Source organism: Pieris brassicae, chromosome 2, assembly GCF_905147105.1.
Source record: "Pieris brassicae chromosome 2, ilPieBrab1.1, whole genome shotgun sequence".
NCBI classification, from domain to species: Eukaryota; Metazoa; Arthropoda; class Insecta; order Lepidoptera; family Pieridae; genus Pieris; species Pieris brassicae.
In genome coordinates, this window is record NC_059666.1 from 18,097,361 (window position 1) to 18,221,348 (window position 123,988).

Below are 123,988 nucleotides of genomic sequence, written 5' to 3' on the forward strand. Positions count from 1 at the left end.
TAACCAAAAAGCAGTCACTTTACGACGCGACATAAAATCTTCTTGTTAGAATTTTTACTGGTGCCTCTGATATATTTTTAATATACACATTTTGGTTTATTTTGCTACTATTCGTTATTTGTTTTGTAGCGGTACCTTTTGAGATATACTCAAAGTAGCCTGTGCTATATCGAATGTGTATATAAATTAATTTAGAAAAACACAAACTTTAGTAACGTAAAAATTAGATTTATGGCCATGGTCTTCATCATATATTATTGCTGGAAACCTAGTGTCTGTACCTACAATGTATAAATTTGACTTAAAATTATAATATAAGGGTAATGTGAAATAATAGTGTTTTTATCTGTATCGCCAGCAATATTTGGCAATTTTTCATTGAAATATGATGTCACTTACTTATATATGAAATATATGTCGCGGCCGATCACCTGAAACCAATGTACAGAAAATGTTATCAGAAGGCCGTTTCAATTAACATGTTATCATATATAAACTTGCTTAAATTGGTTACTAATGAATTATTTGATCAGTCGAATCAGGATGTAAATATCAAAGATATTATTTAAACCTTTATGATAAACGGAAAAAGAACCAAACCAGGCTAAAAAAGCTTAACTTTTTACCCTAAAACCTTAAAACCGATTTTGATTAAATTCGGACCAAGGGGATTTCGTTTTTTATAACAGGAAAAGTTCGGGATGAATATAAATATTTTATCTACATTAATTACTAGATTTTCTGGCCATATGAATTTTTAAATTAGCTGTAAAATAGGCAGTTCCTTTCAAATCAGTTTTTTTAAATGTAAAATAATTCCGATTAATTTTTATTAGCAATTTAACAAGCAACGGTGTGAAGTTAGAATAACAACAAACATTATTATATTTTGGAATATATTCGAAAACATAATAATAATAAAAGCCTTTATTGCTGTAATTACTTACACTAGTCCATACAAATTTGAAATACTAAAAAATTAACACAGAGAATAAAAATAAATACGATATATTAATAGAAATATTTTTTGGCAAGCCGGTTGATTTCTGTTATACAGGTTGTCCTTGGACATAGACTTCTAAGGGCCTCCTCTCTTCTCTGTTTCTAGCATTACGCATCCACAGGGACAGCTACTCTTCACACATCATCTTTCCATCTTTTTATTTGTCTCCTTCGTTTTCTTTTGTCATAGGGAGGAAGCCATTCCGTCACTTTCTCAATAATGTTTGAATCTAACATCCTTATATATTAAATCTTAAAATTCTAGCAAATAAATGTAGGAGTTAATTTTTTTATTAGACATAATAATAATTGATGTACAGTTTAATGAGAAACTGGCCTAAGCCCCCACAATAGGATTCCGTGCCGTTGACAGCTAGTCTCTTCCATTTAACATACTGATGATTAGGAATTCCAACACACAAATATACTTTATTTACAATTTTAAATACTGTAGCGTTTGTCTCATCTGCTTACAAATCTAGCAGTGTGGTAAGTAAAATCCTTAGATCTTCTTCTACAAACTACGAGATTGCGGATTTAACAGATGCGAGAAATGCGTGGTTAATATTCGACCCATGCCTCGATGTTGCCTTCTAGCGTCAACTTTCCAAGGAGCTGGGATAATCCTCTTTGTAAATCTGAATTCAAAAACTTATTAGGTCACACTTCAATTACACACCGCACAAGGTTTGTGGCAGTGGGGTCTAGGAAAGCCGGTCGTTGGCTTAGTGATTATCCTCCGCTAAACACTGGCATCCTTTAGGACCCTGAATCGCTTGGCATTGCCTCCGCTTAGGTTGTGCCTAAACTCCCAAGTGTCCCTATGGCTTTGGAGTAAGTAGCTTTAGACACCATGGCCTCCATCGCCAAAAGAGTGCAGATCGTTTTTCTCGGCAAGCTGCGCTCAATATCATACGCCGCTCTCTTGTCTCCGTCAGTGTTCCCACCGTTTTGGAGCCAACAGCAGACGATAGTGGCAAGCGGCCGAATAGGATATCGTTGACACCTTAGAGGATGGGACAGGTTTTGGTATGGGATGCTACTTGTGTGGACACATTATCCCCGTCTCAACACTCTCGGACAAGCAAAAAAGCTGGGTCGGCCGAAGAACAGGTGGAAAATAATAAACGGCTCAAATATAAGAGATTTTCTTCCAACTCCGATTTTGTTCAACTGCACAGGCGCTAATTAAATACTTAAGTTGGCGCCTAGTAGATAGTATCGCTGATCCCAGAGCTGGTGCTTTTCTCACTCAATGGATATAAAAAAATGTATAAAGCGAGGAAATGCTGCCAGCGTTAAAGGTACAATGCCAATGGAACCGAACTTTTTAAATTTGTTTTACTTTTTTATTTTTAATTATTATTATTACTTTGTACTAAAATATTATCATCTTGGAACTTATAAACGAATTATGATAAACTTTTGGTATTAAATAAGATGCGAAATACATTAATCAATTTAGCGTAATTCTTGAGAAGATCAGTCAACACAGATTTTATACTCAGCTAGAAACTTGTACCATTCGAAGACTAGACACACACTAGAAGGCTTCTATTTGCCAATAGAAATTACAGTTTCACAGAAACATTTCCTATTTATAACCTACTTCATTAATCATTGATCTTGAAAGTGTAAATATTTACTTTCATGTCAACGCACATTACGTCATACGGCGGAGGAAAACACTGTAGGCGAAACAGCATACCACAGAGCCAAAAGTTGACGGCCCGTACTAGGCATAAAAGACAGACACCTACTACTACAACTCGTCTACTAAAAAATCTCTACGGTTCCACACGCATTCATTCAGGTGTTATAAAAAGCTGTCTTCGGTAAATAGACTTTTAAATCCAAAAATATTATTATATTATATATTTTATGTATCGCGAACTTTTTAGTAGATATTGATCTTGTCTTCTATAAAACTGTAGTACATTACTTTACTCTATTACTCATAGATTCCACAGAGTACGCGATTTAGGGATTTTTATTGGTCTGTTTCCAGGTTACTCTATAGTAATTTCATACAGAACCCAACGTGTTTTCAAAAATATTCTACAGATCTTGTCCATCAGGGATAACATAGGGTTCCAATGGTGATTTTTTTTCAAACCAGTCTTGCAGTTTCGAAGGCAGATTCAATGCAAAAAGACAGATCATTCCTCTTTATAATATAAGTGTAGATAAAGAATATCACATGTTAAAATCATTTTAATGTAATATAAGTAGTTATCGGTGAAAAGAAAAAAAATATTAACCTTTTTAACATTTTTTAACACATAATGTTAACAAAATAGTTCCGTTTGTCTTTATATAGTATAAAACAAAGTGTCTTTCTGACGTTTAATTTTTTTTTTGTCATATGTATATTTTTAAATACGTTGGCTCGTTTCTATGAGGTTGCGCGAGCAATAGCTATTCTAAGATAAATACTAAAGATGCTTAATAGGGGGATTTCTGTAATCTTCGATATGCGTAATAACTACTTATTTAATCTTAACTTTAAAACCAGTGGCTCTAGAACCTTTTAGGTCGGGGCATTAGGTTTATGTTTCATGTTCATTTGTAAATCTGATTTCCAAATCTTTCTAATAGCCATGTATGTAATCAGCCTTCTGTTCCACACTCACGGCGTTAACTTTTTGGGTAGACCCAAGAATGTCATACACTGGCAAAGCATGGCGGTTTCTTCGCGATGTTTTGTACCCTACAATACATTTACTCATAATACTATAAAAGACAATTTAGCAAAGCTACAACTCCGTCCTCAGGGAAGTCAGACCGCACGCTGAAGCCACTAGGCCAACACTGCTCATTGTTACGTTTACCATTCTAATTAACATTAACATATAAACATTGTTGAAACACTAAACTTGTTAAGTTTACACAACTTTAACAAGAAAATCACTGTTCCCGATTAACTGACACACCCAAAAGCCAGTTGTACATTGTCTTACCTCGGATGAAATTACTATTAGATGTAGCACGTGATATACGTTACACGAGCCGGCTGAGAATAGAATAAGTATGCCGGCTGTGTCTAGCCAGTATTATTTCTTGTGTCTCAGCGTGTATCATTAAATGCGATATTCTAATACAATAATGCCTGATTAAGCTATGCATAATGTTGTCAGCGAACTATTTTTGGAGATTCGTTACCGACGGAAAAATTATATTTTCACGATTAAGTAAAAGATGCATAGATTAGTATTTTATTATTTTCATTGTAAGCAGGTGTTGTTATATCAGCGAGTGAAACATTGGCCTCACTTCCGCCCTTATCTTAGTTTAATTGTGTTGCCTGGGAATCGTTATGTTAGTCAGCTGTGCAACCTTTTAAACGTATGGCTGAGTTTTCGTACTTGATCGCGAATTAGAAACGATTTACAAAACAATTTTTAAATTACGCTACACAAATTCTATTCATACATGTGGTAATTAATACATATAAATTATTCGATTTAATTTTTTTTTAGTATACCTACAATGTACTTTCTTGGTTCGTGTTTTTCTTTTGTTCATTTATTGTTTTAACAATATACTTAAACTATGTACAGGATAAAAAACCTAACCTTACCTATGCCTAATTACAATTTCAATATTAAACTATGAAATAATAGGACTATTATTTTTAGTATACAGCTATAGAGTATGCAAGTTAGAATACTATATTTTATTGTATCTCATCCCTAATAAGCAAAGAATAATGCGATGGTGCTACGCCGTAATCAATATATGTATAACCAAAATATTTATTCTTTCATGTTTGTGTACTTTGTATAGATGATATTTGTTGTTAATTAAAAAGTTTGTAATGTATCTATTTGCTTGGCTCGATCCCAATAAAGGCCCAAACATATAGCGAAAATTGCAGTTTGTCATTGCAACATAATAAATACCTTTTTATTAAAACGAAATGTTTTTGAAAGATTGTTTATCAGAGTAAATTCAATTTCCAATTGAATTTTATTTACGCCACAGAAGAAATGCAGCGTAGCAGCTGTAGAGCGATATTATCGCATTAACAAAATTATTTTCCAAACTTTCAATACTAAATTGCAATTTGTTTTTTGTTTCGCTATGTAAATATAGTCTTATATAAATATAACCATTCCATACTCACTATTTAGAATAGATATGTTACTGATATCACTCTTTGCAATATACAATTATATTGTGTATAAGTTGTATGTCAAGTGAACTTCTATAGTAAATTAATTTAATTACAATAAGTAGCAGGTCACGACACTGTTTGGTATTTTCAATGACCAAATAGAAAGCTCGAAATATATCGATTTTAAAACAAAAACGAGGGTTGCACCCCGGGTGAACGCCCCTGTCACTGCAGATTCACCCCGCCACATCGGTTGGGGTTGCTACGTCACTAATGGAGTAGTGACGTGTAAAATATGGACCCATTCTCCTTTTCATACATTGAAAAACAACCGGAACTCCAGAAATCATTCCCAAAGTTAAATCTAGCGTATGTTCTCTCATACAATAAATATGGCCCGAAATGTAGCTCGTAATGGCAGAGACACAAAGCTGAACGTTGTTTAAGAAGAATTGAATGTGTGTTGTCAGTATAAAGCTACGTAATTGAAACATGTACCGCTGCTGTAGTTAAATTGCCTAATCTACATAAAATATATCACATTGGATTTTACGCCAAGCGGCTCATGTTCCTGAAACAAATAAGAGCGTAGGATACAAAGCTTAAGGAAAGTTTAAATAATGTAGAAGTTTTACTAGACATTGCTACATACAGAGATCGTTTTGAAAATTATATTTTGCGTAACTTTTAATCTATGTTCCGTGACAATCAAAATTAATCGTCATCCCTTTTAATACTTTACCTATGTACAAGCATTTTAGATACCTTTACTTTGCCCAATTGTTAACTAAAGATTTCTATGTAAAAAAAGGCATTATTTATCATAACTTTACTATGATATCAAAGAATATTTAGCACTTTAGTTATATATAAACCTACAATGTCCAAAAAAGTTAGATTTACAATAGCATAGTTAGACATAAATAAGTAAACAATCATATAATGCTTCTCTTAAAGTCGTCCAAATAATCTACATTTTATATTCTACGACCCTTTCCCATAAAATCTGAAGTAAAACCATAAGACAAATTGTAAGATCGACAGATTTTTGAAGTACCCAGTTTCGATGTCACTCCCTCATAACTATTCGCTATTCGCATCTGATGCTTGATTCGATAAAGTTCAAACCAATTCAAGCGTTCACATTTGAAGCAATGAGACAATTTGAATACCTCGCTGAATTTATTGCAAGCTGGAGATATTTAGTGCCAAGCTTCAGAGAGAATTCTGCAAGTCAAAATATCGTTATTTCAAAACGTGACAGAAGTAGCGTTATCTAACGGTTGCTTGAAGCACAAATATTCTTATTTATGGACAAGATCTTCTTAAAAGTAAAACTTCAATAAGCCACGTTCCCGACATAGTCACAGGTTAAATTAAAGAAGATATTGCTTTAAAGATTATATTTTATATACAGTATATTTAAGAGAGGACTTATGTATAAAAATACTAGTGCATGTTCTGCAGTCTATAACAAAAAAATCCCAAGCTCACTGATTGTGCACGATCCCGATTCAAACACAAAGGTTTGAAACAAAAGAAAATTTCACATTTTCAAGGCATCCATTACATATGAATACACGAGGATTTGTTTTACATAAGAAGGATTTACTAGAATAAGTATGTTATGTTGGATAAAAGTACAAGGCTGAAGGCGTTCAGTAAAACGTTTCATATGTAAATGGTTCAGTAATCTGCAGGAGATCTTCGACGACCAGACATCGATCGCCAATGAATCGTGGGCCCAACTCTCAAACTTTTCCTAATTCCTACGAATTATGTTAAGGGTGAGCAACTAACTGGAAAATTGATTTTCGACGATTTTTGTCCGCAACAAAAAAATTTGATTGAAAATTCAAATTTAGAAGTCATTGAAAAATAATTCGATTTAATATTGATATTTTAGTTCCATTTGCAAACAGACGTAAAGTGTTTGAATTTAATTATTCGGCTCATTTGGTTATACGTATAATTCAAATTCAAAATTGAAGCAAAAAGCTCGCTCCCTTTTTCGGTACTTTTAAGTAACAAACAGCATCAAGTAATGTTTAGTTATTAGTAAGATTCAAAGTTCAACAAGCGTTTCGTATACACCGTTAGCACCAATAAAAATTGGTTGATTGCACTGTAAATTGTATACTTTAAAAGTTTCGCTCAGTTACGATGCTTTTTTTTACTATCTTCAAAACTTACAACAATAGTTAAAACTTTGTAAAATAATTATACATGTTTAAATAACATTTTAAAGCTGTCTTATAATCTTGGGAAATAATTTTTTCATGCTCGAATGTTCGAACGTATTTAAAATAGGTTATTATACTTTTTTAATAAAAATGTAAATGTTTTTGAAGTGGTCACTTCACTGCCACTAGATGAACAGTCGAGTTTAGAATGCTCAATCTAAGAGATCACACTTATAAAATATAATTAAAGTATTTAAGACGACATGAACGTTTACCAAGAATTGTATTTCCAAAGAAAAACTTAGGACACACAATAGAAATATTTATCAATACTAGACTAGATACTTTCAAGAGGTAGTACGAAGGCTTTGTACAGTAAATGTTGAGGGCTCTTCAGAAATACAAGTATATAGCGTTGCAATCGCTGTGGCATTTAACTTATTAGTATGAAATAAGAAGACATTTATAGACCCTTTATTTTGCTAATAACGGTTAAGTCGTCTATTAATTAATTCTCAAAAAATTTAACTTAATTTAATACAAGTCTTTATCCTATATTAATTCATTCGCGTTTATTTTAGTTGCTTTGTAAACATATTTAACTGAAGAGGTGTGTATCGATATAATAGAATAAAGCTTTATAACAATAATTCCTTTCAAAGAATTTCATACAATGACTACTGTAGCACTTAAGAAAATACGAACAACAAAATTTAAAAAGCAAACTCCAAGCGTTTAATAAATAATATTAAATCATATCTAAAACAAGCTAGTCACTAAAGCTATGAAATTACTTCACAAGTATGCACCCGATAAATGATTTGATTGATTGATTGATTTAAATGATAACCTACGGTTTTCTCAACTTGTTTCTCTCTAAAGTATCAGAAGTCTTGTTTTGAAGTAAAATTATTAATTTTCTAACAAATCTTTCTAATACTTTGAACAACAAATCGTTCAATGAAATATTTACAGAAATGTAATAATAATATAGGTAATATCTTTTAAAATATTTCAAAAAATGTATGTATTCATATTTTTTATGCGTACGCGTTCTTGAACGTCACTTTCGATCGTACTTACGAACGCCTATAGGCATACTACAACGAAAGATCAAGACTTTATTTGAGGCTAATATTTCGATACAACTAAAGAGCTTATTACATTAATTCCTAGGGTACGAATCAGAATCAAGTACTATAAAGACGAGTGCTAAGTATGTCACCCGTGTACAAAACTTGGTGGCTTTTAACCCTTTAAGATGACATAATAAATATCAAAGGGTCAGTATCAATATAAAAACAACTATTGCCTGTGTAGTTTAACATGTATTAACATTTTTTTTCATAAAATCTATTTGAATAAAAATTATTTTATTCAAATAGATATAATATTATATAGTCCACCCGTATCCATGTGAGATAGATTTTACTGATTTAATTGTTAATTGTCAAGAATGTTTCTGTTTTGATACATCGCCCGTAAATCGCCAGGGTTACGCTTATCCCTATTTTTCTTAAAACAACGGATCAGTAAATGCGCAGACATTGTAACTGCGCAGGCCCCAACATGTTATTAGATATCGAATTAATTAATGATTTGGAATTATAAAAAGTTACTCATGTTTTTCTTGTGTACACAACATTACGTACTTAATTGTTACAAGACTGTGAATAATGAATGCTACCATTCCTCCGTTATATATGAAACGTTTTTTAAACATAACTTATTAAACAATTTTTTTAAAGAGATTACTCTTTAAAAAAATCGCTTAAAAATATTTTTTTTATTTAATAATACTTTATTGTAAGTCTTGTTGTTGTTGATGTTGTTATTTATACCTGTACGGCGTAAGCGTATCTCAGCATATCGAAAGCTTTTTCAAAGTCAATAATGGTAAGATCAATATCCCTCTGACATTTTGATATCTTTTCAAGAATGATGCTAAGAGTATTAATTAGGTCGGTACACGAGCAATTAGCCCGGAAGCCAGCTTGTTCTATGTGAAGGAGAGGCTTGACGGTTCCAGACAACCTGTTCAAGATAATTCTACAGAAAACCTTGGAAGGGGTCGATAGCAAGGTTATACCTCTCCAATTGCTTGCCTTAGATATCCTTTTTTTGGCACAGTTACAAGAAAGCCCCGTTCCACTCCTGCTTCTGGCTGATCCAGATTTCGTTAATCAAATGTTTCGGTTCGTGTCGACGGTGGTAGCCAAGTCTTACGTATTACGTGTAGGTGGTTTGATATTGATCTCAAATGGTCTGGGTGGTCGGGATATGTGTTGCGGGGCTTGTAGTGGCCTCATCGTTGGTTTCTAGCAATTTCAGACGGAATTCCCTTCGGCTTTACCATCGAATTTAGCAGCTGCCAATTGGATTGTGGCATTCAGTCCTCGTGCGAGTGCTTAGTATGCCCTAAGACTAAAGAGCTGGTCTCTGTGTAGGCCACTCTTCGTCTCTTCGTGAGCCATCGCCAGCGTGAAGCTGTTCAACTTCGAGCCTCATAGCTTCAGGATTCCGCAGTTAAGTGACGTGAAACCTTCGTCCAGCCCTACCATGAGCACTGAGGTCGAGGCTGGTCGTGCAACCGCAACCTTGAGGCGTATTTCAGCAACAACCAGATGGTGGCCACTGTTTATCTAAGCACCTCTTCGGTGTGACATCGAGTAACGACAAGCATCAGTTCAAACTGACCTTTGCGTTAAGGTCCCCCATGATGATTGTAATATCTTGTTTCTTAATACCTTGTGGAATTTAGAGCGTTGTTAAAGTCATCCTTGGTCTCCTCCGCAGATTTGTTGGTGGGACCGTAACACTCCATTATAGATCTTACGGGCTCTTAAGTTCAAACGGGTCCAAATCCGAATCATCTGAGATCGGTTTCCAGTCCAAAAGACTTCTCTTTGCGGAGTCAGAAAAGAAACGACACCATTTTCAATGTCATCATCCTCATTTTCCTTCTCGGAGTATAGAAGAGTTTTTGACGGTCTCAGTTCATCAAAACCAAATACTTCGCTTATACAAAGTATTTGCAGATTATATCTAAGCATTTCTACTTTTGCTTGTGCTAGTCAAGTGTCGTTGCTAAGCGAATTTACATTCCAAAAAACAATTCGTGACCGTGATTTAATCCTAAAGGACGTCGGTAAATGATCGGTCCGGTGAGGCAGGAGATTCAGCCACTGTGCCCTAGTCCTGTAGTGCGGCTGCCAGTTTAAAGCTTCCAGACAAGCTCAGTTTTATACGGGTTACCTCTCTAGTCAGTGGATTCTGTTTTAAAGGCGCAGAATATTCACGTTTTGCCTTGCATCCTTAGCTCAGCTGCAGCTCTAGGTAGAGGGCATGCGATAAAAAGCAGTAGGTTACGGGATGGACGACTACGACGTGGATGACTCTGACTGGCCTGGGTTCTGCTTATCTAGTGTAAGCATCTGCTGTGTTCTACTACATAACACAGCAGAAGGTTTGTTGGCATTATCTAGGCAATGCTGACCTCAGTTCATCAGCGATTCCCACTAACTTTCCACTCCACTTATGTTTAATGCTAGAATGAAATTTACTTAACGTCGGGCCCTCAATAACAGAATCAGATAGCTAATTACAATTTTGATTATAGTTTACGCTCGTCGGGAAATCTAAACGGAAACGGTCCTGAAACCAAAGCGTAATGCCTCCACATGATCACAATTGCAAATACAATTTTCAAAATCAAGCCGTTGTAATTTGATTAGTATTTATACGTGACACGGATCTCAAAACATTCCAAACTGGATTGTTTCGAGTATAATAATGAAACACTATAACAAAAAATTCTTAAAGTAAGTATTAATGTTTTCTTCAAAAGACTACCTAAGCATCAAAAGAAAACCAAACCATGGAACTAAAAGTAAAACGGTATAACATATGAATACGTATAGTCTCGATCATTGTCTCGCTTTTTCTCTACGGTTGTGAAATACCGTAGGTACTAACTATTATCTAGTGGGAAATGGAGATTGCGTCTTTGAGTCAATGCAACGAGTTTGTCTTGCATATAAACGGCAGGAAAGATTACTTTAATATCTCGCTTGAATAACTGGTAACAAATTGTTTAAACAAAAAGGTTTCACGATATCTTTCAATAAACTTAGGACACAAATCTTATTATATATATTAAGAATGATTTTCTTTGTTGGTAGAGCAGTACAAGCTTACTTGCTAAGACAAACGTGCTATCCAAAAGACTGAGATTGTGAAGTCGAATCCGGGCTTTACACTAACAGATTTTTCTAGAACGCGGTACCAGCCACACAAACAAGGTTCGCTACCAATATGTCTACAAAGAAAAATGTTTAAATGTTGTAATTGAATTTCCCTGCAACTTTCATACGCGGATGTAACGCCATTTAATTGTTATTATATGCACCATGAACAAACAACTAGATTTACATAAACTAGAATAAGTCCTGATTTAATACATTTCTTATATAGAGATATGTATATGCTTAAACTAGCACCTCTGTTTAGTTAACATATCTATTTCATGGAATTGTGTGTCGCGTCGGATCAGAATTAAGAGATAAGGAAAACAAACCACTTACCAAGTCTTTCCTAAATTTACAAATTCTCTATATAAAGATACATTTAATTGCTTAATATTGCTACTTGAGCCGCTTTCGAAGAGATTGACAGTCAGGGCACTTGCGAATACCTAACATTTCGATGTAAATTGCTATGCGCTGCTGCATAACCGGCTCCAGTAATTCCCATTTCGACAGGACCAAGCTGAAAATATTTGTATTTCCATTACCTACGGCCAGTTGTTTGTTTAAAAATATAATAATAATAATTTAAATGAGTGCGTGTGCACAGGTAAGAAGTTTAACTTCTTTATGACCTTATTTTTCGATAAATGATCTACAAACTACTGAAATTGATTGAATAAAGTAAAATTAGATAAAATTTAACAAAAGCCTTTTATTTATTATCATACAATTATTTCATTTTACCTTATTACTACTAAGATTATTACAGAATTTCATTAATTGTAATAGAATTATTACCGTTATTTTTCTTTATTATTCATTGTTATCGTTTTTATATACTTTTGTCATTAATGGCTTCGAATCAACAAGAAAAAGATGGGCCGTAACCACAAAATGTGACGGTAATTTTTTTTCCAACGCCAATAAAGAAGTTTCACTTCAATAATAATAATTCCATTTGTAAATGGAAATTTGAAGTTTATGGTGTTGAAGGGTTGTCTTGAGTAACCTATTGGTGGCTAATGTTGTTATATTTTAATAATACAAATTACTTATTTATTTTATATAATAATTCATGTTAAACATAACTTGAATGCTCCTATTTAACCTAAAATTACGTATTGGCTATGTATTCTTCTTCTGCTTCTTCAAAATATTTTGTTGGGCAATTTATATAGATTCGAAAATATCACACATAGTAATAAAAGTTATATAAATTATGTTTGATACTAATAAATTTATTATTACCTGCACTTTACCGCCATTTAAGAGCTTTTCAGTGAATGAAGTCGTTTGTGAAATGTCCACGTTTTATTATTATTATCATTAGATAATAAAATTCAAATATTCGCCGACTCCCACATATGGGAAGCACTTAATTTTTAGTTTATTAAAGTACTATTATTCCCCAGAATAAAAACCAAATTTAACCGAATAGTAGAATAGGTGTAGAATACTCCAAATGCATGATTAATTCCAAAAATATTTGATTTTTTGCATACAACATTTGGGAATCGATGTGGATTATAAAACTATGTTTTGTTTGTCCGAGGATCAAACCTATTTATTTTTACAATAAATTAAGACCATTGTTACTTAAAACCTGTAAAAACTTCCTATACATTTTAATAAAACTTCCACATTGAATATAATAATTAATATATCCCTTATTAATTATTTAAATGATCTCGAATACATTACATTACATTATAACTTGAAAAATTTATAAATACGTTTAATTTCAGATTTACATGGTTGGTTTTATTGCGATTGTTTATTTATTTGGACATTATTAAAATGTTGACTATGCTAACTTCAGGGTGTCGGTTTTTGGGACGGTGTGCGCGCGCATCGTAAAAATTTACTCTCATCATTTTTCTTTAACGCGCCAAAAGAATTATAATTTCAAAAACACACTATACCTACTTTTAAGGATTCTACAAAAAATGGGTGATTTGACGCCTGGCCTAGCAGGCAGAGAAAGTCTTTCAATATGTGATTCAATGTAACAGTGCATAGTAATTTCGAAAGAGGCGCTTAATAATAACTCGATATTTTAAAATGGACCTTTAAGATGTTAAATTTGCCTCTTTGTCTCAAACTGAAAGTAGTAAAAATCTTTGAATACAGATTTTCTGCTTCTATTCTCCATATAAATAAAGGCCCAATACTACAATATATACAAACATATAATAAATAACAAATAAAATACTTACAAAAATCAATCACTATCATAAATGCAAAAGTAGTTCAGTTCCCACGCTTTTTATAACCCGTTCTATGAGTTTTAAATTTTGTTGATTGATATATATTGGCTTGGAAAAATGACATTTTATAATTTCAATTCGAGGCAAAGGAAATTAGTAAAATCCTTATCCTCCGTTAAAAGTAGTGTTTTGAACCCCAATGGAACGTACTGAAGCCTATTAAAACTTCAAAGTGATTTCCCAATTTTCTTTTCAATTTATACTGAAGCTTAGGTTGGAAACTTCCCTTTCGTAACCGAGTTAACAGCTCCTAGGCATTATTCTGATTAACTTTGTCGATTAAGCACCGCAAAGTTTTGTTACTGTACGTCTACAGTAAAGCAGAGTGCTTTATATAGACGTAGCTTATAATAACCAAGTAACTTAATGAATATGCAATAAGTATATTCTTTTAAAAAATCCGCAAGAATTGATAATAATTTAACCGTGGAAGATTCTGAGGGAACAAAAAGAAAGCCAAGGTGCTAAAGGAGCAAAAATAAATGTATCGCTTTTGTAAGTATATGAGTTTATTTTATTCTGTGTTATAGTATAGTCCATAACATTTCCCATATCTGTATCTGCATTGATGATTTTATTTTATAGCTCTCTCTCCGCTAGTAAATATAACACTGCTTTTTTACCCTAGACGGCTGTATATGGTACAAACGTTTTATATCAAAATTAAAATTATCGAAGTCTACAATAAAAAATTACGAAAGTTTTAGAACTCCGTACTTCGCATGTTACTGGCATGTAACATAAATCTGTAACATTATTCCTTATTCATATAAGAGTTAACGCCCGAGAGATAACAGGGGTGTTAGCAATCAATAAAAGGGGAATTTGGCAGGTACACAACGAGTCCTCATTAATCTCGCTCTGCCAGTCATCTATAAATATGCTCTTTATATTTCACAATTTAAATTTGTAATTAAATCTCCTATGCTTAATTTATCATAATGTAATAAGTAAAATATCTTGATGAATGATTCTATGAATCTAAGAACTCGTAAAGAAAAAATTGTAATAAATACTTAACCAAAATGTTTGCTTTATATGATCCTGACACGGTAAGTTCGAGTATGTACGTAGTTATAAATGGAATCAATAATAAATAGTTGAATAAAGCAGTGTTAGCCAAGTGGCTTCAGCATGCCTGAGGTCGTAGGTTCGAATCCTAGCTGACAAATGAACTTTGTGTCTTTTTGCGCATTTTACTCTTGCTCGTACGGTAAAGGAAATCGTCGTGACTAAACCGTTGTCAAACGCTGCTCACTTACTTGTCTATGATATTTTGTAGTTGGAATGTACTGTACTGAATGTTATGTACTTTTCAATGTATGCTACATTGACATAACAAAATAGACAGTTTCGTTTACATACATATTTATAAGTCGAAGTAAGAAGTAGACACGGGGAGAAATTATCTGTGCCAAAAATCTATCTGGAACTGTTTAGGAAAAACACCTTTTGTATGGCAATTAAGGTTTATAATAATTTACCATAAGAATTAAAAGATCTTCCGACTAGAGTCTTAAAAGATCGACTTGGTGTATTACTTTTGGAACAAAAATATTTTTAATACATGATTATTTGCGTGAGATACTGTAGTTGGTAGAAATTTAATAACATTTGATATGATATGTACAATACAAATAATATAAGAATTGACCAATTCATATGACTAATAATGTAAAATATAAAACTCCTTTAAAGACAAATTTGCGCGCCATTATGTGTCGCGGAATATGCGAACTTACTATTGTACCATGTTTCACATTTTAATAAATTATTAGTGAGGAAATTATTTTATTCAACAATTATTGATATACTGTAACAGCCAAGACTATACATTTTTGACGCAAGTTTTGCTTAGCTTGAAGGGCCAAAACTAACAACTTAGTTTAAATTATAACCTGTCTCAGTCTCATTGCACATTTTAACTACATTACTCTTTCGTCCCTTTCCGTCAAATCGTCGTTACGCTGAAATGAAAGGTGATAGATGTTTTTAAATTAACAATGCAGTTAGAATGATTTTGATGACTTAGAAGGTAAGGCTATAAACATTCGTGTTACTATGGTTACCATTCTAACAACGTTATTAATACAATTATGTACTATTAATGTTTATTTTATTACACTTTCTATTGTGTTTTATTAAATTTATTTTATAATTTGAAAATACCCAAAACGCAAAATATTGTTGAAATTAGTATACTTATTTAAAATTATATATTTAGCCTCCTACAACGAGGCTGGCAACTGGCAAACGAGTAATTATCAGCTAGTGTTGCAGATGTTCAAGAACCCTTTGAGTAGCGGTTAGCACTTCATCAGACACGCCTCTCCTCTATTCATTTGCTATATATCATTCATGTTATAGCTAACATTTCTCTTACTTTGTCAGCATTTCTTTTCTATACAGATGAAAATAGTGAATTATATAAATGTCAAAAACTTATTTTTGCAGAAGTGAAAGAAGCTGGAATGACCTGAAGTGAAGTCAAAACAGGTGGCCAAGACCGATGAAGCAAGTGGTCTACACTGGATCTCCTCCTCCTCCGGTGGGGGATTTCAGACTTTAAGTCAAATAAGTCATACCCTCGGACGAAATTGTTCCCAATTTATCATATTATTTATACAAAGTGAAGTGCCGTGTAATTCGCTAAATATACTTCCCAGTAAAAGATTCAACGTTATAGTTCTTGCAATCGTTTTGTTTTATTACGGTCTCGTAAACGTCCAAACAACAGTAGATAAAGTGACGGGGTTTGCCTAATTTAACCTAACATTTATCTAATAGTGCTCCTTATGATATATTTTAACCTTATTTTATTTATTTTCTCTATATATTTCGATATATTCGAGACACCTATGTTTCATAATGAGATATCATCTCAAAGAGAACGTTCATTGTAAATATATGAATAATAGTTTGCCAGTATGATTGTTGGAAGAGCATTATAATCATTTAAAGAAAGTAATAAATTATGTAATAATATAAAAATTGGGTGATTTAATAACCTCTTGCACTGTCAAATATTTCGAGCCTATTTTATTTTCATGTCTTGCATATGTTTAAGAAAGAGTATTTTTTAATATTCTGATATTCCAACCAAAAATAAATCGACATGATCGAATGTCTCGTTGTTCAACTTTTAGCAGCCATAAAGAGTTACTGGAATTGTATACCGGGTGCTAATTGATGTTAAGGCAACTGACCGCACGGGAAGCTGGATACAGATATCCCTGGTATTAGCCCCAAGGTGCAAAGGCTTAGAGGCTCACAAAACACTACCCAAGGAAGAATTTACCCGACTTATCGGCTAAGCGAAGTAAAAGAGAACGTTATCTACCCAAACCAGATTTTACGTAGTCTTAACTTTATTCCCTGTAAGTGAATGCCAAGATTTTGATCATGATTTACGCTATATTTTCTTTTAGTTTTGAACCAACCAACTTTAAAGTACTTATACAAAATATTTCAAATAGTATTAGTTATGTTTAATTCGAAAAAATGTAATTCGTTAACTATAAAATGTAATGTTTGCAGCGTTAAACACTAAGGTAACAACTAAAAAAATTAAAACAATACAAAACCAATTTTTCAAATATAAAACCATACAAACTCAGTGACTAATCAACTATTCATCAAACATAATATCCTTGACAAACGAATATTGAATTAATCGAATTACAAAGGAAATTAAAAACCAATTTGAATACAGATTGCTCCCGAATTGTTAAAAATACAATACAGAACAAACCCAAACCGAGTATACGCCTTGATTTGATCGTATACTCCATTTGGCAATTACTCTGAGGCATTTCGATCCAGCCAATTATCAATAAGCCACTTGAATCATAATATTTATATTGATATGCTTACTTTAAAGGTAATTAAAAAATACATTCCCCACAAAATTCGCCTCAATCGTAAGGCAAAAATGTTCAGCACATATTTTTATGGCAATAAATCAGTTACTTAGCCAAAAGTTACATAAGTCTAACTAAACGAGAAATACGTAACCTAAAGCTTCTTTGCGGAAACTTTTCCAACAAACTTAGTAACATAAATATCTTTTACACCTCGATACATTTCCTTTATGGCGATTCACGTTAAAACATGCGATATAACTCGATTACAATTTATTGCAATCAACGTATATGAATTCATTCGTGAGAACATGGCTCCAATTCCGTGTTAAATCGTGCGAAACACTGTGTCAATACAATTAAAACAAAAATTGACTGTTTTATTTATGTATGCTGGGTGTAACTGTAATGAATTACGTACCATTATTTCGTATTACTGCCACAGCAGTACACATATTGCCATGATTATTTTCCAATTTAATGTATCCCTAATTAGTCATATTAGTTAGTTACATTATAATTTGTTAGTTTTTAAATGGTTCCTACATTATTATTACGTACTACGTACTACGTACTACACTATTACGTACTATTTAACTGCGTTATCCAGTCTTGACGACATAAAATCCGCTAGCGCTACAACTTGGCGTTCAACTGGCCTCACATTTTTGCTTGTGTTTCTTTGATATGTTTTCTCTTATGACCTATCTTGCCTATCTCACCTCCTAAAATGATCAGCCTTTTGGCCCATTACGTGTCCTAGACATGCTGGTTTCCAAGTGATGTTAAAACAAACAAATAAGTACGCACATCGAAATAAAATCCATCAGTACACAGGCAGGATAGAACGTATGATGTCACAATATTGTCGAGTAAAAATATTTTAGAACATCATGATTACCTATACCCGTGTAATGAAATAGTATCGAGACAATGGCTTCTACACACCAGTGTGATAGTTAACTAGTAAATTGGACAAAAATAATATTATAATAAAACAATTTTGCCTGGTATTTAGAGGGCTGCATATTTAATAAGAGAATAAAAAATGACAGATGGCTCCCGTGTTGGCCATAACCAAGGGATCACGGACAGCTGTCATCGCAAAAATGGCTTCGCGTTTTTATATTTACACATTTTTACACAATATGTAATATTTTTTTATTTACCATGATTACTTTACTTGATTATATAGTAAAAATAATATCTTTATAGAGTCATCCCAATTTTATAGATGTCTTACGTTCAAGTTCAGAATTACTACATATTGTAAATATATAGTCTATACACAAGAGCGGATGTCAAATACACTCTACTTGTATCATATAATAAAATACAACGAATAATTATTTAATAACAAAAACACTAATAATAAATAGTTATTTGTAAAAATGTAAGTAACGACCTACCAAACCATATTAAGGCACGATGCCATGTTTGTATTATCCAATGACCAATATAATAAGATTAAGTAAAAAGGTCCAAAAATATGTATATACATTTTTAAGTCCGATAATAAAGGGGATGCCTGCCGATACTACAATAGGATAATGGAACCGGTTATAATAATTCATACTTAATTGCTGTTAAGTAGATGCCTACTTAACACACTTGCATGCGCAAGGAATAAGAATAATTTACTTAAATACTTAGAAAGCGTCGAATAAACTTTTTAATTTAGTTGGCACAAAATTGTGTCTATTGTGCCAACTATTCCAAAGGTACAATTAAAGTGAACGGTTTAAAATTGGAATAACTGTCAATGTTCTATATAATTGAGCCAACTTGTAATTAACGAAGACAAAGGCAAAAACGAGGCAAACCTTTAATAATGTGAGCGATGTTTTAATGAATGTGAACCTGTGTTGCCAACTATCAACTTAATCGGTCGTTTAGTTCTTTTTAACTAAGAGACGAGTCTCGATTATACTCGGTGTGTCTAATTGAGCAACGACACTTAGTGTGGCTGATAGCATTAGTTACAGTCAGGGAAATCGTTGATCCATAGATTTTTATGCTATGACATCGCTGGGATAAACTAAAAAGTTAGTTTTTATCATAATAGAATTCGTATTCCCACCGAAATCGTCAATAATTTGTCATAGAATAGAAACCAAATTATTGTAATGTATATTTCTCATCACGTATACCTTATATAATCATATTTTTCATACCGACTTTCCTTATTATTTCTTAAACTGCAGCCAAAAGTATTCAAGCACTCCAAAAGCATTAACTTGTCACTAATGACTCCGCGAGGACAGAGTTTATCAGTAACAAAATTTATACAAAGTATGTTTTAATTATAGAGTGACTGTTCCAATACCTTGCTTTCAACCAGGTAAAAATTCAAGCAGAAAACTCTTAACTTTCTATGAATTTAATCGATAGAAAGCTAAGAACAACGAAAGCGTAAAATGTGTTGTACATATACACTTTAACTTTTATTACACCATTGTATTTTTAATGTGTAATAGTTAATAAACATAGCTAATGAGCAAAACGTGAAGTGAGACATTTAGTTTATTTTCATAGTAATTATTGTTGACTTTTAGAGTTAATATGACAGTCAGTAATTAACACAACTAAAGTTATTTCGATGTCTCATGTAGCAAGCAATATGCTGGTGAATAAATTAGTTATTTTATAGACACTCATAAGATCGTATGACGCTATTTTTGAGATATTGTCCTTTATGAGGTCACTTATAATCCGCATTGTAAGCGGCTGATAAAATACTTGCAAGAAATTGTTCTTATATCAAATTCCTTGTCTAGACCTCGAAAGGGTCACGGAAAATCAATGATTTTTAACGTTTTCACTTTGGGCCTTTATTATGTTAAATAGGTATACCCAAGTGGTCGATTGGCACGAAACCAAGCTCTTGACGGGTAATAATTTAATGAATTAAAAACGTTCATTCATATTCCTTAACCATTGTACTAATAGTGCACTGCGGTAATTCTTAAATAATAATTGCATTGTATTACTCAATTTGAATGCCTAGAAATAACTACATACGAAAACAAGTATTGAAGATAATGAAAAGTTAAAGATAATTCTAAATACGAGAACAATGTGAACCTCAACCAGTAGCTTTTTTTTATCTATTAACTCTATATTACCTAGCTCAAAATCGGGCTAATCCATTTAATTGGAAAAACTTACTACTTAACGTTTATAACATTTTGAAAAGATTTTAAAAAGATAATGTATTATGGAAAATGTAAAGGATGCTATTAAATCCATCGTGTAGACATAAAAAATAAAAATAAATATTTTCTCTATGTAATATAAAAAGAAAAGGTTTTGATACAAACCTCGACGTGAAACCGCCGCCCATGGACACATTCAAAACCGCCGGTCTTTTAAGAATAAGTACGTTCTTTTCTACAAGGACCCTAAATCAGCTGATTCCACGTAGCAATGTAGTGCGGCAAAATATTTCATAAAAAAACGCTCAGTTCTGGAACGACGCGACGCGACAGGCATCGTGGTCATAGGAGTATTCATAGTGCATACCCATTCGGCCGTCAACAATTGTTTGTCTACAAAAGCTTAAACTCAAATTGGTAAACTGAGCCCATGTTGAGGAAGATTTATCAAAATAGATTGGATACCACTGGCTTCACTGATTAATTAATGCGGTCTAGCGCGGAAATGTCTTGATACTTACCTATAGAATGTTGGGACCGATACCGCAAAATAAAACAAAGTTATTGTCGAAATACACAAAAGCCGACCAAAAACTTACTTAGGATTATAACTGTAAATATAACTGTAATTATTTGGTACTGTTGAGTAAATTTCATACTTGTTTTATTTTTTAACTATATGACAACGAGCGATTGCTCCCGCGCAAAGGTGGTTGATTTTTTAGAATCCGGTTTTTGATTTACGGAAATATAAATTAAAATGATTTGTTTAATGTTTTGTCTGGAATTAATCTATGGTTATTAATTTTAATACCTCAACAACCATTTCGATTGTTTTTTTTATATTTCTTTTATGATTTTGATCGAGGTAATCCTCGATATACACAGATAATAATTTATCTGTATTCGATAAATATCTCTTTGAATAATTCTAATTAAAATAAGGGGATCAAAGATTTACATAGCTGTCGGAGTTGAAGTTTCATTTGCACGCAATCACAAAACTAAGTCTGGTTCATGAAAGACTTCATGTAAGTAACATACTTTCAAGACAAATGTCGAAGTTGTATCATAGAAAATTATTAACTAAAATGGTGTGGTGCCTGAAATGGGGTTGGACGGGGCACACAGCAAGAAAGTGCAACAACCGATGGAGCGAGAAAATGCTGCACTGGTACCCACGCCACGCGCGCCACGCACAGGGGCACTCCCTGGCGCTGGGCGGATGACATCACTGCTGTCGCCGGGGTCACCTGGCTGCGTCTAGCCCACGCCAGACACAAGTGGATCCGGATGGAGGAGGTCTATGTCCAACGGTGGCAATCAAAACCTGACAATCACCTGTTACAGTGTAGTTTACCTAATGTTAAAAGTTATTTTTTTCTATTCAAAATCAATGGAACTTGTATGCTCATAATTAAGTTTTGGAAATAAAGGCTAAAATCACTATTATTATTATAATATCACTTAATATATTACATAAGATTTCACGTAATTGTGTAACGAATAAGAACAACACATTTTAAATATCATCATTAATGTTTGATCGTAGATGAAATGTAAAGTACATTGAATATATGGCTTGGCATATCTTCTAAGAACATGATGACTTGATAGAAAAAGACCAGCAGACTATTGGCAAAGATAGAAATCTGGAAACGGTTGAAGGAGCCCGACATCACCCAAGCGGGGTTTTTATACTCGTCAAACAGCTGGGGCTACAATAATGTTCATCGTAGATGTAGCTGCATATAAGATAATAAAAGAGAAGCGTTTCACACCCCAGATGGCGCAAATTCTTACAGGGAGCTTTTGCACATTACCTGTATAGGTTTAAAATTAGGACAAGCCCAACATGTGCCTGCAGTAATGACAAACAATGTGTAAAACATGTGCTTATACGTTGCCCTACATTCGCACCATCCGGGCACGACCTGGAGTAACAAACAGATGACAGTAGGCCGTAACGGCCTATAGAACGTGTTAACAAAGCACAGACCGTGCCTGGAACTATTCAGCGAAAAAATTATTAAATATCTGAAGAAGGCAAACAAAAATGATAGAACGGGGCCTCGCAATTGCGGCCCCGGCTAGCCCATGAATATTGTAAATAATAATATTACCGATGTAGCCGGGGCGAATCTCGCGAGACAAATTATTATGATATTAATTTATGTACTTATATTTTTAGTAGAAATATAAGAGATGGATAAAGTCCCAAGAAATAATGGTCGGAAAGTAGATCGAGAAAAATAATAATAGGTAAATACTAACAACATTTAAAATGGAACTTTCCTTAAGTTACATATAGTAATAAAGCCTTCTTTATGGAAATGAAAAAGGCTTTATTATTATATCTTGAAAAGGAGCAGTGTTGGTGTGTGAGTGAGCGATTTCAACGAATCCCGTCTGTGCGCCAATGGACTATCTATCTATGCGCGCATTTAACACTCGCTCGTAAGGTTCGTGACGTAACCGGCAGGCCTTAGACCCAAAAAGTAGTCGGTGTGTGTCAGGCACAGAAGGTTAATCACCTACTTGCCTATTAGAAATGATCTCGGAACATATACAGAAATCTGAAGCCCCGACAAAGTACTAGATTATTATTGAACAATAACACTGAACTACATTGCATTGCATTAATATGTAATATTTGCTGTATAGTTTTCAATCAAGCTTTTCTGTGCCCTATATAAATAGGATAACTTAATTATATAAATAACATAACTAAATAAATTGTAATGTTCTGAGAGCCCATTGTGTATGTCAAAACATTTCTGGCGAAAGTTGCAGAATATAATAAGAAAGCGGAAAGCTACTGGACAATAACGGTGAAAAGTAAATTTACTTTGCAACAACAATAACACTGTAAAATATTAAATATACTAAAGTGGCCGCAAGTTCAAGTGTGCAAAATGAATAAATTAAGTCACCACTTCAATGTTTAAGTAAAAGAACTACTCATTTTCTCAAGCTCTGTCAAAAACAGTTCAGAATGATAAAAACAACTTAGCATTAATTTTTATTAATGTTACTTATAATTACTGGTGTCCTTACGGTACTTTAACAGTAAAACTCAGCCACTTAACAAAAAATACTGATCTTTATTCAGATTTCTCTTTATTTCACCACTAACTTCAAGCTTCAAAGCCGACGCCAATGAACCCGTTTAGGGTTCGGTTCTAATAAAAAACTAAATTGAGCGGAAATGAAATAAAGCTAACCGGTTTTTCTCCGGCACCGTGACCCTACTTTTTGTAAAAGAAAAAGGTAGGCAACAAAAGGTAAAATAAATTTATATTTTAAGTATAGTGCTTTATATCCTACATTAGATGCAATAAAGTCCAATTTTATATACTTATCTTACATTTTCGATACTTAGCGTTTGATTGTCATAGTGTAGGAATGCCGGGTTGGTACTGAACACAATAGTTGTCCACCCACTTCTTTATCATTCAAAAAATGTTGCTTATTCCTTTTTAATAAACGTTTTGAATTATTTTTTATTCCGCTTCCTCATTTTAGTTGTAGATTTAATCAGTTAACTTAAGTCCTGAATTTAACATTGAAACCTCTTTTCTTACCTATATTATTGAAACCTTTTTTTATGATCTGCCTTATATTAATTATATAAATATTTTAATAATACTGTTTCTAATTGACAAACGTGGACGCCTTTATTGATCAGTAAATGTGTAAACCTAACTTCTTGTACCTCAAATACCAAAACCAGATACCAGGCATAATTATTTGAGTATGTTTTAAATTAAATGTTATTAGTTGCGTTTAAATTGCTTAAAACATTTTAGAAAGGAAAGTTTCTCACGATCTTCATTGACTTCCTGAACAAATAAATGATATTAACTTGACTGTAAATTTAAGATTAAAACATTGACAACCAGTTTCTATGTGTACAATGTACATACACCGGACGTCTTATCTTACGCGCTTCCGGTGTCAATGCCTTTAAAGCTATGGCTCGATTCTCCATAGAACAAGAAATAGAAACTATTTTTTAAGTTAAATCTACAGGTTTTACCTTCAATTAAGTCCTATGTTGGCACCTAACATAAATTAGGCTATGAAAAGGTAATGAAAATGTACCACAGCAGTTAAAATTTTACAATCGCCTTTTTATTTTTTCTCATGTTAACCTATATTTTTTTAACATAAAAATATTCACATAGATTAATTACTTCGATAAACATTCATCGTGCGTACATTTATAGATTATTCATATCTTTATACCTTTTTGTTACATTAGAGGGGATCTTTGGATACTTTTGTTTTGTGAACACTTTACCACAACATTAATTACGCATTTATGCAACATCTATTTTAATATCAACATTCAGGTTACAATTATAATACTCATTATGTATATTAGTTATTTGGCGATCATAATATTATATACCTTCCCGTATCACATAATAATACACTTACATCCTTCATCTAATCAGTCGTGGACCCAACACATCCGGACCCAAGTTAACTTTCCACTACCTAGATACTAAATAAATTATTATATAATACAAAATCTATGTTTATAATAACATTTACAAGTATTTACAATTTGACTCACAGTTATAATTACAAATAATATGTATAAGTACCTAATATATGTTATGCAATGGTATTTTTTCTAAACATCTGTGGCACAGCCATCGTGAAAACTATCCTCTGAAGGCCTAGTTATAGTTAACACTCTCTTTAGGGCCGATACGGGTGGAAGTACAGGCGGGGCACGTTGCCAAACACGTAATGTTCGCGCTGATCCAACTGGCAAGCCATAGTCAGGTGGATAAGGACCATCGCCCGGTGCTGTAGGGACAGTTGTTAAGGCATGCGAACGTGGAAACGTTCTACTTGTATAGCCTAATTCTTCTTGAGAACCGTTTACGCTACTATTTTCTATAATGGGAGTCCGATCATTGTAATATGCTGGGATCGCCGAACTAACAGCGCGTGCCAATGTATTCGCTTGGTTCATTTTAATCTGATCCCAAAGGCCCGATGGATATAAGGAGTCAGATGCCTCACGGGCGTATTCGCCACTCTCAGGTCGAGTTACGCTATCTGGCCGAGTATCATTTATAAGATCTGGATCGATTCCCCCAGAAATAGTAGGAGATACTGCCACGGTCCCTCCGGTGGTAACTATACTGCCACGACCTTCATAATGGTTTGTTGTATATGGAATATCATTAGTTCGCGGAGGTTTTGTTATAGAATTAAATTTTCTTTCATCATAATTCGTAGATTCTTGTCGATTAGCTAAAACTGCAACATGTGGTCTATCATTAACAGTTGGATGCACTTCATTCCCAGAGACCACTCTATCTAAAGTATTCGGTGTTTTGCTTTCAGATGCGGTCACAGGACGAAATCGTACAAATGTAATAAGAAGTCCCAAAGAAATTACAATAATAACTAAGAATAATGCTGCTCCCAAACTAGCTATTTGAGCGCTTCCTAAAGATGCCATTCCAGCCGGCAGTTGTGTGACGTGAACTGTAAAGTTTGCTTCTGCATTTCCACCCTTATTGTCTGCTACACAGTAAAACTCCGTAGAATCTGTCTCCTGTGTATTCGTTAAAACTAACGAAGATCTCTTTTTTGCTTCGCCTGCTTCGAAAATGTATATACTTTGATGTGAATTAAAATTGCTGCCGTTTTGTAAAAGTCGGCCATTCCAATACCAATTAATGTTAGCGCTTGGTACAGCTTCCGTTTTACATATAACAGTGGTATTTTCTCCTACTGAAGCTTCAACATGTCTACTCACAGGTAAGATTTCCGGCTTGCATGCAAATTCGTCGAGAGATAGTTCGGAGAAAGCTTTATCCACCAATCTAGGTGGTGCTGAGCAAGAAGGACTAGAAAATAGTTTATGATTTGCGAGCCACATCTTAAGATCTCTTAAACGACAGTCACATATCCAAGGGTTTTCTGATAGGTCAATTACTCTTAATTTCTCGAGCTTTTCTAATGAACTCAGTGGTAACTCTCGGAGATTATTACCATTTAGTTTTAAAGATTCCAAGGAATGTAGATTCCTAAATACGTCAGCAGCTATATCTCTTATCTCACACCGCGATAGGTCAAGTTTCACTAAGCTGCCAAGGTTGTTAAGGGCATCAGAATGAATTTTTAAAATAGGATTATGTGCCAAAGCAAGGTCTCTCAGAAATGGAGCATCCTTAAAACTATACGATGGTATTTGCGTAAGCAAGTTGTTCGAAAGATCTAACTCCACTAAATTCGTGAGACCTTTAAACGCACGGTCATTAATTTGGCCGATATTACAACTTTTTAAATACACTCTTTGTAAATTAACGAGTCCCGTTCTGGCGAAAGCCTCCTGTGGCAGTATTTGTAAATTGTTTCCTGAAAGGTCCAACACTTGAGTTGCGGGGTCCACAGGCTCGGGCACCGTGATTAAAGCCCGATCCACACACTCCACCGTCTGTTTACCACCCTTCCATTTACACACACATACGGCCGGACACGACCCAGGAGGGGCAAAAGCAGCCGAAATTGTTTGGCATGTAATCACAATAATAGCCACAATTAGCCACTTCATTTTGAATTTAAACAAATCTCACTATAGATCATTATCCGTCTATATTCACTTCACTTTTTACGTTTATATTTGAAATCCAAAGTATCCAAATGAAAATTACTAATGTACCGATATCGAATAAAACCGTATCACATCACTACTCGAGAAAGTTGGTGAGCGCTGCATGACGGCACGCCGCGCAGCCACGGAGGTTGTGAATCAACTGAGAGGGAGGTATCGTCGAAGTGAAAACTGCTCTACGCATGCGTGCCTAAAGCACCCCACGCCCCGCTCTGCGGCTTATCCACGGCCACCGAGTTGAGTAGCCATACTCAGCATGTTGAAAGAATTCCTAAAGTGTAATTTTCTACCTGGCTGTTACCGCGGCCGACAATCCCGCTCGCCAGTCCGTCACGTTCATTCATAAATACCTGAGCTTGTGTGTTCGGCGGTGGGAGCAATAGTTTCAATAAAGAGCGAGAATGTTACAATACCACGCTAGCTCCGTTCAGACACAAACCGATTGTTATGCTGCACACATTTTTTGTTGAGATCACGTTGAGGTAGATGTTCAGGTAAAAAAGTAATTATTAATAATGGATAAGGGACAGCAGGTAACGACAAACGACAGGATGTGACACAATGGTCACGTTAAAGCCGTTTCATTCACAATTTACTTGCAAGAAATTTATTTCGTTACCTTTAACAAGGACATGTTTAGACTTCCGAGTAAATAATTGATTCGACTTTTTTGGAATAGCTTTTCGAATGTGGAAAAGCGTCATACTTGACATTTCAAATGTTGCCTACTGGTATAATCATAATTTCAGTAATTATTTAGCAGCGAACTGACATTTCAGAACTATTTTAAGTATCACGACGCTAGTATAAAAACTACGTATTTTTCTATGACAAGCAATTAGAACATCTGCTCACCTTTATATTATTAGTAATAATGGTATATTAGCAACCGTGTGAAAAAACAGTGCCTCTTGATATAGCACGCGGCTGGCACGCTTCGCCATATGTCCCTATATTGACTGTCAGCTGTCTACGCACCTGGAATAAACTCGTGGCGAACTGCCATTCCGCAGATGCTTTTTCAGTTAGACGGCATCCTCACCATTCCCTCAAATGCACTTAAGAAACTCTTAATTAATTTGATTCTTTACGAACACCTAGGCAAGTATTTTCACATTGGCTGTAGACTGCTGTAAAATTGACCGCTTATATCAGTACCAATTTAGTTCTGTATCTCCTTCCTCACCACTTTGCATGCGATGTAAAGCGGGAATGGTAAAATTACGTTAAAAATATGGCAACAATTATTCATAATACAACGAACCTAAAATAGTAATTTTACTGAAATTTGTATAAGATGTAATAATGAAAACAATAAAAAAAAACTCGTAATATTTAATAAATAAATATTATTACACATTATCATTAATATATATGTATGGTGAAACGGCTACAACAAATAATAGATTATATGTATAAAAAACAAACTTCATACAGTTGTTCGATCTCATAACTGTTTAGATTACAGTTATAACAACAACCATTGAAGAAACGGAAGAATAATAAACTGAATCATTCAGTATGGTGCATAATTCTCAAACAATTGAGATAATATTGACGTATATGTATTAAATCTGGTACAAAGTTAAATTTAAAATGGGAAGCTTTCTCTTTATTATTTACGTCTTGAGGTTCGCCCGACTCCAAAGACGGGACTTTAAGGTGACCGAAGCTTTATAATACTTAAATATGTTAAAATTACTAAAATCTACCATCTGTATTGTTTTAGACTTAAACGGGTAGAGTCAACAATATAATTAACAGAGAGATGCAGGCGTCCCAATTTAATGCTTATGAGCTAGTTCCGGCGGTCACCACTACGGACAATGGCTATTATCCGAGAAACTTAATTAATTTAAAGAACTTATAATTGGGTGAGTACTACGCTTAACAAATAAAAACAAAAGGGTTTTTATTCAGCCACATTAGAAGTTAAAATAGCACACAAATTATGTAAAACAGACGCGGTAAAATACAAATATCGTCTCATTAGGTATGTGCATATTGTGTGTTTAATTAATATTGAACAATATTATATTTAAAATGTATCACAATGTACGTTCTATGACTTAAACATTTAAAATAATATCACCAATGAATTTTTTTATAATCGTTTAAAAACCATACCCTTTTATTGCCACCCTTCCAGTCAATTAACTTAAAATGATTTCTAAATCAAACAAGTTCACAAATGATATAAATTAACATACGTGATTGGAATACGAGTCGAAATCGACGCTGAAGAACGAAAATTGAATGTTATCGGTGGCCATAAATTAGGTTTAATCCTGGCCCAAATTAATTTCTTTGTTTTTAACAATGGCCGACCCATACCGATCTCGATTCTCGATGGACGAAATTGAAGCCCCATTAGTTTATACCGCCCAAAGGTTTACCCAAAGAGAAACGTGCTATGTATAATCTGAATAGGGTCATTTAAGATTAGATACCAAGAAGTATTTCGAAGGCGACAACTTGATAAGATCATTCACGGCGCCTCCAAGTGACGGAAATAAACCGGTCAAGTGACTCAGATCGTCAGACGACTTGACCCTATGTTGAGTAAAGGTATCGATGGATTGTAATACTGTTGGCATGTCCTAAATCTTTTACGAAAAAAAAAAACACGTATTTTAAAGTTTACACTTACACTTTTTCAAATATTCTCGAATGTATAGTACTATTCAATAACGGATTCCTACCAATTATGCCTTGTTTAAATTTTTATTTAATTTAAATTATATAATTAGCTAAAAGTATTTTTTTTTAACATTTAATCATGTTACATAGGTATTTTGTATTTAAATTATTCATAACGTACAAAGTAATAAAAAAAAAAATTAAAACAAATTTAAAAAGTTTGGTCCCCGTGGCAGTTGTACCTTTAATGCTGGCAGAATTACCTCGCTGTATTGCGATACTTATTCGTTACTATTTACCAGGCGCCAACTTATTTTTTTAATAAGCGCAGGTGCACTTAAGTCTCCAAGAAGAGTCTCTACTCCATAGAAACTAAATCGAAGATGGAGGAAAGACTCTTATATTTAAACGAGCTAGGTTTGGATATCCATAGTTTCTCCCCTCACACTTTAAAATTAGTAATTTCTTTTTGCTTAATGTTTTTTTATATTTGTATGATCTCTACGTGTATGTCATGTTTGCCTTTAAGTGCTTGTCACATTAAAAATAATATTTTATGTTTATTTTACCAATATATCAGTGTGTCGAGCGTTGGCAAGGTTTTATCAATAAAATTAAATAAAAAATAAATATTTGTGATGTTTATTATTTTCTGCAAATTTAAATTAGTTTTTTTAAGTGTTATAATATTATTGTAATGAATGTCAACGCTTCGGTGGTTCGCAAACTGTGATTGTTTATGTACTTAGTGTTGGGAAATAAATAAATCGATTTGGTAGATGGAGTTGGAGATGATTTCTTAGAATTGAAATATCGTTAATGTCAGTCAGATGTTATTAAGGTCAGAAAACAGAACAATTTAATTTAAAATACATAAATACAAATATGTACTTTTTATTTGAGCATACGATTATTATCCTAAATCGCAGACAAAGTCGCTGCTATTCCACCTTTGCCCATACATTTTCTTTTTTAAAATGAACTTTCCTGTGAAACGGAACTGATCCATCATGCTTTTTGCTGAACATTTAAAATATCATGATTGATAGTGGCTTCATTCTACCATAAGCCTTAAAACGTGTATTACGTTAGTCATCGTAACAGCCTGACGTTAAAAATATATAAGGTTATCTGCAGCTTTTAAATCAATGAATTAATGTTTTAGTGTATTTTTAAAGATTTTTAAGACGATAATACTTAATAATAGGATTATTTTCCATTCCTTTATAAATAATATTTACACTTCCTATGTTTTTATATCTACCATTTCTATCAGCTATTGCTATTGAAGCCTGGGTAAACAAAACCGCCGGTATAAGTAACGTATTATTTTTACATTTTATTGAAACAACGGCTACGTGGCTAGGCCAGTATTTTGGGTAGGTATTCTGTGCAGCCCACACACAACTACGATGAGTCTATAAACTTATAATCATTTTAAAGTGGTATACAGTATAAAAACTTATTAAAATAAAGCGTTACTGTAATATTTTAATAAAACTCAAAAGCTTTGTGCTTAGTTCATTCCTATTGATGTTATTAAATAAGCAATGACATATTTACTACTTCGGACTTCCTCATTCACACGAAGATATGTTCTTTTCGGTACAATTCATTTCAATTGTCGAATTCGAATAGCACCCATTAATTGCCTTAATGGATGAGTAACGTTTTGTAAAAATATTATTGAGTAAACAGGATGTCATCTATTAGGACTGCATGACGCTATCTGATGATATGATCTTAGATTATCCGTAAATGAGATGTGTATGTATATTTAAAAATAAAATTAAAAAGCTGTTACAATGTGATTTACGATAGTGATTAAATATGAAGGTAAGTAAGTAGACATTGGTGTCTCTTAAAATTATATTTCGTATAATAACTTTATTATGATAACGCTAAAGAGAGGATAATAATATCACAAAAGCATATTGTAATGTATCTAAATGACAATATTTTAAGAATAGTACAACGTATTTATTGCGTAGTCATCGTAAATTTGTTTATTATGACTATGTTTACAATCAGTTTTGGTTGACATAAAATATTCAGAGATTGTTTCTTCACATAATAAAACTTCACAAAATCTCAAAACTAAGCGTATTGAACAAAGCGAATGCACGATCCAATAAGTTACGGTATCGGCTATATGGTTTTAAATATATCGTTTTAGAGTCAGTTAAGAAAACATAAAGCTATTAAAGCACGTAGTACCACAAACATTGAAACGAAATTAGGCAAAAGGCAATATCTCAGGTAGAGGGTACTGGGGAGAGAAATGTTTGCAATTCCTTGAACAAAAGGTATACAAGGTACAACAAAATCAACATCCTTCGTCCCACGTCACGTATTTATAATCCCCAACCCGCTTCCTGCTTTTTGTACGTTTCGGTTGCGGCAGTTATAAAAAGAAATTAACCAATCCACAGTACGGTCGGCTCTATTATTTGCATCATACCAAAGCAAAAACGCTATATAAGTTAATCCTGTTTTACATAAACAGTTTATAAAATTACCTAGACACTGCAATAAAACGTGTGCTAGTTCTTAGCTTGCACATTAAGCGGAAAATGAGTCGCATTTTTGGTGAACAAACGTCACTAGAGCCCATTTTGTGAATTCGCATTTCTCCCTAACCGCCTGTAAACTTTCAGCCATGCTAACAGAGAAAATGTTAGCACCGTGTTTCATGCAAATCACGCCACGTTCCATTCCCACGCGTAATTTCAGCCAACAATATGTAACCGTCATAGATTTAACCTTTATTAAAATCATATTTCTGATGATCTACTTTCCAAAAGTTGCTAATCCTAGGAAGCCAATGAAAATGAATTTATAATTTGACGGACTCTGCAGGTTCGAAGCTCAGGCTTTACAGAGGCTGTTTGTGCAGATTGAAATGTAAATAAAGTCCCAATGCGGATTACTTGCTGTTATTAGATCTTGGTGTTACGTGGAAAATTATTTATTATTGATAGTCCACTTTATTCGTCGTTGGCAAGTAGTTTTAATTTCATGGTAAAAGGGTCTATATTGCTTTGTATTTATATTTAATTCACACAAAGAATTAAAAAATGAATATAGGTTCAGTATAACTTTGACTGACTTGACCTAGTCCTTCCAGGTCCAAGTCCGGACGGCTCTGAATTCGATAATCAAATTTTTTTAAAGCAACACAAATCATCTGGAACATTAGAATTTACTCAAAAAATTAAATGTGTATGTGTATGGTGTTGTAATGTGTAGGTGAATGTCGTATGGTCTTTCTTGATATATTGTTTAAGTTTGTAGTCGCTAAATAAGTGGAAGAAAAACATAATATGTATCCCTTTAGTGGAACAGTTGAATTTTGTATGAAGTGCCGAAATCGTGGTGTAGATTGGTGCTCCCTAGAGACACATGATACTCAGACGAACATGAAAATTGGTACAAAATAAAAATCAAATACACGGAGAATATCTTTTTTTATTCACATCTAGTTAGATGTGAAAGTCCCGAAGTTGTTTAGGACGAAATGTTATCAATATTAAAGTGAATGTTTATTTCGCAATTAATAAAAGTTAATAAATTAACTATTACTTTTATGTTACGTTTCTAAGTATAAGCATTAGTCTAGGGCAATCTTTGAGTTAAGCATTAGCGGTATTTTTAAATAAATACTTATATGCCAAAATCAGTTATGACTAACGTGACCAGACGTCCCGTTTTGAACGGGACTGTCCCTTTTTCCAATTACGAGTCCTGGTGTCCCCGAAATGAACTGTGGGACGCAAAATTGTCCCGTTCTGAGAAACCGCGTGAAAATTTGAGCAGCAGAATGTAAAAAGAACGTGCCAAAAGATTCATTCTTATTTAAAATCATCACCAACTATATTAAAACAAATCTGTTCTTCTGTTTAGTAAAACGAAAATGTACGAAAATGTAATGGGACATTTTGGCATTCGTAACTTTTAAGCCAACAACTTTTTCTAAATAAATAACTTTAAAAAAGTGTTTTCTTTTCATTGATCACTTAATATATGACCTAAATTAAACCAATGTCCCGTTTTGAGTCAAATAATAAATGGTCGCTTTAGTTATGACATAACAATATTATTATTATAACTAGACGTAATATAAACTCGAATAAATGTATACGCAAAACAAGTTTTGTTTATAATAGTGCCTTTGTAGATGAGTCAACTTTATTTTTATTACCAAAAGGCCACATACTAGCGATAAACCAGAAAGCTTGAATCGACAGGTCTACACAAGTCTAAACGTGTCTTGATAATAATGTATTGTTGACTACATGTTGACTCACGATATATAACATTTATTTGCAGTTTGCGACAGGATGTCTCGTACTTACGTAGGTGTTCGCTACTTTTCATCATGCGGTTTATTCCTTGTGTTACCTGGCACTAATATATTTAATTAAGTAGTTCCGTAAAATTCTTAAAAACATATTTGTAAATGATATAGGTTTCTTACAATAAAATAAAACACAGTTTTAAGCCAAGGAGAATTAAACCATTAAAATCAACAATAAAACATAGAGAAAAGTATCAATCTCACTAGAATATATAGAATTAAAAAAAAGCATTACATACGTTATTCTCTATCTTACCTTATTTTAGGTAACAGTTAAAATTATATCATGTGTCAAACTCTCGCACGACGAAAACTTTAAATTAAAATTCTTCATAAAACCTCTTGGGACTATACGTATATTATATATTATCTATTCATGAAGTAAGACCATTGAAATAAAGTTAAAAGGGAAGTTGTGTTGGAATGTCAAGTCCTTTTCAAAGCTTCGTTCGGCGTTGGCTCGCAGGAAACCGGTGCTTCCTAACTACAAAACCAGCCTTTCGTCGCTGTAGACGTGGGAAGAACACAGAACCTAGCTGACTATTTGAGACTTTTGTACTTGTTGTATATAAATATTCCAGCTTTATTATATGTTTTTTATTATTAATTTAATGTCCATCAATATAGTATATTGTAATAATTTAAATTGTTTTATTAGATGAGTCCTCAACGGTTGGTTGCAACATGCAAGTTAGCATCATTGAATTTTCTGCAATAATTAAATAAATTAAGAAAATGTCGTATATTTGAAAACCTTTATGCTACTATTAGGTTATATGTAGATGTAACAACCTCAAAGTACTTAGTTTTGTGAATGAGTCAATAGAAATCGAAGTCTGAAGTCCGTAGTTTGTTAAAAAACTTAAACAAAAGAACTTAAAAACAGTTCCTACGTAACATCAAAGAAACGGAAACGACGTATCGGTCACGCTACAACGTTCCTTGTGTACCGAATGCCTGTGTGACGGTTACTCTCAAAGTATATCTTGATCATAGATAAAATATTTTTCTATGTCTTAAGTCTTTCATTTACTCTCAAGTATAAACAATATATATCAGATGTTTTAGAGTTTAGATATAGCATCACATTAAGAATACTCTTAAATATATATTAATGTTACATTAGACCACTAATAGAGTATGTCTACAGCATTTAGGATCTTTATTTCATAAAGTATATTAATATGCTTAAAATGTATCTATGAAAAGCTACGAAAATGGTCAGAGCACTTAGGTAGAAACCTTATAATGAACGTCTGAAAGCAGTTGATCTTAATAATTTAGGAAGTAGGCGATTAGGAGGTAATCTCATTGAAACCTATAAAATCCCTACTGGCCACTATTCCAGGAATTGAGAAGCTCTTTATTTTAAGTGAGCACACACATTTGAGAACTCTCTGAATTTACTAAAAAACTTTCTCCCAAACCGAGAGACTGGAATAGGCTTCCGGAAAGTGTAATTATTCTTTAAACTCCTTTAAAAGATTGGATAATTACTCCAAATCGGCAAATACGCGCGCATCAGCTTATTAAGCTGCTAGTGTGTTAAGAATATAAGAATAATAATAATACGTCTGAAAACCGTTCAACTGGACTCCTGTGTAACGGTAATTGACCGATGAATGAAAGATAATTGTTTCGTTAACGAAAGTTTATAGCTACGACAACATGCCAGTAAGTTGCATGTACTTCTAATTAATCTGCAACGTTTCCCGTTTTCCGTTTCCCAACGTTTCGTGTTCACTTTTGACAAAATAAGCATTCCAACTGCATTACTATTTAGATTTGAAAACTCGAGTAGGTAGTTGTGCCATTCATGCACGCCGATTATTCGTTATGAAACAGGTAAACTGCGAAGGACGCGCCCACGCACATTCCGTACGTATCGCTGCTCGACAAACCGTGACTAAGGATCTAGAAATATTTTATTCATCTTTACTTGTAAATGGACTAAACGAAAATATATAATTGGGTTTTCTAAGGTATAGTAATATATTATTTTGCTTATAAATTATAATTCTGTCGCAATTAAAATACCTGAAATTGTATATATATATATACTAAATAATATATAATATTATCTAAAGAAGATCTCGTAAAGAAGTTGAATATAGTAACGCAGGATGTTTTATCGTGCTTACACTTTCTACACACCACTGACATCATAGAAAAGATTAAATAGGGTTTTAAAGTCCCTCTAGTATATTCTTGCACCACATATTATAAGGTATTATTATATTGCTTTTTTAATGAACAAAAGTCTAGAGGCTAGACCATTATATTAAAATATAACTTGTTACTGACTTGTTTAGGCTAGCGAACAGTATAATCGGTTATTAGATGGGAAAAAAACAAATTGCAATCAGTAGTCATAATGCTTTCTATATATAAATTTCATAATGATTTGTAAAGATTTAAAGAGCCTCTTATTCAGCGTCGATAAAAATAATAGAGATCTCTAAGTGAGCAATATAGTGGAGGTATGTGATTGGCGCATGGCTGGGGCGGTTGCATAATGAACCGAAGACGATTCAGGAAAAGGGAAGGGTGGCGGAGGGGAGGTAGAGGAATGAGGATGACGTGTCGTGAGGTTTGCGACTCCCCCAGACTACAGAGTACAGAGTACAGATTTATCGAGGCAAAGATTACAAAACGTCTATAGACATGTAGAACAATTATCCCCGACATATTTGAATTACTTGTCAAGCCTATTTTTTTTTACTTTTTCATATTAAATTTATTAATGGAATATGTGCTGAAACCACCATAAGATTTGAGGTCGCAGCTGTGCTAATAACCGTTTTAGATAGAAAAAAAAATTGATCAAGCACATGACACAAATGGGCCAATTCAGTAACTGGCTGTCATCAGCAACACTGATTTTCAGTGGGTCCTTACTAATTTGGAGCGACAGCTTTACTCATCACACAATTTAATTATATTGACAACTTGATTTTATTTTTCAATAGCGAAATGAAATGACGTAGGAAATAAAAATTATACTGTCCAGAAGCTAGTTCGCATAACCGCTCCGCCGCGGCCGTGCCAATTGTCTTTCCGTATTGAAGCTATTACTTCTTAAATTAAATTTATTACTGTCACATATTATTTAAAACTGTTTTATTATTATTCTTGTATAAACAATAATTACAAAAATGTATTTAATTGCACGGATCAGTCGTATTATGACCGTATGGTTTTATTTACAACACATGCATCTAATATAGATGTTTAACAGAATAAACCTTGTCTGACCAAATATTCTGTGGAACTAAATTGGAATTCAGCAACAACTTCGTGCCTTAAAACCCGTCAACATCTCCGCTTCAGGATATTGTTTGTCGTCAAACATATTACCTACGCTTTATGAAGCCAAAATTAATTTCTTTTGGGATTCTTTTCACAAAACTGTCATTTTACGAATATATATGAAGATACATAAATAAATATTAAACTGATATAAATGAAATTATTATTCATAAAAAAATGTGTTACTTCCTTTTCGTCTTTATCGCTTTTTCAAAAATTCATACTTAATAGGTCAAAGTAATAAAATAATAAGGTACCGATAACATATAAAAAATATGTCCTAAATCCTACGAGTTTTCAAATCCTTAAAATATTGTTTGTATTTTAACAATAAAAAACAAAATTGTTTATTGTATATTGTATATTTATTTTCGATTAATACACATTGCATAAACATAGCATATGATCGCATCGCAATGATCATATATGCGTTAGGGTCAACCGCATAGAAATCAATGACAATACATTCCAGTTAACGTTATAGTCTGTGGTATAGTATATGATTGCATAGTGTCACTGGCTATGATTACATTTGAATTTACACTGACAAATTCAACTGAGCTTGCTCTATTATCGGGTAGAATGAGCCTAGCATATATCATGAGCTGTTCATGTATATGGTCTCACTGTTAGAATACTACTACTGCAGCTATGTATGTGATTTAATGGAGTTCTTTTTTCTTAATTCTTAATAACGTTGTTATTATAAGCTGTCAATTACTTGGCGAACATGTCGCGGAACATACACGCGTTACGAAATATAATGAATTTTTGCAAATCTCCCTGGAAACTATTATTAACTTTTGTTTACATTTTTAAAAAGTTGTCTGTTGAACGTAACATTGAACTACGGTTTCATGATCACAAAACATTGAAAATTGACATTTATCATTTTTTTAAGCACAAGTCAAGTGTATACTGTACAATGTGTGTGTATTGTACAATGTACACATACAATATATTATATACGCGTACTAGGGAAACGTCATACGATAAAACTAACCTAACCTAACCAACTTGTATCCTAGTGTGGTGGTCTAGAAGGTGTTTCGTGGTTTGTTGGGCAGAGATATGGCCTATCGTCTACCTGCAATAATATATTTATATGAATGAGTCTGTATCTTAGGACCTTCTGGTCGGCCAATCAGTTGTTACATTGTTCGAGGATTCTACCCATCTGTCACACTGTAAATGTGGTATTAATTATTTATTTGTCATCATATTTACTTTTACAGAAAAAGCCCCATACAATATCTGAAACGCACGTTTTAGAATATTTTATAAATGAAATGTAGTAAAATTTTAAATCACTCTAATTATTAACAAAAGTAGAACCTTCAATCAATTTTGAGCATTAACATAAACAAGGCGTACGGAGATAAAATCTGCAACAATCATAATAATCTACTTTTTAGGTTGTTCTTATAAGCCTTTAGGACTTCCGGCGAAACCAAGTTTGCAAACGACTTCATAAGTTGCACTTAAATCAAGATTAACTTCTTTTGATACCATTATAAGTCCAACTGCAATTTCTTTGGTACTTTGTAGCTCACACAACCCCTTTGTAAAAGCAGCTGGCGATATTTTCAAATTGATACCAAAAGTACTTTGCACTGAAACCGTGGCAACGCACTTATAAGCTATCTCAGATGTATTTTCAATAAAAGCTTTTATAAAAAAATTCCCAAGGTAAACTTAAATATTTAGGAATACCCCGCAATTAACCCTACATTGTACTATTACATAATTAACATTGAATGTTCTTTCTTGGACTGAGGACAACCTATGCAATATTCATTATGAATTTTCAAATTACAACGAGTTACCACTGAAAAATAAACTTCTCTAAGATATTTTATGACGATTATAAGAATCTATCCGCGTGTGGATAATTTCATATTTTTATAGATTTTAAATTAGTCTGTGAAAGTTTTATAATCCGTCCAGAAGCTTTGTATTAATTTTCACAGACGTCAATTCCTCATGTTCCAATACCTCTTGACGCCCGTTGCCTACGAGAGACTACATTCATTGTACAAATATAATATGTGCGTTAAATATGGCGGTGTTTTTATTTTTTGGGTGGAGGGTGGTGGTCTTCTGCCCCCACAGGGACGAGCCTTATTGGGTTGTTTCTACTATATTATGGTTAAGTTTCTTTCTCTGCTTACTTACATTTAGTTGCTTTGATCTTTTTTCAGAGGAAGTATGCACAGAAAGAGATTTGATCTGGCCGTCAATGCCAGAAGCATTTATTCTATTAGTTTTTAACGACAGTAGTGGCTGTTGCTTTTTTGGTTGAGCCTCAGTTTGATAAGCTGTTTTTTCTATTTTCCAATATGGTATATTTTATTTACCTTTGAGTTTTCAATTGTCATCTTTAATTTCGCCAGACAATGCCTTTTAGCATTCTGCAGTAACTCGATAGTAGTACGTTCCTCCTCTTTCAAGTCAAAAATCATTTAATTATTTTCGTTTTTCTCCCCTTTTCTTGAGGACTGAAGTATTGACACTTTAACCATAGCGGACTTCTCGTCCACCCATTCCTGACAAAAAAGGCCCAACGGAGGCCCCGACACATACTAACGGATCCGGATGATCCAATCACTGCAGCTCGAATTAATTAAAAGTGTCAGAAAGTCAAACAGATTATTGTAAACAACCGCTGGCCAATAGCGAGATTCCATTAAAAAAAAACTTCTCGTCCATGAAGATGAAAAAATAAAAAAGTACACGTCGTTACGTAGGTACGTGTACGTATGCGTAAATATTCGAATATAAGAACGAATTCGAATGTGTGTTAGTCAACTAACTATTTATTCGTAAATCGTAAATGACACGATTACGAATTATACAAAATAGGGTTTAGGTTTTATTTTAATGTACTTGATTAGCACAAGGCACTTTTAAAAGTAACTTTACTGCAATATTTTAGTTTTATGCAATGATTATTCTGATATCTAACCACAACCAAACGACAAATATCCAACGCGGTCACGACCAACTAATCACTGTATATATCATGAATTAATTGTTCACAATTTATGAGGTAAAAACTCTTTTATGCGCTAATTCTATAATTTAAATTAAATAAATATACAGAGGTGATGTTAACTGTGCCGCACCACTACACCACCATCATCTATTTAGTGAAGTAATAAAATCAACGATTATACAGTAATCTTACGAACTAATAACTATGTATAAGGACATTACATCTAGCTGACATTTCAAAGAGAATATTTGAAAGGCATCTAGCACGCAACTCCTCAAGGGACTTATTTGCAGCATCTTCGATCTACAAACACGATTTCCAGGAGTATCGCAGAAAAACGCGATACGTAGAAAATAATGATCATTTAGTTAATATCAAATAGTCTTACTGTTTATTTAATATAAATATAAAGGAGTGATTTTGATAAATCTTCTCAATACATAGGATTAAATTGTTGGTTTTTAACGATCGCCTCGTGTCCTGTATAGTTGTAATTAAAATATTGCTGAGTATTAAGGAACTAATTTAAATATACTAAATTGACAAAAATAAAAGTTAATAAAGTTTATGATTGCAAATTAAAACTTTTAGAAAAGCTTGCGAATGTACATGCTACCAATACACATTCAGCACTTAGATGACCAAACCTGATAAAAGCAATTACACAGACGCGTAACATAAAAAAATAATAAAAAAACGTCTAATGAAATCCCCTTATTTCCTACGAAATAAGCGTTAAAGGATTCCTTTTATAATCACAAAGCGTTAAGATACTCTTGGGTATCACTTTCGTTTTCACTTAGAAACTCCAACAGCTCCATAACCATTAAATCCTCTTATTTACAACACCCGTTCAAAGAGAACCTACATTTTGCTAACCTCGGTACTAACTTATTCACATAATTAACTTAATCTCTAATAGGGCTCTGGAAAAGAAACGTGAAAATAATAAGGATCTAATAATAGAAGACTAATATAATTATAGGAATAGATGAAATGGCATTGTGCCCAATGTTATTAAACCCTTAATATATTTAAGTTTTATGTTAATTAAATAGTATAAAAAAGCTTAAACATTATTTATTAGAATGATTCTTCTTTTCGTTAATTAATCAATTTTAAACCCGTCATAAGTTAATGGAAAGGTGAACGAAGCGTTTGCTTAATATAGATAACGATGCTTAAAATAGCACATTAAGCCAAGGGTAAACATGAATCGCAGATTTTATGTTCGCGGAAAATTCAAAGGAAACTTTGAAAAGACTGAAAACAGCTCGTACGATCCTCATTAAATTTTGCCGCCGACAGCGTTAAATAACCCCTCATACGCCATAATCCGCAGTAGGTCACACTGAATAGGTACTACCCGAAAGGACGGCTTCAAAAATTCGCCTCAAATTACACGAATATTCTGTGATTCCGGCCTTTGTAAGTGGAATCAACACAAAATGTATCCTTATCTTATTGCAAACATCGGACACGTTCCAAACCCGTAATTTTACAATGAGTAACTAACTTAGGCAGAAACGCACCCTTTCAATCTATTTCTACATGATTTGGAGTTTAAATTACATGATTAATGGTATCTAATATGAAATGAAAACTTATCAGAAAAAGAATATGAATGAAGCTAATTTAATTATTAAAAATCGCCTAACATATAAAGTTTTTAATTTAAAGTGAGAAAATTAATGTTAATTAAAGTAATTTTAAACCAGTTCTTAATTAAACTTGAGATAATGTGTAGCCAAGACGGACAAAACGGAAATTTCAGAGAGCGGCACGTGTTCTTTGCGCTCCTTGATTACACTAAGCCTTTACTAATATTCAAATTATTTTTTAAAGTTCTACTTCAGTGTGAATAATCCATTGAACAAGAAAATCCCTTTTTAAACAAGTGTCCACAAATTAAAACGTTCTCAAGGGTACAGTTTCAGTAAGCCGTCACGCAGTAAATAATTAACAAGATTTTAATACCGAAACAAGATTACATAAAACAAACTCTTCCGTAGGAATAAAATATATATATAAGCTTGCCTTTTCTTTGCTGCTATTTAGTTTTAAAGCAATGCCTATATGTATTGTTTATCAATAATTAAAATTATATTTATTTAATATAATCATAAGTCCACATCGTTATTATTGTGTTACTTACAATATTGACCTAAATATTATATTTTCATTATGGTTAGTATACAAATTAAAATGAATCCCCCGCAATTTTTTAGTTTTAATGTTGTGCCGATAACCCTAATAAAGCTCTTCAGTCATTTTTGCAACGCTATACTATAGAAAATAACGGCGGTCATGTGCGCTTTTTACAGAGAGTTATTGTAGCAATTATTATCAATTAAAACTAAAAATTATCCGTAATCATAGTTTTATAGTTGGATGATTAAGCTTAATTATTTCGATGTTATTAATAATCATAAAAAACCTACAGTTTTATGTGGTAAATCGATTATGTATTTGCTGAAAGCAGACTTCCTGAAAGAGAATAATGAGGACAAAATGAGTAGCGCCCTCTCAGGTACTCGCTCCCGATTGAAGCTTTTATCGCGGGACTGATTAACTGTCGAGCTCAAGATGGATTTATTGTAAAAGTTGGCCGTTCACTGAGGTTAGTGATTCAAGCCCGCACACTTTACTCGAATAATTGTCTACGTGATCGGAATAGAGGCTTTTCGCCGCTTTTAATAAGACCAGATAAAGAGCTCAGACTTGCGTTGCGAGTTTGAAAAGCTGTAAAAGTTGGAAATAGCAAAAGATTTGATATTTTGCACCTTCTATATTTTAAAATATAAGAAAGGAACCAAGGGAAGAAGGAGAAGGGAACGACCAAAATCGAGATAGTAGATATTTCATAATAGAAGCAGTAGAGGAAGCGGATGGTTTCTCCAGGAAGCCATGGACAGAGGCTGGTAGAAAAAGCTGGAGGAGGCCTTTACCCTTGAAGGGATACCCATCGACGGTACTGATAGTAGCCAGGATATAAGATACATAGGATAACAAGAATAAAATGTATGTATCAAATTTAAGCTGTATATTATTTTTTGTAATGATTGGTAATTAAAGAGGCTTTTATTATTATTATTATATTTAAAAATATGAAAGTTTTGCATTTACAAGAAAAGTAGCTGTATAAATGTTTGATATACCTTTATAAAGAAACCCACGGAAATGGAAAACCAGCATATAAAAATTGTTTCTATGTTATTTTTATCTGTATACTTACTAAGAGTTGTCGTTAGTGACAAAAAGCGTTATACTTACTCAAAGTTACACAAAGTTCATACGATATATATTAAATTAAGTTAGTATTAAACCAGAGAATAATGAATGATTACTTACAGACTTACAAGCAAAACATTTTTTACTTATTATTTAGCTCCTGCTCACGACTGGATGGTTTTCAAATGCAGATTTAATCAATCTTTTACTAGTTAGTATAATAATATGTTATTAACAAGTATTCTAACAGATTATAAAATTAATCCATATGAGATTAATCGACTCCGAAAATGAATGTAGTAGCTGATATTGATATATAGAGATGACTTTATTACTTATAAAAACGCGATATACATTTCTAATGACAGCACAGCCTACTATTACCGGCGGCCATCTTATATTACTTGGTTTCAATGGATGAGACGTGATTTCGATTTCCGGCGTGTATAATATTATGTTTAAGTTATCGCAGAAGAATAACATGTAATTCTCTCCATCCGGTAAGGAGATTGAAGTGCTGGAACAAAAAGGGCGATAACCTGCCAACGATTATGAATGAACTGGTTTCCTATTAATTTATACTCAATTATTTTCTTGGTCCACAAAGATATACCAAAAACTGTTTTGTATAAAATGTATACTTTGCGCGAGATTATAATATAGTGTTACGTGTAGCGAGCATAAATTATTAAAAGAGTAAATAGCATAGATGCCAATTCATTAAGCATATGTCGAGGCTAGATTATAGAGTTGTTCTCATCATGTTCAAATAAATCGATAATAATCGCACGGTGATCTGCGCATTACCACTTCATGATATACAGAAGCCATTGCTTTGTGCTTAAATCATAAAGACATACATTTATTTATACATTTACACTTTCTTATCTTACACACACATAAAAAAACATTTTTAAATTATTAAGCAAAAAGCGTTTCTTCTAGGCAACCCTAGTTTATAAAAATTAAATAAAAATAAATACCTACTGAAGGTAGAATATAAGAACACTAGAATACTAAACTAAGATTTAAAAACTAATTTCGTCTGATTTCAATAAGTCAGGAGTTCCAAAGCAGGATACCGTAAAGGACAATTGAATTTCCAATTAAAACTGTTTCTAGCTGAGAAATACTTAGTCTTTTGTCTATATAAAAATGAAATGTTTTCACTTAGTTGTCATATACTCATGGGTGTTTCATAGCTGTAGTATGAGTTTCGGATACAAATAAATGTAGGTGATATGAAGTTTACCGGGTTGATCTAGTAATAATAAAAATAACTTATAACTCATAATAATAATACGTTGATAATTCAAGACTATGGCCAGTATTAGAATACAAACGTTTTACAAAAATAGTGATAAAATATTATCCCTGCTTATAATGATGAAACTTTAAAAGATCATTACACAACAACAACATAAATCTGAAACTCATCAGGAGTATTTATTTTCCCGAGTTTGCGTATTATTTAGAAAAAGTTCAACACCCACTTGGGATAAAATTACGACACCGCTTTGAAAAATTATTTCTCTTATTAAATGACGAAGAGGACACTTTTTTTAGATGTATTGCTAAGTAGTAATTTTACGCAACATTATGTATAAGATGAATGGAATCTCTGGATACATATGCTAAGAATTGCCATAAATCTAATATTTATTTACAAAACACACAATCTTAGTATAACAGGTCTACATCAACAAGAATGCATATCCAATAAAAATAAACATAAGAAACTAATTAGAAAAAAAACAAACTTAAGAATATTTACAAAATAAAATAATACAACAAATACCAAAACTTTTGTCAGTTCACTCAACGGACTATAAAACCTCTCCTGTTTTCGTTGCCTAATGTAATTCAGCGAAGAATCTATGCCCTATTTAGGTTAGTTCTAGCTAGTGTGCTTGTGTGGGCGTAACGGCGGACGAGGTCATCTTCTGACGTACCCATCAGACTAAGGCACTGTACTACTGCCGAATTGCTATGTTACACTGTTACCTTACCATGTTAAACTTCTATTAGGTACATCGTGAATTCTTGGTGTACTCTGATTTCGTTGTAGCCCACAGAACCAAGAATAAATAAGGTCGCATACATGACTGGGTAAAAAGGATGCATACCGTACATCCTATGATAGATGTACCGCAAAAAAAATTGTTTTGTAAATGACAATGAAGGAACAGTCTATGGAACTAAATGTTACCTCTCATTTATATAATTTCACCCTGCAACAAGCTCAAACCGTACTTGCAAAACTGTTAGATATAATGGATAAGTACAGGCTTGTATACAATGACATATGACAACCCAGGACCTGGCGACATATTTGAACGATTTAAAGTTTTCCATTTACTAGTAGGGCAATCTGCTTATATAAAATAATTATTAATTCTTTGTAAACACATATTTCGAATATATGTATGTGAAGTATGGCTTATGGCGAGTGTGAACATGTATCGTCCGGCTACTGAAACCCTGAAATGACACGCCCTTTATGCGCCGAAACTCGCGTGAAATACGGATGTGTTGCATACGGACTATTTTATCCGGAATGCCCTTAGCCTTTACTTTGACCAAAGCGTGGTGTGCCACTTTCAAGCGTTGTTCATTACTATGACTGTGCCTCGTTTTTCACACAATGTTAGCATAGATATTAGTCGATGTAACAACTTTTCCATTTTGCCAAAATACGAATAACACGTAATTGATTTAGAGATAGGAACTTATTGACTAGAGAAAGAAGTACGTTTTGCATGATTCTTATTAAATTCTTTACACTTAACAATAAAAACTTTGCAGTCTGCTACAATTCATGATACTTTTGCGTAGAATAATAAGAGAGTAATATTTGCCTTCACAGATACGTAGTTGGAAAAAAGACGAAGGGTGCAAGTGTTTCTTTACACTTCACCAAGAAACGACGATAGAGGAGTAGGGCGAGCTGCAATTGTTTTTGTTTAGCGTAACAAAGGATAAATCTAAAATATAAATGCTACTTGTCACAAGGAAACTTAACAAATGTGCTCATGCGCTAAAGTGGTCCAAAGTACCTCATACGCTTAGTTTACAGAGTGCTTTTATTACTTTTATTGCCGGCCATTTGTATAAATACATATCTGTGGCGGAAAAAGTCGCCGGGATTAAGTTGCGCGTCGTATATTATGAGAACATCCGCATTATATCTCGCCGAGTACAATGAATTATGTGCTGGTCGCCGTTAGTGTAAAGTTACGCTGAATCCAGTAATGTATAATGTTTTAAAATATACAGTTTTAAGTCTTACATTGTACCTCACAACTAATATTGTTGAACTAATTTCGTTAATTACTCGAATTAGGCCTATGTTCACAATAAGTGGACTCATATTCACTTTTGTTACAAATGCGTTTTCTCGCACTGGCAACCAGCCAATTTGTCCCATTTTGCTTCGGCCTCGCTTATAAATTTCCATTTCTACAACGAATTTCTAGAAATAGGTTGGTACTTGAACCTCTATTTTTCGAGAAATTGAAAATTTTGAAATCTATATATTTTCATAATAATATGTAAGTAAATCCTTGATACAATCTTTTAAGAGATTTTTTTAAAATTAAGTATAATTAATATACTAAGAGAGCCCCTGCGATTGAGTCAATAAAACCAATAATAGTATGTTTAATTTTGATACATATATTATATGTCTGTAAACAATAGTTCACTATAAACACAGTAAAGATTCAGTTATTTAAATAAGTCAGTGTTAAATAAATGGTACATCGGGGTAGAGTCGTTGTTGGTTTCCGGTTTAATAAATCGTTGTAATGTGTTGAGACTGTCGCCACCGCAGTGGGCGCCTGGCCAGCGGTTTTGTCTTACCACCCAATAAGCAGAAAATATTAATCAAGCTTATTGCAGACAATAATGTCTGTTAGTATATAAATTAATGTTTTAAAAGTTTGAACACAGAAATCATCATGTCTCTAACAATTATTATTAATCGAAATGTAATAAATATTATCTAAATAGATTCTAATGTGACTGATATTTATTATTTAGTAGATTATTTTCCTCTTCAAAAGATTACGGAAAAGTTGTTCGCACTTATGTATCCTCTTCATGAAGAAACTTCAATTATGCTTTGTTTAGACTTTTTATCGCGAAGACTTTCTAACAAATGCAATTATCTATAAAGCGTTCAAGCTAAACTTTTTGTTATCTTCAACATTTTTTTAAAGCATTAATTTAAAACTCCATCATGAAAATTATATATTAACATAAAGTATGAGATTCTATCAAAAACGGGCATCAAATAAATCCCCATAGCGTATGAAAGTACAAGATATATTTGATTTTAGGAAATCATGAAGAAGTATGTTCTTGTTTTATTAAAGCTTTAAAACGTCCTATAGGACTTTTAAGAAGTAGCTAATATAAGTTTTGCAAGTTTACATTTCATTATTAGGCAACGCTGAGAACCAAAACAAAACAAGTCCTACTGAAATTGTGAAAAACAGTTCATTATGACACGTTCCAGTGAAGATACGCTTTCTAGAAGCAGCCCTCATGTGAACAGATGAGAGACGTGATTCAATTTACATGGCGTGATGGACGGATTATCCGATCCGCGCTCCGGCCTTTTCAATCGCAAATACATTAATCTCAGCATGAGCTATACGATCTTATTACAATTTTAACATTCATTTTTATTTTTCTTTTAATTGCATTAAAACCTAATTGCACCCAAATAATATTTACAGCACAATCTAAGAACAACTAACTTAATTATGCACACACACCACATCCCCAACTTAGTACCACAATAGAGGTAAAAGTTATGGTACTACAACGTTTTAGGGCTTGACCTCGGATTTCTATATCAGTTTTATGGTAATTTGTGTTTTTAATGGACAAGTAAGTGATCACTTTTGTTACATACGCCGTCGAGTATTAAGGGTCAAAGTTTCCTCACCTTACAAATGAGTGTTAAAAGGGCATAATATATGCAGAAAGTCCATTAGTCGGATATCAGTGTCAGCATGGCAGTGGCAGCAGCAAACATATTTTTTTAATTATCGTTATAGTTTGTTTTAAGGAATTACTTAAAATTCAATGAAAACTTCTTGATATTATAGTATTACTTAAAATAATTACAGGACTATCTGTGTATACAACAAAACGGCACAAAAAATATTCACACAAATTTATTTTACAAATACTATACGTTAGGTTAGTACAGCTATGAATAGACCATGGCGTTCAACTCTTTGTAGAAAGTGATAAAAGATAGCTATGAAACTGTAGTATCGGTGTCTAATCACCTACAGTTAACTACTTTTACAATAAAAGTTTACGTAAAACCATTGACTTTGTTACTCAACCAAAAATGTTCTATAGTTAAGACTACAGCATTACGTTGCTTCTAATGAACGGGCTACTCGATTTTAACCCTTGGCTTATATGTCGCAAAGCTGGCATCTATCAAACGGATATTATAATTATGGAATTAATGTAAATGACCTTTATTCTCATTAACAAAAATAATAACAAAAATGTTTTTTTGCACAAGAAGTAACTTATTATAAGTAGTCGCGATTGGACAGTTCTTCTTTTGAAATCAAATACTATAACAGACTCTATTAATAATAAATGCCATTGTCGTATTGTATTTCAAATATAATGTCGTATATTTAAATTTCGTACGACAAATTCTAGACCATCAAAAACATAGCTGTTAAAAAAACATATCTCACAAGTTAGTACTTATAACTTAAAAAGTTGTAAAATCCATGAAATACCAATTCGGTTAATTTGTTCAGCCCCAAGTTAAGGGACCTAAATTTTACGTAATTAGCTAACCTAACATCTTATCCTGGCCATATCATTATTAAAAAAAAATAGTTTGGGTGTTTTTCCTTTCCGGTACCTTATAAATAATAATATTGTGGTGTATTCTATTATATCATACTATAAATTAATAGGTGCACTGTTTCATTCACTGCAAAATTTACTTTGCGTTATTTTCTATAATTAATCAATCTGAGGTACTTATCACTTTCTTTGGGGTCACTGCCGAGCCTCCAGATGTACTATATATTTTATACATAAAATACTGAAATTTAAAATAGAACGATGATTTTTCATTAATAATTTTTAATTCTTATAAACCAGTATGATATTATACAAATATCAGTTGTGGAAACTATAAAATATAATTTCTTAAGGGCAACATGTAAGCCTTCCAGTGTTTCGGGCGCTAATGAAGCGCGCGATGAACATCGCAGTAAAGACTTTGAAGTGATCTTGGGGTGGATTTTTTTGAACGCACCTTCTTCGCTTGTTCATTAGTGTAATTAACTTATGCTATTCTCTTCCACAATTCGTTACCGCTGCCCGGCTTTATTAAATTATTCACCGCCGTCAAACATAATATTTCAACGTTTCCGGAAAGTTGAATATAATTTTTTTTATTAGAATTACCAAGTTTGTACCTATTACTTTTTTTTATTATTAATAGCCCTGCAACTTTAATATGTTTCATGTAATATTCTATAAATTAAACAAAAGGTTTATTCTTTATGGTGTTTAATATGCTAGGTGTGTTAATTTCACGCGCTTATACAAAAGGCTTATTTAAAGTACACATTTCATACATTTTAAAGATATAAGCAGATTTCAATTACATTCAGCGATGGGTCTGCTGACTCCACACTAGTATTTCATTTAGATTTACACATTAGATTTGTGCCTAGAAGGTATATACACCTCCTGGGCACTTCAAATCTCTTGATTTAAAATATAGAGCATGTCACTGTGGCATCCGTTTTTTTTTAATTATATATAAAATAGCTTTAAAGTAATGCGATGTCACGCATAAGAATATAAATTATGCACTTCCGTGTACATGAAGTCACTCAGCCTAGATTGCGAGCAAAGATAAAAGCTCATACTTTCCATCGACTCTTTTATTATAATACTTATTTTAAGATAATTAGATTATAAAATTTACTTTCACGATTTTCTATGTAACTCATTAATAACTGCTTCCGCTTTATCTATATTAACAGCAATTTAGCTGTATTACTAGCCGATTACCTCAAATTTGATGATTATAATATCAATATGATATCACGAAGACCGTGTAATTTCGAGATCGTCTATCTATATATCAATGTCTTAAATCTTCACATTTATTTATTTACTATACTTTGTTACCATATATACATAATTATATAAACACATTATTAAACCACAGGCGGCCTTATCGCTAACAAGCGATTTCTTCCAGGCAACCCTCATATGGGACAATAAAAAAAAGAAACACCTACAGAGGGTAAAGTACAAGAAGTGCATAATTAATTAAAAATTAAACTCAAAATATCATGCAACTATAAGTAAAATAAGAGATATAAATAATAATATGTATAAACAGACATGTAAAAGCTCTGCCAAAGGTTAGTTGACTCACAATTAATATATATATATAAGTAGTAGCTAATTACGAGGCGGAAGAAAAATCTAAAAGAAGATTTTTTAATAAATTTAGAGACTGCGCTCGTCTGATATCAATTGTAAATGTTTTGTAAACAAACACTATTTTAATAAAATATATTTAAACATTTATTTATATATAAAAAATAATTTGTTCGCACCTTTTCAAATAGATACGTATCAATAGGCCTTAAATAAATAATCACAAACAAGGGTGGGGCCTAAGTGCGGGACATTAACAAGGGTCCAGTCCAATTTTCGTCCTGTCTACGTTGATATATTGAGGGCCAAAGTGAAGGTGTTACGCACTGCGCTTACCGGAAAGCACCAATAGGAACAACTCTCTTTCCTTTTTCATACTAAATGTATAAATTTGTATAATATAATATTCAAATACTTACATTAAGTTATGCTTAGGGACCTGCTGACTAGTAGTACCTAGTTATTTTTTCTGCTGAATGCTTTACACACTAATTGACAACTATACTCATAAAAACTTACAAACCACGTTTCAACAGTTTAACAACGTGAAATTAAAATACAGATAGGGGTTGTAAAAAGGACGCTAATCATACTTTTTATTCAAATCTTGCTTATATCTATAAACAACATAGAAATAATTAATTGTCATTCACTACTGAGCTATTCTGAAGCAATGTTAATAATCAATTAGTATCAAGTAATGTCAGTTGCATTTAATGTATATTTACAATAAGAAAGCAATTTGCGATAAAATTCTATAATTTCTGAGTCAAATGTCAACTACATTTGAATATCGTCTATGGCCTTGCCTGGGATTGCTCTTCAAAAAAGATGCTATTAATTTCGCGAAGGGAAGTAAGTAGTTATATTGGGATAGGGGAAGTAGTTATCCTCAAGATAACTACTTCCCCTATCTCTATATCTTCTACTATACCTATCACTGATATACGTAGATATTCGGGCAACTGCAGCTGTGTATATCCAAGGATACAATTTATCAGTTATTACAAAACTTTTGCAAGAGTCGTAGACATATCGCGAGCAAATACGTTAAAGTGAAGGTCATGACGCAAACTTAACATTCGTAGACGGCAAGTAAGTATTTGACTTGTAGTACTCGTTAAAAAAGGTATACACAAAGAAAGTCTTACAACGAAGGCATTATATATATAATATATATTCAATTAGAAAAACCAGTGGCGCTACAAGCTTTAAGGTCCGGGTCTAAGATTTCTGTACGTTATATGTTTCGTGATAATAATTTGTTATTTATTAGGCAAGAAGGTGATCAATAGGTCCTGTACCTGACGCACGCCATCTTCTCAAAATGTTTTACTTCACGGTACGAGCCAAAGTGAAATGTGCCGATTAACAAACAATTCCAGCCCGGGGTGGAACCTACGACCTCAAGGATGAGTCTCACGCTAATGCCACTAGGCCAACAATGCTCTATAAATTCAGTTAGGCTTGGATAAATATATTGCAAAATGATTAAGGGACTAAAACGTTTAGCTAGGACAATAACAACGTATGTTTATATTATTAGTCTAAATAGATTTTCATCGTCGGTAAAACAGTATTCTAAATACTTTAGGAAACTAGTCAAAGGGTAACGGCAAAGAGAAATAGCATAAAGTAACAAATAACTACAAAGTTTAAAACTACACACGCCGGAAAGCCGCAAACCTTGCCGTTTAAAAATTCAGCGTGTAACCAACCGCCGTGCTTGCATTTTTCGAGAGTACTAAAGTCTGCTTCGTTTATATTAAAGACCTCTATCTATTCGTTTTATCCGACAAGAAGTACTTGCAGTTCCAGTGCTTTCACTCTCGCCAGCTTTTTAAAGCTTTTCTCTTAAACTAAAGAATATAAAGGTGAAACGTTATATATAAAATGTCTACGCTTAATTACGTAACTATTCGTGGGATAAGTGATAAATAAGTTTCAACTGTATGTTTGTCTATTCCGCTTGTAACTAGTCAGTTTAATGGATTTTGTATTTTTCGCAGTAGTAACTTTAAAAAATGTAATTACAAATATGTATCAATATTTTTTATGTCTTGCCTTGTCTATGTTTTAACTTTCATGTTATAATCATTTATGTGTTATTAATTCACATTTCATTACTAATTCATTAATGCACATTTTAAGTAATATAATAATAATTAATTTATTATCACTATGTAGGTTAATAATATCTATTATTGTTTTTGTTGATGATATAAGAGATGTATGTACCTGAAACATCCAATAAATATAAATAAATTTCATTATTGTTTTTTCTCCTCGCGATTCTAATCATATTTATCAAATATAAATTACATTTAAAATAAGGGCTGTTAATATCACCCCCTAATCCTCTTCCTCTCGGAATGAAAGGCGATGAATTAATTAAATATAGTACGAGTAAATAGAGCTTTATATAGTTTAATTTATAAATTTATCATGAATAAGGATAAAATTGTTATAGGCTGTTGGCGAATATATTACTAAATAAAAAGCCTAGACTTTACCTTGTATTAAATTTGGAAAGAAAACTATCATGAGATTTAATCGCAGCAGTACTATATTTTTTCAGTACCTTTTTTGTTATTTTCGACAAAAATCATCTTGATAATTAATATAGAAATGAAAAGTGTACAATTCTTGAAATGACGCGTATTAACATGAAAATCGGATATGTACAGCGGCAGCACGTCCACTTTCTAGAAGTGCATCTCACAAATATTCGAGGTATACATTCAAATCGCGAACCAGTCCATCTTCACCTTGATACTGCAAAGCCGCACCCTGCCGTTCCTCGGAGATGAAAATCAGATGTCGATTTGACACGTCGTATCCAGGGTACCCTGGATACACTTGAACACAAATTCCATCTTAATGCAGGTTTGTTTGTGTTTACGTACGTGATGACATTTGCGCATCGCGAATCCGTGATCTTGAAGAGCCTAGTTTTTTCTGTAATCTCGACAGCTATTGGCAAAATTATCTATGGTTGTGTATACCGATCTCACACGGTTGGACGTGAGACAACTACACTTTTTACTTATTTTTATTTAGTATTTTATTTATTACCACTTCGATGTATATAAAAATTGAACATAATTAAATGAAAGGAGGGCAACAGGCGGCCTTATCGCTTTCGAGCGATCTCTTCCAGGCGACCACTGGTCTTAGTGATGCGGCGATATCCAACCGCTCAGCTTGTTCTTTCAGAGGATATAAATGCACACCATTCGGAATGATTATTTCCATAACGCAATGACTTGCGTGCCAGATATCAAAGACCATACTGCCAATTGCCTTGACCTTATTCTGATCTTGGATCCGGACCGGTACATGGTCTTTATTTCTGCCCCACTTGGAACGATTGATCACTGTCTGTGTCTTCATATTCCCCCCTGAACATACACCTAAGGTTCGGAGGAAAGTGTGGAGATACAAGTCGGTGGACTGCGATGAGATGCGTAGTTTCTCTACCACTGACATGCATGGACAATATCACTTATTTAATTTGTCAAGGTTATCATAACTTATTTAATTATGTTCCTTTTTTGACATTTCACTTGAGCTCGACCCTGGTGCAGTGTACCCAGTGTATCGTGGCTGTAAAATTAAACAAGCGGCTTATGGTCGAAACCACAAGGTCTCCGACTTGCGAGTCAAAAAAAGGACTTTATAATGAAGCTGCTAAGTCGTGCAAGAAAATTGTCAAGGCATCCCGATTTGATCAAATCAGGTGTGTTGGGAACAAACTTGCTTCGTATCCTTCTGGAGGTAAATCCTTTTGGTTCCTTGCCAGAGCGATCCCGATCGATGTTATCCCAATTGCACTTTCAAAAACATTCTCACAAATCATACTTCGAAAAATAATATTATAATAATATAGAAATAATTTAATAAGTTTTATAGGGAAACAGGGGAAATTTAAATAAACAAGATCTAGTATTATATGAAAATCTTTGTTGTTTAGACTCTAAGAACTGTTTAACTTTTCCTAAGGAAGATACGAACATTGCATACACTGACAATGTACAATTATAAATGTTGTGTCATAGATACCAATAGATATAAGAAAAGTTTTTTATTACAAAGGGTAAATATTATTACAATTATTTATAGTTACCTGCTTTCATATTTATACAGATGACAGCCAAGAATTTGGCTTAACCTCTTGCTTCTATTGAGCAAGCATTAGAGTATAAGACTTTGGATGAAATTCCAAATAATATTGATTTCAATTAGATATTGAGACAACAGAGCAACACTCTTGCAATAATAAAGTTAGTATAAGTGATAAAAGTAATTCCCCTTTTAATGTAATATGAAATTTATTGGGTTGAACTGGAGCAATTCCCAACACGGTTTATCAAGTCTGTTAGGGGCAGAATAGGGGGAAATTCCAAAAACACAAAAATATAGTTTTTTTTTGCCATTGTTTGTCACGTTCCTGATTTAGGAACTAAATTGTAGTACGAACACATAGTAAAAATGGTCGCAATCGCAAAAACTGAATAAAACTTACACCCGTCAATCCATTTTCTGTTATAGATACAAGTAGCGGCACGAAACTCTAGCGCTGACCGTTATTGCGCAGAAGTAAAAAATAAGGTACCTGAGAGGGGCTAGCGGAATGAAGAGCGGGCGCGCGTAGCGTCGATTTGCTCTTCAGTCGCATTCCGTCCCCCGCACCGATACGACTCCCCGCGCACATCCCGTGTACAGTCGCGTCATTAATATTTTTGTTACTGTTGTTACGTTTTGTTGTTTTTTTGTTACGTTTGAATTTGTTAGTGTTTTGTTGTTTGTTATTTGTTTTTAAGTTTGTTTGTGACTTTAAAGTGAATATGCCTAGAACAAATACTGTTTTGAAAAGACAAGCCAGGAAAATGGTTTATGGCGTGAATTGTTTTTTTAAAAAGGGAATCTAACAAATTAATTGATTCTTTGAAACAAATCTAAAGTGAGATTGATGAAGCTACAAATACTTTGTTCAGTCAGTCGGACAGCAACATTGTAAATTTGAGCCAGATAAAACTAACCGCCGAAATCATTAAGGCAGGAAACATAAAATTTAAAAGTATAACCAGCGAATTAGGTAAAATCCAAAAAAGGACAGCAGAGTCAACAAAAACGTCAATTGCAACGGTAAGAAACATCTCCAATCAAGACAAAAGTTCTGATTTGAACACAGTGTTCAGAACACCTGGCAAAAAACGTTCCAGAATAAAACCCAATTAATGCCCAACCTACAACTCAGTTCCGTCGTGGTATGTCGACTACCACGCGTCCTATCATAATAAGCAGTGGGATCGCGCACCAACCTCTAATTCTAAAAAAGCTGACATGCAGGCCTGGCTCACTTGAAAAGGTATACAGTACGAGGAAACACATTTGAAACCTCAGTTATACAATTTAATAAAGATCAACAAAGATAAATTTAAAACATTTTCGATTGATCGAATCCTAGCTAACGAACGAGGTCATCAGGTATTGAGACTACCACCATACCACCCCAACCTAAATCCGATTGAAATGGCATGGTCGGATATTAAACAATATGTAGGCAGCAAAAATATAAAATGGAGTGTCAGTAAATGTAAAGACCTAATACAAGTAAAGGTTTTACTAATGGATACATGGGATTGGCAAAAGTTGTGTAAAAAGGTGAAGGATATAGAAGAGCAATATGCAAAGAGTGATCATGTCGTGGATTTGGTAACAGAACAATTCATTATTCATGTCGATGGAGATAATTCCGAGGATTGCAATGATGATGACGCTAGTGCCGACGAACGAAGCAATGCTGAGCCCGGGCCCTCAGTAAGCAAAAGGCCTTGTCGCGAGACCATTGAAGGCGTGATACAGTTCTCTGATTCAGATTAATAAAAGATTACAAATTAAAAGATAATATTTTTATTTTTCTACATCCCATAAACTTGTTAAAATATCTTAGGTATTTTTTTGGAAATACGTTCTATGTACAGACACTTGTCTTATTATATCTTATAGATAGGTAATATTACTTTCATGCGCGACAGTAATCATCCGCAGCAGCTATCCTTCACATTTCGTTCAGCTTAATATTGTTATTTAGGTAATCATTAATCAAAGTGGCATAATATGCCACTATATTATATTATAATGTATTGCGTGCGCGACAGTACTCATGTGCAGCAATCCCCTCCACGTATCGGCCAGCGCTAGACTTACGTGCCGTTGCCTATACTTTGACTTTGCGCCATCGCCCATGCTACCATGCGCTAGGTAAGGGTGTCCTAGGGGATTTCTGGGGGGAAATCCAATTAGTCTAGGGGTATATCGTCGAGACCATCTGGCAACACCGGACCATCTGTCAACATTGGACCATCTGGCAACACTGTTTTGATATGAGTAGTTTAAAATTCTGGAATCCTAGATCGCCAACGATTTCACAAAAAATAATATCAGTTTACTGTCTTAAATATTTATAATTTATAGGCCACCAATTGAAGAAAAATGCAAAATAATCGTCCAGTATTGGTTTCCTGTAAACGTCTTAGAACAGAATTGAACCGATTTAGAAAAATACATATTACTTCTGATGACAGTGTAAGTACTTTATAATAAATTCAAACTTTTTTGCATAACAAAATGATTTACTCTTGGATAGAAATACTTTCATGTTCTTACATATGCTCATATATGCTCATTGTGGAAAGTAATCTTCTATAGATAGCCTACTAGCTATTCTATCGGTCAAATTTGAGACTAGGAGAAAATGAAAACAGAGCTTTCTTAATCCCTTAACTATGGTTAAGGGATCAGTCACAATATCTGAGAGATTTAGTTTTTAAGAATTTGAATATTAATGGTCAACAAAATGTATATCATCTGGTCAACAAAATGTATATCATCTGGTCGTCAAATCTGTGTGGAAGCAAAGTACTTTTCTTTTCCTAGCTCACTTATAAATAATTTTGTTATACAGGTTTTGTAATTCATAAAAACCAGTCTAAAGAATCCTAAATATATACAGTTACCACAATCATTTTATGCCACATGATACCACCTCATAGTAAAGTGAAGCAATTTTTTATGATCTAATCCTATCTGAAATAAATCTAAACAATTAAATTTTAACAACTCAATTTTGTTTTCAGTTTACACTTGGTAGAGGCTTACACAATACATTAGTTATACCTTCTTTAGTTATATCTAGAAGTCATTGTAAATTCAGAAAAGAGAATTGTGGTTGGGTAATAGAAGATAGCAGTGCCTGTGGAATTGAAGTGAATGGAGTCAAAGTCGGAAAAGGAAATTCTAAAAACCTTATAAATGATGATATTGTTAGGTTGGATGCACTTCAGGAGTTTGTGTATAAATTTATTTGGCCTCATAACGACATTGCAAAGCGGATCAAATTTGAGAAAGATGAAAATTCAAGTATTCTTGATGATGTTAAAATAAAATTTGAAGAATCTCAGAATATTGAAATGCAGCACATTGAAGATAAAATACAAAAGCAAAAACAACTACAAGTTGCCAACAAATTGTTACAAGATCAACTATATGCAAAAAAGAACATAAAGGTTGAAGAACTTGAAAGAAGCTTTGGGGTACAAATAGAAAATTTAAAAGGTGAGAAAAATGAAGTACAGATGCAGAAAATATTGTTGATTAAAGAACGAGATGCTCAGATATCATCTCTAAAAAAAGAAATGGATACTAAGATTAATAAATTAATGGTGAGTGTTTATAATTTGATCTTAATGCTGCTAAATGTAAAGTTAGTGGACTCAGTTTCCTCACTTCAACTCTCATTAGGTCTGTTGTGCATAAACTCCTGCCCAAGCCAGCCTAGCTCCTTCCAGAAGCACCGAAATCTCCTAGGCACTTTGCAGGTTTCACAGAGTGACCTCACTCTTAAGGATTTCTCTATGTTGGTTAACCACAGCCACACATTCCAGGACTACATGGTTGACTGATTCCCCTGTGTTAAAACAGCCTCTGCACTTAGGGCTATTTGTTGTGACAGCCTTAGTACAAAAAGATGTTTACTAAGGAGACAGTGGCCTGTAATTGTTGATATAATTGTTTTGAGATTAGTTCTGATGAGGCTTAGAAGTCAGAAATACGGGCCACCCTGCATCATTCCATAGAGAGAGAGATCCACTGTACCTCCAGGGTTGGAGTTTGAGTACCCAAGTAGCCTCTGGGCTTTGGTTTCCAGCTTCTGCTGTTTCTTTTGGCTTTCTTGAGCCGTCGCCTTTTTGAGGGACACATAACCATGGTAAAACCGGTTCCTGAATTGCGTGCGTCTTTAGAGCTGACATGTCCATGGATGAGGATGATGCACTGGAATCATTCCATCTCAGCCTCAGTCTTCATGTGTACGAACCTTGGCACGTACATAGGTATCATCATGCTTATAATTCTAAGAAAGAAACATGTTTTTTATTCAAATACTTAGGTATTTATTTATTTTTTGTGGGATATTCAAGATTTGGGCCAAAACTTTAAATTTTTGATTGATATTTAATATTCCAATGTAAACAAAAAAATTAACATGACTGAAAATGTTTATAATCTTAGCATATAGCATTATTTTCAAAGTTTTATCTTTTACTGTCCAATCAAAAATAATGTTTTAAAAAAATGTATGTATCTATTATTAGGATCAAATTAAGATGCACAATGAAACAGAAGCAGAGCTTGCTATTGAAAATAATTCTCTTAAAACAAAATTACAAAAAGAAAGAGAAGAATTCCTGGCAGAACTTGATAAAGAAAATACTTCTAAGCATGAACTACTTGATAGACTACATCAAAAAATAAAGGAGCAAGAAGAACAGCGTCTAAAAGAGAAACAGGAATTAGAGAACGAGTTTAGAATTGAAACAGAGAAATTAAGATTGGCCAAGGACCAAGTAAGAGTACTTGTTTTTTATTAAAAATGGATTCTGCCAATGTCCAAAATGCTTGTGTCAGCATCAGAGTGCTTTGATTCCTAACTATTGTTTTTATAATTCCAGGATAGAAAGCATTTCTAAAGTGGACTTCCTTTAAAGTAATAAATTATTCATTACTCTGAACATTTGTTTCAGCCTAAATCATAAAAAGATTTGTATTAAGCATAGCATAGAGCACAATTTTTTTACAATACCTTTTTTAAAAATTGACTGACTTGTCCAAATAATAAAAAGTAAACTTTATTAAATCTTACATTTGGATTGCCTTTTAAGGAAATGCTTGCATTAGTGGAACTAAACAAACAAAGAGAATTGGAGTTACTAGAAGAGCATAAGAAAATCAAGCAGAGACTTGAAAAGGAAATAAGCGATATGAAAAAAGAATCAAAAAATGCAGAAATACAATTGTTACATAAGGAAGAGGTAATGATTTAAAAAATCTTATACTTTTATATTAAAATGCAAGTGCAGACACATACTGTCTGCCTAAACATGCTAATAATACAAATAATACACATTGAGTACTTAGAAGTGAATCAAAATTACTTTTAGATTTTCTTATTAAGCATTTAAAAATGAAATTGATTATAGAAAACTAAAAACGTAAATTACAGAATGTGTCTCAGGCCCCATCAGCACAAATGAAAGTTGTTGGAATGGAAACAGAACATCAAGAAACGGTATGTTCTATGGTGTTATGTATACACTGAAAATTATGCATAATTATTTATCATTATGAATAATTATCAGTAATTGAGTTAATTTGGGAGGACAAGGCTTTCAACACTGCAATTGTACTCGGTAGTCCTACCTCCGTAGATGTAGAAAAATGCAACACAAGGTCTTTGCAATTCCGTGTGCCATAGTAAATCATTCAACCAATAAACTCAGTCTTATTTAATTTTATTAATTATTCGAACAACTACTAATAGTGATGAATTTAAATGTTATTTTCACATTTAGGAAAATATCTCATATTGTACTAAATATGAAAGTAAACTGATTATTATATATTCATAAATCAACTTCAATTTTATCATACATATTTTGAGAAAAATATATGTCTTATGTATCTATTATTTCTATATAGAATAAATTTTCTAGGTTAATTACACAAATATATAATCAACAGAATTGTAATATTGAATGTATGTTGTTATTGCAAGATATAAAACGTTTTGGAATTTGATTGAAATGAAATTCATTAACGTTTTAACGAAATTCAATACGTTTCAGAAGAATGGAGTGAGTGATGAAAACCCAGCTATGGCTGGTCCATCGTATGAATCGTCAAAGCCTTTAGCGGACATCGGACAAATGATGGAAACTGAACTGCAGTGCAGTATCTGTGCCGAAATATTTATTTGTCCTGTGATGCTTAGCTGCGGCCATACATTTTGCAAATATTGCATAAACTTATGGAAGAAAAATAAGAAAGACTGTCCAATCTGCAGGTATTTCATCTATATATATATATAAATGATTTCATTTTTCTTTAACTCTCATTTTTGTTTATCAAATGAGAACATATAATGTCACACTGAGACGGAAGACTCCATATGATTCCTGCACCCACACTATACGAACTATAAAATATCCCAGTAATCCAGTTTCTATTAAGATATGGCACCGTTGATAAGCGAAGCTATATGTAAATTTTATACCAGAGTGACATATTTTCAGGACACCAATTAAATATGAATCTAGATCTATTGTTGTGGACTCATTTATAGAAAAAATTCTACCTAATCTTTCTGAAGAAATGAAAAAGAAACGCGAAGAGTCATTAAAAATCAGAGAAGGTGAGACAATATCAGCTTGTATACCTAGTTCTTTTCACTCGTTCATTCTTTTGTGGAAAAGACGGCTTCATACGGTCTTTTATCCTCATTATTATAAGAGCTGTTTTAAATGATTTTTTTAATCAGTGGCATTCGTAAGATCGCTTTACTTATTTATATAAACAACTCATAGTAACAGTAACTCATTTTGCTAGTTACCACTTTAAAATATATTGGATAAACGATAGTTATGAAGCTGTCTTATTCACAGAAGAGGAGACTTTACCTTCGCCGGGAGCCAGTGCGCAAAATAGCCGGTACGCATTTCTCCTATTCTCTTAGCAACCTTTTTTTTGAGTGGAAAATTTGAAAATAATTTCACTTCGGATATATTAATGCCTGTTGAATTTATTTAGTCGCTCATGCCATAATAATATATGTGCCGTTATAATATAAAGCCGTTCGCTATTTTACTGCCCACGCTCATAAACACGCCCAGGGGGGGGGGGGGTCATAACGCAATGGACCCCAGTTACTCGTTAGTGATTTCGTAATTTTTATTTGGCGCTACATAATTACGATATTCGTCTTCAGACGAGCAACGGCCGAAAGCGAAAGTGAAGCGCAATGGGACGACACCGAGGGCGAGGAATTTCCGAGCAGCGAGGGGGACGCGACGGACGTCTTCGATGATTACTAGTAAGTGTTAATGATATCCAATGTTTGCCTCTAAGCGCTATTTACGCCTCTAATTACTTCAGGCTACGGTTTAAGTCATTTCATCCAGAAAAAAAGTAAAACTTTATTTTTTGCTGCTAATAATTTATTCCGTATAACCTAATTACGTTAAACATAACATAATTGTTGAACATCACCCATAGTTAATATTTGTTGGTGTAGTTCAAAAACTTTATGAAAGGCCTGTGCCTTGAATCTTCAGATGTCACTATAAAAATAAAATAAGTGATTGTCTCTTTAACCAAAATGTTTTAAGAAGCAGGAATTACTGTGAATATTACGTAGTCGGGCCCAAAGTTCATAAATGGAAATAATGATAAAAACAAAATTACTGATTAGTTTTTAATGAGTGATATATCAATTTATAGTACATTAATTAAGGAATAGAAGTAGTACGTAAAATTATTCGAAATGACCTCCCTTATTTTTAATACAGGGCCTTAGCGCCGCGGCCAGTCGTTTATCGCAGCACGCACCATATTCATGTCGATTTCAGTGACTGTTTTTTTGAAAGATGACTTCAGACGCTCCAAATTTTTATGGGGTTTATCACAGACCTTCCTCTCAAAGACATGCCAAATTTAGTCCAAAGGATTAAGGTCCGGACTGGAGAAAGACCAATCCTCATGTCTAATTAAGTCGATGTTTTGACTCTGAAACCAGGCTTGAGTGGTCTTGGCTTTGTGTGCAGGCGCAGAGTCCTGCTGGAACACGAAGTGATGTCCCGCAAGTAGCGTGCTGGGCAATTCTTTGACAAGCCGATCCAAACCGTGTTTTGGTACACTTTTGCACTGGTTTTGACCCCTTTTTCGCAAAAATGAACCTTAGTTGGCCCGTAACAGGCCACTCCCAACCAGAACATTACTGATAATGGATAATGTCCATGTTGCACCCTCGGAACTTTATTTCCAGCTTCTTCGGGACTCCTAGCGTACACTCTATCATTCTGTTTATTGTACTTCTCGAAAAAAAATTCGTCCGTAAAGAGGATATCACGGTGACGGATTTTCGCGTACCGCTTTAACAACACCCGCGATCTCTTTAAGCCTTATTGCTTTAAGACGAGCATAAAGTAAGGGCCCATTCTTATGTGTATGATCTTGTAGGCCAAGATCTTCATTTAAAACCTTTTTTACTTTTTTCCTAACTGACACCCATCTGTAAAGACATAAACATGTTTTCGGACAGGATTTCTTGCTAACCGCGCCTTGATAGCTTTTATTACTGCTGGTGTTCTTGCGGAGCGTGGCCGGCCTGTGCTTTACTTGTCCTCAACACTGGAGACTTCATCATACCTATCAATAGTACGGTACACAAACCTAAGCGTTATATTCAAATTTTTGAGCAACTTGAAAATGGTACTCGGCGAGCGCCCACAGCGGTGCAACACAATAACAGCAATTCCATTTTCTTTCAAAATACACTCATCGTGAAAAATTACGAAGTGATTGTTTTTTGTTTAAAAACAATAGTCAAATATTCAAAAATAGAATGCAATAATTTTTTTATAAAGGCATGTTCGAAATTTAAAAATAATGTGCCAGTGACAGAACTTTGGGACCAACTACGTATGTTCATTCCATGTTTGGCTATATTTTAGTATATTATTTGTATTTTATTTATTTAAAATTGAGATAACTGGAATTACAAAATAAATAATTAGTTAAGAATTTAACTTTGTTCTAGTATCTTCAGACCTTCCATACTCGATCAGTATTACTCGTCCGCAAGAGATTCCCACGGTGGATCTGACTTCAATTCCGACCCCGACTCCGATGATGATGGTAAGGCTTCTCAAATTCCTTTAAAAGATTTTACTGCTGAAAAGTCACTCAACATAAACTAGCTATAACGTTTTAAACTAAATTACGTTTAAATTATAAAAATAACTAAGCTTTGTCTTGAAAATTGTATTGAAACTATACATGTAATGTATGACAATGATGTTGATCTCTAAACTACAAACTTAAATTCTCAAAATTTAATTTACTTTCATAGTGTTAATATAAATTAATTCTGAAAAGCATGTACGACATGACTATTGATGAACAAGACATAACCAAATTATTTCTAGTTTTTGCACAGAATACCAATGTGTTGTTACAATATGGGGTCGTAAATAATATGTCGTCTGAGTTTTTTAATCAAAGTAGACGAGTGCTCGTTGAAGTACCTTCCTTTTTACCAATTTGAGATATTGGCTCTAAACTGATGGAACAACTTTAATATTTATTTTTCTTAAAATTTAATTAACCAATTTTTTGCATAATCACAGTTTAACAGCTATTTCTTATCCGGAATCCTTAATAAAATTTGCTGTGATTCGAGGTGCAAATGATTCCGAGGGGTTGACATTTTACATTCTGTAAAATCAACATCTCCATTTTCAAAGAATCCATGTCGACGAAAACAATGTAATGAAATACAGTTCAGGAGACGACACACATAGAATAACAATTAATTAACGCGTTTAACTCGTTTTCGACTAGAGAAGATAAATCCAACGCGCGAAAAAAAATGTAGTACAACATATTTCATAAAAACCGTATTTATTTAATATTTTATATAAATGAAGACAGATCTCCTAAATTTTCGCGTTCTGGAGTATAGCCACTAAGTACTTATTTTGAATGACCTTAAAATAATTATATTACCATGTTAACAACAGCTTGTATGTTATCGCAGTTACCACAGGAAGTAATAGTTGTAGAAGACGAAGGCAACGCGTCCCAGGCACCTCGGGCTCATACTATGGCGGCTACGGACGGTGCTACCGCTGCGGCGCGAAGGGTCACTGGGCACCTGGATGTCCCAACCGGCTCTAATATTCAATTTTAAATCACCTGCGGAAGCAGAAAAACATGAGACATTCCATTACGGCCTAACAAGGCTGATATAATATTACCGCCGTTGTACACGCTAACTCAATGCAATGCAGAAACCATTACCATTTAAAGTAATAATGAAAGTCAAGAGTCAAGATCGATGTTAGAATATACACAAGGAAGGTAGAGCGAAGAACGTATATCAGGACTGACATCGCCGCTTTTTCAATCTTAAGCTACAATGTAGAGCACATTACATTTAAGTATCACTATAATATATAAATTAAAGTTTATCAAGACCCTCGGTCTAACACAATAAGTGTAAGAGCTTATCGTGATTATGAAAACAAACACCCGAGACTTCATCTAATATGAAGTGCTTTCTTTCGTGATTTATACTAAAACCACTGTCGACGACGCCAGTTCATTTTGTCAGGTACAAACTATTGTCTTTATTTAATGTTCAAATATCATCTTAAAGAGCAGTGTTGGCCTAGTGGCTTCAGCGTGCAACTCTCATCCCTGAGGTCGTAGGTTAGATCCCGGCTGTGGAACCAATGGACTTTCTTTCCATGTGCGCATTTAACATTCGCTCGAACGGTAAAGGAATACATCGTGAGGAAACCGGCCTGCCTTAGACCCAAAAAGTCGACGGCGTGCGTCAGGCACAGAAGGCTGATCTTCTGCTTGCCTATTAGATTAACAAATGATCATCAAACAGATCAGACAGAAATCTGAGGCCCAAACCTAAAAAAGTTGTAGCGCCATTGATTTATTTTTAATTTTTCATATCATCTTGATGTTAAATTTTATTAAAATTATTTAGTTTTAATATGCGTTTGTATTAAGGTGGTGAGTAACCTTTATTAAACTAAGTGGTTTTACAGAAAGCCTGAGGTGATTTACAATTCGACGTTTTTTTTGTGTGTGTTTAGAAAGCTATGTGCACCAAATGATTCTTTTTTTCTATAGTAAGGATTTTAAAGCCCGGTGAATAGTAGTCAGGATTCAAACTGATTTCTACTGAAAAATCTGAACCATAAAAATAAATCATGAATAATTATCATAAAAGTATCCATTAAATCATAACCCTTATAAATTATACCATTAGTACCTTATATATGAGCATACCTTAACAAAACTTCTTTTCCCTTAAATGTTTGCTGCAATCTTTTTCTCCCACAAAGACATCCCAGTTTTGAATAAAATAGTAATTTGCATTGAAACTATGATTTGTGAACCTTTATTAAACATAGATGTTATTATATTTGGATATAAGTATAATTTCTATAGATAGTACTGAATGTCAGTGTATTTGTTTATATATATAAGATTATCTCATAGTAAAAATAAATCTTTAAAAGCAGTTAAATAATAATTTTAAACCAAATATATAAAAAAACAGTTCTTACAACAAAGTTAAAACTAACCAATTATTTTGTAGAGAAAACATTTAGAGTAGGTATATGAGCAATCTTTGATTTGTATACATACATATAGTCCTAAATCCCTTAGGTGCAACTTAGTTACAACTAAGTCATTAGGAGTAATTAACAAAAACCAAAAATTACATTTAATACTTTTAATTTAAGATTGGAGGCATAAGTGAATTAAACTATGTTATAATTTAAAACATATCCATAAATTCGAAATGCATAAAAGTTACTTATGGGTGGCATAAATATTTCTTTAAATTATATTTCATGTCATTTTATCACAACAATAATAGTTATTAAATTTACACTTGTACTAATTTAAATCACAATTATTATTTCAGAATTTAATAGAAGTGCTTATATAAAGTACCTACAAGTGAATTTATTTAAATAAATAATTAATAAAAACAGCTTACAATATTAATTACAAAAACCATTACAATTCCTATAACAATGATTTCACTGAATCATTCATACCTTTCACCTGGTCAATACTGAAGTTATACATTGAGCCAAAGGTACCAGGACAACATATGGTAAGCTCATATAGCCTTTGTCGGTTTTGGCAATTTATTTCGATTACAATGTGACATAGAGCATTCCCACAAGCATTACGAGTGCAGTTCACACATTAAAATTAAAACATGCATCATATTTTCACGCAATGCAGTAGGAAATAGCAATAGATGTTATATCTAAAATATTTGAAAAAATCATATATTTATGAGATACATTTATATGAAAAACTTATCTCATTATGAGGAACACTGCTTACAATGAACAATCTAACATGAACAACATTATAAATATTACTACATACAGCCATCAAAAAAGACAATTTAAATCCAGACTATGACATGAATGAATGACATCACAGAGCTATAATTTAAATTAAGTTAACCCCAGTTTATAAAATTTTAAGAACAGATAATTTTTGACATAGCTTATGCTTGAGATTTTCCATTTAAATAAGAGGATTTAATTAGTTGTAACAGAAGTTTGAAGTGAATGTTCATTGTAAAAAATTTAAAAATTATAATGTATAAAATAATATAAACATTGTATGCTCTAAATAAGGGTTTTAGTTTAAAGACCATAATCATTATTTACTCCATTTTAAGAAACTCATGAAATGTCTATAATTGTAGTTAAATACGTAATTCAGACACTAGCAACAACAGCAAATTTAAATCTTAGCAACATTATCTATTATTAAATAATTGAGGTTGTTGTGGAAGAAAGATTTTTGAGAAACAGGCTATAAATAAATTTATCTAATGTCTACCTCTATGTATTTACTCTCACTCACTCATCTTAGAGAATTAATCATTCTTCTTATCAGTAACTTCAGATTGTGTTAGGGATAGATTTTGGTTTTGTTGCTGTTCCATTTCACCAGAAAACCCAAATTCATTAACTCGCTTATGGTCAACTTTGTAGATCCAGCGCTGATACAGGAAAATAAAGAAAACAATATCTGAAAAAATATAACACATATTATTTTATCTTATCTTCTATGATATTGAGAGGAATCAAGATTAATTTATACATACCATCTCTAAAACATCCCAGACGGTACATGGTTGGCATTTTAATCACAAATGCAAATATATCATCTATAAAGGTATTGAGAAATTTGTATGTCATCATGCGCCATGGTAAATGGGCTACAGAATTTAGTTTGTAATTGATAAACAATTGAGGTGTCATCATAATAAAACCAAAAGTCAACAGATATCCATACATCATGTTTAGAATGAATGAGTACCATCCCTTATGCTCCAGATATAAAAGTGAGTAAATACCATATCCAATCAGCAGAGGAAAACAAGCCCAGCTTAAATATCTGAAGGCTAACATATCGTATTGTTTTGTGCTTGATTCTACATAAGAACCCTTATCTGTTAAAGATATTTTGGGGAATCCAAATATCCTATCTTCCCTATTCAATTTCACATCCATAACTTTATTAATTTTCCAGATTTCAATCATTAAGCCAATAAAGCAAGAAATTCTAACCATAACATTAGTTTCATTATCTAGTACATAGAGCAATACAACTGTGGACTGAAAAACATTGAAGAAAACTGATCGCACAGACAGTCCTTCCAAGGACTGCCTGTTGTTCCAAAACTGAATGTCATTCTTAAATGCTAATAGTTCAAAAATTGAATGGAGGATGGAGACAGATATAGTTAAACCCAATAAATAAGGAGATGTGTCTAAAAGCAATTCCTTCACAGTATCCTGTTCTTCATCTTGCTCCTCTGCACCAAGAGCTGAAAACATGCTCAGTTTGTCTCTCATAACTTGTGCTGTGTATAACTGCCATTTGAAAAGACTCAATGGTTGAAATGTTAGTTGTAGATCAAGGCTAGTAACACTATTGTTGAGCGGTACATAGTCCCGCATCATGTTCCAGTAATCATTTAAGAACACAGCAGGTTTATACTCCTTACCATCAGGCAAAAAATATATAAATTCATCTAGTGGTGGTGGAACACTGCCTTGCATCCAATTTGTTTGATCTGTTACTAAATTAATAGTCAAATTAGGATGCCAATGTGAAACTATCTCTTCTTTCATTGTTTCAGCTTTTTTTAATTCCTCTTCAGACTTTTCACTTTGTCCGGTCAAAAGGTTATGTGTTTTTAGATATTTTAACTTTTTATATTTATTAACCATTTTTTTACCATATGTGACATATGGCCCAGCATAATTATTTTTATCTTTTGGATTTGGTGATTTTCCATTTGGAACTACGTAAACATGAATATATATGGAACCATTATTCTTTAAAGACTCTGATGGCACAATACTAGTGGAATGGGTATAAGTTCCATCATTATTGGGTCCACCAAACCAGTCACCATACACAACATTTGTTTCTTTCCAGATCAATTGACCATGTTCAAGATTATCTAAAAATTCATGATCTGATATATATGCAAACATATCCACAACTGTTCCATTTTGAAACATGTTAACTGCTGGTACTCGAGGAACACCAGATGAACTGTTAACGTCAGTTTTTGGTGCAGAAGGTTGCCGAAACATTGATGTAATAAAATAAACTACTAACGCTCTTATGATAAGTGATTTCGTTATAGCAAAAAATGATTCCATTTTAGACGGCTGCATCCTTTGACGCTGTTCATCAATTTGAGCATTTATCTGAAAATTTAGGTTAAGGTTGTAGTGATTTGCATAAAGTGAGAATGTGTACTGAAAAGTATATTAAGGTTTCGCATATCACACCTTTCCGTCTACATGAAGATAAGAATAAAATAGGTCTACAAATTATGGTACTTATGCATGATATTACTTACATCCACATTTTGGTTTTCTACACCAGAAGTGTCTTCATTGGATTCACTTGGCACTAACTTATTTGTTTCACCAGAAGAATCATCTTCTGTTAAATTTGCCATGGTTTCTCAAGACAAATTTATTATTATTGATTGGAAAATATCTAAATTTTAAAATGGTCCTCTACTGACGAGTCTCAGATTACAGATATCACTTGACTTGAGTCCTACTAAGTAGTAGTAAGAACGAGCAAATTATATTAGTCTTTGGAACTAAGTACTCTATGAGTTATACCCTATATCAAAATTTAATATACTCTATGGTAGAGATGGTCATGCAGTTTAATTGGCTTAAAGGTCTCGTTACCAGGCCATAAAATTATTTAAAAAAAAAATCATGCAGTTTAATATTAAATGAAAAATTGACTTAGCGCCAAGGCTTAAAATGCATTGGACGGAACTAATCACTAGTCGAAACCATAATTATGTCATTTCCATACAAGTTGTCAAGTTTTAAGCGATTTATTTAACTTATATTTAGCAACATTTTCAAAGCTGTACAGCCAATTGTGTTTAAGTCTTGTTGGCAATACTATAAGGTGAAAATGGCGGGTCAAGTTGCTCGTTCGTAGTTATTATCATTTTTTACAAGATAAAGAGTAAAATTAAGTTGACTTTAGCCTGGCCGCAAAACGAATATTTGATCCAAAACAGTTGTTTAATATATAACAAAAAAATATCCCAGATATTCCTAGGAAATTTTAATATTATAAGTTAGTGGTATAAACCTAAGTTACATAGATGACCATGAATATAATAAAAACAGGAAATAATAACCCACGCTATAGAAAAAAGTATAAATATATGAAAATTAAAGTTAAAAGCTTAATCATTGTAAGTACTACATGTATTAACTATTTTTACGTTTTAGTCATTGTAATGCATAATTATTTATACTGTTCCTTTAAGCAAGATCACTGTAAATAATAATTGAATTGCATGAGACCTTAATCAGATGTTCTTACTTATCACTCACTACAATAGGAATCAAACAATTAATTTGATTTGTTTCCTGATTACAACACTAACTAAATGTTTTACTGTTTATCTAGGAAAATGCAGCATTATGTGATGAAGTTGCTAGAGTACAAGAAAATATTCAAATAGTTAAAGATGAAAGAAAATTCTTATTATGCAAATTGCTTGAACATGAGAATGACACTGATAGTGCACAGGTATATTATAGAACTGATGTAATGTCAATTTCTAACGGAGCTAAAACAAAACCTAAAAAGAGAAGAAGTCAGGAAGACTCTGGAAAATCATAAATTATTTTATTCAAATTAAATGTCAATAAAGCATGAGTTTTGGAGACAAATATGGCTTAGTTTTAATTATTGAACAGTTTAAAACCAATAGAATTGTTACTTTAGTAATATAGACCATGTCTTTATCTAGTAAAACTTTGACAGATGATATTAAAATTTAGCATTAAACTATTACCACTTAGAATAACTTAGAACTAGGAACTAGCAATTTAAATCTAAAATTTACACTACCTTACCTATTTAGCCAATATTTATAACTAAAAGTTAAAGGTCTCCACATTTGTTGATGTGAATGATTCATTAAAAACAGTTGCCCTAACTCTGTGTTACATCTGAAGTTTCTATAAAAATATCCTAAAATATTTTGTACCCCACCACCATAATTTTGGTACAAGCCTGACGATTTAACTATAACCATGTAAGTTCCTTGAAGTTGAAGCATACATAAGTACAAAATCCACAGCCTCTGGTAATAAATGAAATAAACTTTTATGTATTTTTAAAACAAATTTTAGAGGGCCTATACTAAGGCCCATAAACCCATAATACATTAATAACATATCCTTTATTTGCAAAGAAATGGGTACATTCAGATTGATTAATTATATTTAAAAATGCACAATCCAACATATACAAAAAGGCATGTAAATGTCATAATAATAACAGTTGAGTTATATATAAATACTCTCCCAGATTATAAAGGAAGCATTACACGGCAGTGATCTATACCTCCTTGGAAGGTGATTCAATCGTTTGGTACAAGTTAATATAATTTCAGATACATTTTTAGTCATAACTGCTTCTTAATAAATATATATGTATCTCAGAAAGATAATTATAATTGAGTGGAAATTTTAAACTTAATAAGTGCAGATATAATACAATAAAATTTTATATTCCAATTTAATTAAACTACAGTTAAAACACACATCAGAAGCTTGTTTTATTTAGTCATCATCCTCTTCATTAGCAAACGATAATAATTGTGTTTTATTTTTGTGCTTTTTTATATCTATTGAAGACTTTTCTTTCCTTTTTTCATCTTTCTTTTTTTTAGTTTTAAATATAACCCTTACATTTAAATCAGCTTTAGTTTCACTTTCTATTTTTTGTAACTTTTCTTTTTCAATCTCTGCTTCTTCAGCCGTTAGGTCTCCTTGTTTTAAAACAACAACTTGTGGTAATTCACTATCCTCATCACTTACAAAATCCTCTTCATTTTTTTCAAGTTGATCAAACTTATGGTTAGTGTCGTCATAACCAGCTTGTTTTTTTAATACTTTTAAGAAAGGTGGATCTTCGGGTTTGATAAAATTAACATTTCGTTTCCTGTTCATGTTTGATTAATTACTTGTACATATTCATATTATTAAACTTTTTGTAAATGAAGTATCTTATTTAATTAGTCTCACAAATAAGAAAACCGTTATAAATCAGAAAAAATATTTTAACAATCAACGAAAAGTTGCGGTCTTCTTCGATAAACGAAAAGTTTAGTCAAGAAATCGTACAATTAAAATATTAAAATTGTTTACAAGTCACAAGAACAACTCCAAAATCACATTAGATTGGTACTTGGTTGGATTCACGTTGACTGCATTCAGTGCATTGACATTTTGAACATGAGTGTTGAGATACAGCTGTCAAACTTAAGGAATTTAATGAAGTTTTAATGAACGGGTAATGTTTAAATTTTTGTATGATGCGATGGATCATTATTTTTAAAACGTAGCCTTTCCTGTATGCTGATGATCACAAACTAGTACTACTACTATACATCAATAAAAGGCGGGCTCGGAAAACAGACTAGCTATTTATAAAAAAAAAACTATTTACTAATATTTCTTATAGCAATTAGGCGATAGATGCCACATCTTTGCCAACAAACAATGAAATACAGTCAAAGCTCCTTATTCGCGTTTCCTTCATTCGCATTTTTACTATTCGCGGTCTAAAAAAGTGCGACCCAAGCGCGGCTAAAAGTTTCTTTCTTCGCGGATCTAATCAGTACATATAAATAATAATCCTGATATGAATGTTATGGAACGCTGGAAGAAATTTGAAATAGCAAAATGCAATTTCCCAAAACCAATTGTCGCGGTTTTTTGATCAGAAGCCCTAAAATTTCTATAGGAATCGGATTATGTCCCTACCTACAAGATGGCAAAAAGTTATCGAAAAAAATGCTACCTACATACTTTAGTTAAATGTGAATAAACTATATTTTAAAAATGTGAATAAACTATATTTTAAAAATGTGGATTTTCTTAAAAAATGCGAAGAAACTTTTTCCCCAACCTATTAGATCAAGTGACTTTCAGTGATTAGTTGAAAAGCAAAATGAAGATTTTACTGTGAGCAACTTGGAGGAAATGTTACATTCACAGCCCATTGAAAAGATCACAACAAGCATTGGAAACGTAACATGAATGGCAAGCGACGTCTTATTTTTAAGAGGCAAATTGGTAATGCCTCCGTTATCAGTCCCAATTGAAGCTTTTAAAACTGCCAAAAAATACAAAATTCTTTAAACTATTTCCTAAGTCTTATTATCTTTAGGCTTAGGAAATTAAGCTTAATCAATATGGTCAAAAACTTCAATTAATTATTAGGAACGTGTCCCCGAACGATTATTAACGAACGTATATTCCCATATAAATTACTATTCCGTATTCCCGATTTCTGTATTTGTGGAACATTTACTCCGCAGATAAAGAGCTTTTACTGTACCTTCTAAACAACTACACTAGTATTCAAGAAAATAAAACAAATTTTCACCTTTATCCGTAAGGTGTAATTTATATATATATATATTTAATAATGTCCTAATGGCAATTCAATTTACCTTACAACAGAAAGATAAAACATAAGCTCTAAAATTTATTAATTATCTACGTGTAGAAACAAATTGAAAAATGTAAGAGTAGTTTTTCGCTTTGGTAGTACTTGAATTAACATTAAAATTAATGACCGCTACTCTTTGATCTCCCGCAGCTATTAATTTTTTTGCATCAAACTCTAAACTGTAAATTGGTGTGGACCTCTTTTGTGTGAAATACATCTGAAACACAAAAATCTTTAAATTATTTAAGTTTATAGTAACGTATGACTTCTAACACTAACTATAAAATTATTAATCCCTATAATGCACTGAACTATTGTTAGTCACAATATAAGCTTGACGAATAAATATTGTATTAGCTAACACCAATATTTTTTTTAAATATAAAATATATTAAGTAATAGTACACTAAATAAAAACGTACGCGTACATCGAATAAGAGTGCAAACCAAATTTTAGCAAACTTCACACACTTGAAGCCAAAATAAGCCTTCTAGTTTATCCCTCACTCATAAATTGTAATACAGTAGAATCTCGATAACACGAACCTCGTTAAGTCGAAAAAAAATGACATTTCCTTCCTGTGAACCCCTAAATACCGCGTATATTTCGAATTATTTAGACTTTGTAACTTGAACAAAACGTTATTTCCCTACGAAATATTGATAATGTATATTAATACTCTTTAACTCGAATTTCAAAAGGAAGACTGTAAGTTGTAGTTTCAACAGTTAAATCATATGTATCTTGAAATTCTTGTTAAGTCGAAAACTCGTTAAGTATGTCGATTTTTTTGCATTTTCCTTAACATTCGAGTTATCGAGATTCCACTGTATAATATTCTTATTTCCGATAATGTCCAATAGGCCGACCACGCTTATATTCTTTATAGGTAACAGAAGTATCATTCAGATTTAAAAACCCTTAAATAGTCAACTTAGTTTTTTGTTAATCCAGCCTCGCAACTCCTCTAATTTTAGGTTAGTTATAGGCTCAAGTTTTAAATGATTAAAGCCAGTTAACACCCAGCTTTAAACAAAGAGTTTCATGTAACATATATTTGAACATCCCTACAACAACCGCAACGGAACTTAACTAGCGGCTGTACATTTTTTTTGAGAATATCAGATTTGTATTATATTGTATTATATATGCACTTGTTCGGAATCTTTAGCCTAGTATCGTTAATCCATATATATGGCTGTATTAGCTTAGTACTTTCTTATTTTTTAATGTCTCAACCGATTATAAGTCCGGTCAATCTAGACATTCGAAGGTGCCTAAAAATTACAACTTGAAAATCACTGAAATTGTTTAAAACAAAGCAAAACGGTAAGTTTTATCATAAAAGTATTCCAGACAACAATTGTAGACTAAATTCTAGACAAAAAAATGCGAGTGAAGGTGCATAAATACATATATACTATATATGATCATTTAGAACACAAATACCTGTACATGATGAGTTGAACGCATATCATAAAGCACACAACGGGAATATTCTGAAGATCCGGTGACAACAGCTTTATCGCCGTCTGATTTTAAGCAATAAAGAGATGAATCAAATGGATCTCTAGTTTCATATGTCTGAAATCAATATTCATGTAAAATATTTAAGTAAATTTTTATAAGAAGCGGAAAGATATAAAAATACATAAAAAAATTATAAAAGCCGTGTGATGCCGGAATAGAACCTCCTCATCTCCACCCACTCCATGGGTAGGGAAGTGACTGGTCTGGACTGTACAACTGGTCACAAGTCTGCTTCAAGGACAGTAATCCTAATGCCAAGGATGCCAGTCTAATGATGTGGTGCTATAAGCAATGGAACTCTATATCCCATACTATATGGGTCCTTTGTCATTATTGATATACATGATGCTTCCCAACTTATGCAAGAGCTATATAAGACCTGGGCACACGCAACGGCTATAAAAGATCCCGATATAGCACTTCATAAAAACAAATTTAACGTGGCTTTGCGAACTCGAAGCGAAGCGAGAGCTAAATCGAAACATATTTGCAGAATTAGTTAGAATCTCGCAAATATGCCTTCTAAAAGCCTTTTGATCATTAGCAAAAGCAACTGGGAAACTTTTTGCCAGCCCGCTTTGCCATATTTGTGTAGAGGACGGCTGCTCACTATCATTGCGCTTTGCGGGTTTTCAATGCCATTCAAGTTCGATTCGAAAAAAAATGTGTGTGTAAGGCCTTATTCTCCCTTGTTGACCACAAGACATATGCTTATGAATTCACTCTTTTGACTATCGTTTTCCTCGAGAGTAGTTCCAAAAAAGGCAACCGTTCGGACCCCGGCAGTTATAGACCTATCGCAATCTCTTCTTTATTTTCCAGGATGATTGAATCTATCATCAATAGCCAGCTTCTGCGATGTCTGGAGGAGAACCAGCTAATTAGTGATGGTCAGTATAGCTTTCGCCGAGATCGCTCGTCTGTTGGTCGAAGCTGTCTTAGAGTTCGGCATGGGGCACTTCTCACACACTTATATATTAAACATTTCAATTTTATCAATTAAATAACAGAAGGTACCTTAAGTATTTTGGACACATTATAATAACCCTATACACCCTTTTCCAATAAAATTTAATCATAGTAATAAAAAAAAATAACGCGCAAAGTTCTATACGTTTTATCTGTTACCACTTAAAAATACATTGATTATATTATTCTTACCAAACCACCCGTTCTTACGTCAATGTATTGCAACTTTCCTGAATGTGTCACACATACTACACCAGATTCATTATGCCACTTTATGTCTCGGACAACATGATTAAAAGTCCTTGTTCCTGGCTTTGGGGCTATTAAATATTGACCACTAAAAATATATTAATTTATTATTGTATATAACCATATTTAAAAAAGGAAAAAAGGCTATTGATAAGAAGGGATTAATGAGAAGCTTTTTAGTTACCTACGTATTGAGATCAATGAATACAGGCATAATATTTCCATTCAAACCAACAGCCATTTTTGTTTCTGTTGAATTGGTTGATAATGATCGACATCCAATACATTCAGGTATCTTAAGCTTTTTAAACATCACATCTGAAAAATATCATAGTTTAGAATTATACCTCTATGTTCTCTTATCTAGATAAATAGTAGAACCACCTATTATGAACTATTGAGTATAACAACATTAGCTGGTATTCAGTGCTTTAACAATTTTATGAAATTTTTTGTTAAATTACAAAAGTCATTCACCAATGATACACCACTATAACTTATGTCTCAAAAACACACTACAAAAGTTCGCCCTCAAAAGAAAATTGTTTTTAGTACATTTGCTGGGTACACTTATTTGCAAGAAAAGCTAATTAAAGGATAATAAAATGTTTTTTTTTTAAACTTGAAAGAAAAACATAAACATATGAATCCCTGCTCATTATATCTATTTTTGAACATACTGAATGTTTTTAATTGATTCATTATATAACATATTAGTAATTAATATGTGGTCATTGTTTGTAAAAAAAAATTACTCATGTATATACTAAATATTATTAATTTATATTTAACCCTTCCATTAATGAATAAATCAAGTTCTTACTTTCATTTGGAGAGGTGTCACTACAACCATTTTTGCTCATTCTCCAGAAATGTAAATCAGGACTGATATATGAAGCTGTGACAATGGAGCTTTTCCACTTTTCAACTGCCGTTACCTCTTCTTGCCCAAAGTTATGACAATTTTGTATGTAATTTAGTAAAACAGGTTTTATTTTTATATCATAGAATTCATACATAGCACAACTGCCATCTCTACAAATATAAAAATCTGTTGTTGACAAAAGATACACATTTCAAATTGTAAAGCTTCTTCAGGTTTTTGAAGTCAGTTTGAAAAGGAGCTGAATTTTAATAACTGTTAATTATAGCAACAAAATAAGCATTTTTTAAAACAAATAATGAGTCAATTTGCATTTAATTATCAAGTCCTCAAAAACATTAAGTAAAAGTTTTGCTCTTTATTAAACATTTTCTTCATTTTGGAACCTTAATTAAACAATTAAGTGATAGTGTAAGTTAATATACTACTGATATTTATCCTACACATATCCTACCTGTTTCCACATACAATCATATTGTCCTTTACTATGAACCTTGAAATATCATTTGTACGAACATCAAACCTTTTCATAGTTGGGACAGTTAATTTCCATAATAATTTTCTGTTGAAACCACTGTGCTCAAGTAAAAAGCATTCAAGATCAGAACCAAAAGATACCAAAAGTATATTTGGAGACAACAGTTGCATCCAAGGCATATAATTAATTTTATGTTGAATAATAACCTAAAATAATTAAGTTATTTTAACTTCTTGCAAGTCTATTTGGATCGTAAGTAAAAAATAATAGATACTTTAAGAGATTTAATTTTACTAAATAGAAAAGGCAAATATTTTTTTTGCCACTAAAATGATGTTTCAGTTCTAAAAACAATAACTTTATTCTATAGGATAAAAAACATTTACTTTACTCTTGAATATGCCTTTGCACCAATTATATGATATTCTACAGCTATGGTACCAGCTTAAGGTGGATCTGGAAAAAGAATTTCATAACTTGTAAGGGTATCAAGGAATTGAAATGATAATATAGGTATTTAAAGGCATACACCCACTTCTTTAAAATTAACATGCAAATTTGATTCATTTGAGAAAATTTAATAATTAGGTCTATAACTAGACCAACTAGGTTTCATTTTATTCTTCTTTACAATTGATAAGATATTTTATGTGAAGTACGCTATTTTTTTCTGATTATGTAGCTGAAGCATGCAAAATGTACATAGAATGATATTAAAGCATTTACTTAACACCTACATGTTTCTACTTATTATGAGTCTATCTTGGCTTATTAATTTCCATAAATAAGATTCATTTATTATAAATGCTTTTATGTATTTTGAAGTTAATATTAAATTTTTTATGTCCGATAGGTTCAGGCGTTTCACAATATTTAACAATATTTCTGGAGGAAGTTTTTCTAAACTTAATTCACTCATTTTGCTAAAATGTATTTAATATCTTGATCAAGATTTTCGGTAATAAAAGTTTTAGGGAAAAAAATATATAATTAATACAAATTACAAACATCAAAATATACTTATAACCAAGTAATCTGTCATTTTAGACATGTTGTCTAGCCACTGAGCAACAGATTAAAGAAAAACTTTTGATCGATTTCTTGAAAAGCGAACTCTAAATACACAGTCTGTGGAATGTGGGCTTCGTCGTCGCCGAAAACGACGAAAACAACGGGCTTGTGTATGGAAGTGCTTTTGACCGATTGCGCCGCATTTAATAAAATCCTTGGTAAGCTAAGATTAAAGTCAATAGGCATGCTTTGAATTTAAGTTGTCTCTTTTTCTGATTAACCAAGTTAAATTTTTACAAAATGTTTGCGTATAGTTTTTGTACGAAGAGTGGATACCTATTGTAATTTTATGAGAAATGTCATTTTGATTCTACGGGCTACGGGTGTGTTCTGTAAAATTCTATCCTGAGAAACTGAAACGACGTCTTGCGTAAAATAACTCTGTAACCTTTATGTAGAATGTGTATTTTACATAGAGCATCTAACACGCAATGAAGTTCTATTTGTTATTTACATGGCCAATATAGGTTATGATATGTTCAAGCTTTCTAATGTTTCATTTATTTCTTTCAGTGGGGAATGAATGTGAACAAAACATTTATGCCTAATTAATTAAATCGCCAAAAAGTTTATAATTTTGAGTTACATATATATTGGCAGAATGGCTACTTTAGAACAACAAGCTTCTAAGCTCTTGGATTTTAATCAAAAGTTAGATATAAACCTACTTGATAACATAGTTGGATGCTTATATTCTACAGTCGGTGATCAGCAGCGTGTGGCTCAAGATATTCTGACTGCACTAAAAGAACATCCTGATGCTTGGACTCGTGTAGACACCATATTAGAGTTCTCTCAAAACCAGGAAACTAAATACTATGCCTTACAAATATTGGAAAAAGTTATACAAACAAAATGGAAAATATTACCAAGAAACCAATGTGAAGGTATTAAAAAGTATATTGTGGGCCTTATTATAAAGAATTCATCTGATCCAGTAATTATGGAAAATAATAAAGTATACTTAAAAAAACTAAATATGATTTTAATTCAAGTATTAAAAAGAGAGTGGCCACACAACTGGGAAACTTTTATTAGTGACATAGTTGGAGCATCAAAAACTAATGAGAGTCTTTGTCAAAACAACATGGTCATTCTAAAATTGCTAAGTGAAGAAGTGTTTGTTTTTAGTACAGGACAACTGACACAAACTAAAGCTAAACATTTAAAGGATACTATGTGTTCCGAATTCAGTCAAATTTTTCAGTTATGCCAGTTTGTTCTTGAGAACTCACAAAATGCTCCATTGGTTGATGCAACCTTACACACACTTTTAAGATTTTTGAACTGGATTCCATTGGGATACATTTTTGAAATGAAACTAATTAGTACACTCATTTTTAAATTTTTAAATGTCCCTATGTTCCGTAATGTAACATTAAGTTGTTTAACTGAAATTGCTGGAGTTACTGTAAGTAATTATGAAGAACAATTTGTTGCATTGCTGGTGCAAACTATGGAGCAGTTAGAGATTATGCTTCCTCTTACTACAAATATAAGAGAAGCCTATGCTGCAGGACGAGATCAGGAACAAGTGTTCATTCAGAATCTGGCTTTATTTCTTTGTACTTATTTAAAAGAACATGGTCAGTTAATTGAGAGACGTGGTCTAACCAACACTTTAATGAATGCATTGCGTTATTTAGTTTTGATATCAGAAGTTGAAGAAGTTGAAATATTTAAGATCTGTTTAGAATTTTGGAATGCCTTGGCTGCTGATTTATATAAAATTGCTCCTTGTTCTCATTCTGCTGGCCTTAGCTACATTCAAGGCAAGAGTATGGGGAGAAAAGTATTGTATGCAGATGTACTAAGCAATGTACGTTACATTATGATTTCTAGGATGGCAAAACCTGAAGAAGTATTGGTGGTGGAAAATGAAAATGGAGAAGTCGTGAGAGAGTTTATGAAAGATACTGATTCAATTAGTCTATATAAAAATATGAGAGAAACTTTAGTATATTTAACACACTTGGACTATGCAGATACAGAACGTATAATGACAGATAAGTTGCAAAATCAAGTCAATGGAACTGAGTGGTCCTGGAAAAATTTAAACACTTTGTGTTGGGCTATAGGCTCTATATCTGGAGCTATGATGGAAGAAGATGAGAAAAGATTTCTTGTTATTGTCATTAAAGATTTATTAGGATTGTGTGAACAAAAAAAAGGCAAGGATAACAAAGCAATTATTGCTAGCAACATTATGTATGTTGTGGGACAGTACCCTCGCTTCCTACGAGCCCACTGGAAATTTTTGAAAACTGTTGTCAATAAATTGTTTGAGTTTATGCATGAAACTCATGATGGTGTCCAAGATATGGCATGTGATACTTTTATTAAAATAGCACTAAAATGTCGACGCCATTTCGTTACCATTCAGGTAGGTGAGGCATGTCCGTTTATTGAAGAAATTTTAAGTACAATCAGTTCAATTATTTGTGATTTGCAAACACTTCAAGTCCACACATTTTATGAAGCTGTTGGCTATATGATAAGTGCACAAGTAGATCAAGTAGCCCAAGAACAACTGATTGAAAAGTACATGTTGTTGCCAAATCAGGTGTGGGATGATATTATATCACAGGCTTCCCATAATGTAGACATTCTTAAGGATCCTGAAGCTGTTAAACAGCTTGTGAGCATTCTAAAAACAAATGTCAGTGCCTGTCGTGCATTAGGACACCCCTATGTGGTGCAACTTGGAAGAATATATCTGGACATGTTGAATGTTTACAAAGTCATGTCTGAAAATATCAGCCAAGCTATTGCTCTCAATAGTGTTGCTGTCACCAAACAACCATTAATCAAGAACATGAGGATAATTAAAAAAGAAACTTTGAAGCTGATTGCGAGTTGGGTGTCAAGATCGACTGATAACAGTATGGTTTTGGAAAACTTCATACCTCCTCTCTTAGACGCCGTCTTACTTGATTATCAAAGAACAGCAGTCCCTGATGCTAGAGAGCCTGAAGTGTTGTCCTGCATGGCAGCTATAGTGAACAAGCTTGGTGGTCATATAACATCTGAAGTACCCAAAATTTTTGATGCAGTCTTTGAATGCACTCTCGACATGATAAATAAAGACTTTGAAGAATATCCTGAGCACAGAACTGAATTTTTCCTGTTATTACAGGCTGTTAACACTTACTGTTTTAAAGCATTCCTTAGTATACCACCAGCACAATTCAAGTTGGTGTTGGATTCCATAATCTGGGCATTTAAACATACTATGAGGAATGTAGCAGATACAGGTCTGCAGATTATGTACCGATTATTACAAAATGTGGAGCAGCACCCTCAGGCAGCACAAAGTTTCTACCAGACCTATTTGTGTGACATTTTAGAGCATGTTTTCAGTGTTGTTACTGATTCTTCTCATGGAGCAGGACTTACCATGCATGCCACTATATTAGCCCACATATTTTCACTAGTAGAAACGGGTCGTGTCACAACTGCTCTTGGAAGCGCAGAGAATAATATAACTTATATTCAGGTAGATTCGTTTTTCTATTTATTTTTTAGGGACTGAAAACTACATTATTTAATTTAATATTACTGTATTTAAATATTTAAACATGATATAATATATATGAACCATCTAAGAAATACAATGTATTTTAATAATAGCAAAACTGGCACCTGAAAATAACTTTATCCATTATGATCTCTTGATATCATTAGATTATTCATTTGGACCTATGTAGTCCTAGTGAAGTTTTTTATATTGAGATACAATTAAAAATATATATATATTATTTCAGGAATATGTGGCAAACCTTTTGAATGTAGCATTCCCCCATTTGACTGGAAATCAAGTGAAAATAACAGTACAGGGACTATTTAACCTAGATCAAGATATACCTGCCTTTAAGGACCATCTAAGAGACTTTTTAGTTCAAATAAGAGTAAGTGCTTTAATAAATACTATTTGATGACAATTTTGCTAAAGATTTTATCTGTTAAGTAAGATTGATTTATACACATCACCCCTAAAACCACTGTTTACAACGTCAACGTCACTGTGTTACAACTCTTCTTCCCCTCTCGCTTCATGCACTTTTATGATATTCACCATGTACCTAGGTATCACTGAAAATGTTTAGAAAATGAAAAAGGGTTTAATGTAGAAAGTTGCCAACACTTTTATTGTTTTTCGAAGTAATTTCCGTTCCTCTCTATACATCTTCGCATTCGATGGAACCACTGAGAAAAGCAGTAAGCCCATTCTTCCTTAGGGGTCTCTTCTATGGCATTTTCTTATGCTTTCACCGCATCTTCAGGTCTCGTAAAGCGAATACCTAGAATTTTATTTTTAGTTGTTGGGAATAGATGAAAGTCGCAGGGCGCCAGGTCAGGACTGCATGGCTGATGGCTCATTATCGACAGCTGCCATAGTCAAATATTCAACAATCGGAGTGCACAATGTCGTGGTGAAGGACGATCCTGCTTCGAGGGCGCTGCTGTCGATTTTTTTCCAAGACAACAGGCAAACAGCGATTGACATACCAGTCTGCAGTAACTTTTCTTCCATCTTCTATCACAACTGTCCCGAAATGACCTTTCCGACCAAAGAATGAGGCAATCATCTTTTTTCCTTGACTTCTTCCTTTCTTTACCTTAGTTGTTCGATCCTTGAAAAATTTGTCTTTGGGTTCGTAGCAATATATCCAGCTTTCATCACCTGTGACGATGTCAAATAGAGCATTTGAGTCACCCACGTTGAACTTATCTAACATTTGGCGACACCAGTCCATGCGAAGGTGTTTCTGGTCGTCGGTTTAAATATGGAGAATCCATCTGGTACAAAGCTTTCTGACGCCAAATGTTCGTGTAATATTTTTTGCACTTGACTCATACCAATGCCTAGGCTTGCCCGTATCTACTGATATGTCACTCTTTTATCTTCCTCTGTCATGCGTCGCACAACACTGACTGACTGTTATCTTCGGGAGTAATCTTCAGTGTCAAAGGACGTCCCTCACGCGGATATTCATTGAGATTGCTACGTCCACGCTTAAAATCGTTAAACCAATTGTGAATAGTGTCACGAGATGGGGCTTCATTAAGAAATGCTAATCGTAGCCTATCGTAGCTTTGTTGTTGAGTAGGCTTACTACACACACAACGACACTCATAAAAACTCATTGACCGAAAAATTTCTCGCGTAAGGTTCATTTTCACGTCTAACAAGAGTGTTAGATTTGCCGCCAATTCACAAAAACAAATGAATGCAATTTACTACATTAGGTTACCAAAGAGTTCTAAAATTGAAATTCAAAAAAAGTTTGAAGTTAAAGTAAAAAGTTATGAGTACTTTTGACCACCCCTTCTCCAGCTTTGCAATAACATGCTTAAGTAGTTTAATATTGCTAAATTACACAGTTTTGGGATGCATGTTGTGTTGATTAATGATGAATATTGACTGCGTCATTGATATTTGTCGTTTTGTTTGAGCATAAGAAGATACTAAATACGTGTGTGATCTTTGTAGCGTATTATTCCTTTATTTCTGTTACAATTAAACCGGAAATACAAAGAAGAATGACTTTCACTGTCATTGTAATTTTCCCATTTGAAAGGTCAAGTAATATATAGTGTAATAATTTTTTTTTTTATTAATAGGAAGTCACAGGTGAAGATGACAGTGATCTCTATCTGGAGGAACGAATGTTTGCACTCCGCCAGGCCCAAGAGGAAAAACGAAGAGTTCAGCTTTCTGTGCCAGGCATAATAAACCCGCACGAGCTGCCCGAGGAGATGCAGGATTAATCAATACAATCAGTAGTATTGTGATAGATGATAACAGTTCACGGTCAACTCCAGGTAGAGTTATCGTCGGTCTTATGGTCTTTGTATATAAGCCATTATCAAAGTGTTGCGATCCATTATGATTTTAAGGTAACATATTAATTTAATTTTATAATAGTGAACTGTTATCGTTTTTTACTGTAACACTTGTGCTTAGTTTAATAACCTTGTTTTGTTAGTTTGTACAAAGGGTCGCCTGGTAAAATGTTAGATGATGTATGCAAGTGTAAAGGTTGAATATTATGCAAACCTTTCCAGATAAGGTGTATTTTGCAAGCACAAGACATAATTAGAGTATGGCCTTTTTTAAGTGTAAGAATGAAACCATGCAACTTTACATTGCTAGCCAATAAATAATTGCAATAGACATACTTTTTCCACGAATGGGCCTGATTATTATATTACAGAATTTTTTAATAATAATCATTAAAGGCACTCTTTTATTTTGGCCTTTCCATAATTTTCCATAATTTTTTTTTCTTCTAAGCTTTTATGTAAATGACAATGCCTAACGATGGCACTATAGATATTGAGGTAAATGGTTTTATGCCTGTTTTCCTTATTCAATTTAATTTTTATGAAATCTCTGTGATCAGGAGTCAACCGTTAGATATTTTATGTGCGCTCGGAATCTAAGTATTATGAGTAGATTCTAGGGAAACTTCGAAATAAATTGCTGTAAGTAAGTTTGTTTTGTTTAATGTTGTTGCCTGTCAGAACTAACTTCTCAATGGTTGGGAAATCTTCATCTCTGTAGGTTTCCAACTTCATTTGGGCCTGAATAAATGTGGAGTCTTTCAGTTTTGTGTTTGAAATAAACAAATAAATATTACGTGTTTTTTTATTTCTTAATATAATATATTTACTTTCGAAATTATCATATTATTGGAAACCACATGAAGCATGTTACTTTGATTGTAGTTAAGAAATTATGTGTTGAAGTCTAGTTTCTAGTGTAATTATTACATTTTAAAGTAATCAATTTACGTCTCGATTATGGGTTACGCCTGAGCCTTATTCCTGATTCCCCTTTTCTCTCAGATAAGTTTTTAATTTAAGTAGAGCACCATCTAGTAGGAAGTACCGTGTGATATATAGCCAAAGCCTACAACTCGTGATTTGTTTTAATGCTATCTGGGCATAGTTAAATTTTTTTTGCTTTGCGACGTAGTGAACTAACGAAAAATCTTTAGTCACATTTTGAAATAAATTTAAGTTAATTTGATAAAATAAATGTACTTTTAAGTTTTTCAGTAAATTAAATCGAGATATCGCACAATAATCAAGTTTTAGTAAAACTGTATGCATACATTGGTCCGTTACGTCACTATATTCAAGTAGCTGTAATTCTAAAACTATGTGGTTATTACTATTTAATATAACCTAAATCTAATAGTAGAAGCACTAATCTCTCATTATAACACATCAAATGCTTTTTATTTATAAATTTTGATAAAAACTAAAATAATTAAAGTTTGAAAGTCGATGAAACGAAACCGAGACAGATACATAAATTCATAAGATTTAACGTGAGAGAAAATTATATAGGAGAATAATCCTATATCCTATATAGGATTATATGGGAGGAATATAGTCTTTACAGGTACTATAATTCAAGCAAGCTAAATACACTTTTAAAAAAATTCACGCGTGAGTTATGTAATTCAACTGTAGTTAAGTTACGTATCAATATTTTAGTTACTAATTAGAAGCATAAACAAAATTTTATCCGTGTGGCTCCGGCTTATAGAATAGCACCTCCCCATCCCTACCTGTGGGTATCGTAAAAGGCGACTAAGGGATTTTTAAGGCGTAGGGCAGTGACGACCCCATCGCCCCCTGGTAGGATAATTTGAACAACAACTACTTCCGCTATCGGTTAGTCCAAGTAGTGGTAGTGTCATGCTGCATTAGCAGCCGAATGAGCTGACACGATCGGGGTAATACCACTTTCCTACTGAAAACAAGCGTGAAGTGGCCCACGTAGGACGTGTGTCGCGTTTCGTTTAATGTTGTGGAACTTCCAGAAGCTCTCCGAATCATGGCAGCGTTATTTAATAGAACATTTTTACCCCAGGAGGGTACCTGCACTTCTGGTGCAGTAGAATCCGACCATGGGTGTGCTTACTCAGGCTGTCCCGCGTATTCTGGGGGGGACAAAATACCGCTCAACTGCAGAGGAAAATCTAGAAATAAACTCACGGCAAAACAATTTAACACAGACTTTAATAACATTATGGGCTTCACTCTAATTTAAATCCCGTCCATTTTCACCTCGAGACGGCAAAGCGTATGGGATATAGAGTTCGATTGCTCGTAGCACCACATCGGTAACAGACTCAGCGCTGGCATCAGGATCACTACCCTTGAAGCAGACTTGTGACCAGGGGCATGCTGCAAAGAAATGACGCATGTCATCCCAATTGGCCGATTTATAATGCCAGACACGACGGCATTCCGAAAACTGCGTGCGGATTCGACGCCTAATTGGCACAACGGTACGCACCAAGCAGTGGTCGGAGGACCCAAGTGGGGTATCCACATTAACCTCATAGAAGTCTGGGTGGAAAGTCAGCATAAGATCTGATAGCGAGGGCTGATGGTCAGCTCGGTCTGGTATTCGCGTAGGCGTTGTGACCAGTTGAGTTAAACCATATGCAAGAGCGAAATTATGGAAGCCTCTTCCCGAATAGTCGGTTGTACGAGAATTCAACCACTCAGAATTATGGGCATTGAAATTACCCAGTATAACGACTTCAGCAGGCGACAGAGACAGAAGGGAATCAAGAGCAGTTTGGACATGTTCTATAAGTCGATGAACTTCGGTGTTACCGCTGTGTGACCTTTAAATGCAGCAGTATATGCGCGGATGGTCAGCACATTCTACGCGTACCCACAAGGTAGAAAGATCGGATTCTTCCAAATGTAAGAGGCGACGGAAATTTATATCCTCACGAATGTAAAAGCATACACCGGCTTGTGAATTAAAATTATGCTCAAAACAATAGCCTGGATAGTGCAAATGTTCAACAGACGAGGGAAGTATCTTGGTCTCCGTTAGAAACAATAAGACCGGCTTTGCCGTCTCGAGGAGAAAATGGACGAGATTTATATTAGAGTGAAGCCCCCTAATGTTAGTAAAGTCTGTGTTAAATTGTGTTGCCGAGAGTTTATTTCTATAATCGATTATTTTTTCACATCCCTAATCAGTTGTCAGTGCTTCTTAATTTGACTTGAAGGTCTCGTTATATAATAAAAAATATGTACAGTACAGTCTCGTTATATTCAAAAGTATTTTCTTCACTCACACTTCATAGCAGTTAGCACAGATTGTTATTATAAAGCGACATTCCAGTAGAGTATGATGCACATAGAAGTTAGAACACTTCAACAATTAACAGTATGATCAACGCTAGATTAAATAGTGCATACAAGTTGAAATTGATAAAATTAAAAAAGCATTAAGCTACCCAGATAAAGGTTAAGGTTATAATGTGGACCATAATCGTTATAATAATATTTTCCGTTATAGCCTATTTTATTACTGATAATTTAATACCTAAGTTAAAGGATTTATTTATAAATGCCGGCCTCTATGGTGTAGATTTGTGTAAGATCTCAAAGGAGAAAATGTAAGTGTGAGAATGTAATAAACATACATACTGAATTTAAAACTTCTGTGTTTAAAAATACAATGTTTTCAGTCCAGAAGCAATAGGAGTTGTTTCAGGATGTGTATTTTTAGTGACAATTTTTCTATTCATACCAATAGTTTTTGGAAATAACCTTATTGATACAAGACTTTTCCCCCACAATGAGGTATGTGAATTGAAATATAATACATGTATATTAAAACGGATAAAGTTGCTGCAAACAGAGTTAATTAATCTCTGTTTTAGTTATTTTCTTTCTATTCAAAACATACTAATATACATATTTTTTATGGTAAGTTTGCAGAGTTATTGGCAGCTTTGTTGTCAATTTGTTGTATGTTGCTCTTGGGTTTTGCTGACGATGTATTGGATCTACGGTGGAAATATAAACTTCTCCTGCCAACAGTAGCATCTCTTCCATTGCTGGTAGTTTACTATGTGAACTTTAATTCAACAACAATTATTGTACCAGTACCATTAAGACACTTTTTAGGAAGTTCGGTAAATATTGGTAGGTAATTCATGATTTTTATTTAGTGTTAAATTTGATATTATTTATTATCATTCTGTTGATGTTTTGAGAATAATTATATTTTCTACCTAATTAATGACTAATAACAATTTTTGTCAAGTATATGATATATTTTTTGAATATGAATGAAGGTCAAATCAAATTTTCAGGATTTCTCTACTATGTATATATGGGAATGTTGGCAGTTTTCTGTACCAATGCTATAAATATTTTAGCTGGTATAAATGGTCTTGAAGTAGGACAATCTGTAATAATTGCCATGTCAATAATAATATTTGACATTTTGGAACTTGGTGGAGAGCAGCAAAAGGCCCATACTTTTTCTTTGCATATAATGATTCCATATCTTGCAACAACACTAGCACTATTAAAACACAATTGGTAATTGTATTTTTATATTTATGTGTCTGTTTAATATTTAATTATTATTAATGAAAGGCTGTGCTGACTTTACTTGGCACTTTTTTTTAATATTTTTATTTACAGCCTATTTAAGACTGCAATAAGCTGTGTTGACCCAATGAATTGAGAGTGCAACTCAAAATCCTGTGCAATTTAAACAAACAATTATCATGAAACTTACAGAAAAATGTGTTAGGGATAATGTAGCATTCTAACATTTTAAACCAGTCAATAGGTTTTCAGTTAACTTGTAGGTTTTATAGATATATAAGCATAGATTAATAAATAAGATTGAAGTATTTATACTATTTGGTATTGAGAGTGAAACTTTAAATTTTTCCTATAAAAATGCAAAAAATACATGTGAGACTATTATTTATAAAATTAAATCTGTAATTTATACATCTTCATCTTAATTTCAGGTATCCATCTAAAGTATTTATTGGTGATACATTTTGTTATGTATCTGGGATGACATTTGCTGTGGTTGCTATCTTAGGTCATTTTAGTAAAACTGTTCTGCTTTTTTTCATTCCACAAATATTTAATTTTATTTATTCTACACCACAGTTATTTCATATCATTCCATGTCCAAGACATCGTCTTCCCAAATATTGTGCAGAGACTGATGTAGTTGAAGCAAGTCGAACAGTCATAAAAAAAAATGACATTAATGTCATAAGCGGAGCTTTATTGAGAATTTTGTCATTATTACATCTAGTTAATAAGTTAGAGGATAACCAATGTATATACACCAACAATTTAACTTTAATTAATTTATTTTTGATTAAACTTGGACCAATGTCAGAAGCTAAACTTACAATGTGTCTTTTATTATTTCAGTGTTTATGTTCATGTTTAGCATTTATAATAAGATATCCAATGGCTTCATATTTTTATGATCTATAGCCGTTTTACTATTTTACTTTGTAAACAAATGTCTTATTTAAAATCATGAAATAAAGTATATTTAAAAACTTAAAGTATTTTAAAGAACCAGTTTTATATTTTGATAGGCTTAAGGAGCAGCTGTCCTGGATATATAGCTATGCAATTACTGTTATGACCATCTTATCAAAGCAGTATATCAGGATACAAAACAGATGAGTATGGCTTAATAATATAAATTGTCAATAATATCTCCATTAGTCTCTCCTATTTTCTTAATCTTTACAAAAATAAAATTGGAACATGAACAAGTTTTAGATTTAAAAAGAAATTGTGTCAAAAATGTGATGTATCTGCATCTTAATAATTTAGAACATTTTATCAAACAACTTTAAAAAAATGCAAGTATTTGTAAAGGATTATTATAATTTAATATTACACCTTTACATTTCTTTTCCATAACTTAACCAAATTTCATACAATATATTATCTTCTGAATCATTTTCGTTTATTACTCTTAGCGTTTTAAGTGTTTGTAGATAAAACGTCAACTCTGAAGTTACAATACCATGTTGAGGACTTCCATTGGCAACAATGTTCAATTTTGCTAAATGCTCTCGTAGTTTATCCTTAAAGTTTTCATGGACAGTCATATATATTTTCTGAATCTGATTTAAAGGCAAAATATCTATTAAAGCTTCATGTAGCTTAACTAGATGTTTAGATATATTTCGAAATGTTTGTGATGGTACTGGTGGTTTTGCATCCCAACCGACAAGCTGTGAGCATAACATATTGCTCACTATAAATGATATTTTATTTTCTATTTCTTTTTTATGCCCCTCAATGTCATGCTCTATACTACTGAATCCATTTAAAGCCAGGTCTTTTGAATGTAATTTTTCAAGCAAATTTACTATCATTGGTAAAAGCCATAGTATTACTTGCAAAGATCTGGATACAAGTGCTAAATTTGAAGTTGAAATAGTTTTTAATCCTGCACTCTGTATTGCTCCAGCACCTAATACCAACTGACAGCATCGTGAATTAAAAAGTCTAATTAATTCTAACATACAATGAATTAGATATTGAACTATATCTGGTGACTGTTTTGTTGCATCACAGTATTCAAGTAAAATTTTAATCAATAGTTGTACTATTGCAGGTACAGCATAATTTTCTTTGTTAATTATTAAGTATTTTCCATCTGGTTTTCCATTTTCATAGTGTAAAACAGATGGTATTTCACCCATTTCACACATGGTGTTAATAACACTTTGCAATTCATAAGGAACTTCAGCTATTTTCCATTTTTCATTATTAAGTGCAGTAGTTAGTTGAGATCTTCTTTCTAAATGTAAATTTTGAATGAATTTCATTGCAAAACTTCTAAGAGCTAGTTTTAATGCATTGCTGGAATGACCTGTTATTTCCTCACACTTTAACGAAAAATTATCTAGCAATTCAGACAATTTGGATAACTGAGACAGATCCGTAAAAACATAATCTTTGTCAGTCCTAGCTACAATAAGATTGGCACACCTTTCATTGCAATAGTCTGAAAGTGATGCAATCAATTTACTAACTCTCTCTTCCAAAGCACTCTGTTCTTCTGGGTTCCAACTATCATCAAATTCATTTCCAGTAACATCACTCATTTGACTAACATCTTGAATCACATTACAGAGTGATAGAATCTTTATAAATAAATTTATTATTTTTGGGGTAACCTTCTGCAGGAATATGATTCCCTCATTACATAAAAGCCACATATCTGTACTAGATCCTCTCAAAACAATTTCAGAATGTCCATCTCTTTCTGAAATGATTTCTACAACGCTTTGTTTAATTGTTGTTTGGATTGAAGTCATTGCTTCCATTTTAAAAGTATCTAAAAACTCAAATTCCTTTAATCTCAGTATGCCTGATACTATAGAGACTATTTTATCTTTGTCTGGAATGTTATTATAATCTTTCTCTGAACTATTAAAGTCAGCAATTATATACCTTGAAAATTCATCATTAAGCATTTTTTGTATTAACCTCTTCATCTCTGTTAACTGAGAAGAAAGATGACGAAAAGCCTGTACACCTGAAAGTCTAGTTGACAATACTTTTTGAGTAGAACTAATTAGATCTAGAGCAGCTACATAGTCTGAAGTACTTAATAGAAGCTGTATCATGGGTTGAGTTTGTTGAACTGTACTCATTAATTTAAGTAATTCATGTACATTATTTAAGTTGTGTTTAATCTTTGTAAGGCTTATTAATTCAAGAGGACTGGAAGTTAAATTATGTTTAACATCAATTATTTCTTTTCTGGTACATTGAACTGTTTTTATAGCTCGAGCCATTTGTTCCATTATAGTATCATGAGAAAGCATAGCATGAAAAAAAGCATCTGATTTTTGGGCTACTTGCTTTGATATTTTCACTTCAACAACATCAAGGTATGTACTTAATGTTTCTTGAAGTATTCTTATGGCTGAATTTATATCTTGTGAATGGGAAAGTCCAGGAAATATTTGTCCAAAATTTTTTGGATCATTAAGAGCTAATGATTGTTCATAAAATATACTAGGTACTTCACACTCATTTTCAATAATTGGGGCCTTTGATTTTATAGGTATGTTCTCCTTTAACTGACAATGTCTTCTAAATCTTTTGGATATCCTTTTACAGTAAGTCTCAAAGTGCAATAAAGTAATTTCTGGCAAATATGGACTAGGGTATATTTCTACTTTATCTATAAAACTGTCCCCCCATGTTTTGGTAAAAAAGTTACTTTGTTTACCTCTATTAGGATCATTTAAGACCGCCGGCAAATTTAATGAAGATGAGTAGAAGTTCCAATTTTCAGAATCATTTCTGTTGTGTACATGATGTTGCCTAATATGATATTTAAAACCCGCCTTTCTCAGATCACCAAACTGCAATGCAGAACAAATTCCATTTGGTCCATATTGGCATAGTATCATAGATCCATCTTTAATACTGTGCTTTTCTTGAATATGTCTGAAAAATTAAGAATATTATTAAATTAAACTTGGCATAGGTATCACCTCAACACAATTAATTTTAAACTATAACAGAAATATTATAGAGGTCCATTACATTAATGACTAGATGTGCTTAGCGTGTTTTCTTGCTTGTTAATTCCGTGGTAGCGTTATAATAAATATCCTTCCATTAGATAAATGGACTGACTAATACGAAAAGATTTTTTAAGTAATGCTGTACATCAGCGCTGTCAACCAAACAAAGACAGTTTTCAACTATATAATATTATAAATGTAAAGATACCAACTTTTCGAATTCCGAGATCGTAGTGAAGAGCAATTTTGGGCAATGGACACAATTTTGCCATATTGGCGTTTTAGAACAGGCATTCGAATTATTCTCCATAACATGATTATCTTCACCAAAAGACGTTTTACGTTATCTTGATTGTGTCATTGAAAGTTGAATTAACTATTCATGATTTAAAAATAATATTAATTGTTACACCCGCTTAATAAGAAACAAATTTTTATAAAACATGACGAAAGCCCCAAGGCCATAATTTTTTAACTTATTGCTATAAGATAGTGACAAATTAGATTTTCTTATAATATCACTGTCGAGTATCAAATGTCAGACGTCAGTACTCACAACTGAACTTTAAAACGTAGTATCACAGACACGTAATATACAAGACTAGGGTCCCCAGAAACGATCAATTACGATCAGAGTAATCCAAAAATTTAAGTTTATACTTTACAATAAGCAATGATAAAAGTTTTGATTAATGGCAAAAGACGCGTCGTATTTTGAGGGTTCTTGTGGGAAAGTGATTGTTTTATTAATCTTGTGTCTGAGATCTCGTCCGCGTAATCAAACAGAAGCTTGAATGGGAATAATTTTACTACACACGATGTCACGTGACCAAGTATTTTAGGTGTGTAAGCAAATGAGTTAGCAGGACGCCCATAAAAGGCAGTCATCGCAGGTCATGGACACCCATTTTAGTGGATGGGTTGCCGGCCCTCGAGGGAAGAGTGTGCTCTCTTTTTAGAAGTCGTATCTCCAAGGGAAGACCTCCACCGGGAGTCATTTCCACAGTTTACTAGTTTGCAAAATAAAATGCCTAGTGCCATCAAGGCGATACGGATGAAATCTGAAGTTAATACGGCTCGTACCGTGATAAAACAAGTAGAGAGAGATAATCAAGCCGATCAGAATGTTGGAGGTTGACAATTCAATAAGTTTCAGATCATTGCGCAATTGGACTTGGACTTCTTTAAATATCCACCTGATTTTAGAAATAAGTTTGCTACGGCTATTCAGGTCGAGAGCTTGGATAACTAAGAACCGATTGCGATAAGTTTCTAGGTTTGAGCGGTTGCTTTTTTTGGGATTGGGGTGAACATGGGCAGTCTTCTATGAACTTAGAACTATGTCCGAGGCTTATTGTACGAGATCAGACGTGACACACAGTTATTTTGCACCGTTGTGATTGCTGATTATGCTGAGTGACCCACCCGAAAGCCGTCAAGGATCCACAGTGCTTGCTCTTCGCTGATAATCTCAAACTATACATGTTCATAGACAGTCCAGATACGGCAGCAAAAAAATTATCAAGTGGTTAAAGGGAGCATAAGAAATGGATTGGAGTTTAATTTGTCAAAATGCATAAATATGTCTTTCTCGTAAGTTAAGAACTGGGAATTGACCACAAAACAGTTTTAGCGTATTTGAAAAACACTGGGTACACAAAAAAAGGTCAATGTTTGGGCACCTCACGAGCTCACTGAAAGAAACCTAATGAACCGTGTACTCATTTGTGATTCTTTTTTACGATGTAATGAAACCGAACCATTTTTGAAGAAGCTGATAACTGGTGATGAACCTGCGAAAAAGATCGTGGTCAAATGTCAGTCAGGCTTCACAGACTGTGGCGTAACCCGGGTTAAGTCGCAACAAGATGATGCTGTGTGTGTGGTAAGATTGGAAGGGTATTATTCATTATGAGCTGTTGCCACCAGGCAGGGCCTTACATTCTGAACTCTACTGCGAGCAATTGATGAGGTTAAAGCAACAAGTTGAGAGAAAGCGGTCGGAATTAATCAACAGAAGGGGTGTGGTTTTTCGTCATGATAACGCTAGACCTCACACATCTTTAGCTACTCAGCCTTTATACCTTTATAGCCTTTAAACTATCTTTTACGGTTTTACTCAGAACCATCAAAATTAACATACGAGAGTTACGAACTCTCTTCAGAAGTTGGTTGTCAAGGTTGGTGATCCTCTTGGGCCGGCTATTTTTAGACTCGCAATATATTCTTGAACACAAAACTTAAAATCAAATTTTAACGTCAGATACCTTGACTATGGTACTCTAGGAGGTAACACAGATGTTGTATCTTCTAAGAAAATATCAGATTTTAGTTCAATAGGTCTAACTTTAAATTTTGATAAATGTTAAATTAATCTCCACGGTGAAAATTTGGACTTGGTGTCCAAATTAATAAAATTAATACCTTAAAACCAAATATAAAAATAATGAATACAAAATCGCTGTAACTGTTAGGGGCACTGATTTTCAAAGAAGTTTTTAAAGAGTACATTAACTCGATAATATCAAAATTTCAAGATCTTTCTCATCGTCTTCAAGATATTACAAATAGCTTTGTGCATTTTAATGGGAATAAAAAATTCCCAAAAAAAGTTGTATACTTCGCTGTAGCCCTCTATGGAATCATTCAGTTCTATTACGTGATTTGTGATAGAAATATTATTTATTCTATTCATTCCATCTTATAATATAAAAATGAATCGCAAAATGTGTTGGTAAGCGCAAAACTCTACAACGCCTGGAACACTTGTACCAATTTTTTTTTAAATGTTCGTTGAAGTCTAAGGATGGTTTTTACGGCGAGAAAAATTCGAATAATTTCCAGGAAAACCCTAAAACAGCCCTTTTCTTTTTCCCATACAAACGTTTTGTAAATAAAATGTAGAGTCAATTTGAACTTTATTCCTATTCAATAAAGTTCATATTAAATTACAAGCACTCACTGTTGTCTAAGCAATGTCGCGTTCCGAAACACAACAAGTAATAATAGCGCGAACCCGACCAAATTGAATTGTCAAAAAATGTGAGAGCTATAGATCATTAGTACTGATTTTTAATTTGGTTGGCTTCGCGATATTATTTCTTTTATTTTAGTTTCGTCATGCGACATAAAATGCATGTTTTCACGTCATTATATCTGTCAAACACATCGCGTTAAAAAAAGGATTTAATTTTTGAATTATTATTTTAATATCCCTATCTGAGCAAAATTATTTGAATATATACTAATAGGAAAATATAACAATGAGGCACACAATTTTTTAATATTTGTTACTTTTAGGTTCCCACTATCCTTTTAGATTATTTTCCAATCAGGTTTGAACCCTAAGTTCGCCTCTTAGTTTGAAGCCCTCTAGCAGACATCCCAGTCGGGGTTTTTAGTGCGTCCCAGAAGAGTGGCCAAAGTTCGTGGAAGCGAAGATACTTTGGTCACCCGAGCTGAACCTCACACATCGGCCTATCATCAGGGTGATGATTCTGCCATGAGAATTTTTTGCGTCGACTGTAAAATTGGTAGGAACAAAAAACTGCCACATTTCAAATCTGTTTGACAGAACGAAGCCTGTGGGGTCCGCTAGTTATAAATATAAATTGGCTGTATTTAAAGCTATGTAAGCCAGCTTCAAGTTTATTAAGAATAGCTGTAACTGGCTGTCAAAACCGATCTGTCACTTCATTAACAATGAATTCGTAGCTCATACAAATTAATTTTCAAATTTTTAATTTATTAATAATCATAAAATGTAAAGCATTTTCGCATTTATTCTGAAAATAAAATGTCATAGCGCGTTTGATTTTCAACGGTCTGCACACTCGCCCGTTCCCAAACTTCCATTGCCAGCTCATACGCAAAGGTCTATCTGAAATCTCTTTGTTTGACATAGTATTGAGTGTCTATCAATACACTCAATTTATCAAAACTGATCTAAATCTTCTGCTACATAATTGGTAAATGATTATGGTAGTGTTATGTTAAATCATATAAGCAATAAATTTTATTAAATATTTATTCCTCTCAATTTATGCTAAATTAAGCACCGATATGTATATATTTGAAGGGCGTAATCATTATTCCATTATGCATACAATCATCGTGCAATGCAAACTTAATACAGAAAAGATGTAAGCGAATAAGTTTCAACCTGCGTACTTAACTACGTTTAAACATTACCCAAGGTACATTATACTCATGAAATATTGTTTAAGTAGGTACTGGTGGAAAGTTACACTTTAACTTAATAAATTAAACGTTATTTTAAACTACACATATTGTAAATAGTAGGGTTTCTATTTAGTCTCACTTATAAAGTGCAAACTGTATGAGGTAATCGACACGACTATTCCTTTTGACAATGATAGCAAGCACACGAAAGAGCAGATTTAAAAATTAAATTCCTTTCTCCGTCCAAACAAAGCACCTTCGCCGGTATCTGTAACCAAGTCCCAACATTATTTCAAATACAGAAACATGAAAAAGGTAGGTACATCGGTTGTTAAATTATTGAAACAATTATTTACTGAAGATTTTTAAACTGGAGATGGAAAAGATTTTTATTAAAACTTAATATGTGTTTGATAACCGGTAGCTGCTCTTCAGATTTATCAACAAAGTTACGAATTGCTACAACAGCGTTAAGAGTGGCTAAAGCGTATTAGATTGTAAACCATTTTCAAACAACCACTGCTTTCATAGTTTATAGATTTAAGATGACATTTAAAAGCTGTTAAAGATGAAAACTTACATCCTCAGCCTCCATTATGTTACAGCATTGTCCCAGTGAAGTGACGGGGTGTCGTTTGAATCCCAGCATGATACTTGGCAAAGACCACGATTCACAAAATCCACGGCATGCATTGGTTGTGATTTTAAACTCTAAGCAATCCGGAATACTGATTGTTCTCGTGTGGCCTATAAAATAGTCTTTAATAAAATCATATTTCTTGTTGCAACCCTAAAGTGTTGTTAATATACTTTAAACCACAGTTTAGGATTCAACTTGTATGAAAATCGATACAGAGTACACACCACACTGTTCAGTGAACATGAAAAATGTACAGAATTCTCTAATTAAGTATCATAGTTTACCGATTCGATGGCATCCTGGTTTTTTCCATGATTCAGTAGCAAGCAAGTTACTAAATAAAAATGTAATTAAACAACTTTGTAAGAGCATTTTGCTGTTTCTTCTGCGTCAACAGTATTCAACACTTAACAATCTGTCTTTTATATCAAACTTTTCATTATAAGAGCAGGTGTTGTCAACGACGGGTATTTTATTATGAGTATTAGCTCCGCTTTTCTACGCACAGGTATACTTTAATATTATTTGACAAAAACTACAAAAAATAGATTACCAAGTGAGTAGAACCAATTAGTTAATAGTACTTACCAATTTATTCAGTATGGAAATAGTGAAAATAAAGTGTTATTATTCTTATTAGAGGAATTCTTATAAAGAACCTTATTAATCTTAAATGATTAATAAGGTTCTTTATAATATGATAAAAATATGATTTAATCGTACGGTTTTAGCATTTTTATTTTCACCAAAGTTGATCAACTCTGGCTAAGACAGAAATTATTTTTCAGCTCATAAATTTGTGTAACTCAATGTCGGGTAAATGTAGCGGAAGATGGGAACGATAATGAGTTGTTTTTAAAAGAAGCACCTTTGACGCATATATTATGTACAATAGATAGATATCATAACTATACGAGGTAGTTCAAGGTTCAATATTGGTAGTTCGACTTATTTCTTAAGTGTTTATTTGAATCAGTTCCTAGTTCTTATACATTGGAGAGCTAAAAAACGGTTACCGTTATATTATTAACATAATCTGCCAGCCAAGTTTCAGAACGTTTTATAAGCATTTTAGTGGAAAAAAATTGAAATATCGTTTATCGTCTCGTATTTTTAATACTGATAAATAACTAGTGTTTACTATTTTTTTCTAAATAAGAACAATAAATGAGATTTAAATTGATTCTTTATTCTTACATATTTTTTTAGATTTTTCTTATTGAAAATTTAAAAAAGCCAGCAAACACATTAACTCTGAAATAAATTTTGCATATTCCTAACACCAACTCAACCAACACACTTAATTAGCTAGAATCTGAAACTAAAAACCCTTCGCCTTTAGTCCCTTTAGGGAAGGTTTCGAAGATACAAGCAGCGTTATAGCGTTAGGACCCCACGGACCAAGAGTCTCGACACCAAATGGGACAAAATCATATTCGGAGCGTATATTAAGAAGCCTTTGCTTTTTCAGCCTTTTTACAAGAAGCTCTAGCTCTTTTGTTCTTTCCAAGTAGATGGGAAGGCCAGCGTGGCCAGCGGGTTGCATCCCATACCAGCACCTGGCCCATCTTCCGTGAAATCAAACTCATACCACCCGGTTTCTTCTCATCGCCTCTTTTAATACCAGTCGACTCTAGTAGACTTGGTAAGTTGATAGTAGCAAAAGACCGGCGTATAACATCGTTAAGTGCGGAATATGTTATGTTCAGGCAGACCGAAAAGACATTAAAAAAAAAGAATTTATTTATTTATAAGTCTTTACAATTTGAAATCTACTACAAGACTGATCTAAATCTAAATAATACGAATACAATAATTAACTTTCAAATAAACTATAGTCGGCGAAATCGCTGAACGTTATCTAATTCCAGATCTTGCAATTTTACTTGATACCGCACGACATCCACAGGTGAGTCTTGTTTTTGGGGCAATGGTATTATTTCATCTAAGTCCAATTTCGTGACATGTGACTGCAGCGTCATGTTCGCAACTTCTGCGCGACAATCTTCTGTTACGGTTATAAGATGGATTCCCGATGCACGATGGTAAGATGTGTTGGTCCCACATTGTGCTCTTACGATCTCTTCTCGCTTAAGTATGACCAGCCACGTGTTGTCCCGCGTTTTTTGGATCTTGCTGTCACCTAGTACCATCTTAACACGGCTGCAGTTGGCATTCTTGTGTTTTATGAGGTTAACGATGCAATCTTCTGATTTTGTGAAGGATTTCATTTGCAGAGACTCGCAGAGATGAACGCTCTCGGTGATCGACTTGCAGCTGTTGTCGAGGTATGCGTACTCATCGCTTCCAAGTGCAAGGAATTTGGATTTGGGTATAATGGTGAGGTACTCGGTATCAGGGATAGAATATAAATGAATAAGATCATATATACTTTTATCAATAAAAGGTATTTGTAAAATAAATGTTAATGAGTGCTTAGTACTATACGCTTTTACTGTTATTGACCTTTCTAGTTCTCTTATATTTCCTATATTTAAATCTGTAATTGGTTCTAAATTGTATATATTTCCAAGCTGTAATAATTCATATACTAAATTCTGCGGACTTATAATACTTGGGTGCATAACACCTAATTGCGAAAATGTTATAGCATCTTCTAATATCATTAACTTATCTGATATAATTTGCAAACTAAAATCTATTTGAACATAAATGTCTAAGTTACGAACGTGATTAGCTAGCACATCATTCGTCTTTGTTGTATTCTCCAAATACAAAACTAACTTTCGCTGATTTTCATTGATTTTATCTAATTGGAGACCAAATTCTTTTATCGTGTTTTCGGCTATTACTAATGTCTTCTTTTGAACCTTTTGCATAGAAGTAACCTTGTTTTTAATGGCCAAAATATCAGCTTCAAATTTAAGAGCGTCTTGTTGATCTAGATTACCTGTTATGGACTTTATAACTGAGCCTAAACCGTTAATAAGACCTCGTTTGCGCCTAACATTCTGGGGAATAATATAATCAATTTTTCTATTCACTAAAGATAGATTATGTTCTATTTGAGCTCTAAAAGAATTTTGCACTTGATCTGTATGCATTGTATACAATTCTGTGTTATTTATGCTTGCGAATAATGTCGCTAACTCATTAATGGTTGACTGCAAATAAGTCATGTTATACACACATGCTAAATTAAAAATATCTATTTGTTTCATTATCCGCCCTTGTTTAAGCAAAAGGATTCCCGGATTGTTGTTAACAGGATTAAGGATTACGTCACCTCTTGAACAGAGCATGATTGCTCCTGCGATGAGGATCCTGGAACAAGGTGGGGCCTTCTAAGGAGTTTATAATGAACTCTAATCGATTTAGAATTTGGATGTCTACCTATTATCTCGGCTACATTATTAGGGCGGAGGTGAATAATTTTATACGGACCTTTAAATACGGGTTTAGTTTTGTCGTTCCTTGCTGTTTTCGCCACCTGTTTATATACGGTTTCACCTACCTTGAATACGATGTCTACAGCTTGCTTATTACGCCTGGCTATTACCTGTTCTTTATTTTTTGACATTAGGGCAGTAACAGATTGCTGTATAGCTTCTGCGTTTGCCTTATGCTTTAGGACGTAATCTTGATAAAATTCCTTCGGAAAGTGCAGCTCCAATGGGTTACGTGAAGTTGTGTGACCAAATAATAACTCGTGTGGTGAATAACCGGTTGCCGAGTGAATAGCGTTGTTGTAAGCTATTATGGCATATTTCATAATTAACTGAATTGGGTCGTCTTTATTAATCATACGCTGAATTCTAACTATTTCAGCTATAGTTGAATGAAAACGTTCTATTGGTGAGTTCAAGTTAGGGTTATACGGGGTTGTAAAATGAATGTTAATATCATGTAGAGAGCAAATTTCCTTAATTACGTCATTATCGAACTTATTATCTGAGTCTGTTGTAATTTTATGCGGGAGTCCTAAAACAGAGAAAACTTTTAATAATGCTACGGCTACGTGTATACTACTGCATGCATTTAACGGAACTGCCTGTGCGAATTTTGAAAAATTATGTATTATAGTGAGAAAGGTACCTCCTCCTGCTGAATATAAATCCATAAATAAATGTTCCCAGGGCTTACGAGGTGTTTCAGTAACTGCTAAAGGGGGTCTTAAAGGGTTTCTTTCCTTCGCTTTCAAACAAATGTCACATTGGTTAATATACCTTTGAATAGTAAGTAACATGTTAGGCCAATGGTAATTTCTCTGCAATTGCTTAAGTGTTTCCTGTATACCGCGGTGTACTGTCTTACCTTCATGATACTTCCTAATCAACGCTTCCTGTTCGTTCTTATTCTCAACTAGCGTAACGCGCGTGGTACATCTAATAAGTTTTGGGCCTCGATTATTAAATGTGGTACAATAAACTTTACAAAATTTTGGGTACAATTCATCGTTATAAAAATAACAGTGGAATATGCGATCTGCAATGGTGTGCTCTTTAAGAAACCGAATTATTTCCTGTTCTGTGTTATTTACGGGAATAAAAACGTCTTTAATAACAGTGCGTCGGTTGGTTGACCTATCTTCTATTCTGTAAGTGGTACCTGGGGTTGACCTAATATGAAATTGTTTTAGTTGCCTATCGATTGCGTCAGATAAAATAGGGATACCGTTATTTTCATTATCTGGTTGGGTATTATTAGTACTAACTAATTCTACCTCAGTTAGTTGATTTTTATCTATAGCTGATTCTTCAATTGAGGGGCTCTGTGGGTCTAGTTGTACGTCTGGGTCTAAGTTATCATCTTGTCTACTCGGGCCTGCCATCGGTTCGTCATCAGTCTGTCTGTCATTTTGTTGAGTTATACGGACATTTTCAAATATTCGACCAATTAATTCATCGTCTTCATTATCCTCAAGGTTTACTGCAAGTGAATCAATGCTGTGATGAAATATCTTGACTCGAGATAGTGCGTCTGCGTTAGTGTTTTGCAGTCCCTTCTTATAAACAACATTAAAGTCATACTCCGCCAATTTCAGTCGCCAGCGCGTCAACGTTGAATTAGGATCTTTTAGCGACATCAACCATGTAAGGGGTCTGTGATCAGTATAAATTGTGAACTTACGTCCAAAGATATAGGGTCTAAAATATTTTATTGCCCACACTATCGCTAAAAGCTCTTTTTCGATAGTGGAATAACGCGACTCTGAGTCTGATAAAGTACGCGACGCATAAGCTACGGGTTTATCAGATCCTACTCTACCCTGAGATAACACAGCGCCTAGAGCAAAGTCAGATGCGTCAGTTGTCAATATGAACGGTTGGTCAAAGTCGGGGTACTGCAATATCGGATCGTTAGTAAGTATTTGTTTACACTTGTTAAATGACTCTAAGAATTCTGCCGTATGCACAATTTTTCTGCCTTTTTTTAAGCAAACTGTCATAGGCTTTGTTAACTTTGCGAAGTCTTTAATAAACTTGCGGTAGTAACCTTCTAGTCCTAAAAATGATTTGATTTCTTTTTGGTTTTTAGGCAACGGGAAGTCAAGTACAGTACAGCTTTGATCTTGTCCTTATTCGGTTTCAGTCCTTCGTCTGTAAGTTCATGACCTAAAAAATTTACTTCCGGACTTCTAGGAATTCCGACTTATCTAACTGAACCTTAAGGTTATGAGTTTTAAATCTTTCAAAAACTTCACGCAGCCTTTCTATGTGTTCTTGTAATGACGTACTTATTATGATAACGTCATCCAGGTATGTATAAACGTTCGGTAAACCTCTAAGAATATGGTCCATTAACCGTTGGAATGTGCTAGGTGCATTTTTAAGTCCAAATGGCATGCGCAAAAATTCATAATGACCTCGTTCAGTAGTGAACGCTGTCTTCTCTATGTCTTCTGGGTGCATTTCCACTTGATGATAACCACTAGCAAGATCAAGGGTAGTAAAGTATTGAGCACGTCCTAATCTGTCAAGTATGTCGTGTATGTTAGGTAAGGGATATTTGTCTTCAATTGTCCGGTCGTTAAGTCGTCTGTAGTCTATTACTAGTCTCCATTTAACTTTACCAGATGCGTCCGGTTTCTTAGGTACGATATGCACTGGGCACGACCATGGTGAAATACTTTCTCTAATAATACCTTGCTTTAGTAAATTATCAACTTGGTTACGTATTTCTGCACGTTGTTGTGGGGCTTGTCTGTAACTACGAACGTAAATTGGTGTATCATTTGACAATCTTAACTGATGTTTAACTGCATGTGTAAAAGTTAATGGTACATTTTCTGAATGAAAAATGTCGCGGTAACGATAACAAAGCCTAGTAATTTCTCGCTTTTCTTCCTCATTCATGTGACCAGTTCGAATTTTATTCAAATTGTCACAGAGCTCTTTATCTACGTCTATGTTAACATTTAATGTATTTAATTCTACAAACTCGTTCTTAGTTTCAGAATAAGCCTCCAACTCTATAGGGGATTTATCGTAAATAAACATGTTTTCGTCAGTACTATTAACAACAGTAGTTTTAAAAGAACCGGCTTTAACTGTAACTAACGCTGTGGGGGATTCCAAACCTTCAGACCAATAGTGTTTGTTATGAATATACTGTCCATCTATATAATTAGTCTTTATTCTTACTATCTTCTCACATTTGGGCTCAATTTTAATTTTACGCAATTACTTTTACTTTTTTACTTTTTAAATGTTTCAGTAAGTCACATCCTATTAGTCCCTTATATTTTGGGTCGAAGTCGAAAATTAAAAATTTATGAATTGTATCTGTGTTAAAAATTTGTGGTAACGGGAGGTGTACTATGTACTTATGACGTGATCTACTATGTGCGGTGGATATTTCGAAAGGCTCGAACTCAACCAATTGTTCCCAAATATTGCCAAAAATAACATCAGATGAAACAACACTCCGACTGGCACCGGTATCTACTAAGAACTTACCTTGAAACTCCGGCAGCTCTATGTACGGTAGATGGTCGGTATTTTGGACGTTGATTTTCACTACCTCCGATCTTCCTCTCCCTGAGCTTCGTGAAAATCCGGGTTGTATTCGGCTTCCTCCTGGCAAGAATTTGGTTCGACATCGCTTTCGTCCTGTAGACTATTGTAACAATTATAACATGTACCTTGGAACTCCGGGTCCGAATTATAAGGGTTATTCTCAGTATAAAATACCTCTTCAATTAAATATGGGGTTTTTTGGGGTTTTGACACTGACCGCATGGTGACATCCGAATTTTTATGTGCATGATGACCCTGTTGAGGAATATTGAGTGATTTACGGAAGTTTCCAGAGCTTCTACCTCCTTGTTGGTTCTTCCATGGGAGTAACGACTTAACTAGCTGTTGCCGTTGTTCTGGGGTCATATTGTTCTCTTGAGGTACATAGTTATCAGGTCTAAATTAAGGATGTGTGGGTGGAAGATGTAGTCGAGATGGGAAGGGTAACCTGTTGTTATGTGAATGTTGAGGAAAGTTCGGTTCCTTTTGCCTAAACGTACCGTTATAGAATGTCGAAGGGCCCGGCTTGTTAAGAGCAAGTCGCGCTTCTTCCTGTCTAGCTGCCACTATCGCCATTTCTAGTGTATCTGGTTTCGCTATTCTAACGCCTAATGAAACATGGAAATCTAGATTATTAACATACTGTTCAATTATCATTTCCTCATAATAACCTTTATTAGCATGGTTTCCTATAGATAACAGGGTGTCCAGTAACTCACGAAGTCGTTTGCCAAAGGACTCGGCGTTCTCATTTTTAAATTTACGCGACCTCGTAAGCTCCTGCATTACTTGAATTTCGTTGCGAGGTTCGCCCAAGCGACGAATAAGAGCTGTCTTTATATTGTTCCACGTATCTAAGTTAGTCTCATAGGCGATTGCCTCTACAGCCGCACCGCTCAACTTACTTTTTATTACGCTAAGCAATGTGGGATGGTTCCTCCCCGCGACTTCTATTTGTTCGAGAACATTTTCTACCTCTCTAATATAAAAATTAAGTAATTTCTTAGTTCCGTCATATTTGGGAATAAGATCTACCAAAATTTTAAAATGCGGTGAATCTAATAGCGACATATTTTGAATTTAATTATATGAATTAATAAAGTTATAAAATATAACAATTTCTATATAGATCCGCTTACACTTAACAATACGCGTAACGTGACGCTAAGGAATGCCCGTCCGATGTGAGAACAAGACAATAGCCTATTGTTATAATGTTAAAGTTTTAAACCGATTTTAGGTTGAAACACTCATTAATTATATATATAAAAAAAAACTATATCTAGGACAGGAAATAGAGCAGGAAACTTGGCTTAGCGAGAGTACTCACCAGACCAGCAACTGCATTTCTTGTCGAGTCTCGTAGCAGCACGAGGGAACGCCCAATGCTCCAGGTGTACCCGCGTGGATCTCGGTGACCGCCCTTGATGAGGTTCCTTTGGATTGCAGTAACGCGACTAGGCAGTCGCCGTTTACCGGGGGACTTTGAAGAGTTTGATTCGCGGTTTTCCTAGTTAAACGTGCAATCCTACCGACTGCGCCAGTTAAGTTCAGGCAGACCGAAAAGACATTAAAAAAAAGAATTTATTTATTTATAAGTCTTTACAATTTGAAATCTACTACAAGACTGATCTAAATCTAAATAATACGAATACAATAATTAACTTTCAAATAAACTATAGTCGGCGAAATCGCTGAGTGCAACGTCAGCGATTACCAAGGGTTATGCCTTGGTAACTAGCGGCTTGCACTTTTTTGGTATGGCAGTACGTGATGTCGTAGCATGTCGACATCACTGCCACAAGGATATTTATGAGGAGCGCGGACCGGAACCCCAATCCGAAGACTGGTAGCGATTCGGAGAGTGTCAGGCTCAAGAAATGTTCCTGTATTTGACGAAGGGTATGCATGAACCCAGTAGCCGGCCGCATGCGTACCCACAGTCAAACCCCACGGTCCACTTCTGCATAATCCATATGGATTAAAATTATCACAAATAGTCGCCCCTACCTTCCTAACGGGAATACGTCGAATTACCGATAGTATATGTATCTTAAGAATCAAATCGATACTTTGAAAAAGAAAAAGGAAAACGTTATGATTAAGTATATTGACTTCTAATTACCATAGCAACGCATTCATACATACTAATATTCCAATTTTAAACACTATGGATATTGAATACAGAATTCTAAATCTTTATAAAACAAAGCAATACCACAAGTGTATTAATCTTTCACAAAATATGACCAAAAACGTTAATAATAAATTTGTGGAATTTATTCGAATGCGAGCTATGACAGTGCAGGCTAAAATAGCAGGAAATGGATACGAGGAGATTGAATTCTATGTACATAACGATGATTTGATAAATACAGGTATAGCGAAAACTTCGAGACCAGGAACATCATTTCAAAGAGAAATAAAAACTGCTAATAACGTATGTATAATTATATTTTATTAAATCCTACATATTATTTAGGTACTCAAAAATGTATCCTCTCGCTCTCTTAAACTATCTCTCTATAAGTGATAAGTAAATATTCGTAGAGTGTAAAATCTAAAAGCGACTTGTTATTGTTTCAGCAAGAGCTAAGATTAGCAACAACTACACTTGGGTCAAGGACAGGAACAGCTGGTCGAGCTCGAACTGCCCATTCCACTCTGCTTACAGCTTCTCGTTTCTCTAGAGCTGCAACTGCTGCAGCAGCAGGTTCAACCTATTCCGACGCCCCAGTAATCCTGAGATTTATTTCTGAAGATGATAAATATTTCATGCCTGCAGCGAAAACGTTGTTTGAATATATATATTATTGTGAAAGTAATGTTCGCAAGGTAAGACATATTACATATTTTTATGAACATCATAAACGACCTCTCATTATGAACTAGGAACTGTCTTCTTACCAACATCCCCAAAGATTTATTTACATATACATTCTCACCTCGCTAATATGATTATCGATAGTAAGAAACAAAGTAGAAGTGTGATCTATGACATATCGTGTGTGGAAAGCTGGTAATTCCCAAGTCAATGGATGCTGAACATCTTTGGGACTCGTCGACATAGTTTCTCGCTGAAAATGTGGAATAAGCACTGTCCATGTTAAAGCCACTGTATACTCTTTCAGGCAATAGAGGTAATATTTCAAGTCAAAAAACTCGACGAAAAACATGATTGGTGGTGGAGTTACTCATTAGCGCGATGTTATTACGCTCTTGGAATGCATAGAAATACTGAAGACTGTTTAAGACGATCATTAAAGCAACAGAAACACATTTCGGTTTATTTACGTTTGGTAGCTATGTACGTTAATCTTAACCAGCCTCTTTCAGCACTAGATGTTTGTAAACAGGGATTGTCCGTTTTCCACGAATATACTCCACTTTTACTGGAGCAGGCAAGAATTCATGAGATGATGGGTAACTCAGCCGTAGCAGTTAAATATTATAGAATGGTTGCACTACAAAATCCATCGAACATGGAAGCCGTAGCTAATATAGCTATGTATAATTTCTATAATGATCAACCAGAAATTGCTCTAAGATATTACAGGTAAGTGAAAAAGACATCATGACCAGATCGTTTTTCGAAAATTATAGGTACTACACCTTAAAACACACATGCAATGCTTACTATTGTATATGATTTCAGCTGACGGCCTGGGTTTTATTCGCGGCGAATCATTTGTCATTTATTTCTCCAACGAATCAGACATAGTAATGTCCCTTGGATTAGGGGTACGCTAAATCATAGAAATTTGGTTTCAGACGAATCTTGGCAACTCACATGCCCGGACCAGAAATTTACAACAATTTAGGGTTGTGTTGTTTGTACTGCAATCAATGGGACCTCATTCTTCCATGTTTTAGACAAGCCCTCTATTTTTCAACAAGTTTAAAAGCGCGATCAAACATTTGGTTCAATCTTGCGCATGTTTCTTTTGTAAGTGGATTCATGTGGAATATTTTTAAAGGAACATTTGTATTCGGATTTGTTTTATATAACAAACGGGTAGAATGCTTACCTGATCTTAAGTGGACTCGAATTACCCATGAACACTCACATCGCCAGAACGCTCGTATGTGCGTTGCTAGCCTTTTAAGGATTGGTACACTCTCTGGTCAAATAGCTCTTCGTTGAACACGATCAAGTAGAAGGAGCTGGTATTGCAGCTCCCGCCCAGAGGCGAGAACAATACTCTATGTGAGTCGGAATTTGCGCTTCACTCGATATGTCAACGTATTTTTAAAGCTGAAAACACGCAAACTTGTGTCTAGATTTAGTCGAACCCAGTCTGAGACTCCATGTTCAGACACAAGTTTGTTTGCAAAAACGTTTAAACCGACGGTGGGACTTATATTATGGTGGACATAGTTCACCGACTCTTAGTCCCAGTTTGTCAATATCTAATGTTAGGATGTCCCAATTGAAGACATAGAAGACTGATGAGTTCGGTTCCACACATCCCAAGTATGATGAACTTCTAAATACGTCACTAAAAGCCTCTCACTACTGAATTTAATGTTTCTCATACTAAAACAGCGAAGGAGTGCAAGTTCTCACCCGCAATTTGTCCAGGTTTAATATGGGTATGTTTCGCAAGCAAGACTAGACTCAGACATTTTCACCATTGGACCGAATTGCCACTTGATATAGCTAGGATGACGGCAAAACGCCTGTCTACAGTACAGTACATCATAAAAAACATTTATTTTTTTATTTTTTCAGGCCTCTGGTGATTTAATTCTAGCTCGTCGCTGTTTACAAAACAGTTTAGCTATCACTGAGCATCCCCTCGCGCAGAAAGCTCTCCTATCGCTGAATTCTAGGGTGAAAGCACAAAACAAAGAGGGTCTTTAAACAATATATATTTTAAGTTAAATAAGATAAATGCTCTTTAATTGAAGAATCGAAATATTGTAGATTAAGTAATTCTTCACACTTTAAAGCTGCCAACGAATCCAATATGGGTTCAGGATGGGTTCGTTGTACCTCTGAGTAATTACTTTTGATTGTTATTGTCGGCTCCAATGATATTTTCGAAATATAACGCGCTTTTATCTGTAAAAATACTAACTAATAAATAAAGAAATTATTGCTAAGACTTTTACTTAATACTTTACGTTACTTAATAAAAATTACCTGACCCAGATTTGACGGCGACACACCAATATTTTCCCAGCTATCAACACCCTTTGGTATTATAAGAGGCTTTAAATAATTTGAATTTTTATCCTTCAAAGATATACCATTACCAAACCCCATTCCATAAAACATATCCTTTGCTTTCTTCACTAAAGGTGCCTCATTTTGGGAATAAAAAATAAGATGTGCCTTATATAAAAATGCAACACTTCTTAAGGTTGTGCAAATGAGTTTTTTAAGTTCAGATTCTGTAACATATGTTTGGTATTAGAAAACAAACAATTTTATACTTCCCGAAATTACTTATCTACTGTGTTACGAACAAACGTCTCACATCGTCGTATCTCTCTAGATAGATTATAGATTACTCCAGTAAGTACCTGTCTATCTTTTTTATTATATTGCTTGAAAAAATGTATAATTTTAACATGTCGTACGTACCTATATTTTTAAAAAGATCATAGTTTCCTCCTATAATTACTAATTCTGGTGACGTATCTGGATTCTTGTAAATATTTGCAATAGTTTCCAGGCTAATTTCTAAGACGTTCCATAAACTCCTGCTTTTATTTAAGTCAACCATAATACAAAAATAGAAATTATGCTCTACCGGAACGGCAGTAAGTGCTTCTTTCATCATTTCCAATTTACCTCCGTACTCCCATACATGGCATATCGTTTTATCAATTCCATGTTTTTGAATTGACTTTCTTCCAAAAGAATATTCCAATACCAACGTCTCACGTGGTGCTTCATTTTTTTCAAGAAAAGTATTTATTAAAGACGATTTTCCCTGCAAAAGCGAATAGTAGAAGAAAGTAATGTCGCCTCCAACCGGATGTGGGTTACATTTATGACTTCAACTGATATTTAAAGAAAGCAGGTGATACCCTGCTGAGTATATTACCCCTGAGTATATTAACACTTTCTGTTTTGGTACGCATAGAAATCCGATTCTGTGGTTGATAACTATGATTACAAGCCATATGCTTTACAAACGAAGTGACAACGGCCAAATAAAATAGGTTCTATTGGCGTACTCGAAACTAGGGTATTAATACATTTTAGATGCTATACTTCATCAAGGTCTTACTTCAATAACACTTTCTAATACCCTTTAAGACATGTAGGCACTTACCACATTTTTACTCCCAACTATTATAATAGTACTAGAGGAACTATTTTTCTTCAATTCAGTAAATGAATTTTTTACTAATTTGGATGCTATTTCTGGAATTGACATAACTTATAATTGTTAAATACAATAATCGTTTTTCTTAGTAGCACAACTGTTCACCCAAACGGTTGTTGGATCGGTTACCAAGCAACAAAATCAGTAAATAGTCACTGTTATCTAACTTGTTCTATGAAATATTTTTTATACTTAATTCTCTACATGACATTTACAAAAAGTACAATACCAATAAAGTGTTCGTTTCGGTATAAATAAATGAGCCCGTTAGTTTTTCGTACATTTATAAATTATAATAAAACATTCTCGTTTCCGAGAATGTACAACAGATCAACATTACTTATATTCGTTATAGAAAACAAATGTGTCACATAGTTTTAATAAATAACTTAAGTTACGGATTTTGTTAGTCCAGCGTCGCAACCCCCCAAACCAACTACCCCAAATTTAATGTTAGTTATAAGATCAAGTTTTAAACAAGACAGTTGACACTAAGCTTCAGTGTTTCATTTATTTGAACAACCGCCACTCAACATAACTCACGTCATATAATCGTATTTGTAGATCAGCGATTATAATCGATTGATCATTTAATTATTTCCAATACCGTTAATATAGGCGAGAGTAAAACAAAAACAAAAAATATTTTAATACAGTTTTATTACTTTGAATTGCTATACACTATAGAATCAATGAATTTACAAAGTTGTAATTATTTGACCAAGCTTCTATCTATTAACAGATATTTAATCAGGGTTGATGGTTTGTGTATGAAACTTTTGGGATCTAAAATAAACGGCATTATTATATACGTGAGAAAATAGTATCTGGATAGTTACCAGAGTTGCGATGATATTTCCATACAAAAAATGTTATCAAATACGACAATAACTTTAATCGGTATTTAATAATAAGGCCGAGTGTTTAATAATTCTCTTTAAATTTTTTTGTATATCTATATTAATCAATTGGTAATATTATACAAATGGTAGCTCCATTTAACTACTATTTCCTACACTGTAGTAACAAATATCTGAAAACTATAAAAATATGATATAATATGAAAACGATAATTAATTAAATTATCAGGGTTTGGACAAATAGTTAAAATTATAAAGCCTTAAAAGAAATAATTTTAGAATATTATGATACATAAAAAACGTTTAAATACAGTATAACCACAAAATAACACAATCCAGTGCAACAAAAAAAAATAGAAATATATGTGCATACAACAAGTTATGTTTCACGACTATTTTACTTGTATAAGTTACGAATTAAGAATACTAAGTATAGATACCGGCAAACATCTTGAAGAAATGTCCTTGCCTGCGCAGAAGCGATTTTAGGTATTACTGGGAGAGTGACGTGTCGATCGCGTGATTGGTAAATCAGATGACGTTTGAGTCCCGCGCTGTGTACGATGCCACTCCCTTGTTTATTGTTCAAGATGTTTGCCGGTATCTATACAGAATATAATTATCAACTTTTTAGAGTTATTTGAGGTCGTAACGAAATAGGGACGGAGCTAGGTAACAACTTAAAACAGTGATACCTCTTAATTAGGTTATTTAGCGAGCACTTGTCTTATAGTATAATAGGGTAGGTCTTTAGGCCTCTCAAAACAAAATACCTGGATAAAAAAAACCCTGGAGTAGATTTAGTGCCACAATTAAATGCACTATTTCGCACTTAGTGACATAAAAAAAGTCGCTGGGTAAGCACAAAATCATTATCAAAATAAACAATGAAATTCTGAATAATTTGTAAATCATGTCAAATTTTATCGTTAGCTTTGAACAAAAATAAACATGGTTTTATATAAATTATGTTATATTTACAATAATTAAAATATAAGAACAATTTTTCTTAAGCCTCTTTTTAAACTTAGTCAAATTTACAATTCCAACATAAGAAAATTTACTCAAAGCTTTAAAGACATTTCTTTAAATATTATGTAAACAGACATCCACTACGTAGAGTTAAATTTGCACATCGATTTAAATAAGTAATACTCTAATAAGGAAATTTAAATTGATAAGAGTTTGACTCTATACCAGAAACCTAAAAAACATCTACAATTTAACGAAAATCTCACAATACTTAAATTTTAGTTAAATGCAAGCTATTTTGTACTTAGAGTATCGTAGCTTATGATTATATAGTTTCTAATAAAAAATAAAAATACATCTCTTTAAAATACAATTGATTCAAGAAACTTTCAGATAGGGGGAGTCAAAAACTTATTTCACTTTTGAGGTAAATAAATAGTTAACTAAACCGCTAGTTGTAGGTAAATCTAAACAAGAATACCATTATTTTTTTAATTTATATATGTTACAAGACATACTCATGTATGTATTCATTGTTTGTATTGTGCATGTCACAGGCTGATCATAGAATTGATCATTTCATGAAATATAGCCATATTAAATGCTATAACCAAGTAAATGAATAATCAAACATTTAATGGAATTATGAATTCTAGGATCAGGCCACGACATAAAGAAATTATATTGCCGCTCCCTAGGCCATCAAACAAATAATTTATCGCTCCCGACGAGCTCGTTTAGCGCGTCCTGCTGAACCACTATTCTGTTCTTCATCATCACGCCGTTGTGTTTGGGGCCGTTGAAGTTGGCTTTGAGCAGTCAATTGCAATTGCAAAGCATGAGTGTTTAATCGTTCTGCAAGCAACAAAGGCTTTAGAGCAGCCATTTTATGACTGAAAAGTGTCACCCGAGGCCTGCTGTTAACTGCTGCCGTTAATTGTTCTCGAACTGTCATTTCTACATTTGAAGCATCATTCCAGCTATCATTGCTTCCGGTTGAATTAGTTTCGCATTGTGTAGGTACATCCTCACCGATATGGTTGTTATCAGTATTGCAAACAATGTTGACTTGAGCCCTCACCTCGGAATCAAATTTTGATATAGTGCTTACAAGAGGTTTAGCCCAACCAATATGAAGAATTGGTGTCTGGCTGCCTTCCTCCCATTTACAGATGCCATCATAAAATCTGTGTGTTTATTCAAATCTATTACAACATTACAGTAAAAAATATGTTGAAATACATAATGCATTTGACTTTAGAGAATCTTTAACTATAGTAATAGTCATAAAATTCTGGTGTTAATTAATAATTAATAAAACAAACAGTTGTTAAATAACTTGATTGAAGAACATTGTTCAGCAGTATTCAACTTTACCTCAATAAAGATGCAAAACACTCAGGATCCTTCAAGATTGACCTTGCAGAATGCCCGGAACTTTCGGCCTTCATTAACTGTGGTATTAACTCATTTGCTATTTCCGCGAATTCTTTATAAATTTCTTCATCATCACGGGAATAATTGTAACTGAAAGATAAATTTAATACAATATAAATCTTAGGAACTTATAAAAATAAAATAAATTCTTCCTAATATGTATGTTCCTACAGACATATTAGGAAGAATTAATTTAAAGTATTATGTTGAGCTAGTTGAAATTTTTAAAAATAAGTTGGACTGAATAATAAATAGCAACCAATAATAATACAAACTGTCTGATAACATCTCCTGCACAGGCCCAAGCATGAAAAGCTTCCTTGTACATCTTATGGCGGTGGTAGTAACCACCTTGAAATGTATATGGATAAACATGACGATCATCATAGTGGCTTCTAGATGAACGGATTGCTTGTAGATAGAGTGCTGTGGAGTCTGGTTTTGGGGTATTTGGTTTTGTGTCTATAGTTTCTTTGAATATGCATTGCTTAGATTCATCAGGATAGTTTGATAACATATGCTCCTCTAAGTCAGCAAGATTCCCCAAGGCCATAGGGTATGTGTCCAGATGACCTGGAATTTTATTAAACCATTCATATCTTTGGCGCCAGCTGTCAAAATGCCATTAATATTTCGATAACATTTAGTTACATCTAGGTCTTATAGAGTGTATAAGCTCCACTCCACCATGACATGACATTGCATGTAAGGTAATATTCAGTTAAAGCTTTTCTATCATTCATTTTTTATAGCCTAATAATAATATACCTTTGTCATACAGTAGCCATAGAAGTTTATACTGCATTAGAGAAACTTCATGGACATCAATGGTCGGAGTTAAAGTGGAGTTGACAGATGAGACTAAAGCTGCAAGTTCCATAACTCTAGTACATATTACTGGTTTCCCAGCCACATACAGCCAAGAATGTGCAAGAACACCATCACCTACAGATCTTCCTCTTTTATCTTCGTTACCTTTACCATGCCAAGTTACCTATAAACAAATAAGTATATATTTTATAAATATAATACTTTATCACTTGAACATTCAAAATTCAACTTGATACTTTATTTTGTATGGTTCTATCCAATAAAGTGTAAACAATTTTTTTTATTGGCACAGCAGCATAGTTCACAAACATAGATAGTTATTTTATATAAATATAAAAGGAAAGTTTGTACCATATATTATACCTCAGCTGTTTCTTTTCCACCTTTCCCAAAGACCACCCATGCATGATCTTCAGAGAGAGCAAGATGTACATCATTTTTACCTAATACTTGACAAGCAGCTGTAACTGCAAATGCAACACCAAAACAATCCAACTTATTTCCTGTCAAAAAACTATATATTGACTGAAGGTGTGCTCTATCTTTATAGTAACTACGTGTTAACGAGTTCCAAACGACATCTGCAACTCGTTTTACTAATTCTCGTGTTGAATATTCGCCGCCAAGTAATTTTGCATCCACGCCACATTTCATCAAAGAAGTGAATCGTTCGTATAAAGACTTTACTTCATCCCATGTTAATGAGGGAAACTTCATTTTGAATTTATTGTTACCTAGATTTACATCTTTGTCGCTTGCTTTGATATTAGTAAGATTATTTTCAACGGCTCCAACAATAATTGAGAAAAAGGACAAATCTGGTTCCTTCTCCGAACGCAACTGTTCTTCAAATAGTTCACACACCTTTTGAATGCTATCAATAGGAAATAAATGTTTGTATTCTAAAAGCAAGCTCATTGTTAGATTTTTACATTATTTAATGCTTTTTTTAATGAGATGTGCAAATGTTTACTTAGTTTGTAATCCACAATTATAATACTAAATGAATAAACAAGCCGGCTTAAAATGTTTAATGTGACAACGACAAAATAGGCAATACTATCGAAGTACATAGTGTATATTAATTAATATATTCGGGAATAGAAGCCACTCCCGACAAAAATGTAAAGTTACGCCCTCTTAAGTTGAGCCCCTTAACTACAATAATATATATGTATAGTATTAGTTGAAATACATCAATTTATTCGCAAAAAACAACTAAACAGCTTTTCTTAGGTTGACGTACGGGAGACGTCAAAAATGCATTGAATTTCGACAAACAGAAGTTCGATTCGTACTTAGTCGAGTGCGTAACCTACAGACAGTCATTAATCTTGTCCATTATGATTTCTAGTACTAAAGTTACTAAAAGATTAAATCACGTTATTAAGCCGAAATATTCAATTGATGCTAGTCATTTATTTTATAATATAGTACTAACTGTGCGTTGTTTGGTCGTAGTGTGTTTAATATCAGCTTAAGAGTACAAAAACGCCACGAGTAAAAAGCGATTTTAATTTACCGTACAACATATTTAATTTAGGTACTTATTACCGCGCACCCTAATTTTTACCAATGTATTCATAAAAAACTTATTGATAAATGTACTATAGGCCCCAACTAGTAATTGTGTTGTCCATACAATGGCTGTCATTAAAATAAATATACATAACAACACATTCTTGACCTCCAAAAACATAACTTATCTATGTTAATAATTATTATACTATAACAAATTATATTTATACTAGGTAATAATACTTTAAATATTTAGAAGAATAACATAAATACTGGACAAATGAGATTACTGGTGATTTCAATACAGGCTTACTGTAGCCTATAGTAAATTATAAAAGTAAAAGGATTAATTAAATTTCATCTTCAAACATTAAGAATCTTTGTAGGCTTATCGGTATTGGTAATGAAGGTATACATTGATGTAGTGGTTTTTGTCTACAAAGTAATCTAATTTGAATCCTACAAATATCTAATAGACTAAAAGGTTCTTTACATATCTGATGCAACCAATATGCAGTTGTATCTTTATTTTGTATACAACACTGTTCAAGTTCAGGCCTGTAATGACCGGCTTTAAGTAATAGTCTTGCTAAATGATTTGTTGCCCTCCGTTTAACCATTGATAGGTTGTCTAACCCACATGATTGAAAATCAATTGTATTTACATCTGCTCCATGGCGAATAAGTAATATTGCTGCATTATCCTTTTGTAATAATAGTGCTCTATTTAGAGCTGTGTCGCCAGTTAAAGCTGTTGCATTCATGTCTATTTTTTCCTCCAGTAATAGTAAAAGTAATTGTTCAAACTGATTTAGGTCTTTAAAACTTTCAACTGCTATATGCAAAGCATTAGAACCTGTTATATTATTGCACAAATTTATATTAGCTTTCTTTTGTAATAGTTCTTTGATTATTTCAATGTGTGATAATCTAACAGCTAATAATAAAGCAGTGTCCCCTGCGTCATCACACAAATTTATACCACCTCCTCGATTAATAAGCATTCTGACTATATCTTTTTGACCTTGCATTACAGCATTGTGTAAAAGTTTGTGAGAATGTGTAACTCGAGCACCAGAAGTTAACAAAACTTCTACAACTTGAGTATATTTTTGCCAAACAGCTTCACATAGTGGAGTATACCCATGGATTTCTTCACCATTAACATTGGCACCAGAAGATATTAAATATTTTATCACATAGATGTGGCCTCTTCCAGTTGCCAAGTATAAAGCAGTTCGTTCATTGGTATCTCTAGCTTCTAAATTTGCTCCATTGGATACTAAAATTTTTACTAATTCTAAAAATCCCCTAGAAGCTGCAAAATGCAAGGCTGTCATTTTTTCGTGAGTTTTATAGTTTATGTGACTTCCAGCTGACAACAGCATATTAACTATTTGAATATTGTTTCTTATAACAGCTATATGCAATGCAGTAAGACCATCTCCCGCAGTTACATCTAATTTACTGCCAGAATCAAGTAATAATTTTACTATTTCAGTATGTCCTTGCTCTGTTGCATAATGTAAGGCTGTTCTCATATATGCATCTTGTTGATTAATTCCATTAGTAACTTTTGATGCTGAAGCTAATGCTGCACCTGTTTTTTCTAATATAGCAGCATACCACCTGTAAATTGATGACCAAGTTTCATCTTCATGTGTTATAGGTGCAGCTGTACCGATATCCTCATCCCATTCAAGATCAACATGAAGAGATGTAGCAACACTGGCTGCCTGAGGTTTTGTGTTTCCTGCTTTACTTTCACTACTACTGTCACTACTAGAACCATCACTATTCAAAGATACCAAGATATCCTGATTTATTTTTTCATTATTTTTAATTTCCTTGCCATTTATATTTTGCTTATGACATTGATAAAGCTCTTCACTGGTATTTTTAAATTTACTAACACTTCCATCATGAGGTCCAACACTTTTCAATTTCCTCTTATGTGACCTATTACACTTCTTAAAAATGATTCCTTGCTTTGACGCTACATTTTCATTATATGAATCAAGTAATATTTGTACAACAACCGTGTTACCCAATTTAGATGCCTCTCCCAAACACGTTTTTCCATGGCTAGTTATTTTATTTGGATTTGCCCCCCTGGAAATATGTTGTAAAATAGCATTATTATCACTTTTTATTATGTCTTGAAGCAATTTGTCTTCTAAAGACGTTTCCATGACATACTATGACTACAAATAATACTTTTCACGACGTTTAAAAACTATACATATTTAATTAGAGGGGAATTAGTTTAAACAAAACCATGCACAGCTAATCCGGTGCAAATACAAGAATTATTCTATTATGTATATTTGTTTCATTTAATATTTATAAAGAATGTACAGTTTAGAGAATAATGTATACACCAAACACATATGTACATAATATTATTATAATTTTTAATCAATTTAAATAAACTATAACCATAGACTACAAAATTAAGTACAGAGGGCTTAGACAAGATGCCTTAACAGTAGTGTGAGTAGAAAGTCGAAAACTATTTTTTTTTCTGAAAATGACAGCTCGTGTCGACTTGGTAGCCTACGCCCAAAAGACGCGAGTCGTGATACAATAAGCGATGCCATCACAGTGCTACGAAAAGACACATTAACGCTCACGTTTTTCGGTAGTCAACGGCCAATGAATGTTTCGGCAATTTAGAAAATACTTCGTTTATCCGCTATGTTTTTACGTGACCTCAAAAGCTGCTGTTTGCTATAAATAGGAACCGGTATCGCCATTTTTAATGGCTAATGTTTTAAATGAATATTATGGACGTTTTATCGAAAAGGTGTTTTTATGTTATTAAATAAATTTCATTTTATCTTGTTATTTTAAACGTTCTCGTAAAATCATAATGACTCTTAACTAGAATCTATATTATTTCAGTTAAGAGTTTTAGTTTTTATTTATATTGATATTGTACGGGCTCGTTGATCTAGTTCTTAGGGTAGGAAATTAAACACTCCAATGATGACAATCACTATAATTCACTTCACTGATTTTACTTAAAATTTAACGTTTAATTAAATAAATATTAATCTTACTAACAATATGAAAATTAATATAATAATATCGAGAATACTAGCAAATTAGTAGGTAAATATTTCCTTTCTTTTCTTTTAAGCTATTGTTTTCTGAATTTCGCACGGCCTGGTTGTATTGGATATCTTTTGTTGATATATTTTATATTGTACGTAAGCCTTTGTAATGGTTCTTAAATTTAAAGAAATACATTATGTAGCTTGTAAGATGCTTTTTTGTTGTAAATAGTACGTGGGTAACACTAAATATGTTTAGAACTGGCTAGCAGTTCCCAGAAATATTACTAATGAAAACTTTTTTGATTTTCAATTTTAGAACTCTTTGGTTACCTAATGCATATTATATATATTGCATTCAGTTGTCATTTGTTTTTGTGAATTGGCGGCAAATTTAAAACCCTTGTTAGACGTGAAAATGACCTTAGTGAACCTCACGCGAGAAAATTTTCGGTTAATGATTTATTATGTTTCGTTGTGGGCTTACTCAACAACAAAGCTATGTTAGGCTACGATTAGCATTTCTTAATGAAGCCTCATCTCGTGCCACTATTTAAAATTGGTTTAACGAGTTTAAGCGTGGACATAACAATCTCAATGATGATCCGCGTGAGGGACGTTCTGTAACAGAGACCACTGAAGATAACATCAGTGCTGTGCGACGCATGATAGAGGAAGATAAAAGAGTGACCTATCAGCAGATCCGGCCAAGCCTAGGCCTTGGTATGAGTCAAGTTCAAAAAATATTACACGAACAAATGTCGTCAGGAAGTTTTGTACAAGATGGATTCCCATATTTTAACCGACGAACAGAAACACCTTTGCATGGACTGGTGAATATTTGAGTTTTGCAGGTGTCGAGATAATGAGTCTTTTGCCATAAAGTCCTGACCTGGTGCCCTGTAACTTTCATTTATACCCAAGAACTAAAGATAAAATTCGAGGTATTCGCTTTACGAGTCCTGAAAATGCGGTAAAAACGTACGGAAATGTCATAGAAGAGACCCCTAAGGAAGATCTGGCCCACTGCTTTTCTCAGTGGTTCCATCGAATTCGATAATGTGTAGAGAGGAACGGAGATTACTTCGAAAAATAATAAAAGTATTTGCAACTATCTACATTAAGCCGTTTTTCATTTTCTAAACATTTTCAGTGTTACCTAGATTTATTGCTTATAATATTAAAGTAAAACGATGGTATATTTTATTTGTATATATCAAATGTGAAAACAGTCACTAATAAACTTCATTAGATGTTCTAAATATATTAGGTATTATATTTATATTGAAAGCTAATGATATAATATTGAAATAAATTTATCAAATCTAGTGAATGTATGCTTCACGAACTTATTAAGATAATAAAGCTACTAAAAGTATTAACAAAAACCAACAATGGACAAATTGTATTAAACATTAAGCGTTTAATTAGTTTAAGTGTTATATTGTGTACTTGAAAATGAATTTGATAATGATGGATTAGGTATATGATAATATATCAGTTCTATATACGAAGGACATAATATGTATTTTATAAATACATAATGTAAAAAATAAGAGGAGTGTGAATTACCCTAGTAACTGGAGGGCTTTTTCTATTTTATGTATCAATTGCTATCTTGCAATTTAATGAAAACATCACAAGATCCACCTTTAGGTTTTATAAATTGAAAAAATTTGAAGTGTAACTTCTTCATCGGCGTTGGAAAAAAACTTTCCGTCGCATTTTTCCGTCACGCGCTATCTTTTTCTTTTTCCACGGTTGATTCGAAGAGATTCGAATAACAAAATATATAATAACGATAAAAATGATTAAGAAAAACACTTTTTGAACGGATTAAAGCTATGTATTATTTTTAAAACATAGTTATTTACATAATTCTAAATTTTAATTTTTTCCGACGTTTCGCGTACTTTTCAGTGTGCGTGGTCAAGGTGACTGAAAAGTACGCGAAACGTCGGAAAACATTTAAAATATAGAATTATTTAAATAACTATTAGTTTTAAAAATAATATAAATAATAATAATAAAAATAATCCGTTCAAAAAGTGTATGTAGTATGAACCAAAATTATTTAATACCAACTACAAATTACTTGATCGATCGTAGGTTGAATCCGATGTTTTATTGAAAGTTTTGAAATGGATTACATCAAGTAAATGCAGCGCTTTGGAATCCTAGCAATTGTGAAACTAGGCGCGAGAAACAAAAATGCAGACAAGAGCTTCGGTTTTCGACATAACAAAGAAAATACAGCATTTAAGCACTCAATATAACAGAGAATTAGCTCGGGAGGCTCTAACCCGTTCTCAATGATACGTTACAAATTGGTATGCCTATGATTACTTAACTTTTTAAAGGACTCAAATAAGCCATACAGACTTGTTCATTTGGTAAGTTGTATTCCTATAAAAAGTATATTCAAAGCAAATTACTTACTGTCATTGCAATTATACAATTGGCCTAAATCGTAATTAAGTTTAGATAATTAGTAATAGAATGTATTTTAATAGATTACTTAAGATATACGCTATTGCCCCATTTAGGATGAATTGTGACATTTGAAAGACAACTTTATCTCCTATCACTTTTCAGGATATTTAAATATTCAACATCAACTGATAATGCAATATCACTTGATGAGACTAAAAATGATGCCTTATCACCACTACCTAAAATGGCAAGAACTGATAATATATTGGATTCCGACTTAGTTTACTAGTCGTAATGCCATTATCAGTCATGAACAGCAAAGAGAGGTGAATTTTCAGTATTCGATGAATACATTGCAAATAAACTGCGTTCACTAAAATGTGAAAGAATCCTTTTACTTGCAAAAAAGAGAATAGAATATTTAATATTTGACGTTAAAATGAATATGCTAAGTGAATTTAGTCTGAAACCTACCAATGTCTTCACAACAGCCATTTCTCAAGC

The 123,988-nt window shown here is 33.3% G+C and overlaps 13 protein-coding genes across 22 annotated transcripts; 4 read left to right on the top strand and 9 right to left on the bottom strand.

Annotated features, from left to right (window-relative positions):
- Window positions 1-24,708: 24,708 nt before the first annotated feature.
- LOC123720739 (leucine-rich repeat-containing protein 24) lies at window positions 24,709-27,590 on the bottom strand. Its single transcript, XM_045677473.1, has one exon. It carries the CDS (start codon window positions 27,412-27,414, stop codon window positions 25,474-25,476), a length of 1,941 nt encoding a protein of 646 aa, XP_045533429.1. The 5' UTR covers window positions 27,415-27,590; the 3' UTR covers window positions 24,709-25,473.
- A 30,259-nt stretch (window positions 27,591-57,849) lies between these two features.
- On the top strand, window positions 57,850-66,296 carry LOC123720572 (E3 ubiquitin-protein ligase rnf8-like). 3 transcript variants are annotated; one of them, XM_045677240.1, is made up of 11 exons: window positions 57,850-58,052; window positions 58,604-59,188; window positions 60,119-60,370; window positions 60,686-60,835; window positions 61,027-61,092; window positions 61,649-61,866; window positions 62,096-62,214; window positions 62,465-62,510; window positions 62,788-62,892; window positions 64,618-64,715; window positions 65,617-66,296. In XM_045677240.1, the coding sequence occupies exons 1-11, from the start codon at window positions 57,960-57,962 to the stop codon at window positions 65,754-65,756; spliced, it is 1,872 nt and encodes a 623-aa protein (XP_045533196.1). In that variant the 5' UTR covers window positions 57,850-57,959; the 3' UTR covers window positions 65,757-66,296. The 3 variants fall into 3 exon arrangements, with proteins under 3 accessions (XP_045533196.1, XP_045533197.1, XP_045533198.1); XM_045677241.1 differs by having other exon boundaries at window positions 61,652-61,866; XM_045677242.1 differs by lacking the exon at window positions 62,465-62,510.
- Window positions 66,297-67,323: 1,027 nt separating this feature from the next.
- On the bottom strand, window positions 67,324-70,732 carry LOC123720107 (cleft lip and palate transmembrane protein 1 homolog). Its single transcript, XM_045676600.1, has 3 exons — window positions 70,522-70,732; window positions 68,746-70,366; window positions 67,324-68,669 (listed from the first exon to the last, which is right to left on the bottom strand). Exons 1-3 carry the CDS (start codon window positions 70,621-70,623, stop codon window positions 68,515-68,517), a joined length of 1,878 nt encoding a protein of 625 aa, XP_045532556.1. The 5' UTR covers window positions 70,624-70,732; the 3' UTR covers window positions 67,324-68,514.
- A 3,914-nt stretch (window positions 70,733-74,646) lies between these two features.
- LOC123720568 (F-box/WD repeat-containing protein 4) lies at window positions 74,647-79,797 on the bottom strand. Of its 3 annotated transcripts, none has more exons than XM_045677235.1 (8): window positions 79,520-79,797; window positions 79,169-79,238; window positions 78,759-78,988; window positions 78,245-78,456; window positions 77,610-77,739; window positions 77,365-77,509; window positions 76,123-76,257; window positions 74,647-74,889 (listed from the first exon to the last, which is right to left on the bottom strand). In XM_045677235.1, exons 1-8 carry the CDS (start codon window positions 79,699-79,701, stop codon window positions 74,716-74,718), a joined length of 1,278 nt encoding a protein of 425 aa, XP_045533191.1. In that variant the 5' UTR covers window positions 79,702-79,797; the 3' UTR covers window positions 74,647-74,715. The 3 variants fall into 3 exon arrangements, with proteins under 3 accessions (XP_045533191.1, XP_045533192.1, XP_045533193.1); XM_045677236.1 differs by lacking the exon at window positions 79,520-79,797 and adding an exon at window positions 79,318-79,513; XM_045677237.1 differs by lacking the exon at window positions 79,520-79,797 and adding an exon at window positions 79,318-79,335 and having other exon boundaries at window positions 79,174-79,238.
- A 134-nt stretch (window positions 79,798-79,931) lies between these two features.
- Window positions 79,932-86,496, top strand: LOC123719493 (exportin-1). 2 transcript variants are annotated; one of them, XM_045676186.1, is made up of 4 exons: window positions 79,932-80,011; window positions 80,367-83,349; window positions 83,618-83,761; window positions 85,479-86,496. In XM_045676186.1, the coding sequence occupies exons 2-4, from the start codon at window positions 80,455-80,457 to the stop codon at window positions 85,623-85,625; spliced, it is 3,186 nt and encodes a 1,061-aa protein (XP_045532142.1). In that variant the 5' UTR covers window positions 79,932-80,011; window positions 80,367-80,454; the 3' UTR covers window positions 85,626-86,496. The 2 variants fall into 2 exon arrangements, with proteins under 2 accessions (XP_045532142.1, XP_045532143.1); XM_045676187.1 differs by lacking the exon at window positions 79,932-80,011 and adding an exon at window positions 80,027-80,176.
- A 2,381-nt stretch (window positions 86,497-88,877) lies between these two features.
- LOC123718670 (UDP-N-acetylglucosamine--dolichyl-phosphate N-acetylglucosaminephosphotransferase) lies at window positions 88,878-91,160 on the top strand. The gene is made up of 5 exons (XM_045675371.1): window positions 88,878-89,296; window positions 89,369-89,483; window positions 89,615-89,828; window positions 89,999-90,230; window positions 90,674-91,160. The coding sequence occupies exons 1-5, from the start codon at window positions 89,157-89,159 to the stop codon at window positions 91,158-91,160; spliced, it is 1,188 nt and encodes a 395-aa protein (XP_045531327.1). The 5' UTR covers window positions 88,878-89,156.
- A 387-nt stretch (window positions 91,161-91,547) lies between these two features.
- On the bottom strand, window positions 91,548-94,717 carry LOC123718663 (vacuolar protein sorting-associated protein 54). The gene is made up of 2 exons (XM_045675359.1): window positions 94,447-94,717; window positions 91,548-94,154 (listed from the first exon to the last, which is right to left on the bottom strand). Exons 1-2 carry the CDS (start codon window positions 94,542-94,544, stop codon window positions 91,583-91,585), a joined length of 2,670 nt encoding a protein of 889 aa, XP_045531315.1. The 5' UTR covers window positions 94,545-94,717; the 3' UTR covers window positions 91,548-91,582.
- A 3,557-nt stretch (window positions 94,718-98,274) lies between these two features.
- On the bottom strand, window positions 98,275-99,440 carry LOC123720377 (thyrostimulin alpha-2 subunit). The gene is made up of 3 exons (XM_045676963.1): window positions 99,341-99,440; window positions 98,997-99,163; window positions 98,275-98,684 (listed from the first exon to the last, which is right to left on the bottom strand). Exons 1-3 carry the CDS (start codon window positions 99,426-99,428, stop codon window positions 98,592-98,594), a joined length of 348 nt encoding a protein of 115 aa, XP_045532919.1. The 5' UTR covers window positions 99,429-99,440; the 3' UTR covers window positions 98,275-98,591.
- Window positions 99,441-100,888: 1,448 nt separating this feature from the next.
- LOC123720268 lies at window positions 100,889-106,119 on the bottom strand. The gene is made up of 2 exons (XM_045676809.1): window positions 105,977-106,119; window positions 100,889-102,341 (listed from the first exon to the last, which is right to left on the bottom strand). The coding sequence occupies exons 1-2, from the start codon at window positions 106,117-106,119 to the stop codon at window positions 100,889-100,891; spliced, it is 1,596 nt and encodes a 531-aa protein (XP_045532765.1).
- A 2,087-nt stretch (window positions 106,120-108,206) lies between these two features.
- LOC123720269 (tetratricopeptide repeat protein 8) lies at window positions 108,207-110,900 on the top strand. The gene is made up of 5 exons (XM_045676810.1): window positions 108,207-108,476; window positions 108,587-108,871; window positions 109,168-109,592; window positions 109,808-109,982; window positions 110,769-110,900. Exons 1-5 carry the CDS (start codon window positions 108,207-108,209, stop codon window positions 110,898-110,900), a joined length of 1,287 nt encoding a protein of 428 aa, XP_045532766.1.
- LOC123720362 (cytoplasmic dynein 2 light intermediate chain 1) lies at window positions 110,893-112,487 on the bottom strand. 3 transcript variants are annotated; one of them, XM_045676934.1, is made up of 4 exons: window positions 112,324-112,487; window positions 111,627-111,978; window positions 111,188-111,433; window positions 110,893-111,101 (listed from the first exon to the last, which is right to left on the bottom strand). In XM_045676934.1, the coding sequence occupies exons 1-4, from the start codon at window positions 112,426-112,428 to the stop codon at window positions 111,043-111,045; spliced, it is 762 nt and encodes a 253-aa protein (XP_045532890.1). In that variant the 5' UTR covers window positions 112,429-112,487; the 3' UTR covers window positions 110,893-111,042. The 3 variants fall into 3 exon arrangements, with proteins under 3 accessions (XP_045532890.1, XP_045532889.1, XP_045532891.1); XM_045676933.1 differs by having other exon boundaries at window positions 111,183-111,433; XM_045676935.1 differs by having other exon boundaries at window positions 111,069-111,112; window positions 111,183-111,433.
- Window positions 112,488-113,809: 1,322 nt separating this feature from the next.
- On the bottom strand, window positions 113,810-117,565 carry LOC123720057 (menin). Of its 3 annotated transcripts, none has more exons than XM_045676504.1 (5): window positions 116,841-117,565; window positions 116,415-116,640; window positions 115,922-116,219; window positions 115,587-115,736; window positions 113,810-113,841 (listed from the first exon to the last, which is right to left on the bottom strand). In XM_045676504.1, exons 1-5 carry the CDS (start codon window positions 117,393-117,395, stop codon window positions 113,823-113,825), a joined length of 1,248 nt encoding a protein of 415 aa, XP_045532460.1. In that variant the 5' UTR covers window positions 117,396-117,565; the 3' UTR covers window positions 113,810-113,822. The 3 variants fall into 3 exon arrangements, with proteins under 3 accessions (XP_045532460.1, XP_045532459.1, XP_045532458.1); XM_045676503.1 differs by lacking the exon at window positions 113,810-113,841 and adding an exon at window positions 114,195-115,064; XM_045676502.1 differs by lacking the exon at window positions 113,810-113,841 and adding an exon at window positions 114,195-115,396.
- Window positions 117,566-117,654: 89 nt separating this feature from the next.
- Window positions 117,655-120,411, bottom strand: LOC123720056 (ankyrin-3-like). The gene has a single exon (XM_045676501.1). It carries the CDS (start codon window positions 120,185-120,187, stop codon window positions 118,346-118,348), a length of 1,842 nt encoding a protein of 613 aa, XP_045532457.1. The 5' UTR covers window positions 120,188-120,411; the 3' UTR covers window positions 117,655-118,345.
- Window positions 120,412-123,988: the final 3,577 nt, after the last annotated feature.

Coding starts and splice junctions, on each gene's coding strand:
- LOC123720056 (XM_045676501.1), bottom strand. CDS start 120,187: ATGGAAACGTCTTTAGAAGACAAATTGCTTCAAGACATAATAAAAAGT.
- LOC123720268 (XM_045676809.1), bottom strand. CDS start 106,119: ATGTCGAACCAAATTCTTGCCAGGAGGAAGCCGAATACAACCCGGATT. Junction 102,342..105,976: donor AGAGCTGCCGGAGTTTCAAG/GTAAGTTCTTAG, acceptor ACCTTGTTCCAG/GATCCTCATCGCAGGAGCAA.
- LOC123720057 (XM_045676502.1), bottom strand. CDS start 117,395: ATGAGCTTGCTTTTAGAATACAAACATTTATTTCCTATTGATAGCATT. Junction 116,641..116,840: donor GTGGAAAAGAAACAGCTGAG/GTATAATATATG, acceptor ATTTGTTTATAG/GTAACTTGGCATGGTAAAGG. Junction 115,737..115,921: donor GCAGGAGATGTTATCAGACA/GTTTGTATTATT, acceptor TTTATCTTTCAG/TTACAATTATTCCCGTGATG.
- LOC123720362 (XM_045676933.1), bottom strand. CDS start 112,428: ATGTCAATTCCAGAAATAGCATCCAAATTAGTAAAAAATTCATTTACT. Junction 111,979..112,323: donor TAGTTGGGAGTAAAAATGTG/GTAAGTGCCTAC, acceptor TCGCTTTTGCAG/GGAAAATCGTCTTTAATAAA. Junction 111,102..111,182: donor CGCCGTCAAATCTGGGTCAG/GTAATTTTTATT, acceptor GTATTTTTACAG/ATAAAAGCGCGTTATATTTC.
- LOC123720572 (XM_045677240.1), top strand. CDS start 57,960: ATGCAAAATAATCGTCCAGTATTGGTTTCCTGTAAACGTCTTAGAACA. Junction 61,093..61,648: donor AAACAGAACATCAAGAAACG/GTATGTTCTATG, acceptor AATACGTTTCAG/AAGAATGGAGTGAGTGATGA. Junction 62,215..62,464: donor GTCATTAAAAATCAGAGAAG/GTGAGACAATAT, acceptor TCTTATTCACAG/AAGAGGAGACTTTACCTTCG.
- LOC123718670 (XM_045675371.1), top strand. CDS start 89,157: ATGTGGACCATAATCGTTATAATAATATTTTCCGTTATAGCCTATTTT. Junction 89,297..89,368: donor AAGATCTCAAAGGAGAAAAT/GTAAGTGTGAGA, acceptor CAATGTTTTCAG/TCCAGAAGCAATAGGAGTTG. Junction 90,231..90,673: donor GCACTATTAAAACACAATTG/GTAATTGTATTT, acceptor TCTTAATTTCAG/GTATCCATCTAAAGTATTTA.
- LOC123718663 (XM_045675359.1), bottom strand. CDS start 94,544: ATGGAGAATAATTCGAATGCCTGTTCTAAAACGCCAATATGGCAAAAT. Junction 94,155..94,446: donor ACGATCTCGGAATTCGAAAA/GTTGGTATCTTT, acceptor TTAATTTTTCAG/ACATATTCAAGAAAAGCACA.
- LOC123720107 (XM_045676600.1), bottom strand. CDS start 70,623: ATGGCAAATTTAACAGAAGATGATTCTTCTGGTGAAACAAATAAGTTA. Junction 70,367..70,521: donor TAGAAAACCAAAATGTGGAT/GTAAGTAATATC, acceptor CTAAATTTTCAG/ATAAATGCTCAAATTGATGA. Junction 68,670..68,745: donor TCTGGGATGTTTTAGAGATG/GTATGTATAAAT, acceptor ATATTTTTTCAG/ATATTGTTTTCTTTATTTTC.
- LOC123720739 (XM_045677473.1), bottom strand. CDS start 27,414: ATGAAGTGGCTAATTGTGGCTATTATTGTGATTACATGCCAAACAATT.
- LOC123720568 (XM_045677235.1), bottom strand. CDS start 79,701: ATGAGTGAATTAAGTTTAGAAAAACTTCCTCCAGAAATATTGTTAAAT. Junction 79,239..79,519: donor CTCATAATAAGTAGAAACAT/GTAGGTGTTAAG, acceptor TTCTTTTTCCAG/ATCCACCTTAAGCTGGTACC. Junction 78,989..79,168: donor AAGGCATATTCAAGAGTAAA/GTAAATGTTTTT, acceptor TAATTATTTTAG/GTTATTATTCAACATAAAAT.
- LOC123719493 (XM_045676186.1), top strand. CDS start 80,455: ATGGCTACTTTAGAACAACAAGCTTCTAAGCTCTTGGATTTTAATCAA. Junction 83,350..83,617: donor ATAATATAACTTATATTCAG/GTAGATTCGTTT, acceptor ATATTATTTCAG/GAATATGTGGCAAACCTTTT. Junction 83,762..85,478: donor ACTTTTTAGTTCAAATAAGA/GTAAGTGCTTTA, acceptor TTTTATTAATAG/GAAGTCACAGGTGAAGATGA.
- LOC123720269 (XM_045676810.1), top strand. CDS start 108,207: ATGGATATTGAATACAGAATTCTAAATCTTTATAAAACAAAGCAATAC. Junction 108,477..108,586: donor AAATAAAAACTGCTAATAAC/GTATGTATAATT, acceptor AAATATTCGTAG/AGTGTAAAATCTAAAAGCGA. Junction 108,872..109,167: donor GTGAAAGTAATGTTCGCAAG/GTAAGACATATT, acceptor ATACTCTTTCAG/GCAATAGAGGTAATATTTCA.
- LOC123720377 (XM_045676963.1), bottom strand. CDS start 99,428: ATGCTCTTACAAAGTTGTTTAATTACATTTTTATTTAGTAACTTGCTT. Junction 99,164..99,340: donor ACCAGGATGCCATCGAATCG/GTAAACTATGAT, acceptor ACTATTTTATAG/GCCACACGAGAACAATCAGT. Junction 98,685..98,996: donor ACATAATGGAGGCTGAGGAT/GTAAGTTTTCAT, acceptor ACTTGGTTACAG/ATACCGGCGAAGGTGCTTTG.